At 39.9% G+C, this 144,179-nt stretch overlaps 1 protein-coding gene across 6 annotated transcripts; it reads right to left on the reverse strand.

Annotated features, from left to right (window-relative positions):
- Positions 1 to 23,975: 23,975 nt before the first annotated feature.
- Positions 23,976 to 113,077, reverse strand: LOC124553586 (zinc finger protein 708-like). 6 transcript variants are annotated; one of them, XM_047127439.1, is made up of 10 exons: positions 112,934 to 113,077; positions 110,746 to 110,827; positions 108,330 to 108,392; positions 99,337 to 99,429; positions 97,703 to 97,795; positions 78,154 to 78,201; positions 57,894 to 57,931; positions 25,572 to 26,556; positions 24,919 to 25,151; positions 23,976 to 24,750 (listed from the first exon to the last, which is right to left on the reverse strand). In XM_047127439.1, the coding sequence occupies exons 1-10, from the start codon at positions 112,960 to 112,962 to the stop codon at positions 24,651 to 24,653; spliced, it is 1,764 nt and encodes a 587-aa protein (XP_046983395.1). In that variant the 5' UTR covers positions 112,963 to 113,077; the 3' UTR covers positions 23,976 to 24,650. The 6 variants fall into 6 exon arrangements, with proteins under 6 accessions (XP_046983395.1, XP_046983394.1, XP_046983393.1 ...); XM_047127438.1 differs by having other exon boundaries at positions 23,976 to 24,738; positions 24,907 to 25,151; XM_047127437.1 differs by having other exon boundaries at positions 23,976 to 25,151.
- Positions 113,078 to 144,179: the final 31,102 nt, after the last annotated feature.

Raw genomic sequence — 144,179 nt, forward strand, 5'->3', positions numbered from 1 at the left:
ACTCCATGACAAAATAGTATTTAATAAATTAAACATTTCACATTTTTCTTCACGCAAGTTTCAAAGGTACATTTGAAAAGCACTCTAACATCACATATATCATACTTACCAAATAGTCTTTGCATATCACAGTTATATTACGGCAATATTAAATGCAAAAAAAGTATAAATTCAGATGAATGAATGGATAATGTTATAGCATGCCTGCAGGAGTGCCACGTGGTTCCGTCATGGGCCCTGTGTTGTACTCTGTACACACATTAAAACTGCCGGTAACTCGTCGTGCCTCTGCAGCTGTACACACCGACGACACTGTCTCCTATACCAGGAAAGACGGCCGCACGTGGTCCACCAGTGGTTTGCAGGAAGCTTGTACAATCCTTGAAGCATGCACGGCTCGATGGTGAATAGGATTTAACAGCGCCAAAATTCAAAGATTGATACACTCAAAACGCCGGAAACCAGAGGTACAACCAGTCCTGTTTTTCGCTACCCCAGTATGACGTACATCCACTGCAAGATACTTGGGGGTCTTATTGCGCACTAAACTGACAGTGGCCCATCAGTGACGTCAACACCAAGACACTGTAGTGGTTAGGAGCCCTCTACTCACCACTCAAGCAGAACTTTGTGTAGTCCACTGACTACGGTCTCCACATTTGCAGGCTCCTCATACGTCCAGTGATGGACTGTGCATCAGCCACGTGGGGAAATGAGGCTCCGACTCAGATAAAGATGCTTCATATTACGCAAAACATTCATACGGATTTTCCACGCTCCCGCTTGCTTTGCGGCCGAATATATGAACCAAGCCGCAGGAGAGCAGGACGTTATGCACCTGATTGAGATGCCTGCTACGAACCTGTACGAGACGACTCGCAGGTCTGCTTTTTTTTGGTATTATGGTTTTAGGGCGCCAAACAGCTAGGGTCATAAGCGCCCATTCTCTTGCTTAGTGAAGATTAAAAATAGGTACTTAAATCATCAGTAATGGGAGCGAAACTCAAGAAGAAGGGAAAATAAAACGGAAGGAAATCCCAAAAAAGTGCTGTTGAAGAGGTGTTGTTTTCCTCGAAAAGAGCTTTAAATAACCGATGTCATCTCACTAACACCTATAAACTCACGGACGCGATCGGCTGAGCGTGCATCATCCGCTAAAAGGCAATATATATTACGCGATAGCTGTAAGCGGGCGCGTATCGAATTAAAATAGGGGCACTGAAGACAAAGGTGTCTCGTCGTCCACGACTGAGAGCAGTGGGGACAAAACCGCGGGAGGATCGGCACTTAAAAGATGTCGATGGCTAAAACGACAGTGCCTAGTCCGGAGTCTAGTAAAAACTACCTCCTCCCGACGACGAGGCCGGGAGTAAGAGGTCCAAGCGCTGAGAAGAAGTTTTATGTCCCGTAATTTATTATACAGAAGTGCAGACCAATATGTGTGCCATAAAAGAACAACACGACGACGGAAAACGCTCTGTAGATCGTCAAAGGGAACCATGCGAACAGTGGGCCGAGGAAGACAGACAGTAGCCGCTATATTGGCTGCTTCGTTTCTGTGTATACCAACATGCCCTGGGATCCAGAGGAATGCCACAGAAATGCCCCCCAGGTGGAGCATGTGGAGGCAGTCCTGAATCCGGTGGACAAAGGGCGGATGCGATAAAGAGCTTGGAGGTTGAGAAGAGAGCAGAGCGAATCTCAGCATATAATATACTCCATCCACTGATGGAGACGGATTTATTGGACAGTCTTGAGAACAGCGTAAAATTCTACAATAAAAAACCGAACACTGGTCGGGAAGGCGAAACCTAATAGGGGTGTCGTCAGTAATATTGGCACTCCCATCACCAAAGGTGGTCTTGGAGCCGTCAGTGTAAATAAATGTGGCATCCTCCATTTGTGTGCATAGAGCAGCAAATGACCGACGACAAATTATGTATGTGCATATTATTATCTGTAACTGAGAAATGCTTTTTGTAAACTTTTGACATTATTTTGATACTCAGAGCTTCCACTTGATCTTGTAGACTGAACGTTAAGCAGTTGCCTTTTGGATATCTGATGTGCTATCACACTGACTTCGGACCTAAAATTTTGGTCACTTGCAACTGTTTGCAGATTGCAGTCTAATCATCTGCAGTCTCTCTTTACCTGAAAAAGGAGACATCTGAGAACTACATGATCACCATAACCTTCCTCTCCACATTCACAGATTCGTGTGTTACCACATCCGACTGGTGCAGATGTTTGGGATATGGACAGTGCCCTCGACCTCGTCCACCATACCTCGTCGTTCAGTTTGAATCTGTTCCTGGTGCTTGACAATATGCGTTAAACACTCCTTGTAGTGCTCCTAGCGTTCGAATAAGACTGCTATTCATTTAACTCCCAGGCTCATAAATGTCTTTTATCAGTAATATGCATTCCTCTGATCTCATACACAAGATCATATTGCTCACACCCTCACCAAAACAGCACTGCCCTGTAACATACCACGATATCCATCAGACATATCCCGATTATCACCAACAAACCCTCTACAGGCGTAGTGCGAAAGGCACAGTGAGCTGCAGAAGTATGCTCCACTGAGTTCGTAGCAGTACGGTTTTGTTGCTCCCTAGTCTAAGACAATATGTCAATACGATGAAGTCCATAATGGTGTCGAAGTTAGCTCCGTGTTATAACCACACCACATGAAATGGTAGTTTATAGTCAGCACAGGCAATATTATGCATAATTTTGGCCGCTTTCTGAGTAACAGAGCGGGCCGGTGTGGCCGAGCGGTTCTAGGCGCTTCAGTCTGGAACCGCGCGACCGCTACGGTCGCAGGTTTGAATCCTCCCTCGGGCATGGATGTGTGTGATGTCCTTAGGTTAGTTAGGTTTAAGTAGTCATAAGTTCTAGGGGACTGATGACCTCAGATGTTAAGTCCCATAGTGCTCAGAGCCATTTTTTTAGTAACAGATTTTTAGTGTTCTTGACAGTTTCTTTCCTCGACTTGAAGAAACCGTAAATATGTACTAGCAGTACTGCATTTTGCAGGTATTCCGTCAAGCCTCAGGGAAGGATTCCTACTAAGAGAAAGCCTTCCGTTCAGAAGTATGTATGTGCTTTTATGAACAACTATAGTCAATTTGTTTCTCTTGCACCAACGCTGCAACTGAGCAAGCCCATCGCTCGCCACTGAACTAAGTCTCGCCCTGGAGTCTGCACACACACCTACTAGGATGTCACCTGCGTATGCGACAACGCCTTCAACACCATCTGCCACAGGTGTAACAGGGTCAATACTAAGATCCCAAACCAGTGGGCCACTTACGGAACTTTGAGGACAGTCGTTGGTAATCTTCTTAATTGCCTTTCTCTGAAGCCCTGGCTTACGATTTAGCAGAGCTTTATCCCGACAAATGAGAAATCACCTACTACAGACCATTTATCCACTTTAAAGCACAAGATGAATGAAGATTTTGCTGATCAAATACGAGCTGTCTCAGGTGGCACATATGCGTTACGGTGGGATACCACACGTAACAACGTGTTAATTGAGGTAGCTACAGCCAGAACAATTGACGTCTTCATATGTGGAATAAATCTGCAGATATGTAGTGAAGTAAATGTGGCCTCACCTACTTCACTACATGAGGCAGTAAGACTGACACTTTTTTGCAAGGTTGTTGCAAGGTTCGTCTCTACTCTGTCGCAAAGCAGAAAGCTGTGCATCGTTTTTGTAAATGACACGAATTTCAAACGATGAAATGCAAGTACTGCCTGCCCAAAAGATGAGAGACAGAATCTTCAATAGCGCAATTCTCCACATGATAATAGACAAAATGTGAGTACACATTGGGGAAATGGTCGATGAGGCCCCACCACCCATCCTCCACGTAACGTGGGTAATGTATCCAGTCCAAGACAGCAGTGTAAATGACGTGACTAACATAACTTTAGAGGCCAATATCAGAGGAAGAGCTGCCAAAGAGTCAGTGATCAGTAGATACACGGACTCAAATTAGAGCATTATTTGTTTCTAATAATGATAAGAGTGCACTTAAGTCGTTGCGCTGTAGCATTAAAGGATTAAGAGAAGAAGTAATACTGCCTGCAGGAATATGTTTCGTAAAACCTGCAGACGCATGATAAGAATTATGGTTTTGTAAGGCAAGTTTGGAGAAGACGCAGAAGGGATTTCAGTGTCGTTCTAGAGAAGGATTTCCTACACTGGCACCGGGTGGTGGTAGATTATGGTGCGCATATTGTTCGATTCAGTGAGGCAACTATTTCGGTGGAACTCGCTACCCTCAATAGCTAGGAATTTGTGAGGTGAGGCCTCTTCCACAACCTCCAACAGAACCACATACATGGGCATTTGAAACTTACAAAACTGGTAACAATCAGCAGTGGCACAGCCCAGTGTTCACAATCCAAATGCTGCCTAGATTGGACTTTAACGTTGATACAATCGGCCTAAACAACGTTCTTTACAGGTCGTTGATTCATGTGAGAAGAGGTGTAAATAAAATAGAGACACTGGTAAGGAGATATAGAGATTACACGTGAAACAATACTTATTAGTGGTCAGGAAGTTGTAGAGGAAGAATTTCAGTGTGAAAATAAGTTAAAGTGTAAGAGCAAGCAGTTGACAGAAGGAGAATTTGCACAGTAGCACAGTAGCGACCTTACTTGAAAATCAGGCCTATGAGAAGTTAGCACATTTGCCAGTGTAAGTGTAATCTTTTGTACTCGATATTGGAGGAATATGCTTGGTTGTTCGAGGAACAGCAGTATATGTCAGTCACTGACGTTGTTTAACAAGAAATTCGAACTTAAGAGATGAGGCCAATAGCTTAGAAAAGGGACAGCTTCGGAACCGGACAGATTCCTATTTTATCTACAATCCATTGTTCAGAATGTTACACAACAACAGCTGGATGCAGGGATAGATCAATCCTCTGCGAACCCTTGCTTGGTCCCTATAGTTGTGGTACCCAAAAAGGCAATCAGCAGAGAGAAAGCCTATCACCTATGCATTAACGTAAAAGCAATAAACAAGGTAACTACCACTGATACCTACCCTCTACCCCATATCGACGAAACATTAGACAGACTGGGAAACTGTAGGTATTTTACTACCTTTTACATGTATTCTAATTACCACCAAATTCCGATTGCATCAGAATACCGAAAAATCGCATTTGTGGTTCCATGACGTTTGTATTAGTTTTAACACATGCCTTTCAGCCTTAGAAATGCGCCTGTCACTTTTCAAAGATTCGTTGACTTGTTGCTAAGATGACTGAAGCGTACAACGTCTTTAGGCTAGGCGCAAATTCAGAAGCGTACAGCACGTGTGACGTGACACGACAGTACAGCGCGACACGCACGTGCCCCACTGGTCGCGCGGGTGCAGCGCATATTGCGACGCTCTGCGCTGACTGAACCAAAGCGAGCGCAACCTCTTATCTTTCTCAAACGATTTTACGGAAACTATTCTCCAAAAATATATGATTTTTGCCTTACTTGTAGCGTTATATGTCAGCTTCGAGACGAAGTGCCCATCACCTCGCTAATGACCATTCTTATTGTAATGTACACATTTTAGTAAGGCATTACGCAAAACTCAAAAAGTTTGTAACGAAAATTAGGGGTCGCTATGATTTTCCGTTTGGTGCGTATTACACCATATGTTGCTGCGTATGAAATTTAGCTAACATGCTGAATTTTTGTTTAAACTTGGGAGAAGATCTCTATCTGCCTCCGATCTCGAGGAAATGGATCCCATGTAGCGCGCTCACTTCCGATCTCACGCCAGCGAGAATGAAATACTCGCAACATCTATCTTATTTCCTAAACCGCTCGAGACATCGAAACGAAAGTTTTGCGAATGATAGCACACAAGGAGGAGAGTGTTTTGCCAATTATTAAACACACGGAACTTTCTTATCTATGGCGATATATCACTACTTATACTTCTTTTTTTATTTATTTCACTCCAGTGACTGTAATTTTTAAGAGTTATCGACAGCTAGCGAAACAAGAGCTTCCTAGTATGAAAATAAATATGAAATTTCTTCTTTTATGTTACTGCAAACCGATACTATGAGGTTTCTCGTAAGCTATTGAGCTCTGTGATTGCCAATTACTTGTTTAATGAGGCCCTCCGTTTCGGAATTCGGTCTCAATAGCTGCTGTGAGATGAGTTTGGCAAATTACATTGTGACAAAGGAAATACAATTAAACCAGTCACCAAGAGAAATGTGGCCTTTCCTCATAAATGGTTATGCTTCTTCGAATGAGAAAAGGTTAACAACTCACACAAAAACAGATTGGCAATTCTGTTGGAATTTTGGTGGAATCCTCGTAACCCATCGTATTTTTAACACTGAGCGACTGGAATGGAAACATAGCAAAGGATGTTATTCCTTCTCTTGATCTGGGCAGTATTTAAGTAATGACGAGCGTTCCTTCAAGCGGAATGATAGGCACATGCCAGATGCTGTTTACTCACCTACGGCTTGCCAAACTGACAATGCGTGATCGCGAATAAAATAGTTGTTATTGAGAAAAATAAACAGTTGCTCTGTCGCACAACACAATGGTCAGTGTATTGTCAGCAGCGAAGGATAATGCCCGCGACAGGAATGCACAAGCTAGCCATGTGTGCCTTGTGAGATGGAGTTCGAAAAACATTGTCATGAAAGTAGATCTGCCTTTGTCAGCAGCACATTACAACAAATTAAATATATCTAATCATAACACTCTTTTAGGATATTCCTACCATTTTCTTTATTTGTGTAGCCTCTTGTTGTATAATTAGTTTATTACTGCTGATAATGTCCATGCAACAATTGACATGCTTTTTCTCATCACGGCGAACCAATTAAAACATTGTTATTTGTGACTGCTTTTCGACTGTTTCTAGTTTGCAGTGGAAATATGTTGTTGACATGCATGTAGTACAGCCGGCCGCGGTGTCCGTGCGGTTCTAGGCGCTGCAGTCTGGAACCGCGGGACTGCCACGGTTGCAGGTTCGAATCCTGCCTCGGGCATGGATGTGTGTGATGTCCTTAGGTTAGTTAGATTTAAGTAGTTCTAAGTTCTAGAGGACTGATGACCTATGATGTTAAGTCCCATAGTGCTCAGAGCCATTTGAACCACGTAGTACAGTGTGTCGTATTACATTATTACATCCATATCAGAGTAATCACAGTGAAACTTCTATACTTCAGATCTTGGACGCCTTTTACCAGAAGCACAAAGGGATCACACCTGTGGAGATTATCCCTTTCAAAATTTTTGTAACAGATCGTACAGATACGCTAACTTACTAGGCAGCGAGAAGATAACCTTGCTTTACTTTCCTGCCTTGATTCTTAATCACATGATTTTATAAATTCCTTGCTTTCTTATTCACTACCCTCTGTCCCTTCTTGCGATCTGAAAACATCGTGGAGGCATATGGTGCAATTCCAACGGCCAATGGCTCATCAGTTACTGAAGTACACATTTTTCTTGACAGAAGAAAAACAAAACAAAACTGTGCACATATAAATAACAGAAAAGTATAACGTGGTAACGAAGAAAGCTGGAGCGTTTAAATGGCGAAAAACGAAACACTACCCAAAGGCAATAAAATTCAGTACACAGTAAGGCAAAATTTATCGAATGGGCAATATTACCACAGCTCATATGCGCCGTTCCGATGTGAGCATATGGCCGGGCTACTTTTCCGCTCCCCACCTCAAATTTCCCACGGTGCTAGCGATGCAAGCGCGACGCGCGGCGCGAGAAACTGTGCCGCAACCACAACGCGGCGCGACCTGGCGCAGGCGCGAGTCGCGTCCCAGTCGCGTCGCGTCGCAATTTGCGCGGCCCCATTTGAACCTGTGGAGTTACAAAAACGCGCGCTGCGCTGCGTCGCGCCACACGCGCTATACGCGTCTCAATTTGCGCCTAGCCTTAGTGTATTTAGATAATATCATATTTTCAAGGAGTACTGAGGAACATTTGGTGAGATTAAGGTACGTTTTATCAAGGTTAACAACGTACACATTTGAATTTAAAGTTTTTTTTCTGCACAGTCAAAGGCTAAGTACCTGGGACATATTATACCAGTTCAGGTGAGGTTAAGACAGATCCACAGCTAACCAAAGCAGTTGAGACTCTTCCAGGCCCACTAACGTTAAGGAGATTCAACGTTTCTTGGCCTCACTAATTATTATCGTCTTTGGTAAAGGTTTACACAATAACATCCAAACGATTAAATAAGTTGTTAAAGTAAGGTGCAGTGTTTGAGTGGACAGAAGGATTTGAATTGGCTATGAGGAAACTTAAATATGATTTGACAGGTTCTCATTATTAATATACTGATTCTGAGAAGCCTTATATCCTTTGAATAGACACCTCGAATATGCTGTTAGTGCTGTTCGTTGTCATGTATAATTGCTAGAACTTAAAGTTGGAGTCAACTATTTCGGATGTTGTCTGTACAGAAGAAAATTCGCTGTAGTACCTGATAATACTGCTCTTTTGTAGAGGTTCAGTTTAAAGCACCCCAGTAGTCATTTGACTCGTTGGGCATTAAAACCGTCAAAATCGGATTATGACGTATGCCACAAACAAAGCTGTTCACACCTGAACGCTGATGCACTGAGCCATATGGTCAAAATGATTCAGACTGACAATGTTTTAATAAAAGAATTGAGAGATGTACAGTGTCATTGGTACAATTCTCTTCCACATTTTGTCACAGTTGATTATATTCTATGCCATATAAATCCCCCTGAGCAACAGAGTCATAATTGCAGAGAGAGTTGCAAGCATGTATACTATCTCAGTATCATGACAGTTTGCAGGCATGTCATAATGGACATAAACCCATGAATGCCAGAATAGACACACGGTATTGATGGGAAGATAGACAGACTGATGTTCAGAAGCACATACAAAACTACTTGTCTTGTGGTCAGAGGTCAGTCCCACTATGAACTTAAATTGCCTTGCAAGCACTTCTAGACGCTACAGACGTTACAAACCCGTTTCAGAATGTTACCTCAGACATTGTCAGACCGTTGTCACAGACGACATAAAATAATAAATATATCCTATCTATCACTGATCTTTTCCTAGATATCTAATTCTAGTAAAAGTGTGCAGATATGACTACAGGAACAGTAACAAGAGCCTTTGTCAATAGTTAAGTTTAATCATTCGGAAGTCCTGATGATATTTTGAGTGAACAAAGGACTAATTTCTTGTACATCCTGTTTTTACAAGCGGACAAATTTCTAAGAACCAAAAATAGAGAAACACACCTTTTCATCCAAAAGCTAACAGCCACCTCCAATGTGTTCATCAAACAACAGTTCGGATTTTGTCTTACTACATAAACCACACAGTGACTGGGACAGGTAGGTCGCCTATGTAACGTATGCGTAAAATGGTCATATACATGAATCAACTAGGTATACATCCTATGAGGAAGTATATGGACGGCCTATGAGCTCCACATTTGAATATGATAAACTCCCATCTGTCGTGGATCTGGCAAAATTTGTCACCTCAAGGCTATCTGTAAGGAGATAAAGCAAAACAAATATAAGCTACGCAGAAACATGATGAACGAAGTAACAAAGGAACTGTGCTTTCTCAGTATAAACCTGGAGAACTACTTTTGATTCGTAACCCCATGATTAAGAAATGGAGGACTAAGAAATTCATGCCTCAATATGAAACCCCTTATTCCATCATATGAGTGATTTCTGTCAGTGCAGATATTCATTGTCTGACCATACAGTGGTAGTATATTCTGACTGGTTACAGCTATACCATGGTCAAGCTCTGCCACCCTCTACAGTGTCACTTAGTCCAGCTCAAAATAATTTATGAGAAGGCACATGTACTATCATGCAGAAATGCAGGAAGAAAAGGACAAGTTGCTGTCAGCATATCCTCAGTATGCCTTGGGAAATAAGCACCCTTATGCCTTAAGGTCATGGGATTGAGGTATTGTTTGTTTGAACAAGTTTCATGTGGTATTTTATTCTGTGTAGGAGTGATTTCACTATGGGAAGAAATGTAGCTTATTGATGTGGTTGTGAGTAATATTTCTTTTGTTCAGTCAGTCATTTTGACTGACTGGTGCAAACGAATTGTGCTAGACTGTAGAACCAGTCTCCAGTTGAGGCTAGATTGCCATCTTCCATTTGCAGTTTTTTATGCAAGAAGTTGCAAGAATTGCTTTCTAAAACTGGAGTGTGCCTTGCTGTTTTATAAGTTACTGCATATTAACAGCAAAGTAACGAGAGCAGTGATAATGTAAATGATTAAAGTGTGACCAGAAGTAATTGCTTATACAGTGGACAAGAGTTTAGAGAGATCAGTTATTTAGTAATAATAATGTACCAGTAAAAGAGAATGTGAGGGGTTACTATTCAACATCATCAGGAGGTTACTATGTTACTCAGTAAGGCCTTAGACGTTCCTTTAAGTGAGAAACACACTGTGGTGATACATGAAATAACTATTTTCCGTTATATGCACTAAAGATTTTACGTCATGTGAAGTGAACTTTTTACGAACGAATTTACACTATTGCAAACGAGGTTTAATCAGTACTACATTCTTATAAGATGAGAATTACAGTTTTGAGGTAGAAGAATGTTTTACTGAACCAGTTCATAAGCGGCGTTGACATGAAATAGATAATTGGAGACATTATGTAACGAAGTCTCTTTCCAGTAGCTGCTATTAATAAAATGGTTTCTTTATAGGAATACATATTTTTCTTTTGCCGAGTTTCGTACGAAAAACACATACACGAAATTTCAATTATTATCAGATGTCATGCTATTTCCACGTTACTATCAAAATTTACTTTAGAATTCATAGTTCTCTTGTCCAAAATAGGCAAGTAAACTTCTTAATTAAATACATGAAGAGACAAGAGATAAGTGCATTCATTTATAAAACAGTTTAGAACCAAATTTGCAACAATCAGAGGACCTCTACATGAAGTGTTTGGCGTTAACACTAAAGACCAATTAATGCAATGAGTAACCTACAGAGATCATGTACTTGACACACTCGCCTAAAATCGGCAAACCACAGTTATTTGAAATTAACTAAAACTCTCGTAGTATACACTAGTGGGAAGTTATAATGTATAAAACAATATTATCTGGAAGTTGTGTTAGCCCTTTTGTAAACAAATAATAACTCACACTGCAACATTTTACTAGCAGTCAGGCTAACGCATGCACATAGTGTAGCATATGTTACTGTTTGGCAGCACCTTTGTACGTCAGATGACCTATATTCTTTGTATGTAAAGGATAACACAGCAAAAATAAGCCCTGGTCTTCGTAATTTGTGGTGGAATGTGTTGTGCCTCACGTGGATTGATCTGGTGAAACAAGCGATTTATGGTTACGAATTTTGCCATATGCCATTATAGGAAATGTATTACGCCTTTAAAAAGTACACTTTCCTTGATTCTCCACCTAATATACAATAGATTTCCGACGTGAAATCCTGAACATCACAGGTAAGTCCATTGTCAGAAGACACTCCTACATGTCGAGACCATAGATCCAGCATGACAAAAATATAGGGTATGAATGGTACCTCAGGAGAAAGAAAGCATAGATAAGTTGAATTGTATACTACTGCTGTATCAAAAATGACTTAACTCCATTACCAAACAATGATACTTAAAAGGAACTACGAACACAGAAGGTGTCAAATGTAGTTTCCCAGCAATGGTTTGCGAAAGGTAATGTTTAATTATGCCCAGTTCTATATGAAGTTAGGAGACAAACAATTTTCTAACAACAGTAGCACCTTCACTGTCATATGGATGAATAAGATTTACTTACGGTTCTGCAAACAAGGGTAGATGCATTGATTGTTGTAATTACACAGTGATGGGCTAACTGCTCTTGTCACTGCGACAGTTACTCTGAAAGCACGCCATTCATAGATGGTTATTTACATTTCACTTTAAATATTTTCATGAGTACCTCTTTTTATGCTTTGTGTTACTTTTTCTGTATTTTGTTTACTGTATTTCATGTGTGATAGAAATGATGACATGACAGTCACTCTCCCCTGAAACTAGCCAAAACCAGTAAGCTGGTTTGTTACACTATAATGTGATAGATTACCTTCCTTTAAGCTTCAACACAGTATTTCACTTGAAATACTCTGATCAGTCAGTGTGCATATTCTTATACAATAATTATTTTGTTTCTTTCTTTTATGGGTTACCCAGTGATTGTGATTTAATATCCTCCTGGGAAACCTTACTTACTACATTCACTACAGTGACGCATGTTATCTCTCCATCCACTTTTGGCATCATTAACTACATTGTGTGCTCTGGCCAAGTAATATAGTACTATATCTTAATTGTAGTTGCGCTTCTATTGCATCTGCCACTATTAAAATGTGTAGGCATCATTAAAACGAGTTGTTCCCACAAGACCTCGTGGTAGTTACCTGTATTACATATGGTTAATGTCCAAGTGTCATAATTTTGATACAACCCCACGGTTATGAATAAATATATGCATGAATCCATAGCTGTACCATTTTGTCGTTATACAATCCTATGGTGCTGGCATGTGATAATGAAGATTATGGTAGCCTCTTTTAATCTGGCTATCTGCTAAAAAATGCATGTAGTGTCATTGGTTCTCATATTCAGTAAACAAAGAGGAATAGGGACAACTTCTCAATGACGTGGTTTCTTACACTACTGCTAATGCACAGTCATCCTGTACTGCTGGAGAAATCCTGTAATCAGATATCATTGCAGTTAGTTTCTTAACCCTTCCCTGTTATTCCTGTCCCTACCACCATGTTCCTGAATCTGTTCTTCCGCTAAGAAGGGACTAGTCTGAGCTCATCTTGACCATGTCACTCTCATAGTACCATAGTACCAGTTCTGTTTCACTATTCCAGCCAATACAACAGAATTATGAGTGCTGCTTTGTTGCAGTGTCCGCTTTAGCTATTCTCCAGAGACTTACTGCATGGTATGTGCCGTCTCTCAGTTGATCAGTTAAGCAAGGAGGCAGTGTTATTTTCTATAGGAATGATTTGACACATCAGTTGTCAAAAAGTAAGTGTTTGACCAGTGACAGGAAAATCGCTAAGCACTCTATCTTGGCCTCCACCTACCTGTGATTTATTCACATCATCTTGGCTCATATATCTTGGCAATGGGAATATCGTCACTCCATTCATGTGTTCCGCAAATTAGATGTATGCCCTGTTAATTTTGGACTTACCACACCATAAGAGAATGATCTGGAACCTTGATCATTCTTTCAAGATATTCATATGGTATGTTTCAATTCGACAAAGGTGATTTCAGCAAGTTTAGAACTGGTTCCTGTGTGCATCCTAATCTGAAACATAATAGTACTGCTATCTCTTACACTCTCTTTCTTTACAACAACTTACATTTAACATAAGGATGTAAGACCATTAAACAATTATATAGTGTGAGCAATGTGATATGCCTTGTTCGATGCACAGACCTCTTGTTTATTCCATATCATTAACTGCTCAACAATTTATGTGTGAAAGGAACCAATGAGAATCGCTAGATAGGCAGTTAGCGTCATTCAACATCTACCCCATGCAAATGAGACAGGAGGATGTTGCTTGGCCTTCTGGTTCCTCCAGGGACGTCCTCCTAACACAGTGTGGTTAGCCATCACAGAGACTCTGGTCTGGTCACACCACTTACCTATGATTGTACTATGGTCGTTTCTGCCATCATTCATCTTGCTGTCACACAAAAACATGAGTGCCCCACTTGCACACTGAGAACTACAGTACCTCAATTATGGTTGTAGTGGCTCCACTCACACTCAACACAAATACCTATGAAACATAACTTTCGTCTTAAGACACCTACAGAGTGTTCCCTGAGTAGGTAACTATCTCTAATTCCTACACTATGGTGTTATTTTTATTCGTAATGTTTCACTAACCACTGACACTTTCCAGTTTGAACACTGATCTGCCCTTGGATATCTATCTGTTTAGTACATTTTTATAATAATACTGGAGCCTTCATTTGATGCTTATGAACACTTGTCCTACATTACTCGTCGCCATCGTGCAAAAGGGGATCTCAGACATTATCTACATACTCCATTGAATTAAATATGACATTCAGCAGCACAGAATCACATTTATCGAGCAGTTTCTAGCTGATGCACCTGACAGCACACGAATTTTAGACTTGTTCACTCCTTCAAGAAGAAATATGAATAATGAAGTCTTTTCCCTATGTGGCCACCACCAATGTTATCACTTACGCTCATACACTAATTAAATACTCACTAACCCACAATGTTGTGTACTTGTCCCTCCAGTGATGTGTTTCACCTGCCAGTTAGGCTCTGCTATTTTGATGAGATGAATGCAAACTCATCTGATGACGTTTACAGAAAGCTTTAGAATGGTTCGTGCAATCTGTTCAACTGCTCTGTGGTTCCCCATCTGTAACTAACCAAAAGAGCAGTGTATCTGGATATGCATACATTACTGACACAGGTTACTTTTTGACCCTTTCATTTCCGCTGATATGTACCACATTATACAATCACATGTAGTACATATAAATATTTATACAGTTGGACACACCACAGCTCCTTACACATCTACAAAGTCAATGTAGTACTTGTCAGCAATGCATCACTGAAAAAAAAATTAAATTCTTTGCCTCTTTTAACTCAATTATTTACCTCATGTATCTATAAGCATTTATGCACATTTCACGTTCCTTTACCACCTTTAGCTTTGCCATACTTTTATATCAGTAGATCAAAATTCTATGGCTTCATGACACAAATCTTGTATGGCAGCAGCACACTCACTTCGATTCCTACGGCTCGTAAGTTCATTACACCTTGATAGGCTGATGAGATGACGAAAAAACGTCTGATTCATCTAGCAACAAGGTACTGCCCTTCCTTTTGCTTCCCTTTATGATTAAATGTCAGTTGCAGTAATTCTAGTGCACAATGTCACCTCTTTTCCTGTTAATGTATTTCTGTTTTTCACTTCATACTGTCATGTTCTGCCATCTGTTTTTATCACCTAATTTAATTAGGACTGGCATGGACCAGTTAGGTCCCTCAACAGTCACAAGACTACAATCATTTTCAAAAACTGACTATTGTGAACGCCTGTTTTCAGTTCATTATATAGGCTACCCTGTGTGGTGCACAACATGGAAGTTTGCTTGAGACATCATAAGCTTGGACAGTTGATCATGGTTTCCTTCCTTGTTCACCTCCCATCCTTACGGCACCTTCTGTTATATTTTAATACATTATAATTATAAATGTAACCTATACTCTCAACTTTAACTTCGTTACAGATAATTGATGCTGATTTGGCCATTTTCCTAACAGCTAAGCCCTCTATTCTTTCCCATAGCTCACCAAGGAAGTTATCACTACTGGGTAGGTCTAGTGGCTCCCATTTTGACATGCTTGTCCTAAATCTAACATCTCCATAATCATGCCAGTTTACATAATGGACACTTCCAAAATTCAGTTTCATTCTCATTAGATTGTCAGAAAAATGGGAAATAAACTCACATTTGGTTTCCCAACAAAGTGAAGAATTAGCACAACTACAGTAAATCATACACGTTAGCGAACTGCTGACCTAATCCTGCAATATGCCAGGCTATAACGTCATCTGTTCTTTCTAAGAGCATGCCAAAAACAACTGGCTATGAATTCAGTCCGCTCAACATTCAGCCATACTCTGCATAAATCATCACTATTTTTTCGAAACAATAATAAACTTTTAAACATGTGCAAAGTTTCGAGACAACTAGCACCCGTGAACACACTATAAATACTGCTGATTAATAATCTTGACTGTGAAGCCATCAAACCTTGGTACCATGTTGAAATTGCCTCTACATAAGTGGTAACTCTTGCAATATGCAAGCAGAAACGACCCGACAGTGTGTACTGCGATGTCTGTCTTTTCACACTGATTTAATTCTCATTCACTGCATTACAGACACTGTTCATCCTGTGAACAACCAGTCACAGTACCACTTCACAATGTTATGCGAGTTTGCTTTAATGGAAGTGCAGCTGTGCTGAAAACAAATTTGGTACCCCTGATCAGATCGATGCTGATCGCTGTTATAAAGTTCCCCAGCGAGCTTCATTCTTTGTTACGCAGTACCATGAAATGCTAGTATGCTGACATGTGCAGCACAATCACACGGAAGACAACCTTTTGGCTACCAACTGACAAATCCATAATATAGCCACTGTGCTAATAATGCAATATTACCAGGGTGACATAATGAGTGTACACAGGGAATGTGTAAACTGGCTGCAACTTTGGAAGTAACCAAAGCCTTAGAGATCTTGTTGTATAACACACATGCAACAATTGCATGTTAACACCCTGCCCATTACCATCAGCCAAGACTGCAAGAGAGACTTAGCCGTAACTTAGTACCAGCTGAAATCTTCCTGTAAACCATAACTAATAAACTTTTTCATACATCAGTACACATGCAAATGATCTACTCCACGCAGGAATCAACCTTGTTGTAAAACTTCCTGGCAGATTAAAACTGTGTGCCGGACCGAGACTCGAACTCGGGACCTTTGCCTTTCATGGGGAAGTGCTCTACCAACTGAGCTACCCAAGCACGAGTCTCGGTCCGGCACACAGTTTTAATCTGCCAGGAAGTTTCATATCAGCGCACACTCCGCTGTAGAGTGAAAATTTCATTCTAGAAAGATCCCCCAGGCTTTCTCCACAACATCCTTTCTTCCAGGAGTGCTAGTTCTGCAAGGTTCGCAGGAGAGCTTCTGAAAAGTTTGGAAGGTAGGAGACGAGGTACTGGCGGAATTAAAGCTGTGAGGATGGGGCGTGAGTCGTGCTTGGGTAGCTCACTAGTATGATGAATTGTGAAATTGCACTGTTTTAAGAGGAAACTAAGGAGTTCCCTTGCTCTCACACTATTGTTGCAGTGCACAAATCTTTATTTATGCCCATTGGGAACATATTACTTTATGTGCTAGCACAGTCAACTGTAGTAGCAGTTCTCTGCTGTGACCATGCATTTACACTTCAGACTTACCGAGTTTCTCTATTGGTAGACTTTTATTCAACGTTCTTATTATGATGTACCACACCCACCATTAGGTTATCTGCTCATTTAACTTACACACACAACAGCTTTGAACTTTTTCTGCTGATATTCCTGAAACAGCTTTTGTGCTGGCACCCAACCAACAGCCTGCCTACACTACCAAAAAAATCAAAGACTCGCCTTCTGCAAACCACTGATGAATGTTAGCTTGGGAAAATTGCAAGTTACCATTGACCATGGCACTGCTCACATCACTGAATGGAGTAACCTGGAACACCTATATAGAGTGGTTGCCAAGTGTCATCTCTCTTCCAGTCACTGTAGTTGTACTCAGAATGGTTATATGGGCCATATATGATCAAGGATAATTTGAAATATTCAGATCACCAAAATCAGTGGCGCACCTGTTGGGTAATTTTATACTTCAGTGGATTTTGGATCCTGGCGCAATTCAGTCACGACTGTCGTTTATGACTAAGCATTAGGAGATGAGATGCTAATATGTATTAGTTTGTTTCCATTGTATAATTTTATCATTTTGCGTATTTTGAAACATGGGAGAGCATTACATTTCACTTAGTTAAGGTCCAAACCAATGGCGTAGGGTTTAACAATCAATAATTAAGTACATGAAATAAGATTTAATAAAACAATGATTGTGTTGCAGTTGTCTTAATGAGATTAGTTCATTATGCATATATAATCAGTTTGTAATGTATCCTTCAATAACCTTGTAATTTTAACTTTTATGCTACAATCCGCAAAGATTATAGGAAAGGTAACGAATCTTATCAATATTATTGAGCTAAACCTCTCTTTGTATTGAAATACCCAGCCAACCTTTGCTGATGCACCCTTTGATGCAGTTTTACAGTCTTTCGTGATCTGCAAGGCTAGACCTTCACAACTGGTAACAACACTTGGTGGCCCCCAATGCTGTCACTCCTGGCCAGAATACTCCATCACCACCCATAGGCATCACCACTGCAGCAGCCTAGCCACTGCCCAGCTGATGCATCTTGACAGCCCTCATCCTCTCCCAGCTGGCTCAGTACATGGTCGGAGCACTTGCTGCCTCTGCACTACCACACCACTGTACCAGTTCATTATCTCAGTTGGCTGCATATATTTCTACAATAACCAAAATTGGCCAATTCAAACTATAAATTATTGTACTATTTTCTTTAACTTCTTAAATTCTTTTGAGTTTTCTATTCCTGTCCACTTTTTGTACTACATTTTGGGAATTATTTGTTTCCCCTATTAAAACCTTGCATCGCTTAGCAAGAGCCACCTGCCCAAAGGAGCATTTTCAAACATTAAACTACTACTTTTGTGATTTTGAAATAATTAGCCTGATGCTATGGAGGGGGAGTGAAGTGTCCATGGTAGACTGACAGACTAAGTCAGAAACACTTTATGAAATATGTTTCACTGCAGAGCTGTGGCTAGGCAAGGGATGGTTCTGTACCAATTACCACTGTATATGCCTTGTTCACGTTCATACCATCCTGGCAGTGAGAATGCTGATGGGGTGACACTTCTGAGAAGCATCGCTAGTGAGGAATAGCTTCTAGAAAACCATCCAGCAACCAATTAGACAACTGTTAATGGTCACATGGGGCCATAAAGTATTGCTGGGATCAATTTGGCTCACTCTTAGCAACCAGCTTTCAGTCTCATCAGAGGTGCCCTTCCATCCCATTCTCCAGCACTATGCTCCTCAGTCTGTTAGTGGCCTTAGAGGTAAAGTTCTGATGTAAACACAAGTCAATTGTTTCAAAGCACTCTACATTGTTGTTTTTTTAAACAATATGCTCGATTACCATGTACTCCTGGATCCACATCCTACAATTTAGTTGTACTTGACAATTCTTGTACAACAGTTTATTCTGTCATGATTAGCTTAGGTTATGATTTTATTAGGTGCAGTTACACTCTTTAATTTATGGGTATCTACTGTGTTTATGTAGACTCAGTTCTCTGGGTGGTTTTCCACACAACCACTGAATATGTTTATTTTCTGCTTACATCTCGTGTACCAGAGAAACGCTAAATGACCCATCTTTAGCTGACACATTCAATACATATTGTGTACCTTTTTTAACATGTTACTACAAATTTTACTGTTTTACTTAGAGATTCACAATTTGTATAGTCGCCACACTTAGTAGTATATTTTCAGATTCAACTGAATATAAGCCTATTGGCCAGACACCCTGTTTTTCTTCCGTTTTAGTGGAAAATAATATTTAATACGAATGTATGTGGATGTTGCCTATTATGAATAATGTATACAGCAATTGTGGATGTCCTATCATGTTAAAGATGGAATAAAATGTAATCACATCACTACAAAGTGCCATAGCTAAAGTGTAGCAAAACAGAACAGTGCCAATCCCTTAATCACAACTATCTCCAGTTCCTACACATATGATGGGACATACTAAACCACTTTCACCAATAACAAATAGATAGGAAATCAAAAATAAAAACAATCGTTCTGAAATTAAAAATGAAGCATAAATACAGATTTCCAAAAACGTCATTTATTTATACAAATTAAGAAAAATATCCACAATGGAAACATCTTTGAATATAACACAAGAAATATTTAGTACAGACGTTCTGATGTCTCCCAAGTGTTTTTCTTGTGTATAAAAATATATGGAATCGAATTGTAACATCTAATGTTTGTTTACCTATTTCACTTTTAGAGAACTTACACAGTATTAAACGCAGAACAAATAATTAAGAAGTTTGGTGCATAACACTTATCTACATTATCTCTGAATCATGTACAAAGCTTTGTGAAACAAAAAAATTTCACACAAAATACGGCAGTTGTGCACTGGTGTAAAGGCAACCAGGCACAATGAATTTGTTAGATTACACATTTTCGCATCTGACCCATTGACGTGAAGATGAACAGATGAACATAAATGCCATGAACACTGCCCATCAGGAGACTGAATGCCGCATGTTGTTACACACATGATGCAATAAGCAGATTACAGGTATATAAACACACGAGAGATTAACAAGAAATTGTTCCACCAATTAGATAGGTTGTGAGCATATGAATCCAATGCTGTAAGTGACTTTAGCAAAGGGCAAGTTACAGAGGCATTGCAGTTGGGAACTAGCGCCTCAAAAGTGGTGAAGCTGGTTGGCTGGATCTATGCTACTTTTGTGAACATCTGTGGAAAGTGTCTGAAAGATGATAAATCCATAACCTTATGAAAAGGTGTAATACATCTATACTTCATCACAAATCATGGCGGTCAGAGGCGTGCCTGCTCTGTAAAGCTGGACATGTGGCAATGTGTGGCGTATCTAATGACAGAAAACAATGATGCAGCAGCCATACATGTTTTTGAGACACACAATTCAATGTACATTTTTTAACATGGGGCTCCACAACATACAGTCACTGTATGTTCCATACCGATCCACCAAAACGTTCAATTGCAACTGCAGTGGGCAAGGGATCATTGATGCTGGAATGAAGGTCAATGCAAATGTCAACTGTCAGGATGGGTGACATTTCCTGTTAGACTAGATCAGTTGTCACATCCAGATATGCTATCATTTAGGTGAATGATACCAGATGGAGGGCCAATTGTGCATGCGACAGTCACTTGGGCTCCTTTGGGACATCTGGTAGTAATCGAAAGCATCATGGCAGTTGCAGACTATGTGACCTATGTTGCAACTGATAGATTCGTTCATGCCTGATGTGCTCTCCCATGGTGAAGGCATCTTTCAGCAGGGTAACTGTCCATGTCACATGTGCAGAACGACTCCACAGTGGTCTGAGTAGCATGGTAACTAACACTGATGTCTCGACTACTCCATTTAGCTGATCTGAACGTGTGGAATACAACTGGTGCAACATACATCCAGAAATGTGTAAAAGACATGTCAAATCCATATCATGTAGAATTGTCATTGTATTGTGTTCCACAGGTGGACAAACATGCTATTAAGCAGGTTGCTATATCTTTTGATACGTTTACTAATGCAGGATTAGTACTAACAGAACATAAATGTACACACTATTTACCCATCAGTGCCGTGCGTTGCCATAATGCAATGTTTCTAACACTTTTTTAAAATCGTTGATTCCACGACAACAATGAAGCGAGAGTGTTGGCAGCACTGGATTCCGTTCCACAAGACTGTATAGATAACTACAATGCACCAGTTTTAACAATACATTTAAATTCTGCGGCGCAAGCAGTGTTGGAAGTCGTTGTTTGCTGTGCGACGAAGAAATATGGAGTATAATTTCGAGTAAGTATGTTTTACACAGTAAGTTACGATATATAATTTGGGTTTTTAGTATGGTTGTGCTTTAAATACTCAAATATATATTTTTTTGAAGTTACTGCTTGCTGTGAAATAAATTACGTTCATTTAGTCCGTTTGAACGTCAGTGTTGCCATATGGCAACGCTAGGCGCTTGTACTCAGTAAAAGGACGAATTTTTTGTTTTGTTTTACAAGAGGTTTCTCGCTTGCTGAGGCGCTGGAGATTCTTTATAATGACGATATTGAAGGTGATGTGTTTCTTAAGCCCCCAGATCCGAATGTAGACACAGATGATGATTCGGGAGATGAACATGTTGGCGGGTGAGTATGCCTATCATTGGTTTGTAATTGTTTGTATACTGATGCCGACTTTATTATTATTTACTATTTCATTTCTTATTTTTACAGATCATTAGACAACCTGTCCTCTCGTCAACTATGAGCTAATGCCGAAATAAGAATGCCAAATAACGAAAGGATTGGTGTTGATTATGAGCACTGTAATCCGCCAGCACCATTAATGCGTACTGCACAAGATCCAATTGTACCTGAAACAGCTACACAACGTCCAAATATACCAGAGCCATCTGTATCTGAGGTAAGATCTACCCTATTATCGGACAATATCGTGATCTGGGTTTCTGTAAAAGATACGTGTGGGAGGCAGTGGGAGAAAGGAGCTGACTTTGAGAGTCCAATTACCTCTACATTTCCAAAACCTGACTACTCAAGCTATGGAAACATGTCGATCATGACATATTAGAACTTTCCATTGGCCAGGAATTTATTGAGCATTTAGCGAAAGAAACAAAGCTTTATGCACTATTTCTCAATTGTCAGGACTCAAAAATTACAGCAGACAAAATATCGTGTTTCATCTCCGTTTTGTATCTCAGTGGCTACAATAAGTTACCTTCTAAAAGAAATTATTGGGACTCAAAAGATGACATGAAAAACTTGGCTGTGTCTCAGTCTATGAGAAGAGACAGATTTCTACAAATATGCAGGTTTCTGCACTGTGCAGATAACACTAAGATCCATGGAAATGACAAGGCATGGAAAATTCGTCCAGTTATGGAGATGTTGAAGAAGTGCTGCATTGAGAATTTTGTACCTGAAGAACACCTGTCATATAACGAATTATATGGTGAAGTACTACGGCCACCATGGATGCAAACAGTTCATTCGTGGTAAGCCAATTAGATTCGGCTATAAAATATGGAGCCTAAATACTAAAGATGGATATTTGGTGAATTATGAACCGTATCAGGGAAAAGTTCCTAAGGGAAAAGCAGTCTATGAGCAGTTGTTTGCAAGTCGGCAAGTCCCTTACCTGTTTTATTGGATGAAATTCCTGAAGTGAACAGAAAAATTTGCTACAACTTCTACATGAACAATCTATTTACAAGGGCATCTCTACTTTCATTTATCAAGTACTGTGGATACTCTGCCATTGGTACCATCAGAGAAAACAGACTTCCTAAGGAATGTATACTGGAAAACAAAAAATTATTTTCCAAGAAAGATTGGGGATATTTTGAGACAGCAATAGAGAAGAGTGATGGATTATTGTATGTGCGGTGGCTGGACAACTCAGTTGTCACAATGATCTCTTCTTTATGTGGTGCACAAGAAGTTGGCCAAGTCAAGAGATTCTCACAACTAAAAAAGCGAAATATATGAGTCCCAGACCAAAACTGGTAGCCAAATATAATACGTATATGGGAGGTACTGATCAGATGGATCAGAATCTAGCATGCTATCGCATTGCAATAAGAAGCAAGAAATGGTACTGGTGTCTCTTTACATGGATGTTAGTTGTCGCCATACAAAACAGTTGGATTTTGTATAAATAAGCAAGAAACCAAACCATTTCTCAGCTTGATTTGAAGACAGACATAGCAACAGTGTACTTGCAAAGACACCAAGCTTTACCAAAAGGAGCCGGGAGACCATCTGCATCAAGGGCATGTTCCAACAGCTGCATATCAGATTCAATTAGGTTTGATAAGACTGACCACCTCGTCCAGCACAAAGAAGGGAAGAAGAAGAAAAGGTGTGCAAACAAGGACTGTAAACCTATTGTGAGAACAATGTGTTCAAAGTGTAATGTGGGATTGTGTATTGACTGTTTTATTCCATTTCATGTAAAATAACGCTGAGTTCAGAGTTTGATGTTTGATTCTTAATTGTACTGTGCTATAAAGTATCAATTGTATGATGAAGACTGAATAATAAATTTGCACAAAACTTGTATATGTAATAAGAAATTTCAATAACCTACTTATTTTAGTTGAAGTTGTAATCCATATAAAATTAGGTAGTGAAAGCACCTATTGTTGCCATATGGCAACATCAAATATCTTGCTAATGACGGTAATGACTTTCGTCAAAAAACTCTGTTGTGTAATTTATGCCTTTTACAGACATAATAACGCAATTTAAAGAAAAATCACGAAATAATTAATTCCGGTGCTAATGGGTTAATGACATATACAGCATATTTCTTGAGGAAAAATACCTGAGTAAAATAATTGCCATAATCATGGATCTCCCGTGTTCAGTTTATGAACCTGAGTGAAGGAAGTGCCATGAATATATTTTTGCTGTCACTTTCTCAAATGCAGAGTTACAAGTACTACATAATGACCATGTTTGGAATAATAAGCAGCAAGTCATCACATTTCCTTGGCCTTATACTGAATATTGCGTGGTAATTATAACTATTGACAGTGTTAATGACAAAAACACATTTGATTAATGTTTCTGGAGTATTTAGTAATACAATTTCTTAACATCTCAAGCTGCAGATAGCGATTTTTATATTTCACATTATCTCTTACCTCAATATAGTACAGATTATTGCACTTTTTTCACAATTCTACAACACTTTAATGTTATTTCACAGGCATTACAATTTATTGTCCCCCTACTACAGTCATTATTTTATAGGCCTTTAGGGCACCAACCAGGAATATCTATTTGCATAAACTAACATTTACTTGTAGTTACTTTCTGATGTGAAGTAATGCATGTGTCTTGAAAGTACCCAACTGAGTGAAACTTTTGTCACAGATATCACATTTGTGAGGTCCCCTTCCCATGTGGAGTAATGCATGTGTCTTGAGATCACCTGATGTAGTAAATGATTTGCCACAAATATCACATTTGTGAGGTCTTTTCTAGATGTGAAGTTTCTTTCCAGTGTGAATTGTTATATGCCTCTTGAGAGTGCCTGACCTAGCGAAGGATTTCCCACAAATCACACATTTGTGAGGTTTCATTCCAGTGTGAATTAATGTTTGTCTGTTAAGATAGTTTGACGTAGCAACAGATTACCCACAAATATCACAGTTGTGAGGTTCCTTTCCAGTGTGAATTAATACATGCCTCTTGAGATTCCCTGACCTAGCAAAAGATTTCACACATTTCACACATTTGTGAGGTTTCTTTCCAGTGTGAACTAGTATGTGATTCGTGAGATAACCTGATGTAGCAAAACATTTCCCACAAATCTTACATTTGTAGGGTTTCTTTCCAGTGTGAATTAATACATGTGTCTTAAGAGAACCTGATGTAGCAAAACATTTCCCACAAATCTCACATTTGTAGGGTTTCTGTCCAGTGTGAAATAGTACATGAGTCTTGAGATAACCTGATGTAGTAAAACATTTTCCACAAATCTCACATTTGTGAGACTTATTTCCAGTGTGAATTAATACATGAGTCTTGAGACAACCTGATGTAGCAAAACATTTTCCACAAATCTCACATTTGTGAGATTTATTTCCATTGTGAATTAATACATGAGTCTTGAGATGACCTGAAGTAGCAAAACATTTCCCACAAATCTCACATTTGTAGGTTTTCTTTCCAGTGTGAATTAATACATGTGTCTTAAGAGAACCTGATCTAGCAAAACATTTTGCACAAATCTCACATTTGTAGGGTTTCTGTCCAGTGTGAAATAGTACATGAATCTTGAGATAACGTGATGTAGTAAAACATTTTGCACAAATCTCACATTTATGAGGTTTCTTTCCAGTGTGAATTAATACATGAGTCTTGAGATAACCTGATGTAGCAAAACATTTCCCACAAATCTCACATTTGTAGGGTTTCTTTCCAGTGTGAATTAACGCGTGTGTCTTGAGATAACCTGATCTAGAAAAACATTTTCCACAAATCTCACATTTGTGAGATTTACTTCCAGTGTGAATTAATACATGAGTCTTGAGACAATTTGATCTAGCAAAAAATTTTCCACAAATCTCACATTTGTGAGGTTTCTTTCCAGTGTGATTTAATGAATGCTTCTTGAGACTGCCTAACAAAGTAAAAGATTTCCCACAAATTTCACATTTGTGAGGTTTTATTCCAGTGTGAATTAATAAGTGTCTATTCAGATCGCCTGACCTTGCAAACCATTTGGCACAAATACCACATTTGTTGGTTCTGTTTGCAATATATAGATCAGCCTGGGCACTGAGATTAACAGCTGTAGATAAAATTCCATAAGCACTTGTTTTCTCTGCATCTTTTGTCATGTGTCTGTTACACATGTCATTAGAGGCCTTCTTTGAAATTTTCCAAGTTTCCTTATATGAAGACTGTTCAATGTGTTCTGTAAAAGAAACTTCTGGCTCACTATCCAAGAAGATACTGCTTTGATGCTCATCACTATAGTCATATTTTTCATGGTGGCCAGCAGTTAAGACATGATAATTCTCTCTCATTCTCAAATGTGTTTTCAAACTAACCTTACTGTGAAATACCTCACCACACCACTTACAAACATACAAAGGTGGCTGCATGCCATCAATGTGCATAAACACATGCATTATGAGTCTGTATTTTGAAGGAAAGTTCTGTTGGCAGAAATCACAGCTATATAGAAGTAATTCCTTTTCTCTCTTACTACAGTCATATTGGGTGGCAACTGAGCATTCCTTGTCAATAGTCACATTTTCTGTACCAAACTCATGTGCTGACTTCTCCTTGTCTATCACCGAATCATCCTGGACCAGCCCATGGTGATAAATGTCTTCACATGATATGCCACAGCTCCCACCAGTAGTCTGAGTCAATCTGAAGAGTCAAGACAAGAATGTTAAATGTTGATATATATACAACAAAGAAACAATATTTGAGTGTCGATAAATGCAGTACTATAGGCCACAAGTCATAAAAGTGCATAAGAAATTGCATATTTAGTAACTGTTAATGATTTAAAATTACTATCTTCCTCCAGAAGGAAAGAACTGATGAGGTAAAAGTGGTTTAAAACGAAATTAACCACAGGAAATTCAATAATGATGAATCTGAGTCACTGCTGATTTCATTTGAAATTTTAAGTGAGAGTTAAAATAATTCACTTTCATGTGTTACTATCTTTTCAAAATACTGTACTACAAGTTAACAGTTTACACCAATTTATTAAATGTATCAAAAAAATTCTTACATTCAAGGCATTTAAGATTTGATTAAGAGAGATAATTTTTAAATGTTCCTCTTCCATTATCTTTTTCTGTTTCGCAAACACTTTCACCTTTGGAAATGATAAATTTATTTCACCTAATTAACAGATTTTTTTTGTTTGATTCCCAATGACTAAAGAACTAGTGCAAGCTTCAACATTTTGTTAGGTATCTAGAACGGATGTTAATCAGGTGAATAATGATGGTTCATGAACAAGAATCAATGTCACATCAATCAAGGGAACAATCTGCATACTGATGAATGAAAGTGAATGACACACTTGCAGATGGTTTTAATCTAAGACTGTGTTTTCGGCACTGCAACTTGTAAGAAGCCTTGCACAAATGGAAATACTGTCTGAAAAGATGGAAATAGTTGTAAATTTTCCAGTATATTTGCACTGAGCCTTTTTGAAAATTTCTACATCTTCCTAACATCTGATCATCTGGCATTGCAGAACACCATTGACTGAAGGACACACATATAAATGGCCACTTCATCACCCATACGACACTGCTAGCTGACACCACATATTGTGTGGCAGTGGTAACAGCTGATGCATGAGCTGAGTATCTGGGTCCCATTATTCCACCTGCAGTTAAACCCTTTCCCACAGAACAGAACTGTGATGCCTTTCAGGTCCCCAGTATGTGCATCATGTTGGACATGAAAGAGTATGAACTACTGAAGGCATGCATACCCAGTGTTATCTTTTGCTCTGCAACTTTTGACTTTTTTGCGTTTTGTTGGGGATATAGTTTTGCGTGGCATGATATCTGGTAAATTTCGAGTGTTTTTAAACTCTTAATTACAATCACACGATTTTTTTAACGTAACTGGTATCATGGTGTGTGTCAGTTTCTAGAAGTTGACAACTGTATAACTAGATATTGTAACTTTTTTAAAACTCAATTAGTTACAACATGTATTTTCATACATATGGAAGAAAAGCAACTGAATGTTAATAATTAAGAAAGAAATCAAAAAATATGCAAGTAAGGTTTCAGACAAATAGCTTTCTTTTTCTCAAAGTACTAGATATAAAACTTACAATTAAAATTTTATGCTATGCCAGTGAACCATAAACAAACCAGGATAAGGAAGAGAATTTGTGGAAAAATTCAACAATAAATAAAGTTTGATGTTAATTATTTATCAATTGTTTTAGAGACCTCCATGCAACCATTGTGTAGGTACTGGGTACTTGTGTCATATCCTTAATATTTACTGCATAACATTTTTTGTGGCAGGCACATTCATAAACTGTTCATGCAGTGATAATGGAAGTGCACATGTAATTTATCAACACTCATACTACAGCCTGGACAGTAACAGTGCTGATGGCTCACACCACATTTGTTCGAAATTTTGGCACTAAACCTGTTACCTCTACTTTATTCCTTCCTTTGTTCTCTCGATTCTCAAACCAAAGAGCTGTCATCATGAACAAATACCATTTCTTACATTCTATATATCTATACCGGTACCCTCAATCCAACCGCCGGATTTTATACACCCCAACTGTCTGCATCCAGTGTAATTCATGGGAAAGTGCGAATGTCTGCAAATGTTTGCCAGTTGTGTAACTGAGGTGAAACGTGGGGACCTCACCTATTAGGATGAGGAAAACCGCCTAAAAACCCCTTCCAGGCTGGCTGGCACACCGGCCCTTCATCGTTAATCCGCTGTGTGGATTCGATCCAGGGTCGCTGTACCTACCCGAATCCAGGAAGCAGCATATTAGTGCTCTTGGCTACCCTGGTGGGTCGTTTGATACATTGCCATGAAATGATAACATCTGCTTCCATCTACTAAGGAAATATTATCAATGCATTTGATGTCAGGGTTGGAGACTGCTGTTAATGCAAGCAAGCCTATAAAAAGTTTTTATCTCAGAAACATCAATATCATGCAAAGAAGGTACGTTCTTTTGAACATTTTTATATTATCAAGATTGTTCCCACACTGTTGAATCCCATCTAAAATTCCTCAAGGGAAAAGTACACCTGATTTGTTGTTCAGTGTCTCGATTTCTACCCATCACAATACCACTGAGTAACAGGGCAGAAATCTGCAAAGCAATGTTATATTGTCTAGCACAAACATTGCTTGGGTTGTGCATTTCTCCATTTGAAATCGTTTCCCCTCCCATAGAAGTAATCATGGTGATATGACTATGTCCTCTGTTATCACCACCACCACCACCACCACCACCACCACCACCACCACCACCAAGGCCCTGTTGTGAATTTGTATCACCAATTTTACAGTCTACTTTTTTTACACAGTCCATTGTAGCCAATGTCACGGATGATGATGACGACGATGATGATGATGATGATGATGATGATGATGATGATGATGATGATGACAACACAAACACCCAGTCACCAGGCAGAGAAAGTCCCCAACCTGGCCACGAATCGAACCCGGGACCCCATGATCCAGAAGCAGCAATGCTAGCTACTAGACCATGAGCTGCAGACAGAACTCATGGAGAATAGCATGTCCATTCAGGCAGATTTTAATGATTAGAGAGACGTGGCACACACTGCATATTGTAAAAGACACTAACAGAAGACACAATAACTATTACACTGTAATAACAACAATAAACACAAGCTGTTGATAAAAACCTCTGCCGAGTAGCAATCATAGAATGAGTGTGGTATCTCTGCAAGATGTCATAGCAACTTTATTATGAATTTATTGAGGGGAAAATTGTCTGATGTTTGGGTGCTGCAGTGTGCGCTCTATACTTTGTAGGATGCTGTAACATTGTAATGTAGGAAAAGAGGAGAAACGATCAGAGCAATGATAATGGTGGTTCTGGTACATTTATTAGGATATGATCAGAAGTTACGTGTTCAAAATGGTCTACTGATTCTGCAACATGCTGTATCCATGACATGACATGGTTAACAGTTGCCTTTCAAGACACATGCTTTACTTCACATCAGAAAGTAACTACAAGTAATTGTTAGTTTATACAATATCCCAACATGCACATGTCGCATGAACTTAGGTTGGGGGATCTCTAAGGCCACATATTTTAAACTGCCTAGATATAATGCGGGTGATACCAAAGATTTCATGAAACCAATAGTTCACTCGACAACTGACGTATCATGCCACCCCATCTCACATCAAAATAATGGTGCAGACACTTGTGGTCTTGAAATGCTTGAATCACGTTACATAACAAGGTCCTTATAAAGTTCAGATGTCTCTGTACACCTAAGAGGTGCTTGACCTGTCACCTACAAGGAACGGTGACTCAGAATGAAGGGGATTGTGAAATCACACCACACTGTCACATAAGCTGAGTGCAGTGGATGTTCCTGCACAAGATTTGGGAGGACAACCCCACATGTAATAGTTCTGTGCACTCATGGCCCCATACAGAGTAAAATATGCCTTGTACTTCCAAAGAATATTCCCCAGCCAAAAGTCACTCTTTTCCAGGCATGCCAAAAATAAAGACAAAGTCACAGCGTTGTGGCCTATCCTGGGGCTTCTTTAGCAGCAAATTCTGAGCCTTATAGAGATACTAGTGTGAAATGTGCCACAAAATCTTTTGAACTGTTGACTGGGGGAGGCACGGTAAGAGGCAGTGTGTGAGTGTGAGTGTGAGTGTGAGTGAGAGAGAGAGAGAGAGAGAGAGAGAGAGAGAGAGAGAGAGAGAGAGAGAGAGAGATCCTGTGACAACTCTAACACTTAATACAGAATTTGAGGCATCTGTTGCATGGTCAGCTAAAAGCAACTTGAATGACCGCTATGGGAATCTGCTGCACCACTCAATTCACCTATTTCTTCAAATTTATTGCTTGTATTCTTCACCATATTTATTGACATGGAGCTCTTCTCGGCCATTTATGTCAATGATATTCTTGCAATGCAGTGCTGCTGTTCTGATAAAACAACTGTACCACCCATACAAGGCGTCTCTTCTCAATAGGCATTTCATTTCATATGGAAGCCTTAAACCTTTTTAACTGTGTGTATGTCCAGAAAAGAAAAATTCCCAGATTTCCCAGTTAGAAACGCGCTTTCCAGGGTGAAAAACGTTTTAATGGGTGGAAGTACATTTTTCCATCTTGAAAGATTTCGTTACCCTAGGAGCTGTAAACCTCATCAATCCCTTGAATGGTTATGGGTTTATAAGATTGTATAGAACTTTCTGGCAGTTTAGCAATTTCAACCTAGCAAAAATCAAAGCATTTATGAAAGATCTTTGATGTGTGGCAACATGTCCACTACATATTTTCGTATGACGAAAGTATGAACACGAATTCCAACAATTACATCACAGTAGCTTCTAAAGCACTGAAAGATTGTGACGTGCTTTTGTGGGCCAAGCATAGCTTGTGTCACATGATCTCGCCAGCTGATGACAGCAGATATTCAGAGCATAGGAAATGTGATGTCAGCCAATAACAAAATGAATGTTAAGCTGTGCAAACACACAAGCGAAAGAAGTTAATTGTTTAAATTACTATGCATCAGTCAACTACAAGGAAAGTTAAGTTTTCATATATAATATTTACTTCCTAACAGTTTTTGCTGTTTTTCTGAGGGCACCAGTTTCAATTTTAGCAGCTTTATATTTCTGACAAGTACGATTATAAATTTCACTGATGTGCACCAGACACTTCGTGGGTTACGTGGCTGGATACGTGTTCTGTAGAGCACTTCGACTTCTCCCATAGTAAAGCCAGTTACATGTGAAATCACTCAAGAACTTCGCTCTTGTTTTTGAAAGGAAACTATATTTTTTGCCAGCATTATTGCATAATCTGTCATCAATGAACAAACTATAATAATTATGAAAGACTAAACTCGAAACTTCGTCATTTTTTGTATTACCTTTTCAACATATAGCAAATTTAAAATATAAGGCATAAATGGCTTGTCCTCTGGGCCCAAAATTTTTTCACATTTGCTGGTGGTCAGCGTTAAGTCTTGAATGTGAATATAATGCTCCATGATTTAAGAAAATCATCACACATTCTGACATGCATGATCATCTTACATAAAAGGAAATTTACTTCAAAAGTAATGCCTCTGAAACCAACATTCGAGATATTTCACCACGTCATGTAGAAATGTAATCAGTTGTGACTTCACTCATCAAAATGTGCCCAGGAATCAGATATATTGAAAGTTCATTGTTAGAAAATATTGTAGAATCTTTAACAGCGCTGTCGGCAGATGCCTGTGTGTGCATTTATTCTGTTTATGTGAATGGCTCATTTTCTTTGCAACGAAAGATTTATTTTGGTGATATTCCCTCTTTTGCGTTTTATTGCTGCAGTATTATTCTGCAGTGGCGAGCTAAACTAATTTTTTTTATTAGTGTATCAGTTCTTAGCAATCAAAATTACAAAAATTTAACTGAAAAACAAAATTACAAAATTCCTACAATTCTGAAAAATTCCTTATCCGGATCTGAACAGATCCGAGTCCTTTTTGTGTGGCTATATTAAAGACAAGGTGTACAACAGTAATCCCAAACCACTGCTGAGCTGAAAAGCGACATTCAGGTGGTCATCGACGACAATGATGTTCTGACACTTCAGTGGGTATAGCAGAATTTTGCTATTTGGCTGAGCCACATCATCGGCAATGATGGCAGGCATATCGAACATGTCATAACCTAAATCTCAATATCTGTGGTGAAGTTTACATGTTGAATAAAGTGTGTGAACGCTGTAGTTTGTAACTAATTTACGATTTTTTGATATAGTTCAATAATTATCACCTTGTATGTTTGCTAAGTTACAGACTGGGTCCTGGGCTACATATCCCTCACTGCTACCTGTGTTTTGACTAAGTAATTCAATTACATATGTTGGTGTGGCTTTCTGCCCAAGTTGAAAGTGAGGTTATCACTTCCTTTGCCATAAGGCATAATAAGTTGAAATCACTGTTAATGTTTGTCATCCTTAACACACAGTATCACTCCTTCACTCTCTCATTCTTTCATGGAAACAATTTTTGGTCAAGAGAAAATTTGAGGGACCACTGATTGAAGCTTTCCGCTTTTGGTGAGGTTTGTTTACTGGAGAGTGTATATCATCCATGTACACACACTTTAGAACCATTTACTCTAAATGTCTGATTATATATATTTATTTTGTGATTGATCAAAATGTTTGCAGATAATCACTTTATCGGTTAGTAGTATTAACTGCTCACAATGTTACACATTGTTTCAATGAATTAAAAATTGTAGTTTAATAATAAAACAATGAAATGGGTTTTCATCCAATTTTCCAAGTCGGCAGGTTAATGTGTAATATCATATCCTACTGAATTCTGTACTCTGTCTTCAAAAAATATATGCCTGTCTGGTACCCATGTAGGTACATTTCTTATACACCGGCTGTCAGATAGGACAAGTTACACAGCATAGAGGTCTAGTGAATCCCTTTTAGATATTGCTCAGAAGACTAACTTTCATGATCTACAGATGGCAAGTGCTGACTATCTACTTGAGTGTCCTCTGAACACAACTAATAAGACTAATAAGACCATTACAAACTTAATTTATCACGCACTGCTCAAACGTAACATTGACACACAGGTGGTCAGTGCATTCTGGCAATCATAGTGTACATAATAGAGTGATACCTTTTGAACCCCGGCAGAAAGTCAATCAGTACTTTCTTGGATCTTTGACACAGGTAAACCACATGCTGACCAAACTTTCAACATGATGATGTTTACAGCTGGTAAGATACAAATTATGATAACTATAGAGTTATGTACAGTCCTAGCCACGTTTGATGATACTACAATACATTAATACATGTTCCACAGATCCTGAATATGTCACTCTGCAATGTGGAACTTGTGAGTTTAACATTAGGTTTCTTTACACAATGTATTCTTTTTTTTCCAATTACTATTTCAATTTAAAAATTTATCTTCTGAGTAGACGATGTCCTCATTCATAAATACTTTTGATTTGTTTTTAGAAGCTGGTTGGCTATCTGTCTGACTGTTAATGCTACCTGATAGACGAACAAAGATTTTTCTGGCAGCGCAGTTCATCTCTTTCTGTGGCAAAGTCAGATTTAGCCACTGCTCTTTGCTACTATCTTTGAACTGTGATTCTTGTATTGTGAACCTCCCTAGTTCCTTAAACAAGTGTCTGCAATGTGATCTTCAGTGCTTCCCGACTATTATTCTGATTACAGGCTTTTGTGCAATGAATACTTTTTCTCTAAATGATGTGACCCTAAAACTTCATGGTATATGAAAGCAGTGAATGGAAATATGCATTATAAGTTAATTTACTGATATGTTTGTCACCAAAGTTTGCAATAACCCTAATGGCGTAAGATGCTGAACTGATATGTTTCATAAGCTCATGATGTGCTTCTTCAAATTAATTTTTTATCAATGCACACACCCAGAAATTTCAAATACTCTGCTTAGCAACAGATTCCTGTTCTAAATCTATACTTATCAATGGTATTCTGCCATTTACTGCACAGAACAGTGTACATTGTGTTTTCTCAAAACCATCTGTAGACAACCAATTAATTTACTGAAAGACATAATTCAGAGTTTCCTCAGCTAATTCATATATCTTTGGTGTGATTACTGCATCATCAGAAAAAGAACTAGCTTTGCATCTTCATGACTGTAGAGTGCCAGGTCATTAACAGATATTAAGAAAAATATGAGGAACAAACGTGAACACTGTGGGACACCATTCTTCATACCTCCTCAGAGGATGTAGTGTTATCAAAGCAACATTACCATTTCCGCTCATTCACATGACCGCAATGCAGCCATACCTGGATCGACACTAATAGACCAAAAGATTTACTGACCTTAAAAGAAAAGCAATACTACACAATAAAAAAAAAAAGATTCAGAAATGAAAGGAGAATGGTAGTGTTCCTCCCTGCCTCAATGCTGTGTTGGGTCCATCAGCATGATCGTAGGTTCTGGAGATAAACTGATACAAAATGATTGACATTAAAGTAATGAGGAGATGCAGATACTTATGGATAATTTGGCTATATAAGCACACGTTTTTAATGCTACGTACCTTTTAATATTAAGTTACAATGGCTGGTGCGTATTAACAAAAGCTTTGTACATAACAGGCAATACTTCATACTAATGTCCTCTCGATGGACCCTGTTAGTAATTAATTACATAAAACTACATGTTCTCTGATTGAAAAGACAATTAGGACATTTACGGAGTATTTTACACAAATTTTAAAATTTTTGCAGAACACAGCAAGTCTGCCTTTCATGGAATAATAACAGTAAAAGGTGAATCGCTCAAGGCTTCATTTGTCTTGAAATAACAGAATTCTTTTTTTATATCATTAATCGATTAGTGTACTTAGAGATTTACGACCGCCGGGTGAGAGTGGCAAAGATAAAGAATAATAGATTCTGCCACTGCTATTTGACGGTTAATTTCTTTTACATTACAATTGTTTGATAGCTTTAGGCCATCAGGCGTTTACCATTGAGCGTATACTAATGCTTGTAGGGCAAATATTACTAATATTACAAGGACTGCAAACTTTAGCACACTATCTCTACTGTTAAAATCAACCTTCTACATTCTTCCACTTAAATATGATTTAAACCGTTTGTGCATGTCCTGCTCACAACAGGCTTTTAGTACTCTGTTGGAAGTGCCATCAATTCCATGTGTGCTTCTACATTGAGTGAATTAATTATTTTCCTAATTTCAGTTCGAGAGGTGGTTTGAATTTCAATTTTATGAAATTGCATAGGTATTCCTTCCTCCATGTACAACCTTGTATTTCCTAATGAACAGCTGTATCCTAATTTCCCTACAACATTAAAAAAAATTATTATACAATTACTTCTGATTTTTGTTAAACTTTTCATTGAGTTTGATAGGAATAAAATCTTTCTGTGATTTCCACTGTCGTGTTTCCTTTCTAGCAATATCCCAAATTTTTTTCATTTTATCATCAGAGGTGCTAATCCGAGACATGGTGCACACACTTCTTGGCTTTTTAATAACTTTTCCTAATACAGTGCAACAGTTTTTTGTAATATTTGGCTCTTACTCGATAATTACTCCTGGCTGTAAAATAAATTTCGATTTTCTGTTTACAACATATTATCTGTTTAATAAGTCACAGCTTTTTAGATTGTTTCTTACAATTACGATTTGACGTTTCCTTTGGGAAATTATTTTCACATTAAATTTGAAATTAGCATCAGCTTCCCTGTAGATTTCATCCCATTCTGTTTCTAGCTGTACAATTGTTAAATTGAATGCACTATTTTGGAGGACTATTTTGCATTACTTGTATGGAACTATGTTATATAGTATACCTAGATGTGCATCCTGATCATAAGGATCATTCTCAAAAGGGGTAAGTATTTGACTAAATTTATATTCAGTCTGTAAAGTATCTTTCTTAGTGCTGCTTTCCTGTATGCAGCAAAATCTATAACTGACATCAAATTGAAAGAACCAAGAAATACTCCAATGTAGTTCTATCTGATTTCTTCAGAATATCTACATTGGAAACCCCGCAAACTATAATTTGCTTGTCTGACTGGCAGATGGCACAATAAAGATTCAAAGTATTTCAGAAATCGTTGGAAGTATCTGACTGGGGACCTATACACAGCTAGAATTATAAAGGTTCCATTTAGTTTAAGCTCACAGGCACATGCATCTGCATGTTGCTCTAAGCAATATGTTTTTTAGTTTATGAATTTTTCATACTATCTTTAATTTTAACGTATGAAGTCCCCTCTACTTGCCCACTCCCATCCCTCTTGCCCCTCTGCTCGACACCTTTTCTCCACTGCATTTCTTCCCCCACCCCTTCCCCTCAATGGTACCTCATCCAACTTCTCTGCACTAAGAGGCAGTCTCACAATCTTGTGCTTCATTTCTGGTGCTAAGCTGTTCAGTTCATATCGATTATAAATATGGCAATGACACCTAATCACCTCCAATATCGCCACCTTGGTATATCAGCATTAAATAGAGTTACTCTTCCCTTCCAGCTAATGTGCAATTTCCTCCTACTTTGTTCTTGAATTAGAAAATTTCCCCTTTATTCTGTAAATTTAACTGGCATTGTCACCAATCAGAGCGCCCTCATTGAATTGTCTCAATAAAGGTAAACACAAGGATTCAAATACGTCACTGTTGAGTTCTTCATGATAGTCATTGATTTTTGGGCATGTTCAGATCATTCTGCATGACAGACAGTGTGTGTGTTTCCTCTGCCATACAGTACTTTCTACCCATCATTTCTTTTTGAAGCTTGTCACATTTTGTTTATTGCACTATTTTGTTTGAGCCACATCTGATCAAAATAAATAATACGGAAACGGTTATTTCTTTTCCTGATGCTGTGAATTTATTTCAGAAGTAGCAACATTTAATACAGTATCGGATCCTCCATCAGAGACCATCTTTCATCTTTGCATTTGCTGAATGTGTATGCCAAAGGTTTCAGAACTCTTCCTCTCAATAATTAGCCCCCTGTGAAAGGTATCTTACAATTAAAAACATTACCTTCATTTTGTCTTGTAGGTTACTCGCCATGGTCATGAATTTTCAATATAATACAATGAAGAATATCTTTCTAGAGATCTTCCAAATCCGTTTCCATACACAGGTTTCCATCCACTGCACTTATGTATATATTCTCAGTAAAGTTCATGGTCAAACACCAGATACTTATGTTGTTGAAGTCTGCAGAGCTGATAAGATTCAGTCTCTTTTTGCTTTGTCTTTAAGGTCATGAAGAAATTCGTTTACCTTATGTAAAATACTCTTTTCTGGCTCTGTGTGTTTTGGAATCAAATCATCTTAAATCAGAAATAAAAACGGCAATATTAATAAATGGAAATCACTGCTCTCTTAGCAAACATATGCCACTGTCCAGTGAGCACAAGTAAAAGATGGATAGTGAGTGTCAAATTGTCTGCAAAGCCATGGCAACAGCAGCATGAATTAACCACAGCATTACCGTATGAACTTGTCTGTCTATTTCGAAGGCACCTGTTGTGGAAATGACACTGTGGCAGAAGTATGAGCTTAGAGACATGCACCAAGCAAAATATGCCCAAGAGTGCTTGTTGGCATTCAAAAAATGGAGGGAAGATGAAAGCTGTGAAAACTGGCATAACCCTCACAACCACTACTTGTTGCTCCTTGATGTAGAAAAGCAGAAACTTTATGCAAGGAAGCAATCTTGTTTCCTTTCACAACTTACATGTGACAAGTTTTTTCCAAGTCCTGTACACATCTTAGTGAAGTGAGAGATGATGTAGGATCATGGTGCAAGGGCTTAAGAAGGCAGCATCCGGATGTCATAATGGGTGGAACAGGAACTAGTATTGACATGAATCAGACCTATAGTATTGAGTATGACCTGCTACAAATAGGAACTGCAACAAATCTTACAAATGCAGGCTTGGTGCCTGCTTTCATGGGATTACATTTGCCCCAATTGAACGGCATTGTCAGGATGACCACGCGCGCAGGGTGGGGGGGGGGGGGCGGGCGGGGCGGCTGCGGGCGCGGGCTGTGGGGGGGGAGGGGGGCAGGCGGGCGCGCGCGATCGGTCGGGCGGGGGCTGTAGGGGGGCAGGCGGGCGCGCGCGATCGGTCGGGCGGGGGCTGTAGGGGGGCAGGCGGGCGCGCGCGATCGGTCGGGCGGGGGCTGTAGGGGGGCAGGCGGGCGCGCGCGATCGGTCGGGCGGGGGCTGTAGGGGGGGAGGCGGGGGCTGTAGGGGGGGGAGGCAGGGGCTGTAGGGGGGAGGCGGGGGCGGGGCAGGGGGCGGGGCAGGGGGCGGGGCAGGGGGCGGGGCAGGGGGCGGGGCAGGGGGCGGGGCAGGGGGCGGGGCAGGGGGCGGGGCAGGGGGCGGGGCAGGGGGCGGGGCAGGGGGCGGGGCAGGGGGCGGGGCAGGGGGCGGGCGGGCGGGGGCAGAGGGGCGGGCGGGCGGGCGGGGGCAGAGGGGCGGGCGGGCGGGCGGGGGCAGAGGGGCGGGCGGGGGCAGAGGGGCGGGCGGGGGCAGAGGGGCGGGCGGGGGCAGAGGGGCGGGCGGGCGGGCGGGGGCAGAGGGGCGGGCGGGCGGGCGGGGGCAGAGGGGCGGGCGGGCGGGCGGGCGGGCGGGGGCAGAGGGGCGGGCGGGCGGGCGGGCGGGGGCAGAGGGGCGGGCGGGCGGGCGGGCGGGGGCAGAGGGGCGGGCGGGCGGGCGGGCGGGGGCAGAGGGGCGGGCGGGCGGGCGGGCGGGGGCAGAGGGGCGGGCGGGCGGGCGGGCGGGGGCAGAGGGGCGGGCGGGCGGGGGCAGAGGGGCGGGCGGGCGGGCGGGCGGGGGCAGAGGGGCGGGCGGGCGGGCGGGGGCAGAGGGGCGGGCGGGCGGGCGGGGGCAGAGGGGGGGCGGGCGGGGGCAGAGGGGGGCGGGGGCAGAGGGGGGGCGGGCGGGGGGGCGGGCGGGGGCAGGGGGGCGGGCGGGGGCTGCATATTCGTATTGTAATTCCTATGTATTTAGTTGAGCTCACAGCTTTTAGGTTTGTATTATTTATCGTGTGAACGAAATTTAGCACATTCCTTTCAGTACTCATGTGGTTGACTTCATACTTTTCATTAATTAATGTCAATTGCTATTTTTCACATCTTACAGATATCTTTCTCACTTCATAATTCGTTTTGATCATCTGATGACTTTACAATAACGTAAATGACTGCCTAATCTAAGAGGGCTGCTCAGATTGTCTCCTACATCGTATTTTGTACATCAGGGACAAGACAGGGCCTATAACACACACTTGGGAAACGTCAGATATTACTTGAATTACTTTCTATCAGTTATTACGAACTGTGACCTTTCTGGCACAAAATCACGAATCAGTGCACACTACTAGGATGATACTCCAGGGGCACACAATGTAATTGGAAGTCACTTGTGAGGAATTGAGTCAAAAGCCTTCTGAAAAAAAAAAAATGGAATCAATCTAATGTCATCTGTCCATATGAGTTATTACCTTGCGAGAATAAAGAGCTTGTTGTATTTCACAAGAATTATGTTTTCCGAATATGTGTTGGCTATTTGTCAACAAATGACATCTTCCAGGTAATTCATAATGTTCAAACAGATTATGTTTTCCAGTATCCTACTGCAAAGCGATGTTACTGGAACGGGTCTGCGTTTCATCGGATTACTCCCATTTCCTTTCTTGGGTTCTGGAGTAATTTGCGCAACTTTCCTGTCTTCGCGTACCAATCTTTCTGCAGATGAAGAGTTGTATATGACTTAAGTATCGATCTATTGCATCAGCATATTCTAAAAGGAACCTGAATGGTGTACAATTTGGACCAGAGGCATTGCCTTTCTTAAGATGCTCCACTGCATTTAGGATACCAACGCCCGAAGTTACAGACAGTTATTCTTGATTAGAATTCAAAATGGTTCAAATGGCTCTGAGTACTATGGGACTCAACTGCTGAGGTCATTAGTCCCCTAGAACTTAGAACTAGTTGTATGTATTCACGGTGTATTTGGATAGTATTAATCCAAATATACAATTTACTACGGAGGAAGAGAGAAATGGACAACTAAATTTTTTGGATGTATCAGTAATTAAACGGGCAGATTGCAGTCTAGGGCATAAAGTGTATAAAAGAGAAAAACACACACACACACACACACACACACACACACACACACACACACACACAAAAACACACACCGACCATTACCTCCATAAGGATTCGAACCATCATCCCAGGCAGAAGAGAGGCGTCATTAAAACACTGGTGGACACAACTAATAATATCTGTCAGCCAGTTTACTTGCAAGATGATCTAAATCATTTGCGAACGGTTGTTAAGAAAAATGGATACGCTGACAACGAGATAGATCAAGCACTTCATCCCAGAAGAAAAGCGTGTGACAACATTCAGCAAGAACAACTGTCAGCTGGAAGAGTTTTTCTTCCATTCATTTGCAATATTACGGACAGTATTGGGAAAGTTCTGGCAAAGTTTCAAGTTATAACAATCTTTAGACCCACGAAAACGATTAGTGAGTGTAAACGGAAGCTTTCACGGCCCTTGTCACAGTCAAAAATTCTTCTGGGGTTAAGGCCGCATTGTCAACTATAAAATTCTGACGTTTCAGCGGCTGTTGCAAGACGCCTTCCTCAGGGTGTCTGAGGAAGGTGTCTTGCAACAGTCGCCGAAACGTCGGAATTTTATAGTTGACAATGCGGCCTCAAATCCGGAAGAATTTTAGTGACCAAGTTTTAGTGTTTAAGATCGGCGAAAGATGCACTACACCTCTTAGCAACTCCTGAGGTGTATAAAATTCCGTGTGGCTGTGTGAAGGTTTATATTGGAACAACGATAAGAGTGTTAATACCCGCTAAACCGAACACAAAAGGCAGTTTCGACTGGAATATACCGACAGATCAGTTGTAGCAGAACATGTTTTTAAAGATGTCGACGATGAAATAAAATTTAATGAGAAAAACGTGCTAGCCAGGACATCGATTATTATGCACATATGTATAGGGAAGCTATAGAGATTCAGGAACACCACAATGATTTCAGCACAAAAGGGGACGGCTTAAAGTTAGGCAGGATATGGCAGTCAACTTTGCACCAACGATGTGACGAACTATTACATTAAATCGAGAATAATGACGTTAGTCAGAGACAGACTTACAGTCGGCCCCACGTGACTTACGCTGGTGCCCTCTATATAAACGGGAAATCCATGGCCTGGCAGCCATCGTTGACTCACCTCCAAAGATGTTGCCCGCAGTTGGCAACGAATTACAGATAGACTATAGCCTCTCAGCCTGGAACTTTTAATTGATTGCTATCTGTACTACCTCACAGGAATATCTACTTAAGTTTCATTACAAGGTAAACTACTTCGAACAGCAATGAACATTACACCAACTGAATTTCATCCATTCTTTGTGAACATGGTTAGGTCTCTTGAAAAATTTCAGCTGAACTTATTTCAATACCTACAAGGATTTGAGATTCAGTGCTTTTTGCTACCGCTTTGAGCTCTGTTCCTTTTATAATGCAGCTACCACAATTTACAACTACAATACTTATTGTGGTTGTATCTACCCTCCTTGGGTGTTCTACTTCAGCCTTTGAAACTGAAGCCCTTTCTGCACTTACCTGAGACCCTCTCACCTAGAAAAGCCCAGTCTCCTCTACACATCCCCTATACTCGTGGAACTGCTTTCTTTGCGTAGTTTACTCCTGACCCATTTAGCAGAACCTGTAAATCCACCACCTTTTGGCGCAGGTTGAGGAATCTGCAACCTACCCAGTTGCAGAACTGTCTGGGACTCTGATTCAGACCTTCACTCTACTCTGTACGAAATAACCACGTTCAGTTTAGCCCATGATGGTGAACTCCACCTTCATCTCTCAGGCAAGAATGGCAGTCTTTATTAGCTAGGCGCTGAAACCAGACAGAACCTATTTCATTTCAATGTGACACATGTAAGTTGCGTTTCATAAGAAATGCGACCCAATTCATAAAAAAATCATTTATTTAATATATTCGTACAAATAAAAAATTTTCAAAATAGCACCCTCTTGCGTCAATACACTTCTGGAGGCGGTGTTTCCATGCCTGGAAGGCATCCTGGAATTTCTTTAGAGCTGATGTAACATGGGCCTGGATGCTTTCAATCGTGTCCCAGTGTTTTCCTTTCATGACTTCTTTTAACCAAGGAAACAAAGAAAGTCAGCAGGAGCCAGGTCAGGACTGTAGGGAGGCTGAGGTACCAATGGGGTCTTGGTCCTGGCAAGCAAATCTTTTAAAATGAAGGCACTGTGACTGTGTGTTGTCGTGGTGAACTTTTCCACTTATTCTTGCTGTCGCTTCGGCAGCACGAGACCCTCCTTTTCAGTCTTTTGAGCACTTCCAAGTAGAAAACTGAGTTCACTGTAGTCCCAGTAGGTAGGAATTCGTGGTGGACAATGCCCCTGACGTCCAAGAAGGCAATGTGCATGGTTTTGATCCTGGACTTGCTCATGCATGCCTTCTTGGGATGGAGCGACGATGGGGTGTGCCACTCTGAACTCTGCCTTTTTGTCTCAGGGACGTACTCAAAAATCCACGACTCTTTAGCAGTGATAACTGATTTTAAAAAATGAGGATCATTTTCACACATTTCCAACATTTCTTGGCAGCGTGCTTGTATTCTTCAGTCAACACTTTTGGGACAAGTTTGGCACACATCTTTCTCATGTTCATATCTTCGGTCACAATGCGGAAAAAGGTTCTTTTTGACATGTTTAAAGTTTGTGCTATCAATTGAAGGCTCAGCTGTTAGTCAGAGTTCAAACAATCGCGCACAAGCGTCACATTTTCGTCGACTCATGCGGTTGATGGCCATTCACTGCGAGGTTCGTCAGTGATCTCCTCTCGGCCCTCCATAAACGACTTGTGTCATCGGAAAAGTTGCGATTTGGACAAGCAATCATCCCCAAAGTCATGCTGAACTAATGGAAACATTTTGGTGGCGGACTTCCTAAGTTTAACGTAAAATTTGATAGCGTACCATTCCTGTACAGAATGATCCATTGTGCCGAGTTACATAAACTCAAAACGGGGTTGACAGAAACGCACGTCCTGACTCTCCGGCAGCTTGCAACCGAATGAGACAAAGAGCATTTTGAAACTAACACCCCCATCCACTTAGCCCAGCAGGTTACAACACACTGTGGTGTACCATTGTGTTAGAAAGACATTGGTCTCATTACTCATGGAACGCAATCTGTATTGTTACCACCAACGTGAGTCACCACTTAGAGCTGGCTATGCCATGGTTTTCATGGCATTCAGAATCTGTAAAGACTCCAACCAGTACGCACACAGAATGCACATTGGATTCCTTCCCCTCCTATGCAGTCTTATCTCTAAATGGCGCCATTACACACCTAACATCGGAGATTCTAAGTACCAGTAATACTACCCTCTGCGAATGCTCAGTCTTGCACACTGAGAGGCTTCCTTTGGAACATGGCACACGACTTCATCTGGCTCATGGATTCCATCAGCCATAGACAGCTCCCAAATCTGTTCATCAGACGAACAGAGCAGGCTCTTCGATCAGCAACATGGAAATTCTTCCACTGCCTCCCACACGCTTGAATGACTTTCCACTCAACCACAAGTGAGAGGTCAATCTCAGTGTGGACAGTACCCAATATGACTGCAGCAGTGGACCAATTGGTGTACAACACTGCCTGGAGCTGTGAGCGAAGAATCAACTTGATTCACATCTGAACACAGAAATTACTATATCTGTCCATACCAGAATTGGTATGGTAGATACACAGACATATGCGAAAAATAGGAGTTGAAGGTAAGGAGCATTGACAAAATTTAATATAAGTCGCTTCTTATGGAAACATGTGTCAGCCCACAGTACTCTGATGTGCTACTGCTGCTACTATGAGAGCTACCACTGGATTGGGCGATCTAAGTGCTGCAAGTAACACAAAACGAATGATTCAATGCAGACAGTGGTTCTATGCACTACACAGTTACTAAAGCGTATAAATGTGCCTGATAAATACACAAATGTGCACAAAATACAGGGTTTGAAGCTAAATAATAACAACAATATTACAATTATAACTATAATGATAGTAGATGTCACGAAAATATACTTACATCAATTGATAAATAATTTGCTCTCTTGTGACAAACAACAAATGATAAGGATGTCAAGTCATGCATCAGAAGTCCCTGTTGTGAGCCAGTTTAAGTATTAATGCTGACCCTGATGAACAGATAAAATGAGCAAATAAGCTTCTCACTAACACTATGTGCTTTCCTTGCGGGAAAGGTGAAGTCGTTGTAGCAGCAGGCATCTGGTGTCAACATAATGCTGTTCAACCAAACCTACTGTTTGAATACCAGTGGGTGTACGCATGTTAGTGTCAGTGTAATATCGAAAAGGGAGTTCTAATAAGTGGTATTACTTGAAAACCACCAATTTAGTGCTGACAAAGTAATATTCCCCCCCCCCCCCCCAATGAACCATGGACCTTGCCGTTGGTGGGGAGGCTTGTGTGCCTCAGCGGTACAGATAGCCATACCATAGGTGCAACCACAACAGAGGGTTATCTGTTGAGAGGTCAGACAAACGTGTGGTTCTGAAGAGGGGCAGCAGCCTTTTCAGTAATTGCAGTCTGAATGATTGACTGATCAGGCCTTGTAACATTAACCAAAATGGCATTGCTATGCTGGCACTGTGAATGGCTGAAAGCAAGGGGAAACTACAGTTGTAATTTTTCCTGAGGGCATGCAGCTTTACTGTATGGTTAAATGATGATGGCGTCGACTTGAGTAAAATATTTCGGAGGTAAAATAGTGCCCATTCGGATTTCTGGGAGGGGACTATTCAGGAGGACATTGTTATCAGGAGAAACAAGACTGGCGTTCCACATATTGGAGTGTGAAATGTTGTGCAGGTACGTTAGGTAATTTAAAAAGGGAAATGGATAGGTTAAAGCTAGATATAGTGGGAACTAGTGAAGTTCCGTGGCATGAGGAACAAGGTTTTAGGTCAGGTGAACAAAGGGTTATAAATACAAAATCAAATAGGGGTAATGCAGGAGTAGGTTTAATAACGAATAAACAATAGCATCGTGGGTAAGTTACTACAAACAGCATAGTGAACACGTTGTTGTAGCCAAAATAGACACGAAACCCACACCTTCCACAGTAGTACAAGTTTACATGCTAACTAGCTCCGCAGATGAAGAGATTGAAGGAATGTATGATGAGATAAAAAAAATTATTCAGATAGTGAAGGGAGACGAAAATTAAATAGGCGTGGAGGACTGGAACTCGATAATAGGAAAACGAAGAGAAGGAAATGTAGTAGGTGAATATGGAATGGGGAAAAGGAATGAAAGAGGAAGCCACCTGGTAGAATTTTGCACAGAGCATAACTTAATCATAGCTAACACGTGGTTTAAGAGTCATGAAAGAAGGTTGTATACTTGGAAGAGGCCTGGAGACTCTGGAAGCTTTCCGATTGATCATGTAATGGTAAGACAGAGATTTTGGAACTAGATTTTAAATTGTAAGACATTTCCAGGGGCAGATGTTGACTCTGACCAAAATCTATTGGTTATGAACTGTAGATTAAAACTGAAGAAGCTGCAAAAAGGTGGGAATTTAAGGAGATGGGACCTGGATAAACTGACTAAACCAGAGGTTGTACAGAGTTTCAGGGAGAGCATAAGGGAACAATTGACAGGAATGGGGGAAAGAAATACAGTAGAAGAAGAATGGGTAGATTTGAGAGATGGAATAGTGAAGGCAGCAGAGGATCAAGTAGGTAAAGAGGTGAGGGCTAGTAGAAATCTTTGGGTAACAGAAGAGATATTGAATTTAACTGATGAAAGGAGAAAATATAAAAATGTTGTAAATGATGCAGGAAAGAAGGAATACAAATGTCTCAAAAATGAAATCGACAGGAAGTGCAAAATGGCTAAGCATGGATGGCTAAAATACAAATATAACAATGTAGACGCATATATCACTAGGCGTAAGATAGATACTGCCTACAGGAAAATTAAAGAGACCTTTGGAGAAAAGAGAACCACTTGTATGAATATCAAGAGCTCAGATGGAAACCGAGTTCTAAGCAAAGAAGGGAAAGCAGAAAGGTGGAAGGAATATACAGAGGGTCTATATAAGGGCGATGTACTTGACAATATTATGGAAATGGAAGTGGATGCAGATGAAGATGAAATGGGAGATATGATACTGTGTTAAGAGTTTGATTGAGCACTGACAGATTTAAGTCGGAACAAGGCCCCAGGAGTAGACAAAATTCCATTAGAACTACTGATAGCCTTGGGAGAGCCAGCCCTGACAAAACTGTACCATCTGGTGAGCAAGATGTATGAGACAGATGAAATACCCTCAAACCACTCTAAGAATATTATAGTTCCAATCTCAAAGAAAGCAAGTGTTGATGACGTGTGTGAAAATTACCAAACCGTCAGTTTAATAAGTCACAGCTGCAAAATACGAACACGAATTCCTTACAGACCAACGGAAAAACTGGTGGATGCCGACCTCAGGGAAAATGAATTTGGATTCCATTAATATGTTGGAACACGTGACGCAATACTGACCCTACGACTTATCTTCGAAGACACATTAAGGAAAGGCATTTGTAGACTTAGAGAAAGCTTTTGACAATGTTGACTGGAATACTTTCTTTCAAATTCTGAAGGTGGCAGGGGTCAAATACATGGAGCAAAAGTCCATTTACAATTTGTACAGAAACCAGATTGCAGTTTTAAGAGTCGAGGGGCGTGAAAGGGAAGCAGTGGTTGGGAAGGGAGTGAGACAGCAAGCAGTAAAGGAAACTAAAGAAAAATTTGAAATAGGAATTAAAATCTATGGTGAAGAAATAAAAACTTTGAGGTGACTGTAATTTTGTCAGAAACAGCAAAGAACCTGGAAGAGCAGTTGAACGGAACACACGGTGTCTTAAAAGGAGGCTATAAGACGAACAACAAAAGCAAAACGAGGATAATGGAATGTAGTCTAATTAAATCAGGCGATTCTGAGGGTTGAAATTAAAATTTAAAACAGTCTTGATCGCAATCTTGTTAAAATATTTTTTTATTGGGGTATTTGTATGGAGTGTAGCTATGTATGGTTGTGAAACGTGGATGATAATTAGTTAGGACAAGAAAAGAATAGAAGCTTTCGAATTGTGGTGCTACAGGAGGTCGAAGATTACATACGTAGAATGCTACAGGAGAAGGTTGACAATTAAATGGGTAGATCATGTAACTAATGAGGAGGTACTGAATAGAATTGGGGAGAAGAGAAATTTGTGGCACAACTTGTCTAAGAGAAGGGATCGGTTGGTAGGACATATTCTGAAGCATCAAGGGATCACCAATTTAGTACTGGAGGGCAGTATGGAGGGAAAAAATCTTAGAGGGAGACCAAAAGATGAGTACACTAAGCAGATTCAGAAGGATGTAGGTTGCAGTAGTAACTTGGAAATGATGAAGCTTGCACAGAATAGAGTAGCATGGAGAGCAGCATCAAACCACTCTGGGCTGAAGACAACAACAACAATAACAACAACAACGATATTCTCCTCGGATTAATGACATTGAGCATGCAGTGTGTCAACGCAGATTTCAGCCTTGTTCCACAGAAAAGTTTGCTCTCCCCTGATGTTCCCTGATGTTACAAAGTGATCATACCATCTCTGTAGGGGATTCAGTCGGTACAGTTAAAATATTTAACAGAGGGAGCACAGATCTACAGGAGCTGATTTTTAACATTTAATGAAATGCAGTACAGGATGAGCTAGAGTGTTGGCAAAGATGGCAGTCACATATTCTCCAATTCTACGACACACTGTGCAGTAATTTACTGTCGATAGCTTGCCAAACTCTCCACTCATTAGAAACTGCCATAGCTCTACTCCATGATGCATTCTGTGCACTGAGGTAAGTGTCAATGTATTATTCAACATTACCAGATGTGGGCACTGAATTATGATCGTATTTAAGTTTGTTTATATGCCCAGCTGTAACTAATACTTTATAAAACCCCTCCATTTCAATGTAAATAAACAGTTACCACCATGACCAAGTGGACGAAAGAAACAGTCTCACCCCAAGGGTCTTTAAATGACTGGTCCTGCAATGATGAAGGTATAAACAAGAAGAACGAGACGAATGGATCATTACTTCCTGATATTAGAAATGCTTTGGTTATTGGGGCTTCATGCTGTGGAAAATAATCAAATTTTTACACTGTTGACATATCCTGTGGGAGTCCACTTAGAGCATGTACATATTTTTCAAAAATACTGTTTCAGTTAAAATATCAGCTACTGCAGGAGATTTTGCACGGAATTGAGGGACTAACAGGCAGTGATATTCACCACCTGAAAAAGTAAAACAAAACAGCACATTCTTATTTGGCAACATCTCTGTGGGAAATCAGGATATGTGCAGATATTTCTGCTTTGCTCACCACATGCAAGTCAATATATTTTATTTCAGTGAGACATACTTAAGCATCCAAAAGCTGTTGGTCTGGAATGCACCAACCTTGTAACTTTCGAACAGGCAATCTGAATTAAAGCGTATTTTTGAAGCACATCTAGGAACAGAAATGTTACTCAATGAATTCGTTATATGTAAGGATTGCTGGATTAACTCTCAGCATAGCTTGCTGGTTACAGATAAAACTAGTAAATTGAATGAGAGTCAATAGAAACGGAACTTTATCTAGATTCTTCAAAAAGGCAATGCACCAAAACGCACATGTGTCAGTATATTGTACACTATGTACAAATTTGCAGATGTGTTGCACATTCATTAAGAGGACGCAAAGCACGTGCATTTGACAAAAAAATGGAGGCAATCAACACTAAATTAATGGAACTGAAGGTCTTGTTAAGAGAGGTGTTATGAATTTGAGGTGTTGAATGTTCATATACAGAAATATGAACTGTGTGTCAACGAGAAAATTAAAGGAGTCAGTATAAAACTAATGTATGTGTGAAATATCGATGTGATAGCTAAGGCACTTCATGCCCGTCACCACCAATTGTCTCAAAGTGTACACAAGTTGTAAACTGTCTCAAAAATGGTGTAATTCAAAAATGGTTCAAATGGTTCTGAGCCCTATGGGACTCAACATCTGAGGTCATCAGTGCCCTAAAACATAGAACTACACTCCTGGAAATTGAAATAAGAACACCGTAAATTCATTGTCCCAGGAAGGGGAAGCTTTATTGACACATTCCTGGGGTCAGATACATCACATGATCACACTGACAGAACCACAGGCACAATGTCGGCACCAGTACAGTGTATATCCACCTTTCGCAGCAATGCAGGCTGCTATTCTCCCATGGAGACGATCGTAGAGATGCTGGATGTAGTCCTGTGGAACGGCTTGCCATGCCATTTCCACCTGGCGCCTCAGTTGGACCAGCGTTCGTGCTGGACGTGCAGACCGCGTGAGACGACGCTTCATCCAGTCCCAAACATGCTCAATGGGGGACAGATCCGGAGATCTTGCTGGCCAGGGTAGTTGACTTACACCTTCTAGGGCACGTTGGGTGGCACGGGATACATGCGGACGTGCATTGTCCTGTTGGAACAGCAAGTTCCCTTGCCGGTCTAGGAATGGTAGAACGATGGGTTCGACGACGGTTTGGATGTACCGTACACTATTCAGTGGCCCCTCGACGATCACCAGTGGTGTACGGCCAGTGTAGGAGATCGCTCCCCACACCATGATGCCGGGTGTTGGCCCTGTGTGCCTCGGTCGTATGCAGTCCTGATTGTGGCGCTCACCTGCACGGCGCCAAACACGCATACGACCATCATTGGGACCAAGGCAGAAGCGACTCTCATCGCTGAAGACGACACGTCTCCATTCGACCCTCCATTCACGCCTGTCGCGACACCACTGGAGGCGGGCTGCACGATGTTGGGGCGTGAGCGGAAGACGGCCTAACGGTGTGCGGGACCGTAGCCCAGCTTCATGGAGACGGTTGCGAATGGTCCTCGCCGATACCCCAGGAGCAACAGTGTCCCTAATTTGCTGGGAAGTGGCGGTGCGGTCCCCTACGGCACTGCGTAGGATCCTACGGTCTTGGCGTGCATCCGTGCGTCGCTGCGGTCCGGTCCCAGGTCGACGGGAACGTGCACCTTCCGCTGACCACTGGCGACAACATCGATGTACTGTGGAGACCTCACGCCCCACGTGTTGAGCAATTCGGTGGTACATCCACCCGGCCTCCCGCATGCCCACTATATGCCATCGCTCAAAGTCCGTCAGCTGCACATACGGTTCACGTCCACGCTGTCGCGGCATGCTACCAGTGTTAAAGACTGCGATGGAGCTCCGTATGCCACGGCAAACTGGCCGACACTGACGGCGGCGGTGCACAAATGCTGCGCAGCTAGCGCCATTCGACGGCCAACACCGCGGTTCCTGGTGTGTCCGCTGTGCCGTGCGTGTGATCATTGCTTGTACAGCCCTCTCGCAGTGTCCGGAGCAAGTATGGTGGGTCTGACACACCGGTGTCAATGTGTTCTTTTTTCCATTTCCAGGAGTGTACTTACACCCAACCAACCTAAGGACATCACAAACATTCATGGCGAAGGCAGGATTCGAACCTGTGACTGTAGCGGTCGCACAGTTCCAGACTGAAACACCTAGAACCGCTCGGCCACAACAGCCAGCAATGGCTTAGTTTACACCAACATGTTGATGAGAAAGTATAATGTTAAAAACTGGAAATTTGACCGAAGTTACTTTGGTGAAAGTAAGGTCAACTGCAACAAGACCATTATCTCTCAGTAATATTTAAGCCAGTAACTGACAGGCTGAAAGAGCTCTCATGTACTATGGATAGAATCAGAAATAGGAGGAGGAGGAGGAGGAGGAGGCATGCTGAGTTAAGACAGAACATATGGGGTCATCAGGGCGAAACCATATTTCTTAGGTAAGCACACAATATGTTTAACCACGAAGGCAGTAAGAATTGTTAACAAGGAATTTGAAAGATTGCCTAGGCTGTTACAGTTAATAATTTTGAAAATGGCGAATGTTAAAAATATACCCTGTAACTATAAAAACACGTGGTGCAATATTAAGCATGACCAACGCATGTAAAACCCCGAAAGGATGAATGGATGTCTCATAGAGCGACAAATACAGGACTGTAACTACAGCAGCAGTAGCAGCTCCACATAGTGTAGGTAAAAGTCGAAGTTCAGCAAGAAAGACTAAACAATCTGCCTCTGAAGTATATAAATTACGGTAACTAAATGAAATCATAGCTCAATTATGACTGTTTACAGCTTCAGTTAGGCAAGAGATTGCAGATTACATGAACAAAATGTTATTGATCTTACCTGAGTTTAGAAAAATACGCATCGTCGAGTAATTGCGAAGAGAGTAGTTCACGAGCTTTACAGACCTGCATGCAGAATATATCTGATAATACGAGGAATGGATTATGCATGGCAGGCTGATCTCTTAGATACACAGGACTGCTTACAATCAAATAATGGTTTCAACTACATTCTCACAGTCACAGGCACACACGGTCACAGGCACAGAGGATTCTGAATAATTGTTGCACACAGGACTAAATCGACTGCCCAACCGACTTGACGCATATGATGGAAGTGAATTTTACAACAGGCATTTCAAAGCAGAATTGGAACAATGTGGGATAAATCACTATTCAACATTCTCTCATTTGGAAACTATTATTGCCAAATGGTTGAACTGGATAATTAGAAACCGAATGTAGAAGCAATTTAATCTTCAACGTACGTGCAAATGCCTGAACATACAGCCACAAATCATTTCAAGTATAATCACATTATTCACCACAGAATTAAAAACAAACCTATTGATGTTACAAACGAATTATGGGAACGCTTCGAACCCAATATGTTCCTCATACAGCAGGTCATAAGATGTTGAGGGAACAGGGCATTGATGAAATGGCTTAGTTTCTCATCAAAGCACTACAGCTGGGTGAACACTTGCATTTTGCTATGTAATACGAAAAGCAAAGCTCAAACCATGCAGTAGTGTGATATGAGTGCTAGGAAACGTATCAACAAAGTTGGAGGTGGTATTCTCAAGAATCTGCGATCAGAAGTTTGTATATCTGGATACAGTTTCTGCGGAGTTGGAACAAAATTGAAATAGCACCTAGCTTATGGTGATAAGGGCTTTGATGCTTTGGACAATGTACGCAAAGAGCACATGATCGCCTACACTACAAACAAAGATCACCATATTGCAGACCAAATATTCATTGATGAGGTTGTGCAGGTATGTCAAGAGATGGATATTCATGTAGGACAACCTATGTCTGCATATGTGGTTGATAAGGCGATGTTTGCTCGAACTTAAATTGGGTACTGGACTAACCTTCAAGCAAATACTGAATGCAGCTCACTGCATACTAAACAACAAGAAAAACCTATGTGATGTTTAAAAAATTCGTGACAGCGGCAAAACGAGCCTAGAGGCAGAAAGAAGGAAGGAAACGATGTGTTAAAAGGCATAGGTTGCTACCAATACCAAAGAGATCTGGTGGACCAATTCTGTTTATGATACCTCCATTTGCTGGGCTGTCAGCCACTGGTTTCATTAGCTAGGAGACCTGATATATTTCAAGCAGTACAGAACATCCAAAAATGCGAAAAGTAATTACAAGCACCTAAAAGGCATAATATGACCATGGAGGCCATTGCTATGGGTAAAGGCTTATATTTACAATACAGGAAATAACTTTGGTTGTACATTTAAGAAACAGCCCACAGCAGTGGTACTGGAAAGAAGGATTAAAAACATAGATCTGCTTAAACTCGTCAGAAAATTTAAAATCGACATAAAAACAAGCAGTATGCAAGTTTCCACATCATTTGAGGCTGCAATGTAATTACGTACACTCTAATGCTAATTGGTCTAAATTGAAAGCAAACTACTTTCCTCCAATAGATGAGCATGGAGTAGTGATGTACAGAATCAACTGGTCTGGAAACACACATAAGCATAGCTAACGTCACTGAATTAATTATGAATTGTGTCTAGGGAATGGGGAAGTTGTGGCAATACTCCTGGCTCTTGCCACATTGTCAATTCATATGTACACTTGAAACGTTTTGCTGAGGGATTTGAGGTACATGTAAACGTTAATATGTTTAAATCAGAGATAAAAACGAAACACATTGCGGACTTCAGTCACAAATATTCAATAGGATGGTTACTACATTTCTCAAAGGGTCAAGTGATGGTGTATAATACTGATAAAATTTTTGAGTTATCAACTGGTGGCCATACTGTCAGTAAGTATAATTCGCATAGAGCATAATATTGCGACGAATTTCGTACCTTGATGACAGGTTAGTCCATACTACTTATCCATTTTTTCCTACAGTGGGTCCTGCTTATAAAAGTGAAGAAAATGAAGTCCACAATGAACATGGGCTGCTACACGAAGCCAAGGAGGTGAAGGGTTCACAACCATCACGAATGTGGCAGATACCGTGAAGTTAGGCTGCCAAAGCAAAAGCCAAAAGTGAACTCTGGGATGTAACAGAAGAATGGCATGTCCCATACTGGCAGGCAAGGGAGTCTTCAAATATGAGGTAATAGGATGAGTGGCCACACGTGAGAGAGATACAACATGCCTATCCACTGAGGAGGACATCATGCCAGTATGACTAGTAGTTCAGCATCTTCTGCACAGACACTCAACTGGGCTAGTGAAAAAGCCACCAGTGGCGAAACGTATTCCATGGTAGTGGAGTGTGTTAAGACACCATATGATGGACAGAGGTGCAGAGGAATAAACTAAACACCAATAGTCTAGTTATGAATGGACATGGGATAAAGAAAACGGAGCAGGGTAGTCTCATCAGCTCACCTGGAAGTACCACTTAGGAGATGCAAGACACTGAGGAACTAGGTACTATGTAGAGCCAAGTAAGAATACATGGGAGGACCAAGGAAGTTTCGTATTAGACATGAGCCCCAGGAATTTTCTAGTTTCAGCAAGTGGAAGAACAAAAGGCGCAAGATGTAGGATGGTTTAAGAAACTCATTTCACCGAGAAATGAGATAAGTTGATGTAGAACTGCAACAGATCGTAAAATCCTTGACAAAAAGGGAGGTGAGATGGCTGGTGGGAGAATCGATAATATGGTTAATGGGGATAGCAAAGACAATGATACTCAGATAAATGTGTCCGACAAAGCCAAACCATATAAACAGATGTATATGGATGATGGTTCAAAATGTGGAGAGCACATCTCCACAAGCGAATCACATTCCTGCACACCTCAGTCCACCAGGGACCAGGACATGCTACAGTAAACTTGAAGTGCACGGTATGGAACAGTCTGCAACGGAAAAATAACGTTCAGAAGATTCCTTACTTGGTCATCACAGCTATGTGAAGGTCGTGAGGGAGGAGTAAAGCCTCCAGTCGGCCTCAGAAACCTACCAACTGGGTTTGCACTCAGGTGGGGTAGAAGTCGGAAAATGGATAGCACACAGAAAGTGATCACTTGAGTATGTGTCAGAGGGAGTGGGCCATTCAAGATGACAGGTGAGCTGGACAGTGCAGAACGAGAGGACGAAATGGTAATAAATGTGAATGGAATCTGAAAGAAACATGGGTGCTCCAGTGCTAAGAGGGATGATTCAGAAGGTCAGCTAAGAGGTAACCTCTTGGACAGGTTCTCCGGGAGCCTCAAAGCGGATGGTGGGAACTGAAGTCACCAAGTAGCAAAAAGGAGTGAAGGAGCTGACCAATGAGCTGGAGTAAGTCTGACTTGGTAACAGCAAATAACAGAGGGGTGTAGATGTTACAAAGAGAAAAGGTGAAATGAAGGAGGAAAAAGGAGACTGCAACAGCTACCCAACGAGTGTTCAGTGAGATGGATGACCAGCATGGCTCCATGAGGTGGAATGCAGTCCTCGGGGGAAAGGTCACAGAGTCCCAGAACGAAATATGAGAGGTCAAAGGGGTTGTGAGGACAATTTTTTTCTTGGAAGCAGAAAACAAGCGAACACTGCAATTCCAAGAGCAGCTGTAATTCCTCCTTGTTGGATCAAGTACCACAAATGTTCCATTGGAGAAGAGTCATAATGGGGATTGGGGAGGAGGGAACAAATGAAGGTTAGTCACCTTGCGGTTGCTGAGTACCAGCCTTCAAAAATTCACTGCTACAGGGACAGAGGTTGGAGAATCCTGTTCATGAGATCTACAAACATTTTGTCATTCTCCTTGGGTCAGCCTTTGAATTCCATGGCAGAAAATCAGTAGGCAGTGGGCACCAGCAAAATGGAGGTCAGCTGGGTGAGGGTATATGTGCCAACAGCACTGAAGGGGATCTCTAAGTCAGGGAAGGAGAAAACTGTTCATTTTTGTTTGATTTCATAGAACTTTCTAGTTGGCAGATGAAGACTAGGTTTTTAGCTGTAGAAAGTATTTGCGGGAGTATTGCTTTTGTCCTTCCAGCCTGATAGTTCTGTAGCAAGCAATTTCGTCATCAGGGGCAAGGATTTGATGGCTTGTTGTGCAGCCGCAGGAGGAGAAGGAGATGCTACTGTGACCTGAGTGATTTCACTACTGCAATACTGAACTTGAAGTTGCAAGTCTGGGTGGGCATATTCTCCATTATTCATGGCATAGCAAAAATGATACTGTAAATGCCAGATGGTAAAATGCAAGGATCTTGACTACCAAACAACTGTGAGTGACAAGGTGGAGTTTGATGTCCTTCACTCAGATCTCCTGGATGGCTCACTCATTAAGACACATGGGACATTCATGGGATTACAACTGATACAGCAGAGAGGAGGCAAACAGCTGCCCTAATGAGCATCTCTGCCAAGAGTAACACATTTGGCCATGTTTTGACAGGATATGTGTTTTATTATAATGTTGAACTCATTTTGTTTGTAATGTATGGTTGGACCATGATGACTTCGTAGCCTGCCTTAATCTTTGAGGCAAACACTACTTGAGCAAATGGTAGAAAAAGAGTGCATGTGGGCTTTAAGTTTGCATCCATCTTTTTCATTACTCAATGGGGCACAGTGATGCTATGATTAGAGGGAAGTGTGGATTTCTCCCTCGGTGAGGTCATCTAGCATCAGAATGTAAAGAACACCATGTGAAGAATTCAGTGAACGATAGTCCTCAACACAAACAGGATAACTCTGGAGGAGTGATTCTGTAAGCAATTGTAGGGCCTGAAAATCACAATATGTCTTCAGAAGCAAAGTTGTATTACATAAATGACAAAAGAATTTCACAGGGCCTGCAACTACAACAACACCTTTCAGAATAATGCAAGCATGAACCGTAGCAAAGGACTGACCACCTCCGGTACGTGATACCATGAGGAACTGATGTACAGCTGGTATGGCTTTGAAATCTTTAGCCTCATTCTGTTTATGTTTAGTAGACACACTCTAAGACGTTGATTGAGCCACTGCAAAAAATCCCCATGATTGCCAACATCTGCAATGGCATGCTCCTTCCAATTGGGTGCCCCCTCAGAGGGGGATTCACACACCGTAAATGACTGTTCACACTTCCCGAACTCCTGACAGAGGGACCAACTGGCATTTGGGAAAAAACAGTCACCCCTCTCTGGGCCTGGCCTGTATCAGAGGGTATGTGTGAACCCTACTGTTGACCCAGAGCTAGGAATTATGCATTACCTTGTCACCTGTAATGTGTCTAATGAAAGAGCCAGCCTTCAGGAACACACCAGGATGATGGAGGAACAAAGAGAATGAGGATTTACCAGTTAAGTCTTCACAACCTTACTGAAACTGGCACCAGCTACTCACAATTCTTCTTGATCATGGCCCATAAACTGTCACCACTACAAGCTTGTGTGTTTCCTGAGCACCACTGTGGCACAGCATTGAAAGAGTTGTCCAACACTATATTCATTCATCTGAAAGGCTGGGAATCAGCTCCAATTTTTTGATTTATAGCCACTCACCCTTTCTTGTTCTACTGCAGTATGACATTAGCTTGTGGCTATCAAGATGAATTTGTTGAATGTCAGTGATTTTCAAGTGATGTTCTAGATTAAGCACAATACAGCTGCTGATATACCACCTGAACATTTGTCTTCCTGTACAGATATTAGACATGTGCTCTATTTATTTAGGAACAGTCACATAATGGTTGTTGCACAGAACAGCATTACTGACCATACTGCCTTGTAATGTTGGTGCTTATTGGTAATTCTAAATAATTAAAGTAGTGTATTTTATTTCTGAAGTACACTCACAATAAATAAAAATTAATATGTCTCAAAAAGTTCTGCAGTGAATTATGAAAACTTACCTTGCACTATCAGATGCATATCTTGTTGAGGCTTCCACCTGAAACATTTCAAGAAATGGTCAGTGATTTACAACTGATGGGACAGTAAATAAATAGATTTATATTAACACCTACCAACATGTGATTAGTCCACCAAATGCTGTAAGTGAAGCTTGAAAATATCATTAAAGAGGACATGATAAACTGTTGCAGTTAATGAAACACAATATTAGTCAGAATTCCCTTTCCATTTTCTCAATTTGTCTTCAGTACTGTAAATAACTACACAAGCTAGTAATTTGGTTGTAGCCATACTTCCTACTAGACACTTCACTTCACATTTTTAACCTGTCATGCACTTCCGTCTTGTGTAAAATTTTTGTTCACGTTTTTTTATTATGAAAACTGCCATTCACTGACAGAAGAATCGATTATCATAAATGACACATTTGGGCCTTTGTGCTCTGGGCAGCCCAGATGAACTTGCAGAGGTGAGGAGCGACTTCTAAACCCAACCTTAAGTCCACACCCAGAACTACATACAGACCTGGACCATTAAATATACAAACATTAATAAATATTGGCAAACTCAAAATACTTTCACACACTATAAATGTATAACAAAATTGGTATTACAAAACAGCACATTCACAGATGAAGAAATACCACATTCAGAGAACTGTAGATTTTTACATAGAACACAGGGAAGAAATTCGCGAAACTATCCCAGAACTAGGCTCTGCATTCATAAACGTCAAATCTATGTTGCAATCAGTACCAAATTTTTCCATTACCTCCAGAAAGACTCACTCCCTGCAGTAATCCAATATTTAGATGAGAGGTACACAATAATTGATGCACAATAAATCATGTTAACAAGAACAATGCAGAAAGCAAAACAGTCCTGAGAACTATGTTGAGAAGCATCTGTTAAAGTTCCAGAGGAAAACGTAAGTTTTTATTAAATTTTTATCCTCAGATTGGTACAGAATGGAGATGAGAACACTTTCTGCCTAAACTGCTATTAATTAAATGTATTCACAACTGGAATTTTGACTTATGCCATTCTCAGGTGACAGCTTACTATGAACTATGTCGAAGTTATTACATGTCATGATGCCTAGTCATTGGGGAGTGGATATAAAGATGTGCAGTATGATATGACTGACAGAAATTAGTACATTAAGTACTAACATTGTCTGGACATACAGATTATGAAGACTCCAGTCTTGTAATGACTATGGAATTTGCAAACACGGTTAACACAAGGAAAATACTATCTCAAAAGGAATTATAAAGGTTTCAGACATACACTGACTTATCACTTGAGAATCGTACAGCTGCCAAATTAATTTTGAATAAATATGTACCATAACAGTCCAGGGAGAAAATGTTTTCATTCATAAATGTCTGCCTGACTGTGGATGTAAGAAAAAAGGACAAATGGTAAGAAAAAGACAGTTAGCTAAATTGTTGGCAGATAAGCATCCCCCCCCCCCCCACACACACACACACACAGATATATATATATCACTAAATAAATAAATAAATATGTATATATATATATATATATATATATATATATATATATATATCTAAAAAGAAAGATGATGAAACTTACCAAACAAAAGCGCTGGCAGGTCGATAGACACACAAACAAACACAAACATACACACAAAATTCTAGCTTTCGCAACCAATGGTTGCCTCGTCAGGAAAGAGGGAAGGAGAAGGAAAGACAAAAGGATATGGGTTTTAAGGGAGAGGGTAAGGAGTCATTCCAATCCCGGGAGCGGAAAGACTTACCTTAGGGGGAAAAAAGGACAGGTATACACTCGCACACACACACATATCCATCCACACATACACAGACACAAGCAGACATTTGTAAAGGCAAAGAGTTATATAATATATATATATATATATATATATATATATATATATATATATATATATATATATATATATATATATATATATATATATAATCACTAAATCAATAAAAAGATATGCAATCAACACTAATATGATTTGAGAATATCACATAGCTTATCTGCCAATAACAAAGCACAATTCCAAGAACTTGATAAATTTCATAGTCAGATATAGATACCTGTTGAAACTGACCATTACCACTGATTAATAATAGTGGTTCCTGGCCTAGAATAACTGATAATCATGTTCACAGAAGATTCAAAGAAATTCCATGAAAGGTTCAAGGAGAAAACAACAGCAGAAATTCTAAAATACAAGATATATCAGGGATGGCTTAGGACAGGAAGGTCCTGTGATGGGCAGATTGATGAAGGACTAAAGTGGCAAAATACTATTGGAATACATTTGTAAAATTTTAGAAGGCTTATGACTATAAAGCACGACTGCTTTTATTCAAAATACTTAAAAAATCTGACATGCAGAATACAACATGAGTCCTTTTAAAAGAACTTCAGCCTCATTTGATATAAGAATAGACTTTAGCCAAGGCAATGGACTAACTCCATTCTTCTTTCAGACCATAATAGAAAAATGAACATTGAACAGATGGAGCACTTGTCAGAACATAATACCACAAGTTGAATACTACTCAGTTAGAAAATGAATGTCAAAATTGTCTGTTATACTTTTGTAGATAATTTAGCAATACTGATAGCGTAGAGAAGGTTCAAAACAGAGAGAAAGAAAAACAGTAGGAAAAGCATGACTACTCATCTCCTCTGATAAGAAGCAGTAATGGGGGAACAGCAATACTGCAAAATCCCACTCAAATACTGAGTATGAGAGTATCAGGGGAAGACAAATTTAAGGATCTATGATAAGTCATATAGCCAAATGGTGGAGAAAATGGAGCCACAAGAGGAAGACTATGAAAGATGGACTTTGCATTACAGTAAACAGAAGATGTTCATAGTAAAAATTCGTTCTCCAAAATTGCAGAACCTCTGACTCGCAAGGCAGTCATTTCGCCAGAATACACATCTGTATCATAAACACTGATTTCAGATTTAACAAATGATAGTGAAAATTATGAAAAAAGAAAAGATATTAGGAAACAGAACACCAGTACATACATTTAAATTCAGAAACAATAGACAAGTATACATAAATATGTAGGAAAATAACTGGGGCCAGAATTTGGCAAAGAAGGGTAATGAGTCTTAGCATACTGAAAAAACTCATTGGCTTACAGAAGTGCACAAAGACCTACAAGACACTTGTATAAATAAGCAAGAAATTGAAAACCAAACCAAATACAGAAACAGAATTGAGTTGATAAATTCTCCACAGCAAAATAGTTCCAAAAAGACAAGATAGAAACTAGACATCAGGTGAGTGGAGAGAAATACGTGTACAGATGAAGGAGTGGCATAAAGAAATGTTAAACCTTAGCTGGCCTGTAACTGAGCAGAACAAAAAAATTTGTTTCTCATTTGTAATACCTTCGCAGTACAGCATAGTGGTGCTGTATGTACTGCAAATGAACTACAGCAAGGAGGTCAAAAAGTCTCTGCAAATATGCAGATAACAGTATTTGGAGTGTTTTGTTAGGCTACAGCAGTGCTCAGAAGTATTTTTCAGTTGCGTTGTTATGCTGTCAGTACTGCTTGCATGCAGTCACAGAAGAGCAATGCATTTAAGTGTCACTCCATCAAGCACTTCATGCTGCTGTTGTTACATATCTAGTAAATGAGCAAAATCATACAACAATGTAAGTATATATTCTTTTAGCTCAAAAGTATGTAACTTGCCTTGATGGTATGGTATTCATTAACCACAATAACTCAGGTATTTAATCAGTGATTGTTTACTTGTAGAGAACTAGAAGTATTACAAAATGGAACACTTGCTTGATGTGAAACAAACTGTTTGGCATGTCTTCAAGACTGGGAGGTAACAGTCTAGCACTGCTACAGAGTATGGCATATTGCAACAACTAACAAGTGTGCAAAGTCAATGGCATGAATAGCAAGTAACAGTAACCAATAAGCTACGTCCGATCATCCTTGATGAAGAGCGAGGATGAAAGACATTGATTTATTGATTTATTTTATTTCATTAACAGTACAGAGCAACCCACCACCTAGAAATTTAAGGTGGGTCAGACGCTTCTGAATCTAACAGCAAAGACTTCTCATTGTTACAATCTTATTGGTATACAGCTGCTATGCTTTTTTAAAAAATAATATGAAGAAAATAATATATAAAATTTTCTCTTAGGTTACAGTGAATGCAATGCTTAACAATTGTTAAAATGGTTCAAATGTCTCTGAGCACTATGGAACTTAACATCTGAGGTCATCAGTCCCCTAGAACTACTTAAACCTAACCAACCTAAGGACATCACACACATCCATGCCCAAGGCAGGATTTGAACCTGCGACTGTAGGAGTCGTGAGGTTCCAGACTGAAGCATCTAGAACTGCTCTTAAAGTGGTTCCATATAATTTGTTACTACCTAGTTGATGAGAATATAATTTATAATATGCACATATCAAAGAAAAATAAATGAAAAGAATATGTAATACAATGAGTGCAGCGAAAGAACATGCCGTATTTGGAAGTGTAATATAGTCTAAGTAGCATGTTGGCTGATAATGGCATATTTCTACGTATTTCAGATGATAAGGTCTTGGTACAACCTCGAGCTATTCTCATCTGAAATGGTTTGTGCTAAGGACAGAATGATTTGCAGGCGATCAGCTGTAACTCCAGGAGAAACACCTCAACAAATCAGGGATGATCTGAAGCAACATAATTGACTGAGCCCACACACGTCTACCATAAAAAGTCACTTAGTAACAGGCGATTTACATGATAAATGAAATAAACCAGCTCATAAATTCAAAAACTAGGGACAGGATAGCCTTTCCAAGGAAACCCTGAACTTGGAATGCCAAAGACAGATTCAAGGTTTTATGGAGTGACAAAAATAAATTTAACATTTTTTTTCTGATGGTGTGGAGTATACAGGGTGAGTCACTAACTATTGCCACCAAGAGTAACTCTGAAAGTATGATAGGAGTTGAGAGGTTTGTGGGACAAAAGTTGCATGGTACAACAGGGGCCACAGTATGAAATTGGTTGATCGTTGCTTCAGAGATATAAAGGTCAACTTTGCTTTTTAAATGGAATGCTGCAGTTTGATACTTATTTTCTGATAGCAGCTATGGAGATGAATCCGACGATGTTTAACACTAACGTCTTTGAAGGTCAATGAAGGTCAAAAAGGTGGCTTGAACATCCATTTACAGAAGGTGTTCGAAGTGATGACCATTGGCATCAATGCAGTGCTGTGATCATCTTACCATGGATGGAGTGGTATTTCTTATCACATCAGCACTTATGGTAGCACATGCTCTGACAATTGTCTCATATATCATGCAAATAGATAAGCAGACTTGTAATAAATAGATTACAATTTCATATCCTTCAATTACCCAATGGCAGTTTTTTGTATTAAACACTTATGTTTATGTAATTGTAACTAATGCTTTCTATAAAACATTTTTGAGTGCTACTGTAATAGGACTGTATTAAGACCAATGGTGAGATGAAAGAAGGAGATAGTAAAGAACAGTGGCAGAGTACAAATACTGTTTTGTTCTGCAGATCACTATATGCAATCTGGTGACCATCTGGACAGCAGCAACAATTCTTAAGTACATTGATGTGAGCTCATCAGATCAAATCAAATTGTATTCGAAGAAAACAACTACCATATTTTACAGACTGTAAGGTGCACCTTAATTTTCAATCAATTTTTAAGGAAAGTACATTTTTACCATTTTTTTATTAGATTGCAAAGTCAGCCAAAAAATTTCTTAGTTTATAAAACCAAAATGACCTTGTAAGATCACTGACATTCATTATCTCAACTTTCCTCAGCATCATTGTCCTCTATATATATAATGGTGTTCACTACCATTATGAGCATTATTTATGTCGACCTACTAAAAGATTTAACGATGATATTTTCTCTCACCCTACATCGCAACTGCTTTACTGAATGACACACTTGTTTGTTTGTAGATCATTTTAGAACTCCCTTTGTCATGAATTCATGTTGGGCTTAATCCATCACCCATTTGTTCCAATCCTCTTCCATTTACAATTTAAATGCACTGAAATGCCATGGAAACTGGTATACACATGCGTATTCAAAGATAGAGGTATGTCAACAAGCAGGATATGACACTGCAGACTGCAATGCCTATATAAAACAAGAAGTGTCTGGCACAGCTGTTTCATCAGTTACTGCTTCAACAATGGCAGGTAATTAAGATTTAATTGAGTCTGAATGTGACGTTATAGCCAGTGCATGAGCGATGGGACAGCATTTCTGAGATAACAATGAAGTGGAGATACTCCCGTATGGCGATTTCATGAGTGTACAGTGAATATCAGGAATCCATTAAAATATAAAATTTCTGACATTGCTGTGGCCAGAGAAGGATACTGCAAGAATGGGACCACCAATAAATGAAGAGAATCATTCAACATGATGGATGTGCAATCCTTGCACAAATTGCTGCAGGTTTGAATTCTGGGCCAACAAAAAGTATCAGCGTGCAAACCATTCAACAAAACATCACTGATATGGGCTTTTGGAGCCGAAGGCCCACCGTGCACCCTTGATTACTGTACGACACAAAGCATTACACCTCAATTTGGCCTGTCAACACCAGCATTGGACTGTTGAGACTGGAAACATGTTACCTGGTCAGATGAGTCATTTCAAATTGTATTGAGCAGATGGATGTGTAAAGGTATGGAGATAGCCTCGTGAATCTATGGACAATACTTCAGCAGGGAACTGTTCAAGGTGGTGGAGGCTCTGTAATGGTGTAGGGCATGTGCTGGAGTGATATGGGACACCTGATACATTTTGATATGACTGACAGGACACACGTACATAAGTATCCTGTCTGATCACCTGCAGCCATTCATGTCCATTGTGCAATCTGACAGACTTGGGCAATACCAGTAGAATTGCTACAGAGTGGCTCCATGAACACTCTTCTGAGAAACACTTCTGCTGGCCACCAAATTCCCCTGGCATTAACATTACTGAGCAAAACTGGGATGTCTCATGACATGCTCTTCAGAAAAGATCTCCAGTCCCTCACAGTCTTTCTGATTTATGGTCAGCCCTGCAAGATTCTTGGTGTCAATTCTTCCCCTGCAGTACTTCAAACATTAGCTGAGTACATGCCATGTTGTGCTGCAGGACTTTTGCATGCTCACTGGGGCTCTACATCATATTACACAGGTGTACCAGCTTATTTGGCTTTTCAGTGTAGTGTATTTTTCAAGAAGTTGCAATTGTGAAGTAAGTCCTCCTGCAATAACAGCAAGCTCTGTATTTAATTGTCTCCATTTCTCTTTCACAGAATTTTACAAATGACTACTGAAGTGATCTAGCACAAGAAGAGAACTCATCTTCAATGAAGTGACTTTCCTTTGCTTCTGTTAATCCACAGTTTCATACCAGCCTCATCCATCCAACTCCTGTCACATACATGAACAACACCTGCCAGTATTCCACAAGGTTTTGACGTTTTTTAGCACTTGAAAATGATCACTGGATTAAGTTTAGTGCCATCAACACAACACGAAAGAACAACAGTGTAGTGCATTTTTTCATGTTCACCTGTTTTAATAGTTACCATTTTAGCACTTTTCATGGCAACAATTTTGTTACTTGGCAATCAAGTCTTTATGCACTATTTAACTTAGTTTCATACTGGTTTTCTTTCTATGTTGTATAATAATGTGATGGAAAGGTAATACTATTGTCATACTCTTGTGGAATTTTATGAGATGTTTTGGTCTTGGTTCACATGCTATGTCCATGACACTTTATAAACCTGTAGCACCAAATATTTTCACCCTTAGTATCTGTTAAGTTCCACTGTAGCACTAGCTTACAAGCATGTATTCGAGACTTTTTGTAGCAATTCGAACACCATTTGGATGGTGTGCTTGAATCCATTTCAGTACAGCATCTTCTAGTTTTCGCCATTTTGTATTCAGTCCCCTATTTGCACATTTGGCCTTCCTCATGTTTTTCTGTTCTTCTTTACTAGCCTGCCAATAGCAATTTTTTTTTCTGTTGCTGGAGGACTGGAATGCTGCTCAGCTGCTGTGTTTCCACATTGTTCTGCATATGCTTTTACTTTCTATTTATAGCCTGCATCATATGAGTACCTTTTATTTTTTCCACTGTGAAGCTAGCTACTAAAGAAAATATTCTTCTGTTACCAATAACACAAATCACTTTCAATTCAAGTTTGCTGGCACTGTAGACTGCAATGACACGTCACAGGCTAGACAGTGCTCTTGGTTTGTGATTGTGGGGCATGAGGGAGACACTGTTAGCAAGCTTGTGAATCCCATTAACTCATGTTCGTTGCATTGGTGCAATTGAATCCAATGTTGCTAGATAGAAATAGATTTCCTGCAGCATTGAATGTGTGGCAAATTTTAAGGCAACCAGGAATTTTGACGCCAACACTGGACTTGTTATATTAAATTCGAGTATAACACACCTCAACTTTGAAGGCATTTTTTTGAACAAAGAAATGAGTTTTATAATCTGTAATATATGGTATCAAGTCTCTGTAAGTACGACTGGAAATTAATTTGAACAAATAATTAAGGTAACTTAAAATTTATCTTGCATTCAAACTTTCAAATACTACGAGTGAGATATTAATGTGAGTATCATCAAATGTACAGGATTGATTGTCACTGAACATTTGTCATTTAACATTGAAACACGAACAGATATGTGGGAATGTCCGTGTTACTGATAAGTCGCATATATGTACAGTATTTAACAATCACTTTCTGAATATAGCAGGTGAACTAAATAGAAACCTAGTCCCAACAGGGAATCATATAGCGCTCTTAGAAAAAAGTGTTCCGAGACTGTTACCTGATATGCTCCTCCATGATACTGACAAGAGGGAGATTGAGTTAATAATTAAATCACTAAAGACCAAGAACTCTCATGGATATGACGGGGAATCTAGCAGAATACCGAAGTATTGTTCTATGTATGTTAGCCCAGTACTTAGCCATATATGTAACTTTTCCTTTAGGAGTGGTCGGTTTCCTGACCGATTAAAGTACTCGGTAGTGAAGCCACTTTATAAAAAGGGAGACAGGGATAATGTTGACAATTATAGACCTATTTCTATGCCATCGGTGTTTATGATGGTTCAAATGGCTCTGAGCACTATGGGGCTCAACTGCTGTGGTCATTAGTCCCCTAGAACTTAGAACTACTTAGAACTACTTAAACCTAACTAACCTAAGGACATCACACACATCCATGCCCGAGGCAGGATTCGAACCTGCGACCATAGCAGTCGCACGGTTCCGGACTGCGCGCCTAGAACAGCGAGACCACCGCGGCTGGCCATCGGTGTTTGCTAAAGTTATCGAGAAGGTTGTATATGCAAGGTTACTGGAGCATTTAAAGTCACATAATTTGCTGTCAAATGTTCCGTTTGGTTTTAGAAATGGTTTAACAACTGAAAATGCTATATTCTCTTTTCTCTGTGAGGTTTTGGACGAATTAAATAAAAGGTTGCGAACGCTAGGTGTTTTCTTTGATTTAATGAAGGCTTTTGACTGTGTTGACCACAAAATGTTACTGCAGAATTTGGATCATTATGGAGTAAGGGAGTAGCTTACAATTGGTTTGCCTCTTACCTTAAGAACAGAAAGCAGAAGGTAATTCTCCGCAATATTGAAAGTGGTAGTGATGTTCCGTCCCAATGGGGCACTGTTAAGTGGGGCGTTCCCCAAGGGTTGGTGCTGGGGCCACTGCTGTTTCTTATTTATATAAGTGATGTGCCTTCTAGTATTACAGGTGATTCAAAAATATTTCTGTTTGCTGATGACACCAGCTTGATAGTGAAGGATCTTGTGTGTAATATTGAAACAGTATCAAATAACATAGTTCATGAAATAAGTTCGTGGCTTGTGGAAAATAATTTGATGCTAAATCACAGTAAGACTCAGTTTTTACAGTTTCTAACACACAATTCAACAAGAACCGATATTTTGATCAGACAGACTGGGCATCTTATAAGCGAGACGGAACAGTTCAAGTTCCTAGGAGTTTGGATAGATAGTAAGCTGTTGTGGAAAGCCCATTTTCAGGATCTTGTTCAGAAACTAAATGCTGCTTTATTTACCATTAGAACAGTATCTGAAATAAGTGACACTTCAACACAAAAAGTGGTCTACTTCGCATATTTCCATACGCTTATGTCGTATGGTATTATTTTTTGGGGTAATTCTTCTGATTCGAAAAGGGTATTTTTGGCTCAAAAATGGGCTGTTCGAGCTATATGTGGTGTAAGTTCGAGAACCTCTTGTCGACCCCTATTCAATAGTCTGGGAATTCTGACATTGCCCTCACAGTATATATTTTCTTTAATGTTGTTTGTTGTTAGCAATATTAGCCTATTCCCAAGAGTTAGCAGCTTTCACTCAGTTAATACTAGGCAGAAATCCAATCTGCATGTGGAATGCACTTTCTTGACTCTTGTGCAGAAAGGAGTGCAGTATTCTGCTGCACACATTTTCAATAATCTACCACAAGAACTCAAAAATCTTAGCAGTAGCCCAAACACTTTTAAGTCTAAACTGAAGAGTTTCCTCATGGCTCACTCCTTCTATTCTGTCAAGGAGCTCCTGGAAGAGCTAAAAAATTAAACAAATTCCAGTGTTAGATTGTTGATTTTCTTTCTTTAAATTTACGACTTGTCACCTGACTATGTTTTTTTATATTTCATTTTATCTGTTTCTAATATCGTGTTATAATTTCATGTATTGACTCGTTCCATGACCATGGAGACTTCTCCTTAATTTGGTCCCATGGAACAATAAATAATAAATAAATAAATATACATTTAATATTTTTCTCTGGTGAACTATGTTCCTCCCAAGCCAAGAGAAATACCATTAACTGGCTATCCATTGGAAATACTTAACTGAGAGAGAAAGCCGACAACTGTGAGGCAGTATTTAAATTCCCATTCATACAACTTTTGCAATAGTATCTTTGAGGAAGTTTAGGACGTTTCGTAGGTCAATGCTATGATGGCAAGTAGAATTTGTCACACATTTAAACATACTCATCAACCCATTGACAAACAAAAGATGAATGCAGCCAACGTAAGTGAGGAACAGCAATAAGCAAAGGATTCAACATATCAAATATTCTAACTCTGCTGACTGATCTCTCAAAAAATCAGATGCATAGCCAACTGCTAATTTGTCACTTTCCAGCTATAGAACATTATTCACAAGTATTATATAGAAAAGCACTAAAACTGAATTCAACGCTATTATATCAAACTGTGCATCTGAACTTCAGGAGTTAAATATAGCACTGTAAAGTTTTTCATTAATTAATTTTTATAAACACTGATTACAATAATGCTGAATTTTACTACTGTTAAGCCAAAACTGCCACAAGCACAAACCACACATCAAACTGTACAGTTTATCTGGAACTCAATTGTATCCAGGGTATCTAAAATTTGACTAAAACTACTCAATTAATTTGACGAGAGCTAAATATACTCCACAATTTCATACACCAAAAGACAGTATATTTTACACTACACCCTTACCTTTATCCTTGGTCAGTATGTGTTCGCACGTTTTTGGAAAATTAACTATTATACAGTGTGAACAAGATATGTTCAGTTCAATTGGTTGAATTCAAACTTCGTATGTGCTACATAGTAGCATAAAGCACCATGTAAATAAGCAGGAAATTATGATCTAACCTGATAAGACGCATTTCTTTGTATACAAATATTCCTTTGTGTTTACTTATTTTAACAGTTTCATGATGGCATTTTATTATGTTTCCACCAATATTTAATGTAATATTTATCTTAGAATATTTCATAAGGTTTTAAAGTGACAAGCATGGGGAGGTGCTTAATTCAAGCCAGGCTTCACAAACTCCTCACTAGGGTACGAACTAATCCAGAAGGTATGTTGAGGAAGGAGGATGGGGAAATTATAAAAACAGCATGTGAGACACTGGAACTGCTCCTCAAAATTCATTTTCTTCAATATGGTCTGGCGGATAACATAGGCCAGAATGCGACCCCTGAAAGACAATGGTTCTCAGCCACTCAAAGAGAGGACTGCGACCTGCCAAGGCGTGTGTCGATTTCAGTAAAATCCAATGGGCAGTGGGAACATTGTAACTGGTCAAGTCACCTGGCCCCGATGGAATCTTTCCAGCTCTCTTGAAACAAGCAGGAGAGACTCTTGTAAGAGCGCTGTGCAGGTTATTCAGGGTTAGCCTAGCAGCGGGAGTCATGCCCAATGCCTGGAGGGCAGTGACAGTTGTCTTTATTCTAAAGCCAGGGAAAACTGATCATAACAGGCCCAAGGATATGAGATCAATCAGTCTGGTTAATGTACATGTTGGGGAGAGGAGGCTAACTATGGCTCATCTATATTCAAACCAACACACACATCAACCAGGTAAATCACCAGAGAAAGCTTTCTGTCAATTTGTTGTGAGGGTGGAGAAAGCCCTTTGCTTTCAAGAAAGAGCCCACTCCATCTTCCTGGACATTGAGGGAACTTTTTGTAAGACAACCGTTGATTCCATGATTAGGGCAGCAGAGATGCATGACCTAGTGACCACTATATGTAGGTGGACTAAGGCCATGCTTAGTAGGAGGAGGGTAGAAGCCACCGTGATGAATGAAAAGATGGTAATTAACACCACTAGAGATTCTCCACAAGGAAGAGTTTTGCCCACTTCATTGTGGAATCTAGTGGTGAACAAACTCATTGAGAAACTAGATTCCAGGCAATGATTTTGTGAAGGATACACAAATGACCTTGTCATAGTAATACTTGGCAAATTTACTGACACAGTTAGGAATATGGCACAAGGTGCACTGGACATTGTGCAAGACCAGTGCATTAAATAGAACCTAAGGGTTAATCCTATGAAGACTGTTGTGGTATCAGTCATGAAGAAGCATATCCAACACTGAAGTTGGAATCTAAAGCTTTTCGATGAAACTCAATCTGTGAAGGGGATAGTGAAAAATCTAGGGGGTACCCTTAGATGAGGAACTAATATGGACCCCTCACATTAAGAGCATCTGCTCCAGGGCGAAAGGTACTCTAGTGAGTACCAGAAGGACTTTTGGCAAAAAAACTATGGCCTAAGACCCTGAGGTATGCACTGGATATACAGCACAGTGGTTAGACTTAGGATCTCCTATAAGGCCGTGGTGTCCTGGAAGAAGGTAGAACAGCAGGTTGCCGCTAAGAAGCTTGCTAAGGTGCTGAGCCTGGCCTGCTTCATCACAAGAGGCAGAATTAGTAGCACACCAACCACTGGGGTGGAAGCCATGCTGGACATGCCTCCACTAAACCTTTGGGAAGTAGCTGGTGCATACAGACTCAAAACTGGTAAAAACTGGATCTCATTGAGATATCCAGACCCACACACTAATATAGTGAGTGAGGCAAATATAGGAATGGCTGGGGAACTGCCGGCCGACTATACAATAACTCCCAACTGCTTCAACAAGCTTTACAATATAATAATTTGAAGTTGGGAACAGTAAGAAAAAACAGTTTGACACCATACTGGGGACATTGTCTGGTTCACTGATTGGTCGAAATCAGACCAAGGTGCTGGGGCCGTGGTATATGGAATTCAGCGAAGACTGGAGGGCATCATCTCTCTAGGACAACTGGCCTTGGTATTCCAAGCTGAAATTACTGCAATCAGGGTGTGTGTGTGTGTGTGTGTGTGTGTGTGTGTGTGTGTGTGTGTGTGTGTGTGTGTGTGTCGAGGAAAAACTACATAGGTACTAGAAGGATCGTAGCATCTACATCTATTCAGACAGCCAGACAGACCTTAAATCATTAGCAACTCCTGTAACAAGATCTAAAATTATTGCAGAATGTCACAGGGCTCTGGTGGAGCTAGGGGGAAGCGATTGGGTAAAACCAATGTTGGTCCTTGGCCACTCAGGGATCGGTGGCAATGAACAAGCTGACAAATTGGGGGCACAGGCTCCATTCATTGGACCGGAACCTGTCCTGACAATCACCAAGGCTATGATCAAACTAGAACTACAGAACTGGCTTAGAAGACAGCACATAGAATACTGGTCCAAGGTCGATAAGTAAAAACATGGCAAGTTAATGATGCCAAAGCTGTGTTTTGAAAGAAGCTCTGTAATCCTGGGCTTTAACAGCCAAGAGATTAAACTCACACCCAAAGGTGTAATGGAGGCATGTCCAGCACGGCTTCAATCCCAGCAGTTGGCGTGCTACTAATTCTGCCTGTTATAGCGAAGCAGTCCAGTCTCTGCACCTTAGCAAGCTTCTTAGCTGCAACCTGCTGTTCTACCTTCTCCCACGACACTATGGCTCCATAGGAGATTCTAAGTCTAACCACCGTACTGCACAACCAGTGCATACCTCAGGGTCTTAGGCCCTAGTTTTTTTGCCACAAGTCCTTCTGGTATTCACTAGAGTACCTTTCGCCCTGGAGCAGATGCTCTTAGCCCCTAATCACAGTCTTGAGTACTTCTCACGCAACTACAGTCATGCAGTCCCGTGGACTGCATTCAGAAGGTGGGAAAAATAAGTAAAAATCACCAATCTAGTGCTACTTTTTGAATTTAGTACTACATACTTATTCTTCAATTATACATAAATGGTAAATTATGAACAAAATATTGTTTCGGTGCTGTGAAAAAGACTTATTCATATTTCACTCTAAATTCTCATTGAAATTTACAGTAATGGACAAATATCCAAATATCTAAGTGTAGTTCTTTACTTGAAACTTGGTTGTTGCAGGTTAATGTTGATCAAGTACCACCGGTGTTAAATTTAATGAGTATTCTTGACAGCAAATGAAACAGAAAAAATCTGCACTACTGAAAGCGGCTACATTACGCACCACCTTACACGCACTGCGGACGCACCTTACAAGAGCATTCCAAACAAATTGGGACCTTGCACTTGCGACACAAGTAACTTGTCTTTCTCTTCTTTTTTGGTGGACAAATGCGACATGGCTTCCTTCCATCCCTAGGTAGTTTGTCCTCCTTTTCCAGCTCTTCATGGAGATGTACTTCAGTTCCTAGAACTCCAACGATAGAAAACCTCAATTCTCATGGGAGGCATTTATTCACTATCCTTTCATGCAGTGAATGTTCGATTAGTTCTTTCGCTAGGGCTTTCATGAAGTTCATCCTGGTAAGCACAGTTCTTTCCTTGAATGACTGATGAACAATATATGCACTGACAACACTTATGTCAAGAATATGGAAAACCACGGTCATGGTCCCACGTTGTGTGCGGCAACTTTAACAATATTTGACACACTTTTCATCTACAGTATCAACAGCACCCTTTGTGTCGTTATATTGGGCTATTATTAAAGGTTTTTTTTTTACTTTCCACGTCATCTTCTATGGAGTGATGCATTGTTGATATAAGAAATACTGCTCTTCCTTTCTTAGGTACATGCAAAATGAGCGTGATGTGTTTGGTAAATCCATACAGCGTTGTTCCAACTTCACGCCTACAGGAAGGCAAGAAAGATGCAGGAATTTCCTTTCGGTTCTTCCGCATTGTTCCCACTGTGGACAGATCATTTTTCTGTAGCACATCTGCAAGTTCAATTGACACATACCAGTTATCAGCAGTGTTGTTTCGGTTAGCATGTGCTATTGGCTTGCACAATCTGAGGACAGCCTGAGTGATAATGGCATATTTCTTCTCATCTGGGGAAGGTCCTACTCTATCAGTACCTTTTCCACAGTAGAGATAGGTGTTGAAGATGTAGTTAGTCCTGGAGTCAGCTAGGCATTGAAGCTTCAGGCCATACTTCGCCGGTTTAGATGGAATATACATTTTGAATTTACAGTGTCCTCTGAAACCGATTAGCATTTCATCAACTGTAGCATTAATCCCAAAAATATAGGATCGCTGCAAATTTTCGTTGAATTTATGTAGAATGTTTGTTATAGCAGCTGCTGGATCAGAAACCTTACGTAACTCCATGTCATCAGGGTTGTCAAATCTCAAGCAGGTGAGAATTACAGCAAATAATGCTGAAGATATAGTGATACAGAAAATAGCATGGACAGTCCCATCAATACAAAAGAGAGGACATATGTCTTAGTTAATCAATTTGAATACTGAAGTGTACATAAGAAGGTCGATGAAACTCTTAATTTCAGACATTGTACAAGGTCTGATTTCTGTTCTCTTCCTGTAGAAATTGGTCAAAATGGAACTGAATAAGTTCTCTACACTTTAATTACAATCCAAAGTTATATACAAAGTCCTTGTGGACACTAAGTACAATCCGTTCTTGTAAATTTATTTGCACTCTCAAATTTTCCTCTGCCTCTCTTTTTCTTGTCTTTTATGAAATATTAATAAATACAGTACACTAATACACTGGACATTATTTGAGTTTATTTGCAGTGTAATATAAAAATTGAAAATAAAAAGATTAAAAGATCAAACAATGGAAAATCCAGCACAGAATGGAACAATATGGTGAAAAGAGCAGTTGCTGTGCACCATATAGCAGAGATGCTGAGTCGCATATAGGAGAAACAAAAAGACTGTCACAAACATAGCTTTCAACCAGTGAGGCCTTTATCAAAATTATAGACAACAAACACACACATACACACTTGTACCAACATAACTCCTACACACATGACTGGAGTCTCAGCCAACTGAGGCCACACTGCAAGCAGCAGCATCTGTGCATCATGAAGTGAGCGGCAGCTGGGTGAGGGGTAAGGAGGAGGCTGGGGTAGTGAGGGAGAGGGATAGTAGCATAGTGGTGGCAGACAGTGATGTGCTGTTGGGTAGCATACAGCACTGAGGTGGAAAGAGGGTAAGGCAGCACACTATCTGATCAAAAGTATAGAGACATCCCCGAAAACATACATTTTTCATATTAGGTGGATTGTGGTGCCATCTACTGCCACGGTCTCCATATCAGCAACATCAGTAAACATTATACATCATCAGAGAGCAGAATGGGGCACTCTGCAGAACTCACAGACTTTGAACATGGCCAGACGATTGGGTGTCACTTGTGTCATACGTCTGTACACAAGATTCAAAACTCCTAAACATCCCTAGTGCCACTGTTTCCAATGTGGTAGTGAAGTGGAAATGTGAAGGGACACTTACAGCACAAAAGTGTACAGGCCAACATCATCTGTTGACTGACAGATACCTCCAATAGTAGAAGAGATTCGTAATGTATAATAGGCAGACACCTATCCATATAATCACACAGGAGTACCAAACTGCATCAGGATCCACTGTAAGTACTGTGATAATTAGGCAGGAGGTGAGAAAACTTGGATTGCATGGTCAAGCGGCTGCTCATAAGCCACACATCACACCAGTAAATACCAAACAATGCCTCGCTTGATGTAAGGAGTGTAAACATTCAACGACTGAACAGTGGAAAAACATTTTGTGGAGTGACAAATCACAGTACACAATGTGGCAATCTGATGGCAGGGTGTGGGTATGGTGAATACCCAGTGAACATAATCTGATAGAACGTGTAGTGCCAACAGTAAAATTCGGAGGCAGTGGTGATATGGCGTGGTCGTGTTTTTCATGGAGGGGGCTTGAAGCCCATGTTGTTTTGCATGGTACTATCGCAGACCAGGCGTACACTGATGTTTTAAGCACCTTCTTACTTCCCACTGTTTAAGAGCAATTTGGCCAGAATACCAAGGGTATTCTGCCATCCACCAAACCTACAGAATATATTCATCCATCCCCGTGGTATTCCACCATCCACCAAACCTACACAATTTACTCATCCATCCCTACACAACCCCTTCTTCTAACCCCTTAACCTCGTGGCTCATACCCCTGTAATAGACATAGATGTAAGACCTGTCCTATGCATCCTCCCACCATCACCTACCTCCAATCCAGTCACAAATATCACCTATCCCATCAAAGGCAGGGCTACCTGTGAAACAAGTCAAGCACTCTACAAGCTAAGGTGCAACCACTGTCTTGTATTCTATGGGGGCATGACAACCAGCAAGCTGTCTGTCCACATGAATGACCACCGAATAAACTGTGGCCAACAAACAAATGGGCCACCCTGTTCCCGAGCATGCTGCCAAACAGGACATACTTTATTTCAATGACTGCTTCACAGCCTGTGCCAGTTTTTCTGAATTGCGCAGGTGGGAACTTTCCCTGTAATATCTCCTATGTTCCCATAACATCCTGGCCTCAACCTTAGTAAGTCATTGTCCTCTCCCATCCAGTCCATTCTCTGATCCCATTCCAGCATTACACAGCCCTCATTTCTCTATCACACCATCATTTTACATTTCCTCTTTTCTGCATTCCCTTCCCCATCTCTCCACTGCCCTTCGTCTAACCTCCCAACTGCACATGACTGCCCTGCCCTCTTTCCACCTCAATCCTGTGTGCTCCCCAACAGGATGTCACCCTCTACCTCCACCACCCCTATCCCACTATTTCTCCCCATCCCCACACCAACCTCCTCCTCACCCCCACCCAGTCACCATTCCCATCATGCACTGGTGCTGCTACTCACAGTGTGGCCTCAGTTGCCTGACACTGCAGTCATGTGTGTGCGAGTTGCATTTGCACAAGTATATATATGTGTATGATTGTCATTTAATTCTGAGAAAGGTCTTACTGGATGAAAGCTATATTTGTGACAGGCTTTTTGTTGTTCCTATCTGTGACTCAGCATCTCTGCTATATGGTGAGTAGCAACTTTCACAATATTGTTAGAAGATTAAAACAATCATCCACATAGGGCTTGACCTAACAACCTTCAGACTACATGAATGTTGGTTGTCTACCATTTTTGACATGTCCGAAACAACAGACATGACACAGAATCTGCACCTCTTATAAATCATATGTAAATTAAAGGTGGAGAGGGAATAAAAGGAAGGAAAGGGAATCGATCACAGCTATCGGCTGCATTGGGACATTACGGAGTGAACATGTGTACCTGGATCTCCTGCTTACTAGGCAGGTTCAATAACCACTGCACCATCCAGGACATAACTGCATGGACTATCTTGACTTGCCCCTCAGCTGATCCACACTCCCATCGAGTACCACCTACCCACAGCTCCTGTCCATGTCCAAAAGAGCAGACACCACACATTCATATAATTTTATAGGCCTAGCTAGGCAATGAATCCAGCTACTTCAATGTGGATGCACAAGTATGTCCTACCTCCTGTGGGAATCTCAGATGAGTAAATATGGAGAAAATGGACAGGGGCTGAGGATAGGTGGCACTCGACGGGAGTGTGAGGCGAGCCAAGATAGTCCGTGCAGTTGTGGTAACACTGTGTCCCAGATGGTGCAGTGTTTATCGCATCTGCCCTGTAAGTAGGAGATCCCATGTTCGAATCACAGTCTGGTACATACTTTCACTTGTCATCGCCGATTCTGCATAATGTCCCAACGTAGCTGACAGCAATTATCGCTCCCCTTTCCTTTCATTTCCACCCCCCTTGACCTTCAATTTACATATAACCTTCAGATTATTGTTTTGTATTCTTTTCACTGTGCCAACCACTCCCTATAAACTATACTAATATAAATGGCCCATGCCTTACCCGACCTGTACCAAAATACTATTCCTTCTACATCCTTGGGCATCTGGAGTTCCCACTTCTGTCATTCTCATTTCTGGCCAAGCCCTGCATGTATCATAAATTTGTGCGAAATCAGAGATGAAGAAGTACATTTACTTCTCAGTCATGTTGTCCTCTAATCTGCCAAGTAGGGGAGTTGAGACTTTCTTTCATTTCAAAGACGTCTGAACATTTTCCAATACAAACTACAATGGTGAGTACATAAGTTCAGAACTTGGGTTTATGGTTCCAAAAAGCAAGGAGCCCTATTTCCCTGCAGAAATCATGTACAATAAAACTACCCTTTCATCTGTAATCTATTTGACATTCCCACGCCTCACAACTAACAATGGATTAGCAGTATGAATTTTGTGTTTCCCCAAGTATCCACCTGCTGTATAAAAAATGCAGCACCTAAAGCTGAATGTGTTTTTCCTTGTGAATACTACACCCTCCTCCTCTGGAATTTGAGGTTCCACTAAGTGCACACAGAAACTAGACAAGAGATATATCCCGAGAAAAGAAAGACTTAAAAGACCTTAAGACATAGCAGTAGCTTACCTCCTCCATCTTAACTCCCACAGGATCATATTCGGGATTGCTGAACATCTGTAACAAAGAAATAATGTAAGAGATTCATTACTATTGTTCAACATGCAGTACATGCACACGCTAAATTCACAACATTAGGAATCTCTCATATGAATTATTGTATAAAGTGCTTTTCTTTAAGAGGATGAGGAGAATACACTAATGGCATGCACCAAATTAAAACATGACTCAAGATCACACACTTCTCTTAAAGTATAATCTCAGTGTTTTTATTTATTCATTCATTCATCCATTCATGAGGAAAAAACTATTTAGCATGTAACATATATGAAATAAACAAAATATTCTCAGAATTTAATAAGAATGTGATTATTCCAGGTCCAAAGAAAGCAGGAGCTGACGTGTGAATATCCTGAACCATCAGTTTAAGAGGTCGTTATTGCAAAATACTGTCATGAATGATTTACACACAAATGAAGTGACTGACAGAAGCCAACTTTGGCAACATTAATTTTGGTTTCTGGAGAAATGTAGGAACACATGAAGAAATACTGACCTCACAACTTAACTCAGCAGGTAAGAAAGGCTAGCCCCTGTTTATAGGGCATTTAGATGTATGGTGAGCTTTTGACAATGCTGACTGGAACACACTCTTTGAAATTTTGAAGGTAGCACAGAAAAAACACAGGGAACAAAACTTATTTGCAACTTGTTCAGAAACCATTTTGGTGTTATAAATGTTAAAGGACATGAAAGGAAGACAGTAGTTGAGAAGTAAGTGTGATCAAGTTGTAGCCTATCCCCATGTTTTTATACCTGAACATTGAGCAAGCAGGAAAAGAAACCAAGGAAAAATCTAGTTCGTGAATTAAAGTTCAGGGAGAAGAAATAAAATCTACAGTTTGTCGATTTTATTTATTTATTTATTTATTTACACATCACGTTCCATAGGAGCAAATCTCCAAGGTCATGGAACATGTCATTACATGAAATTACAACATACACATAATAACAGAGGCATACCGACAATCCTCCTTTCCACGAACAATATGAGACTGGAATAGAAGGGAGAACTGATAGAGGTACTCAAGGTACCCTCCGCCACACACCATCAGGTGGCTTGCGGAGTATGGATGTAGATGCAGATGTTAGGAACCCAAGGAAAAAAGTCCATTAGTTTAAGTAAACACAATCAACAATACAATAGGAATCAGCTTACTTTTTCAAGGAACTCCTCAACAGAATAGAAGGAGTGACCCATGAGGAAACTCCAGTTTTGATTTGAAAGTGGGTGGATTACTGCTAAGATTTTTGAACTTGACTGGTAACTTATTGAAAACGGATGCAGCAGTATACTGCACACCTTTCTCCACATGAGTGAAGGAAGTCTGATCCAAATGCAGATTTCATTTCTGCCGAGTATTAACTGAGTGAAAGTTGTTTATTCTTGCGAATAAGCTAATACTGCTAACAAGAAATGATAGTACGGTCAATGTCAAAATACCCTGACTTACGAACAGGGGTCGACAAGAGGTTTGTGAACTTAGACCACTTATTGCCCAAACTGCCTGTTTCTAAGCCAAAAATACACTTATAGAATGGGAAGCGTTACCCCAAAATATAATACCATATGACATAAGCAAATGAAAATAAGCAAAGAACACTAATTTTCGTGTTGAACAATCACTTACTTCAGATACCTTTCAAATAGTAAAAATGGCAGCATTAAGTCTTTGAACAAGATCCTGAACGTGGGCTTTCCACAACAGTTTATTATCTATCTGAACACCTATAAATTTGAACTGTTCAGTTTGATTAATCATAAGCCCATTCTGTGAAATTAAAACATCAGGTTTTGTTGCATTGTGTGCTAAAAATGGTAAAAACCGAGTTTTATTGTGATTTAGCATTAGTTTATTTTCTACAAGCCATGAACTTATGTCAAGAACTGCACTACTTGAAACCAAGCCAATGTTGAACACAACATCCTTTACTACCAAGCTAGTGTCATCAGCAAACAGAAATATTTCAGAGTTACCCACAACACTAGAGGGCATATCATCGTCATCTTGGACAGTTTCCAGCCACTGGCTGGGTCTGTCGGGAACACAAGCATCTCCATCGTGTTCTGTCTTTCCACCATTCCCCCTCTTCCACCTTCGTCCAGTTCCCTCCTCTTCTCATCACACATTCCTTCACTCCCTTCACCCATCTATCTCTTGGTCTTCCTCTGGGCCTCTTCCCCTCCAGTTGCAGATCAAACATCCTCTTTGGAATTCTTCCCTCATCCATTCTCTTCATGTGTCCATACCACTGCAGTCTTGATTTTTCTATCCTGTCCTGTACTGGTTCCTCCTTTAGTCTTTCCCTCACATACACATTTCGCAATCTGTCTCATCTTGTTACACCCAACCTGCTCCTCTGGAACTTCATTTCACTAGCCTGTATTCTACTTTTGTCGCTTTTGTGCATTACCCATGTCTCACTTCCGTATGCCAATATGGGGACAAAGTAGGTTCGGTATATAATTCTCTTGGATTTCTGTGGCACCTCCTTGCTCCAAATAAGCCCCCTAATGCATTTGTAGAACTGCCCTGCTTTTCTGCACCTTTCATTTATTTCCATTGCGTTTCCCCCCTTACTTTTAATCACGCTTCCCAGGTACTTGAAGTTCTCTACCACTTGTAGTTTTTCCCCTCCACAAGTTATATCCACATTTGGCCTATTCTTCTTCCTTGTTGTGACGATTATTTCACTTTTCTTTGCAGAGAAATGCATTCCATATTGTGCTGCCATTGCCTCCCATGCATCTAACTGCTCTTGCACCTCCTTCTCGCAATTTCCCCATAACATCAGGTCATCGGCAAAAAGCACTGCTTTCATTTTATGATCTCCAATTGCATCTAATACTTGCTGTAGGATTTCATCCATAACAATAATAAACAATAAAGGCGAAAGTGCACTTCCCTGTCGCAGCCCATTTTCCAGCTTGAACCATGCAGTACGTTCCCTCCCCACTTTCACACAACTCTCACTTCCCTCATACATTTTTCTGACTTTTCGTGTTATCTCTTCATCTATCCCTTTTGCGTTCAGCACATCCCAGAGCTTGTCCCTACAGATACTGTCATACGCCTTCTCAATATCCAAAAAGGCCATGATTAAGTCCTTCCCGTACTCATAGTGCCTTTCCTGCAGTTGCCTTACCGCAAATATGAGGTCCGTTGTTGATCTTCCCGGTCTGAAACCGTACTGCTCCTCTTGCAGTTTACTTTCAATACTGCTTCTTATTCTCTTCTCCAGGATCTTTTCATAGATTTTTCCACAGTGGCATAGCAGGGTGATTCCTCTGTAGTTCTCACATCTCCTTTTATCCCCTTTCTTGAAGATCGGGACTATAATTCCTTTCTTCCAATCCTCAGGAATTCTGTTCTCCTTCCACACCACCCTCAGCACTCTGTATAGCCACTGGGTTCCTACTTCTCCTGCTGCTCGTATCATATCCACTGTTACTTCGTCCCGACCTGGTGCCTTGCCCCCTTTCATCCTCTTTATGGCTTCTTCCACTTCATTCCAAGTTAGATCATCAATTTCCCCACTATTATAATCGTCTGCTGCCTTAGGCTCTCCATCGCTGTTAGTTACCCGCTTGGCGGCATTCAACAGATCTTCAAAGTACTCCTTCCAAATCTTTTTGAGCTCATGCATTTCCTCCACAACTCTTCCATTATTATCCATGATCCTCAGGCACTCGCTTCTGTTGTTCCTCTTATTTCTTACCATGGTGTAAAGTACTTTTTTGTTCCCTTCACTGTCCTCTTCTAACATTCTTGTCCATTTTTCCATCCACTTCTTCTTCTCCGCCCTTACTATGGTCTGTGCCGCTTTCTTGCTTTTCTTATATTTTACCCTAGCTTCCTCTGTTTGGGTCTGGAACCATTCTCTGAAGGCTTTGTTCTTTCGAAGTACTGCCTCTTTACATATGTTGTTCCACCATGGGGTTTCCCTACTTCTCCTCTTTGTGCTAGTTCTTCCGCACACAGTCTCAGCTGCCTCAACTAGAGCCCTCTTAAAATCTCCCCATTCTTCTTCCACTGTTCTCTGATCTTCCTTTGGCAGCTTCTTCCTGATCAGTGTCTGGTACTGGGTCCTCCGTTCATCCTCTTTCAGCATCCATGTCTTCAACCTTTTCTCCTGTATGTCTGTTGCCCTCCTATCTTTTTTCACTCTCAGGGTGGCTACCAACAGCCGATGGTCACTGTCTAAGGCCTCAGATGGAATGACCTTAACATCTGTGAGGCTGCTCATCATCTGCCTATCCACTAGTACATAGTCTACTACTGAAGTTTGGGACCAGTCCCCACTGTACCAAGTTATTTTGTGATTACTTCTCTTCTTGTACCAGGAATTTGCGATCGCCAGCCCATTCCTCTTGCAGAATTCCAGCAACAATTTTCCTTCTCTATTTCAGTTCCCCCAGCCCTCTGATCCCATTATCTCCTCGAATCCTTTCCTGTCTGTGCCAACATGTGCATTGAGGTCCCCTATTATAATCTGATTTCCTCCATTTAGCTGCTTTTGCATGTCATCTTCAAATTCCTCCTTCTCCTTTTTTGTACACCCCACCTGTGGGGCATATGCTTGGATGATTTCAATGCTTTTTCCTTTCACTAGTACTCTGGCTTTTATCATTCGATCATTGATACCTTCCACCTCCTCCTGCAGACCCTCTCTGACCACTATTGCCACTCCATTTCTTCCCCTCTCATTCCCTATCCAGTACAGTTTACACCCTTTACTTAGTGGTTTTTCACCAACTCCTCTCCACCTAGTCTCAGCAAGTCCCAAGATGTCCAATTTCCTCCTTTCCATCATTTCTACAATTTCTTCTAACTTCCCAGTTAGAGTCCTTACGTTTAAGGTGCCCAGTCGTAAACCTTCTCGTAATCCTTTTCCATTGCTTGGTCGGTTTCCTTTAAATCCGTTCCGTGATCCGAGGCATGTTCCCTTTTTAAAAGCAGTTGATTTATCCACTACTGGCTTGCTAGGCCTATCGCAGCTTCACCAGAGCCCCGTTAGCCATCACGTTTCAGGGTTCCCATAGGGCCTTCTCAGCTACCGTAGAGGTCCTGGGGCACACGAAGTCCCCGCTGTACATCACAGAGGGCATATCATTTATATAAATAAGGAACAGGAGTGGCCCCAACACTGATCCCAGGGGGACCCCCTACTTGACCTGTACCCCAGTCAGACCCCACATCACAGCCATTCTCAACATTGTGAATAATGTCCTTTTGATGTCCGTTGCTCATGCAAGAGGTGAAACAATAGTGAGCTACTCCCTGTATTCCATAATGGTCCAACTTCTGGAGCAATATTTTGTGAACAACAGAATAAAATGCCTTCGTTAAATCAAAAAATATGCTCAAAATTCAAAACCTTTTGTTTAACCTACCCAGTGCCTCAAAGAGAAAGGAGAATATAGCATTTTCAATTGTTAAACAACTTCTAAAGCTTAACTGTACATTTGATAGCAAATTGTGCAATATAAAATGATCAATTATCCTTACATACACAGCCTGTTTAATAACCTTAGCAAACACTAATGGCATATAAATAGATCTAATGTTGTCTACATTATACCTTTCACCCTTTTTACAAAGAGGCTTTACTACTGAGTATTTTAATTGTTCGGGAAACTGACCATTCCTAAAAGAAAAATTACAAATATGGCTAAATACAGGGCTAACATTTGCAGCACAGTACTTTGATATTCTGTTAGGCACTCCATCATGTCGATGAGAGTCCTTAGTCTTCAGTGATTCAATTATTGACTCAATCTCTCCCTTGTCTGTATCACAGATGAGATTTTCAGACATCAATCTCAGAAAGGCATTCTGCCAAGGAAGTTATGCGATTCCCCGTAGAAACTAAATTTTTATGTAATTCACCTGCAGTGCTTCAAAAATGATTGTTAAATGCTGTAAATATATCTGATTTGTCAATAACAGAAATATTTTTACTATGATCTGACTTTGCATCATCGACCTTGTGCTGCTGACCACACACATCCTTCACAACTGACAATTTTATCTGTGAATCAGCTATTCTATTTGCATACCATATACTCTGTCTTCCTAATAACATTTTTAAGCACCTTAAAATATTGTTTGTAATGGGCTACTGTAGCTTGACTGAATACTTCTAACATTTTGATATAATTCCTTATCCCACTAGTCAGCCACCCAGGCTGCCTATGATTGCTAGTACCCTGTTCATGCTCTCAAAGAGCATGAGAAATGTGTTAAGAACAGCATTATATTTATCATCTATGTTATCGACACCATAAACATACTGCCATTTGTTCCTTGACAAGGTTTAAAAAACTCTCTACTGCTATTGGATTAACTTTCCTACATAGTTTGTAATTATGTGTGACATTTGTGTGAGTACAAAAGCCTTTTAGTGTTAAAATTTGTGCATCATGGTCTGAAAGGCCATTCACACTTTTGTTAACAGAATTCCCATCTAGTAATGAAGAATTAATAAAAATATTGTCTATGGCTGTGCTACTGTTCCCCTGAAGCCTAGCTGGAAAAAAGGCATTCTGCATCATATCATATGAATTTAGGAGATCTACCAACATCCTTTTACTTGCACCATCATATACAAAATTTATATTGAAGTCACCACACATAACTAATTTCTGGTACTTCCTGCAAAGTGAATCAAGAACTCTCTCTGGCTTGAGCAGAAGTGCTCTGAAATCAGAGTTAGGGGACCTATAAACAACAACAATTAGAAGTTTAATTTCACTCAATTCAACTGTCCCTGTGCAACATTCAAATATCTGGTCAGATCAGTGCCATGATAGTCTATGGACTCAAATGGAATACTGTTTTTTTACGTATATAGCCACTCCCCCACCCTGTAAGGGACTCCTTGAAAAACAGCCAGCTAATCTTTATCTTTGTAAAGGAAGCCTCTGAGTTGTCAAATTATTTAAGTGGTGCTCCGATATACCAATAATTTCAGAGTCAACATCTATAAGCAGTGCACTAACTTTATCTCTAATACCTCTTACATTTTGATGAAATACGGTAATTCCTTTACTTGGAAATATGTCCTCTGAAGGTGATCCCTTAGTTAGTGGGACTTCCTTTAAGTAGGTATACCTATCAGCTGACTTCAGTCTAAAAAAAGGTGCAGCTCTCACACCAACTACTACAGGAATTTTTCCACAAGTGATCCCACCGCCATCAACTACACTGTCACACTGGATAACACTGTAATCCTATCAAAGACAGAAAAAGACTTGAAAGTAAAACTGAACGGAACTGACACTTTCTTAAAGGAGCTTATACGATGAGTATCTACAAAATCGAAACAAGGGTAACGAAATGAAGTCAAATTAAATAATGTGATGCTGACAGAATTAGAGATATACAGTCATTAATTGCAGAAGATGAGTTTTGCTGTTTGTATAGGAAACTGACCGATGATGGGCAAAATAGGAAGGCTATAAAATACAGACCTGCAATAGCATGAAAATACAGTTGCAAAAAAGTAACTTTTGTTAAGAGTGAATAAACAGTTATCTGTTAGGCAGTCTTTTCTGAAGTGTAGCCTTCTACAGATGTGAAACATGGAAGATAAGTAATAAAATGGATGATAATAGTGATTGATGATGAGAGATGAGAAGCACTTGAAATATGCTACTACAGAAGAAAGCTGAAGATTGCAATTTTAGATCAGATTACTAGTGATGACTGAATTAAATTTGGCACAACCTGACTACAAGAAGAAGTCAGTTGACAGGACTCATCAAAAGCAATGCGAAATTGTCAATTTGATAATGGCATAAGTGTGGCTGAGGGGCAAAATTTGTCAAGGGAGAAGACAACTTCACTAGAGTAATCCGATTAAAATGAATGTTAGTAGCAAATTATTGTTTACATCATGCACTACTGGTCAACTGAAAGCTATGCTCGCCAAGAGAAGTGAATAAACAACCTTTGTCTGTCAATATGTGTTACAGCCTTTTGAGGAATTGTATCTTGTGCACCTGTTTCATTGATAGTGTTCTAAGTAACTACAAGTCTCTGCAGTTCATAAAAGATATGTAGCTGCACTTACTGGAAACAGAGCCCACTGGCCACAATGCAATCCATTTAGTACCACCACAACAAATGTACTATGCATTCTACAAAGGTAATTACAGATATACTTAACAGAAAACTTTGAAATTGTTAGTGTGATCATTTGTGAAATATAAAATGGCCTACATCTTGCCAACCTTAACGCTTCTGGTCTTTTATCTGTGACGAAAATTAAATTAAGAAGCCTACAAGTAAAACCAAAAATCCTGAAGACATGATGTGCTATACAACACAGGCCATTGCTGCCATAAGGTCCCTTGAAATTCAGCATACAATGCTGTCGGTCCAGCAGTCTGAGCACTTGTTAAACAACTGTATTAATGAAAATATGAACTGTGCCAGAGTTACATGTTTGCTTACATTTGGTACAGTAGAACAAATGTTGTTCTCCTAACGGTGGGGAAATGGTTTGCAGTACTGTTATCTTGTGTACACTTGGATTAAGTTAAACACGTGTTGTCCCATTAAAAACCCCTTTGGACACACTTTCTGATGCAAGTGAATAAAACATGTAATTCCATTTCTTAAAGTCAGTGTAATAATTCAGCAGCTATAAACATTAAAAATTACTGAAGTCAGAAAATTCGCCACATTCTCTGCTATATCTCAGCTAACACCACAGCTCGCTAAATTTGCCCATTCTGGGTAGACTTGGGATTGGCATCTCCTTGTCATCTCACCCTGCATACTAGCAAAGTTGAAATCTTATTTTTGAAGTACAATATATTCTTTATTTTGTCTGTATTCACTGTTTTTCAGTGTTATGTTGAAAATTAAAATATGCCCATGAATTACATTACACTTATTGATATTGCTGATCATATTTATTCACATTATTAAAAAAGATACCATTCACAGTAGTCCTATTAAATCTAGTTATATAAAGAAAAACATAACTTGACAAACACTTTAAATTTCTCTTCTGAGACATTATGCAGACAATTCTTAAAAACTTCACTACAGTGTGAAATGAAGCCACTGGAGTCTAAATTAGACCATGGGAGATAAACCACCACACCAGACATTTGACAATGTACACATATCCTGCAAGGAAGTAAAACTGTTTTTCCACTAAATTGTGGCCAAAGTAGTGGTTAGTCTAATCTGAAGATGCAATCCAGAGTGTTCCAGTGTTTACTTCTCCCCTGTCTGAAGTACTGGGTGATCAAAAAGTCAGTATAAATTTGAAAACTTAATAAACCACAGAATAATGTAGATAGAGAGGTAAAAATTGACACACATGCTTGGAATGACATGGGGTTTTATTAGAACCAAGAAAAAAAAAGTATTGCTAGATGCGTGAAAGATCTCTTGCGCGCGTCGTTTGGTGATGATTGTGTGCTCAGCTGCCACTTTCGTCATGCTTGGCCTCCCAGGTACAGACCTCAGTCCTTGCAATTATTGCCTTTGGGGTTACCTGAAGTCTCAAGTGTATCGTGATCGACTGACATCTCTAGGGATGCTGAAAGACAACATCCGATGCCAATGCCCCACCATAACTCCGGACATGCTTTACAATGCTGTTCACAACATTATTCCTAGACTACAGCTACTGTTGAGAAATGATGGTGGACATATTGCCCATTTCCTGTAAAGAACATCATCTTTGCTTTGTCTTATTTTGTTATGCTAATTATTGCTATTCTGATCAGATGAAGTTCCATCTGTCAGACTTTTTTTGAACGTTTGTATTTTTTGGTTCTAATAAAACCCTATGTCATTCTAAGCATGTGTGTCAATTTGTACCTCTCTATCTACATTATTCCGTGATTTATTCAGTTTTCAAATTTATACTGAATTTTTGATCACCCGGTATATCATTCATCATACTTCTCAAAATCTTACTGGTGGGATCAACATAAATTCTTCACCCCCTCCCCACAATAATGAAGCAATCTTCACTTTTAACTTGGAAAACAGGTAATCATTTTATCTGCCGACATTATTTGTCATAATATTTTTGCTCAACACATCACTACAAAAAGAACGGTTTGGTGCATTCATTAATGTGGTACATCAATTAAACTACATTTTCTGAAGTATGCGCATAGAAATAATAAAATGACCAAATATGGCAGTCTAGGATACCCCATTGGTTGAGCACTAAGAGTTAATGTTATATTTGTGGTCTAGAAGTTATCAACTTTATACTTTTATGTATTTAACTGTAGCCTTCAGTTCCTACAGTCAGAGGATAAATATGTTTATATTGTGGGAACCTCTGAGTATGTTTAGTTGAATTATTGGGTAACTCATTGAAGAACATACATAGTGAGGTGATAAAAGTCATGGGACAGTGATATTCACTTGTAAAGATGGTGGTATTATCACATACACAACACGTAAACTGAAGGTGCTTGGCAGAGTTGTCATTTGTTCTCGGATGATTCATGTGAAGAGGTTTCCATAGTGATTATGACCCCACACTGAGAATTAACAGATTTTGAATGCGGAATGGTAGTTGGAGCTAGATGCTTAGGACATTCCATTTTGGAAATCATTAGGGAATTATATATTCCAAGACGTATGGTGTAAAGGGTATGATGAAAACACCAAATTACTTACATTACCTCTCACTTTGGCCATCGACCTTCACTTAACAAATGAGAGCAGCTATGTTTGTGTACTGTTGGTGCTAGCAGTCAAACAACACTGCATGAAATAACCACATAAATCACTGTGAGATGTACAGCAGACATATCTGTTAGGACAGAGCAGCAAAATTTGGTACTAATGGACCATGGCAGCAGACAACCACTGTGAGTGCCTTTACCAACAGCACGACATTGCCTGCAGTGGCTCCCTGGGCTTATGAGAAAATTGGTTGGACCCTAGGTGACTACAAAACCGTAGCCTGGTCACCAGACTACAATTGTTCATGAGTGGTTTGAAGGACATTATGGACAATCCAAGAAAATGACTCGTCCAAGGCATCGGGAGAGGCTTAAAAAGCCAAAGCTTATTCCTGTGAAGGGAGGACCCTTGGCGATGCCAAAGGGACATCACCACCTGACACACAGCAATGCAGAGATCATCAGAGGGAATAGAGGTGCTCACAGGCTGAAGTAAGAAGACTGCAGCCTTGGCAGCAGCATCAGCGGCATCGTTTCCTGGCAGAACGACATGATCGGGGACCCACAGAAACATGACATTGGCTCCACGAAGAGTGAGCAAATGACAGATTTACTCGACCTGCTGCACTAAGGGATGAGTGGTGTACAGTGCACAGATACTTTGGAGGGTGCTGAGTGAGTCAGAACAGAGGATACAATCGGGGAGGCTGTGTCACCGGATGTACTCCACAGCCTGATACAAGGTAAAAAGCTTGGCTGTAAATACTGAGGAGTGGGCTGGAAGCAGATATCAAAAGACACGGGCGCCAGTAACGAATGCACACCTGACCCTACAGGTGTGAGCCATCAGTGTATAAAAAGGTACTATCGTTAAGTTCCATGCGAAGGTCTTGCAACTGGAGGCGACAGAGTGAGGCTAGAGTAGTGTCCTTAGGAAGTGAACTAAGGCCAAGGTTAACATGGGCTGCTTCACGAACCCAAGGTGGTGAAGGGTTCACACCCACAGGGAAAACTGAAGGTAGCATGAAGTTAAGCCACTGTAGCAAGTGGCAAAAGCAGATGCTAGGAGGTAACAGGGAAGAGGGACAAGCCCCATACTAATGGTCTAAGGAGCCATCAAAGAAGGAGGCATTGGAAGGGTGGCCACAGATGGCAGACAAATGGCATGCATACCTGCTGAGGAGAAAGTCACAGCAGTAGGATAGTGGTAGTTCAGTACCCAGAATCTCAACTGGGCTGGTGTAAAATGCATCTGTGGCCAAATGGATGTCATTATGGTGGATAGTGTTGAGACGGCATAAAAGGGATTGGCGAGCAGATGCATAAACAAAGCACCCATAGTTGTGTTTCGAATGGACAAGGGACCAGTACAAACGCAGGAGGGTGGTTTGATCAGCACCACAGGAAGTACCATTGAGAACACGGAGGACACTGAGGGACTGTGTACAGCGGGCTGCCAGGTAAGAGACATGGGAGGACCAAGAGTGTTTCCTATCGATCATGAGACCCAGGAATTTTGTAGTGTCAACAAACAGAAGGGCAACAGGTCCAAGATGTAGAGATGGTGGGGGAAACCATTTGCGCCACCAGAAATTCAAACAGATGGTTTTGTGATTAGAAAAGCGAAAGCCACTGTTGATGTTCCAGGAGTAAAGACAATCAAGACCTTGCTGAACACGCCACTCAGTGAGACAGGTCCATGGAGACCTGCGATAGATGGTAAAATCATAGACAAAAATGGAGCCGGAGACACCCAGTGGGAGATAGGCCACAATAGGGGTAATGGCGATAGCAAAGAGGATGACGCTCAGGACGGAACCCTGAGGCACATCATTTTCCTGAATGGTATCTGACAAAGCAGAACCCACACACACCTTGAATATTTGGTCTTGTAAAAATGCTCGAAGGAAACGGGGTAGGCATCCACGGAAGCCCCACGTGTAAAGAGTACGGAGGATAACAGTTCTCCAGCAGGTCTCGTAGGCCTTCTGTAAATCGAAGAACACTGCCACAGTCTGGGATTTCTGCAGAAAACCATTCATGACATGGGTGGACAAAGTAACGAGATGGTCAACTGCAAAATGCTGCGCTCTAAATCCACACTGTGCATTTGTGAGTAAATGGCGAGTTTGAGCCCCTACACCAGCCGGGCACGAATCATACATTCTATCACTTTGCAAACGCAGCTGGTAAGAGAGATGGGGTGGTAGCTGGAAGAAAGGTTTTTGTCCTTACTGGGCGTAGGTATGGGTATGACTGTGGCTTCACGCTACCATCCAGGAAATGTGCCCTCAGCCCAGATGCGGTTGTATGTGTTAAGCACGAAGTGCTTGCTGCAAGAGAGCAGAGCTGCAACATCTGAATGTGGATAGCATCTCGCCTTGGGATGGAGGATCTAGCTCCCTCATAGTGAAGGTGGCATTGTAACACTCACTATTGGTAGAAGAGAAGGGTACCGCCCCAAGCACCTCCACTCGTTTCCTATGGATAAAGGCAGGGTGATAGTGGAAAGAGCTTGAAACTTATGCAAAATGGCGGCCCAAGGTGTTGGAGATAGCAACAGGATCCACAATCCACCTACTGTCAGGCTGGAAATGGGGAAATGGATCTTGGTTCCAGAGAGCCATCGAAGGTTTGCCACACAACAGAGGAAGGTGTGGAACTGGTAAAAGAACTAGCGAACGAAATCCAACTAGCTCTTTTGCTATACCAAAGAACGACAACACTTCACATGCATGTGTTTATAATGAATGCAGTTTTCCAGCGTAGGTCGGTTGTTAAAAACACGGAGAGCACATCTCCATGCGTGAATTGCGTCATGGCATGCCTCAGTACACCATAGGACTGGGACACGATGTGGTGAAGATGAAGTGCGAGGAATGGAACGTTCTGCAGAAGTAAGGATAACGTTTGTGAGGTAGTCCACCTGGTCACCACAACTGAGGAAATCTTGTTCTGCGAAGGTCGCCAGGGAGGAGTAAAGCTGCCAGTCAGCCTTAGTAAGCTGCCATTTAGGTATGCATGTGGATGGGGTAGGAGTCAGCAGACGAAGAGCACACGGTAAGTGGTCTCTCAAGTAGGCGTCAGATAGAATGGACCACTCAAGATGAGGGGCACTCTAGGCAGTGCACAAGGATAGTTCCAAATAGGAATAGGGGTGCAAGGAGTCAGAAAGGAAAGTGGGTGCACCAGTGTTAAGGCAGAAGAGGTAGAATTGGTTAGGAATGTTAGCCAAGAGGGATCCTCTCTGGCAGACCCTGGGAGAGCTACAGAGGGGATGATAGGCATTAAAGTCACCAGAAAGCAAAAGGGGTTGCTGTGATGCTAGAAGCAGACATAAATCCTCTGTGGGACCGCAGGCCATGAATGTTCCATAGGAGGGCAGTCATGAGGAGGAAGAGAATGTCTGCGGAGGGACAGCCGGTGGAAGGTCGCTACTACAGGGCTCAGAAGCAGGAGGATCCTGCTCCAAGGGGTGTACAAAAGCATCGGAGTGCTTGTGCGGTTGGTTGGTGGAGTCCAATGCCAAAAAACAAATGGTGGTGTGCACCAGCGAGACAAAGGCCAGCCGGGCTAAGCGACCACGTCAAACAGGATCTTCGAGTTGGTGAAGGGGCAGACCGTTTGTCTTTAGCGGACTTCTTTGAGCACTTCTGCTTAAAGGAAGACTTGGGTGTTAGTTGGCTGGAGGGATGGACGAAGTCTTCCCACGAGTACTCGTTCTGGCCTTCCTGCCTGCCAGTTGTGTAGTGGGTAGCTTCGCCTCATGAGGTGAGAGTCTGATAGTTTGTTGCACAGCAGGGCTGGGGTCAGTGATGCTACCTTGACACTGGGCAACTTCACAACCTCAGAGCCAAATTTGAGGTTGCATATCTGTGTAACCATGTCCTTCATGGAGGGAGGGGTAACAAGAACTGAACTATAAGTGCCTGACAGATGAACACAGAGCTTGTGGCTAGCCAGCAAGCTACTGGGTAAGGCACTTTTTCCTTTACCTGAATCTCTTGAACAGCCTGCTCGTCGAAATACACAGAACAATCCTGGGAGGAGGCGGCATGGTCACCATTGCAGTTGATACAGCAGGGAGGAAGAGGTAGACATTGCTCGTGTGCACCCCTGCCACAGGTTACACATATGGCTGGGTGTCAAAAGATGTTCTAGTGTGATTGAACCAATGACACTGATAACAGCGCATCGGATTCAGAAGGTATGGCTGGACTATGATGATTTCAGCTGGCTTTAATCTTGGATGGCAGCACCACCCTATAATAGGTGAGGAAAAGAGTGCGGGTGGGCTCCAAAGAAGAATCGACCTTTTTCATGACATGATGAATGACAATGATGCCCTGATCGGAGAGGTAAGATTGTATTTCAGCCTTGATCAGACCATCAAGAAGCCCGGTGTAAACTACACCACAGGAGGAAATCAAAGTTCTATGTGTCGCAGCAAGAAGTAGTTGTGCTTGAGCATCAGAAGCCGTCTCCAAAAGCAAAGAGCCATTCCGTAAATGAGAGCAGGATTACAAAGGGCCAACAATGGCAACACCTTCCTAAATAATAAACAGATTAACTGTGGTGAAGGACTGACCATCTTCAGTATGTGATACAACAAGGAACCGCTGTGCAGTGGGAAAGGTCTTCAAATCAGAACCCTAATAACGTTTTCGTTTCGTTGACATCGATGAAGAGGATGAGTGACTCATCGCGAGGAAATCCCCCATGATTGCAGCATCTCCAATGGCGTGCTCCTACTGGGGGGCTCCTACACATGGGGGCACACCCGCCTTAGGTGATTGTTCACACCTCAGGTCACACCTCCCGAACACATGACAGAGGGACCAACGGGAGGTTACAGCTCAGTCAGTCACCCCTCCCTGGGCCTGGCTTGTATCAGGGGATACATGTGAACCCTACCTGTCGACCCGGGGCTGGGAATTACGTGTTACACAGTCACCTTTTACATGTTAGACATGTGGTCTAGCCTTCAGGAGCGCACAGGGAAGAAGAAGAAGAAGAAGAAGAAGAAGCAGAAGAAAAGAGAGAATCCTCAAACACCAAAGCAGAGGAATGGGAGGTGAAAGGAAACAAAGAAAGGGAAAAGGAGCCACAAAGAAAGGAAAAAGGAGCCACAAAGAAAGGAAAAAGGAGCCACAAAGAAAGGAAAAAGGAGCCACAAAGAAAGGAAAAAGGAGCCACAAAGAAAGGAAAAAGGAGCCACAAAGAAAGTTGAGACTGTTTGCAGGTCAGCAACAGAATGCAGAACATTCCCCATAATACCCCAGACATGTTCCCCAAGGGAGAGGAAAAAGAATAGCAAGAGGATAGACATGTAGCACAGAAGGTAAAAAGGGCTGCGAAAGGCTGGGGCTCCGTGGTAGCCAAGTATGAACCTGCCAAAGAGTGGCTAGCCCCCGGGAGGGGGGAACAATTTGAGAACCCCCACCAACAATTTTGTTTATTGAAGATAAAATTACTGTAATTGCCCTTATCCATAAAAGTAGAAACAATATTACTTCTTAATGAGTGAAAAATCCTATTGCACGTGACTTAATTATATTTGTACTATTTGGAAAGTAAATGTTGAAATAGGACTAAGTCCATGTCCATTTCTGGTTTAATTTTGACTTTCATAAATTTTGGTGATCACATAATTCATATATAATGAAGTAATTACTATTGAGAAGAAATACGCTGTTAACTGTTTCTCTGAGAACTTGCATATACTATTTATAACTGCTAGCATCACTGTACCACTTGTCTGATTATAGTAGAGTTCACTGCACTTCATTGGGTAAGAAGTAATAGTAGCTTCCCTTTATCACAACTCTATACAGATTATATAAAAGTAATGTTCAACATTAGTATGCCTAATTAGGCTGGTGACAATTTTTATTTCATTTTAGCAAACTTGGTTTCTTAAAAAAAATTCCAAATTTCAATCTTTAGCTTTCTGGTTTCCTCCGTAGCACTGAATTCAGGTTCAATAAGACAAACCCATTAGGTAACTCATGGTCAGTTTTACTTAAATCCTCCCAGAGGGTTACATTTACTGCATCGTAATAACATATTTGGTAATACACATTGTATGTTAATATAATATGTGGTGCAGTATAGAGTTGTATGTTTTCAGATGTTCTGCTGTGAAATGTTCATCTGAATTTGATAATAATAATGGACAATGTGCCATACCACTCTGCTGTGGTGGATCACGCTCTAACAACGAGGAGGCGAAAACTAAATATTTTGCTCTGTGCACAAAGAAACATTATATCAGATAAAGTTGAACTTGGCATGAATAAACCATAGTTAATGGATCTTGCACTGTAGAAGCCAAAACCTCCACAATACAAAGTCAACAAACCAGTTAACATTAAAGAGCATAATGCAATCAAGGCTTCTTCCATATCATGCTCATTTGAATCCAGCTGAGCATATATGGGCCCAGGTGAGAGGTACTGTGGCAGGAGACACCAAGAAGTTTGGGCTCATTGAGGTTGAAATGCAGAAAAAAAAAGCCATTGCAAACTTTACCCCACAGTAATGATACTGAGTTGTCAGCCATTCAAAGAAGGTAATTGAAGAGACATGGATTTATGGACTGCTGAAAGAACAGATGGAACAGAGAGTCAGTTCAGTCAGCTCCAGTGCCAGTTCCAGTTCTGAGGGAGACAGCGATGATTCTTCCCTTGGTTTCACTTAACTACACTGTAAATGTGAGTACATATGAAAAATTCATTGATGTAACTGCTCCGTTTAGTATTGTATTTCTTTACGGCCAAAGAATGTTTGCTTGGAAGCTGACTATAGGTCATAACCTAAGATAGGCATTGTGTTGTTGCTACCCCTTGGAAACTATGCTTCCCTGCACTCTTTCTTCACCAAATTTCCAAAAGTTGCAACTTCTTTTAAACACACTATAGTAGTTTACTGCCTCTGTATTTCTGTTTTGCACAGTTCATCTGATTATAGCTTAAACCTGTTAATGATACCATGTGTCTGACATGAGGCTAAACTATACAATTCAAAATTTATATGACAATCACTATTTCCCCAGTTCACTGTGACTAGCCTGTGTACATATTAGCACATTTAATAATTTTCCCTGCGTGGAAATCTTTTACCACAAACTCACAAATACAGAGACTCACTGACCAGGTAAGAGCCCAATGAATTTGCTTACAACACATTAATCGAAGATACTGAAATGCATAGTCTTCTTCAAACAATGTGATACTTCTGATAGGAATATCAAAACTCTAGAAAAAGATAGATTGCTACTAACGTAAAGATAACATGTTAAGTTGCCAACAGGCAAAATTAAAAGAGATTTACACTTAAGCTTTTGGCCTCAGCCTTTATCAGAAAAAGAACTACTTTCCAATACATATAAAATTGAATTAAAAGTCAAATAGTACATTGCTCTAACACAACAGTTTAAGGCTCAAAGTTTTAGAGAAGTTCGATATACTGTGCATAAATAAAGTTTTGTATGCTAGTTACAAAATACAATAAGGACCACTGATTTGAGGATATCAAGAAGCTAATTAATAAAGATTATAGTCAATAATGTGGTGCAGTTTAGTTGTAATCACTGTCTTAGACACAGTACAGATATCTGACAGCCTCACAGGCATGGAATATGCCAGACTGGTGTCTACCACCGATGGTTTAGCTGATATTATCTTCAGAACACCCTGAACATTACAAAAATTCCAAATTGTTTCTTGGATTGAGCCCTTTTTTGACAACAATTATTTTGCTTGATGTTCAGATTCACAACTTCAGAGGCACCATATTATTGTCTTCAATTAGTGAATCTCACTAAAGTGTCTAAGGCTTCCATAGTGTCAATCCCAGATACGTTAGTTGCAGACATTTTGCCATAATCACTGTCAACTTCTGGTGCCTCCTGTGACTTCAAAACACTTTTATAATATCACATCATCCACTCTCCTTCGGTAACTGAATTTCTACCTATGTCAATCCATTTTAATTTCACCTGAAAAAGCACTCACTTCATTGGTAGACACAGAATTTATCATCTGTACAATTTCAGAGCGATCAGCTGTAAACTACTCATCATTTAAATTGCTTTCCATCTCTGTTTCTTCAATCATTTTAGACCATAGTTCACTCATAATACTGTTTTGGTTCTCACTTTTTCCAGTCTGCTTATGATGACCAGTTTTTTGTGGCTTGTCAACATCACGTTTGTGTTTTGTTGCTTTAGGTGCACTTTTGCTCTGCTTGGAAATTTTTCACTGTACATACAAACATTTTACTGCGATGTAGTCTAACTGACAGTCATACAAGTAGCTGAATATTAACACAGCACAATGACTTCATTAAATAATTAAAATACCACAGCACTGATGTAAACATAAGTACTGTAAACTTAGGTTTAGTGAATGAAGAATCACTGATACTGACAAAGCCAGTAATGCAACTGGCTTATCTTGGCAAGACTATAATCACACAGTTAGGCAAACAATTATTGCTGAAAAGGTGTCACGCCATGGCAAAATACCAGACGCATGTTGGACTATTGGGTCCGCTGGATTATAGAGTGCCAAATTATCATGATCTTGCTGTAACTGATATCAACCTGTGACAGTGAAAATATGATTACATATATTGTTACAGCTCTGTTGAAATTCTACTCATAACAGTCAGCAAATAACCGAAGTGGAATAATACAATACTACAAAACTTCTAAGGGGTATAAACGATGCTAATTTCACTGTAATGCATTCTTTGTATTCCACAGTTACCAAATGACATATTTTTACTTCATATGCAATCCATCTGTAAAATGTGAATACTTACAAAAGTCTCAATTTCTTCTGCTCCTAAATTTAGTACTGAATCCTCCTTAATATGATCAGTGGACCCCGAGGCTATAAATGGGTCTTCCAGATACTGACAAAAGAAAACAAAACCTCTGATTATGTACATACAACATAGCTCTCAATATTTCATTATGAAGATGATCACACTTTTCAGTGACTCATCTCTTATTCAAAGAGTAATTTAATAAAGCTAATTTTCTGATCAGATATTTTAGTACCATACGCTGTTGAGCAAACTCATCAAACCATCTGTTTTGTAGTGTGTGGATCCATATCTGCAACACACTACAGCAGTATTTCTGGATAGCAAAGATTTGACAATTTCTTGGTAGGTTTCTGCAGGTATATGGCACTAGATGTGCTAGAATTTAGCTCATGCAAATCCCTTGAATTACTGGCTGTTGATTTGTGGGTTCAGATTGGCATGTGTTCCACAGATGCACATCAGTTGGATGTGATGGGCAAGTCATGAATGTGCATTCACTGTAATACTCTTCAAACCACTGCGGCATGATTCTGGCCTTGTGAAATCAACAATTACCCAGCTGGAAATATGTGATTACCATTAGGAAAAACAAAGCATCAAAGGAACCATGTTCACACAATCCACAGTAATTGTAATGCATTTGGTTACTACTAGAGGTTCAATGATACCCAAGGCAAATGTTTCCCTTAGTAGCCCTGTGTCCACAGCACTGCGCATTGACTCTCATGGTGGGCAGTAGGTGTAATGTTTGCCTTATCTGTGTATATCCAAATGATGCCGTGCTGTACTGGTCAAAGGTTAGGAGGAGTTAGATTAGGAAACGATATACTTAAAGTAGTAGACAAGTTTTGCTATTTTGGTAGCAAAATAACTGAGAATGGCAAGAAAAGCGTTTCTCAAGAAGAAATATTTGTTAACATTGAACACACACACAAGTGTTAGAAAGTCTTTTCTGAAGGTATTTATCTGGAGCGTAGCCATGTATGGAAGTGAAAGAGGGGTGACAAACTGTTTAGACAAGAAGAGAATATGAGCTTTTGAAATGTGGTACAACAGAAGAATGAAGATCAGATTAGTAGATCACAGAACTAATGAAGATGTACTGACTCATATTGGGGAGAAAAGAAATTTAAGGGACAACTTGACTAAAAAAGGGATTGGTTGATAGGATGCATTCTGAGACATTAAGGGATTACCAATTTAGTACTGGAAGGAGGTGTAGGCAGGGGATGGAGGGGAGGAGGTGGGCTAAAAATTGTAAAGGGAGATCCAGAGATAAGTACAGTAAGAAGGATTCAGGATTCAGATGAATGTAGGTTGCATTAGTTGTTCTATAATGAACAGGGTTACACAGGATAGAGTAGCTTGGAGAGCTGGGTTCAAAGCAGTCTTTTGACATACCACCACCACCACCACCACCACCACCACCACCACCACCACCACGGATAACATATAACGCACAAGGATAATGAGTCATGGTAACTCTACAAAAATACTAAAAATTACTGATATTGTAGGTTAGAATGGCTCTCCATCTATGATTTTTTTAACTATATGCAGCAATTACATTCCACGATTGTCTTGCTGTACCTCAAGCATAAAACAACACTGACTTGAAAACTTACACTATGTTCAGAGAGACTCACATTCAATTTCAGTCCTGGATCTTCCTTTGTGTTGTAAAATGGAGCCTCAATTTTTAATGGATCTTGAAGTAACTGAAAAAGGAGAATAATTTTACCCATTTAAAGTTTGCATATAAAACACTGTAACAACTGTGTAACTATTAAGAGTGATGGAGAGGTTTGTCTTCAACCACACCTCACATAGAAAATTACATTGCTAAAAAAGCAGTAATCATCCAAATAGAATAAATTTTCATTCTGCAGCGGAGTGTGCATTGATTTTAAACTCCCTGGTAGATTAACACTGTGTGCAGGACTCTTACTCAAAAGTAAGACCTTTCCCTTTCACAGGCAGGTGCACTATCAGTAGAGCACTTGCCTGTAGAAGGAAGGCAAAGGTTCTAGGTTTCTTAACTTGCATGCATTACACTTCATGATTTGGATTGCTCCCTGGACTGTTTATATATGCTTAAGACAACTTTTGCTATGGTCTAGACTTTGGTTCCTGTTGGCAGTTTACTTTGTCAAGAAGATGAAAAAATGCTCTTTAATTACAGTGAACAGCTGAAAGTAGCCAACAGTGTGGAATGAAACATTTAGTTTCAAATAAATTGACTGCCTCTGTGGAAAGGATCAATAAAAGCCAAAATTTCTTTAGCAAAGTAACAAAAACAACTTCACTGTTCTGCAAAGTGATTAATATTTGACTGCCAAAATGCTGAAATAAAATAAAATGAGGAAACTAAAATCAATATGATATTTTAGACTTCCATTATTATGTGAATGCATTGTAATTCATTTCATAGCTCCTGACCAAAGAAATTCATTTTGTTTCCATTTAATGTGAGAGCTGTAAATGAAGAAGAAACAGTAAAATCACCCTGACAGCTTCGGTGTGCCAGAAAAACTTTTCAAGTAGCTAGAAGCAGGAAAAGGTACTGCTCCTACATGAATAAACTGAGCATGTGCATGAGCCCACTCGCAACCACTCACGCGAACCTAACAGTCACACTGATTGGAAGCTGTTTGTTATTATGTTGCATAGTCTTCATCCCAAAGCTTTTGACGCATTTTGCTGTTGGCAGACACTTGTGTGTACACTGTGTTTGTGTTGTTGTTGTTGTTGTTGTAAATGGCACATTTCCTTTGCAATGTTTTATTTTGGTTTTATCCTCTTGTTTATGTTTTATTGCTACAGTATTATTCTGCTGCAGCAGGATGCTGTAAAATCCTTTGTTAGAGCATCAGTTCTTACCAGCCTTAATTACAAAATTTTAACTGAGAACTAAAACAATGAAATATTTCCATAGTCCTAAAAAATTCCTAGGTTTCCTCAGATGAAAAAATTCCAGGATTTCCCAGTTTTCCCAGAGTGAATACATCCTTTATAATGTAACTGGCAGAATTTCAAGCCTTGCATGGAACACTTGCTGTGTGAAAATGTTCTGATCATATCACAAGTGCCATGCAGTTTGAGTCTGATGGTGTAGCTGTCAGCTTATGGGCTTCAGACCTGCCAGTTCTCTGTCAGGGTTGGTTCCTTAGCCATTACCAAGGTGAGAACAAAAGTAAAGTATGATTTTTATAGGATGGGACCTCTTTAAATCTAAAAACAGTGCTGAACAATACAGCAGTACAACAGGTCAGCTATTTTAACTATCTGAAATGTGATATCACATACAAACATGACAAAGATACAGGTAAGAAAGTAACAAAATTTGGAAACTACATGTAAAAGCAAACAGGTACTTCAGAAAAAAAGACAGAGAAAATAACATGAAGGAAGTTTTAGAAAATGATGACCATCCCCACATTACCCTGTGGAGGCGAGTCATTAGTCATTTACAAATGACAAGGCAGTAAGATCCAGGCAGTGCAATGGAATTCTTTACACCCACAAATGGCTGTATGAGAGAAGACATTATGACAGAATTTAAAATGTTTAACACACAAAACAAAATTGATGACAAAGAGGAAAACTGAGTCGATATCTTGACACAATGAACAGTGGCAGACAATATTACAACATCAGAGATTATAGCCCAGTAGGTTGACGAAGCCGGGGAAGGCCAAGGAAGAGTGAAGGCCTAATACTCAATGCACAAAAGAAGAAGTTGTTTATAGTGCATTTAAAATTAGTTGTGACTTTTGACAATTCAGTATGGATCGAGTGGAGGGGTGCATAGTTGCTAGCATGGATGATATCAGCAGGCAAAGGTAATGTCAGGCCTGCTTGGCACATTACCTGTCAGCTGCACATCTGGTTGATCTGTAATCTTTCTCGCACATCTTATAGCTTCATTTGTCAACTTTCTGATTAATTCCCTATCACTTCAAGAAAGGTCATAGTTATTGTGATATTTCAGTATAAGTTAAATTACTGCAAGAAATTCATAAAGTTTGCAAACAAACATAGGGGGGTCACTATCAATTTGCATTTGATTTGTGTTAGGTCATATTATGCTGCATATGAAATTTAGATAACATATTGAATTATTCTTTGAACCTCTGAGAAATTGCTATTTATCTCCAATGTCAAGTAAATGGAATGTTAGTAAAGGTCTCCATACCAACGCACATGCCAGTAAAAATGCCAGAATGAAATATTCATAAATCCCTTATATCTCATAAATGGTCTCCCCCTCAGGAGACACCACCTTAATGAAACACCATCCATGTGGGCGAGAGGTTTGTGTGATCCAATGAAGTGGAGGGCTATACCAGCAGTAGTGTAACTACAAGCAGGGCCTCCCAAGCTGGACAGATCTCCATAGAGGATCCAGATGAAGTGTGTCTCACAATGTCCTGCCTAGTGTCCTGTCGTACTCTATCGTGGCCCATCCTATACTCTCCCTTTCTTTCCTTTTCCTCCCTGTGATTGTGTGGCAGCAGGCACAGCCCCATAATGTGGACAGCAGAAGATCCTTGGAAACCATGACAACATTGATGCACATAGGCCTTAGTGCAAAGGCATGGACAGCATTCTTTAGTTGTGCTGAAGACAAGCTATCTAGGGGGTAATGTCCTGAAATAAAACCTTGGCAGGTGTCCAGGCCATGAGGTGGCAGCCCCACCTGGACACTCAGGTGCTGTGGGCTGATAACCCACACCAACAAAAAACACGCATCACAGAAACTAACAGGAGAAACAGCTGGATGGATCTTAAGGATATGACCTTTGGCTGAAAAGGAAAACCTGTATTGGTTTTTGGAATGTAAGGATGTTGAGAGAGGCAAGGAGGCTAAGAGAGGTTGAAAACCAGATGGAGAACTACCGACTAGATATATTGGGACTAAGTGAAATAAGGTGGCCAGAATCTGGGGAGTTACAAACACAAATTGGTGGACTGCTGCTGTACGCAGGTCAGACAGGTGAGGACGTGATGTGTAGGAATGGTGTAGGGCTCTTACTATCTAAAAGCAGCAAGAAGAGCTTACTGGAGTGGAAACCAGTGTCAGAATGGATAATAACCACATGCTTTAAAACAAATGTGTGATATGTCACTGTAATTCAATGCTAGACACCTAATAAAATAGCTAAAGGAGAATTAAAAGATACATTTTATACAGAGCTTAACGGAGCCCTTAGACAAACAAATTCTAGGGGCCTAAAAACTTTAATGGGTGACTTGAACACAAAAGTTGGTTCAGAAAATGAAGGGCTTGAACATATCAAGGGTGTGTACAGTACTGGGATAAGGAATGTAAATGGTGAACTGCTGACAGACACATGCACTGAACATGACCTAGTCATTGGAGGCACATTGTTTCCACATCGTAACTGCCATAAGAAAACGTGATCTTCTTCAGACCATGTTACCGAAAATCAAATAGACCACATAGTCATAAGCTGCAAGTTCCAACACTCTCCGTTAGATGTCAGAAACAGAAGAGGAGCGGACGTTGGAAGTGACCACCACCTAGTTTTGGCAGAATTCAGACTGAAAAAAGAGGCAAACAGAACCAAGATCAGTCACAGGAGCAAGAAAACAGATCTAGCAAGGCTAAAAGACCAACAGATCAAAGAAACATTTGCTCTTGAACTACAAAACAGATTCCAGATCCTCTCTGAAGAAAACTTTATGGAAAAGGGAATTGAAACATGTTGGGGAAAAAAAATTAAAGACAGTTATTTAGATGTGATAGAAAAAAATCAGAGGATGTAAGGCAAATCTATGGAAGGAACGGACCTCCAATGCTACATCAGATGAGATCAGCCACCGGAAAGAACTAAAACTTAAGTTAAATCTTTGTATGACAAGAGTTCAGAAGAGTGAAGCGCATAAAGAATACACAGAGAGAGAAAAGGAAATGGAAAGATGAGCAACCAAAATTAGCAGAAGAGGCATCAAGACAAGGAAATATTAAAGGGTTCTACAATACAACCAAATGTTTGTCAATGAAGAACTTCAGATATGAAGGACCAGTTAGGTACAAGGGCGGGGTGATGCCTACCACTCAACAGGCACAGCTACAGAGATGGGAGGAGCACTTCAAGGAACTGTTAAATTTTGAAGACAACCATGATGAACAGGTAAGAGATGTTCCAGAGTAAGTCAAAGAAGATCAAGATATAAATTTGCAGTGTCCCAAAATGGACAAAATTAGGGTTGCTTTGAAAACCATAAAGAATACAAAGGCTCCAGGCCTAGACAACATAGCACCACAGGCCTTAAAAGCTGATATTGAACGTACTGTTAAGATGCTCTATCCCTTGATGAAGCATATTTGGCTTGAAGAGAAATCTCCAAAGGAGTGGAAAAATGGTTTGGTCATAAAGCTCCCAAGAAAGGGAAATTTGTCAGACTGTAGCAACTGGCATGGTATTACATTGTTGTCAGTGCCAGTAACATCATCACCAGAATTATTTTAAACAGAATTAAAGTGTCTCTTGAAAAGTGACTGCGTAAAGAACAGGCCAGTTTTAGGGCACAACACAGTTGTATTGATCTTATTAACACTCTTAGGATAATTTTAAAGCAAAGCGAAGAATTCCAAGCAAACATGTACCTGGTATTCATTGATTTTCAGAAGGCCTTCGATTGCATGAAGCAAAGTGCTCTGGCAGGTGTTGCAGGAGTATGGGATACCACAGAAGATCTTAAACATCATAAAATATCTATATGATGGTTACAAACATTGCATACTCCACAAGGGAAATGTGACAGAGCCCATGAAAGTAATAACTGGAGTCCGAAAGAGTTGCATTTTATCACCAACACTTTTTCTACTTGTTCTAGACTCAGTTATGTGAAGAGTCACAGCAGGCACGAGACGAGAAATCCAGTGGGAGATCCATGAATGTCTAGAGAATTTGGATTTTGCAGACAACACAGTATCACTAGCCTAGCTGACGGATATGCAAGCTACATTAAACTTGCTGAAAGAAGAAGCAGAGACTGCTAGCCTCAAGATAAATACAGGCAAAACAAAGGAAATGATAGTAAATTCAGGGAACATCGGAGGTGCCACTGTTAATAGAGGAGCAGTGGGTGGAGACTGTCAACTCATTCCTGTATCTTGATTGTATAGTGATGGAATATGGTGGAGCTGGAGATGACATGAAAAACCGCATTAAAAAGGCATAAATTGTATCCAATACAGAAAACAGAAATATCATGTACAAAACAAAAATCCGTATTTTTAATACAAATGAGAAGGCTGTCCTTGTGTATGCCAGTGAAAGCAGGAAAATGGATAAGCTTAATAAATAGATGTCTCTGACACATCATGAATATCTGGTGGCCAGAAAAAAATATGAAATGAGGAGCTCTGGCGAATAACAAACCGAATACCTATAGAAGACCAGATGCGAGAAAGTGGTGTTGGTTGGGGCACACCTTGAGATGGAACCATCGAGAAAAAAGCATTGGAATGGAATCCCCAGGGAACAAGGAAGAGAGGAAGACCTAAGGGCACATGGAAGAGGACAATGGAAGGGGAAGCAAAAAGAGTTGGCAAAACCTGGGCAAAATTGAGGCAAATGGCCAAATACAGAGACAGATGGCGAGTTCTCCTGGATGCCCTATGCCCCCATAGGGGCCAAAAGAATTAAATCAAGACAGTCATAAATGGTCTGAGATATTAAAACAAGCTTGGGAGATGATAGCATGCAAAGAGGAGAGTATTTTACCATATGGTTAATATCTGAAATTGCCACATATACTGACATAAGTGAAGAAGCTGCACATTTACTTTTATACTGAGAACTGGCTTTCTTATAACTACTGATATGTCTCGCCCTCAGTTGCTTGGTTAATAACACACCGTTTTAGGATTCTGTTGCCATTTCAATTGCCTTACAATGTTAGTGAGATGTGTATCTGTAAACTATACTGTGTTTAGGCAAAAGAAGCAGATGTTAACACAGCAACAAGAGAAGTACCATATTTCTCAAAACTTGTCACGGTCCATGAATCCAGCTCTCCTCAACTACATTCTTGATATGCCTGATAACGTGAGACCAGTCCGATATAACATTTGCAGTGACTTCTCTTGTCAACATTTCAACATCACTGAGTATAGATTTCTTGTTGTTTTTTTGCCACATTACTTTTCACCTAGGACCATATATTCCCAGCTGGATTTAAATGAGCATAATATGGAGAAAGACTGATTAAACAATGTCCAAACATTAGCCAGTTCACTGACCTGTTAGCATGGAGTTTCTGGCTGGTACAGTACTGAAAGTTCCATTAACTCCACCTTACACAAGATGGGTTCAACTTTATCCAATCGAATATTTCTTTGTACGCTGAGAAAAATAGCTGCTTTCCTCTGCTGTATTGCTGGGACTTTATCCATCCCAACTGAATGGTATTGTGCATTGTCCATTACTATTGTCGAATTTGGAGGAAAATTTTGCAGCAGAACACTTCACAGCTGGTGAACGAGTTCTTGGGTGATCACTTTTACTGTGAATCTCATGTTCAGACATGCTGCAATGTTATTATTAATGCAACGGCAGCACGGAACACTTGTTTACAATACCTGACAGCTGTAAACACTTCACTGCCAGAAAGTATCAATTTACAATGAGAGGAAATGAATGTAGGTGCCTCTGATGCGTGACACCACATGGTACTGTTTACCCATGGTGTGGCACCATGGGCACTTTACCAGCTGAACAGCTAACCATTGGTGCTACCTAGGCAATGGCACACAGTGAGCCAAACGTCAAAAGTTGCAACTGCTTTTAAATGCACTATAGTGTAAACTGTGTATGATCAAAATAACATTGGCTTTAGGGACCAACTGAATGAGGCATTGCAGTTGTTAAGAACTCATATTCTGGAGGATGGAATTTGCTCCATCTGTCCATCTTTCTTTAGGTTTTCCTAATGGAGGAAATGATAAATGTAGAAATGAAAAAAAAGAGTAAAAATATTTAATGAAGGAAAAAACAGAAATGAAAAAAGAATAAAGTAAATTTAATGAAGACAAACAGAATTGCTCCGCAATTTAAGTAAATACCTTGATAACAAGGATAATGAAATAAATTGAAGCACATGACATTGCAAGGGTTTATTAAAATGTAGAAGAAGGGACAAAGAAAAGAAGCCTACAATAGCGCTGTAATTTTAATGGTAGATAATACTTTGGTGTAAAATATGAAAACTGCCACATTGTTGTAAAAGTAGGTATTATATAGTATCATGCTGATTCAGATGGTGATGTGAATGATAAGAGTGTTGAGAAGGGTCAAGATTCACTTTGGGTTTCCAGACATAATGGAGTATTTTCAAGCAAAAGCATTCATATCTTTAATCGTACTTTGTCATCATTTTCACAGTATATGATGAATTCACATTCTTGCTCTGCCCACTAATCAAACCTCCCATGAGAATAACAACTGACTCAGTCAAAGAAGTGTCTGTGGATAGTTTACTTGTCAAGGTAACTGGTCAAATACGTAAGAAATCACTGTTCAGGTCCAGGGCATTGCAGCAACTATCATGCATCATTTTATTTAGACATCAACACAATCACGTGTAGTTCTTATTTTTGTTTGTATATACAAGAGTGTGCTAAAAAGTAATGCGTCCAACTTTTTAATTCTGTTTGCAGTATCGGTCGAGATACTACATGTCACGTATATTACTCGACTGAGTAATGTGCACAGGCTTTTTCGCTCTGTTGACCCAAATTGGAACCATCTGCTGCTAGAGGGCTCTGGATTGTAGCATGTAACATGAACATGTGTAGCTTAACTATGTTGGTGCGTGAGGAGCAGCGTACTGCGATCAAGTTTCAAATTCAAAGAGTCTGCCCATACATGCACTACCCTGTCCTTCAGCATGACAATGCCAGGCAAGACATGAGGGTTGCAATGCCTGCAACAATCCGACAGCTTAGGTTCACTGTCATCAATTATCCTCCATATACTTCTGACTTGGCCCCACCCAATTTTCATCTGTTTCCAAATCTAAACAATACCTTCGAGGACTTCCATTAGATAGTGACTGAAGCAGTGAAAGCAGAGGTGAGGTTGTGGCTCTGTCAACGAAGTCGGTGTCAGTATCAATGAACTGGTCTCTCAGCAAGAGAAATGTGTTCATTGTGTGTGAGACTACGTTGAGAAATAAATACGTCAACATGAAGAATAAAGACGTAAAAAATTAACAAAGTTTGTTTTATTTGAAAAGCTATAACAGTTTCTGCATAAAAAATGTGGAGGCATTACTTTTTACCATGTCCTTGTACAAGATAATAACTCTACTAATGTAGATATTAAAACTATTGTTCCTGTACAAAGACAATACTTCAACCCATATAGAGCAATGCCTAAAAAATACTATATTTAGGCTTTTGTGCCATATTTGACAATAGTGGGCAAATTATGATATTGTGAGTCAGTAATAATTACTAGCATATCTGAACAAACCTTGACAATAATGCTCAGCTATATTGCTTACCTCTTCATTTACATTCCCAGCAACTGTGAAATAACAAATCAGTGATTAATTCCACTCAGTCAAAAAATTCTAGAATTACCTCTTGATTCCCAGTCTCCTGTGGTTCTTCCTTTATTTTCACACTAGAGGGGTATACTTGGACCTGTGGTGAGAGTAACACAAAGCAAAATGAGTACATTTAAAAAAGTCATGATCTCCACACACTGTTAGCAACTTCCTCAACTTCTATGCCACAATTAAAGTACTTTTCATGAATAATTAACACCACATAATTTAGCAACAACTATCATTTTATTGTCAGTTCTCAGTATATGTTCTTTTGTGCGACAGTAATTCTGGTTGATGAAAAACTGATTTGTTTTATTTCAGTTAGAGAGAAAATAAAATTATGTGAATGACAACATTATTTTCTAGATATTACTCACTACAGAACTATTCTAAAAATAAATTCTTACTGAGTGATGAAACACCCACAGCTTTTTCATACAGCACTGAGTTATTGAAAAACACTCTTATACAATGGAAGTAGTGTAAAAGATAAATGTCATGTGTATATTGGTTTTTGTAGTTACTCCAAATAGGAGTGGCAAAAGATCATCATCACAGAAATTGTAGGTTTTATTGCATCACAAATTATTTAACTTGCTCATGATTCACTACCTACAGCAGACACAATACCATTTAAAGAATAAAAACGTGCGACATAATCCTCGAATTTTCACATCAGTGAAGAGAGGTTAAATATAATGAAGAGAAGTGAAATATAATCAAGGTGAAAAGGTTGAAAGCTGAACAACACACATCTCTGTACTGTTGTTCTTAAGCCAGGCTTACAATAAATGTGAAGTCTAGCTTCACTCAATGCAGACTGTCTGCTATGCTGTCAACAAACACATATAATCTGCCAACACAATTTTTGCAAAACCAATCTATGGAGCATGTTCTTGCATTTGTATCATTACCAATTCTGCAGAAACATTCAAGATGAGGGATGCAAAGGAAGCAACAAATATTTTACAGTGCAACAAAAAGTTTGGGTCAAACTTTAAGTTACATTATTTACAACAAAAATTCCTTAATATTTCTGTAACATCCTTGCAATTTTACAAATACCATTCCATCATGAAGTGATGTATATAGAAGAGGTAGCTAAGAGAGAGAGAGAGAGAGAGAGAGAGAGAGAGAGAGAGAGAGAGAGAGAGAGAGAGAGAGAGAGAGAAAATAAAACCACATCAATACTGAATGTACAACCTCTTAGTTTTGCCATAACTTTGCTCCCATCACATATATACACACTGGAATATATCAGGGTGCATGTACACAGTGTTCTAAAATTTAATTAATGTGAACTAAAGAGACAAATCACAATTTTCTGCCATGAGTCTTATTGACACTTGGTTTACATATTCAGAGACAAGTGCTAATGCAAAAAAAAATATTATATGAAACTAACTTCTTAAACCAGTGTTCACAGTAAATGTCTCTTCAAACTTCTTTCAAGGTAACTATGAGAACTTGACTGAGCACTGGTATACCAATTACGTCATTAACACAGCAGAAATACAAGCCTTAAGAAATTAGCAACAGATAACTTCACTAACCACTTGCAAATATCAGAAAAATGAAAACTGAATAACTATCAGGAGTTTGAGTGTGATTAACACCTTCAGATGTATTGAAAACCTGAAAATACTGGACTACGGTAGGAAAGCAAGGGTTTTTATCAATGGCATAAATGTAGCTATGGAAAAAGATTGTTATAAAAACTTCATTGGCTTTCCCAAACCACAATTAGACTGTCATCTTCCTACTTAACCTAGGCCTTAGGCTATGCTGCAACTCTATAACCACAACATGTATAGTATAGCACTCAATGCAAATCATTGCTTTCCTCAAGAGATCATCATCTCCACTAGACCTATACAGGTATAGCAAAAAGACAATCTATGACACCACTCAAGTAGTGACACAAACAAAACAGACAACCACAGTCTACAACAGGAACATACAAACACAAGATCCAAGGTGCCATCTATGTAACCTATGATACACTTTTAAAAAATTACACTCATAGCTCATACTGATCACTAGTAAGTGCACAGTAAGTTAGTGCACCGGGTGATGGCAATGTGGTCACTTGCTGAAATATTGTGCTCATTGGAAATGACATCCAGCCAATGACTGTTTTTATCATAATAGTTCAATTTTATATAAATATATTATAACTGCCAATAAGCAGTGCATTACAAATTTGTCTAAATTTAGAAAAATTAAATTAAAACCCTCCCCTGCATCATTTGTGAATTTTAACACACATTATAATCTATGCATAGTGCTGTAAATGTTGAGTGTAAACTTAAAAACTCACTGGAGATTTTATTGTACTTAATTCCTCATACTTTCAGCAAAATGGCATGAATTCTGTTTATTCACACAACATACTGCACACTGAAATTAATGAAACAACAGTAAAAAAATACTAAGAAACTACTTACAATGGAGCCTGGTGAACTTGATATCTCACTTGTTTCCTCTTTTATCCAAATAGTTTTTTCATGGTCCATTACTGCAATCAGGCTGTAGGAAAGACAAGGAACCAGATAATAAAAGTCACATTCAATTTCCTTTGTTAATGTGAGATACAGCTGAAAGGCAGTATTTTCAGTCCATTACTGGGTGCAGCAGATGAACCAATAAACTATAAATAAATTAAAACTAGGTGAAGAAAAGAGTCTAATGTCAAGAACTGATTTACAATTCTCTCATAATGAAGTGTCATAACATATAATCTCAAAATGATAGAAAATCATGTTTTGCAAAATCCATCCAACAGAAAAAATGCTAGACTGACTGATACTGTTTGTGTCTGTCATTGGTTTAAGGTATACTCTACTACTGTGAGCATTATTTGAGAGGTGTCTTGCTTTTTCCCAGAGGAACTCTTAACTAGGCATACAGCATTATGAGCAATCAAAGCAACTAATGAATGAAAATGATATTTTCTACAGAAAATCAGTAACTTACATCAACCACAATTTTAAATTTGAAGAAAGATAAATTTAAATAAAGCCTTCAATTTTTGGGATTTAGTTTGGGAATACCCTAATGCAAATGATTATCCAAATGTGTTATAATCCTGTTCTCATCAATGTAAAATGGAATTTGCGGGTCTTAATCATGTATGTGGCACTTTCAGTACTTAATCTCTAAACTCAGACATTAGTCTGCAGTTTGTCTTCAGTTACTCAGTATCATCTTGATGTGTACAAAATTTAACCTAACTATAAGAGGAGTTCAGCAGCCTACAAACCATCATTTTGTCATTTGTTTAATGTGTGTTTTTGACACAGTTGCTCCTTTAAGGCTTTCCTTGTACAAGGCATTACTGAATACCCACAGTAGAGCAAATATTGCAATGCTGATTTTTTTTATCTATCCACTAAAGAAAATCACACATACTGTATTTTATACGAACTGTCGAAAATTTTTTTTAAATGTCGTCTATTTTTAATATTGGTTAACTTTCTATTGCTAAACATATTTACTGGCTCTCCTCCCTCTTAACTGCAGACCCATGGTGAATGTTCTGTTACAGTCTGATGATGTGTAATGTTCTTTGTCAGTGAGAATTGCACTTACATAGTAGCTTTTTCCACACCAGCTAATTTCTTTCTACATCTATTTGCAACACTGCAGCATTACCCTTATACTAAACCACATTCATATACGCATGTTAACACAAATTGTTGTTAATGTAAGATTTCCAGGTCTATGCAGCAGATCAAATAACAGGATACTAAAATGATTCAAAATAGCCACAACAAATTAATACATCCAACATCATCTTTTATCTGCAGATACCGATACCCAATTCCTGAAAAGAGGTACTAACTATGTGCACTAAAGGACTGACGAATACTATCAAGTTACTCACGCTATTATCGGGAGGAGCATCACATTACATCATAGCAAACGCTATTCTTATTCCTCGTCGTTCCTTCACAACAAATATTACATAACAACAGTGATACTGATTAAGATAACGAAATAGTGAAAGTGAGCACCTCGCTGTCTTCGGTCGTCCTTCCCTCAAAAATTATAAATGACTAGCCACAGCAATTATAAATGACTAGCACTTTCACTGGAGATCACAATATATAGAAACTATTGAAAAAACGTCGAAAATACAAATCGTCTCTTTTACAAAGTTACAGAGTATACATGTAGAGATTTTATCGGATGGGACAAAAAAACATGTACTTCACAAGACGCTACAGGCTACAAACGGCACATGTACTTTTCGTAATTGATGAACAGTATACGTAGAGTACTTAGCGCGCTCCGAAATACTGGTGAAAAAATTATTGATCTCTGTCTATTGAGAAATATTACAAGCTCATGGAAAACAAGCTGTTTGCATTGAAAAACATAACCTAAAACAAGTACACACCACATTCGCACGCAAGCCCAGACCATAAACAAATCCACCAACGATAATTTAATCATGGCCGTTTGTATACACAACAAAGTAAATTTCAAATATGCCGTAAAAGCCATTAAATTAATACAATATTGAAACTATTGCCAGAGCATCGTCACAAAAAACATGTAAAATGCTTCGTGTTACCCATGCAGTTACAAGAATAATAAAAATGTGATCGAATGAAACAAGTTTACTGTTACCTCTGCTTATTTATCTCCACGGTGTACATTTGTTAGTATGACACACAGTCTAACATTAACAGTCGCGACACTCACTGCTCAAGGTTGCTACATAGAGCTCACTGCTGTTAAAGTTGTCACCGTTTGACAGCTGGAGCGACACTAGCGCTCCAAGCGGCGATAAAGATGCGTCGGCAGCACGTTCGTTATGCATCCCTTTCCTACGTGATTGACGAAATATTTGATTTTTTTTTTCTTTTTGCCTACCAGAGTTTGTGTAATATCAGGAGACAACGATGTTTCTAAAAATGATTCTAACATAAGCGCAAGTAGGGATAAAAATCATGAACCAGTGGCAAGTTACAATACATTTGTGAAGAAACACTTGTAACTGTGGATAGAGCTGCAGCTTATCACATGGATATCAACCGAATACAAACACATAGATTCACAACTCGTCCAAGTTCCTGTCAGACTTCCGTCGCCTTGCCGGAACTAAACCCTCCCCCTACTATCCTCTTCTCCATGATGATCACCCCTTCCCTGACACCCTTAGTAAGGGCAATCACTTTGCATCCTACCTCTCCGATGTCTTTTCCATCCCCGATGATCCCTAGTTCGATTACTCACTCTTCCCGGATGTCTGCGATCGAACTGACACCTCTGTCCCTCCCCTCGCACCTGGTTTCCAGGACTTGGACAACATTGCACACACAGAACTCAATGCCCCTATCACCACACAGGATCTCATTGCTACACTCCGCACAAAACGCAACACCCCTCCTGGTCACGATAGTGTCACCTACCATCACCTTCGTGAAGCTCCTGTCTCTTTCCTCTCCACCTTGGCCAGGCTCTACAATGTAGTCCTGTCCACTGGTTACTACCCCAACCTGTGGAAAACCTTCCGTATCCTGATGTTCCTTAAACCTGGTAAACCGCTGTCCGCTGTCTCCTCCTACCATCCCATCAGCCTTACCTCAGTCTTCAGCAAGGTCCTGGAATCTATCCTCACCCGTACCTCGGTCTTCAGCAAGGTCCTGGAATCTATCCTCACCCGATGCATCCACCAGCATCTCCGCCAGCACCGCCTCCTTCCCATTACCCAGTGTGGCTTTCGGCCGTCCTTCTCTTCTGACGACCTTCTCCTTCACCTAACACGTCTCCATTCCGAACAGCTTAATTCCTGTCGCTCAGCAATCTTCCTCTCCCTGGACCTCGAACGTGCTCATGACCGCATATGGCATTCCGGTCTCCTCTTCAAGCTCCAAACCTTCGCCCTTCCCATTAACTACATCCGTCTGATTGGCTCCTTTCTCTCCCACCATCTTTCCTACGTCACCATCCATAACATGGATTACTACACCGTTTTTCCCTCTGCCGGTGTGTCCCAAGGCTCTGTCCTCTCCCCCCTTCTGTACCTTTTGTATACGGCGGACATGCCGCCGCCGTCACCTCCCCGTCCACCTTCTCCAGTTTGCCGATGACACCACCTTCCTTGCCCTTGCCCCCAGCCTGCAGCGCTCCCAACACCTTCTGCAGTCCCATCTTGACCGGTTCACCGCTTGGTGCAACCAGTGGCGATCATTGTAGGCAGAACCACCCCCTCCTTCCGCCTCCTTGATTTCTATATCACCATCTATGGCCATCCTATCGCCCTCACCCCCACCCTTAAGTACCTTGGCGTCACCCTTGAACGTTGCTTCTCCTGGACCCCCCATCTCCGGACAATCCAAGCCAAGGCACGCTCCCGACTCCGTCTCCTCAAACTCCTTTCCGGCCGTACATGGGATCTGGACCCCTCCACCACACTCCACACCTATAAACACCTCATCTGCCCTATCCTTTGTTATGCCCATCTGGCCTGGATCTACGCCCCCCCTACCTTTTATAAATTCCTTCAAATCCTTGAACGCCATGCTCTCCGCCTCGCGTATCGCATTCGTCTCCCCTCCCCCATGCGGATCCTGTACGATCTCATTCCATTCCCCCACCTCCTCCTTTTCCTTGAAAGGATACGGATCCTGTACACTTTCTGTAAACTCGATCCTCCTCATCCACTTGTCTTGCCCATCCTCTCCCACCCCTGCCTGCTGCCGCGACTATATTCCCATGTCCCACCCGGTCTCTATCTCTCCACCCTCCTTACCCTCTCCCAAGGTGGCTTCCGCCAGCTCCCCCTCACTGATGATGTCCTCCTCCCCTCCAGCTACCCCTTCTATCAACTTTTATCCTCCCACCCCCACTTCCTGTGTCTTTTCCTTTAGGCACCCTCCTTCCCTTCTCTCTCCTTTTCCCCCCATCCCCCTTCCTCCACCCGTCTTCCCCTGGGCTTCCCGTCACCCTTCCACCATTCCCCCTATCTCCCCTGCCCGTGGCATCTCTGCTCTCCCTCTCCCATTCCCCCTCCTCCTCTCTTGGCAGGTCCTCGGACTCGTGCACGCATCATGAGCATTCTCGCACTGGAGATCAACGCCTCGTGTTTCTGTGTGTGCCATCGTATTGTGCTTAAGTGGTTCAGTGTTATTAGTTTTGTGCACCTATGTTCGTGTGTGACAATTTTCATCTATGTATGTGTCCAAGTGTCTGAACAAATTTTATCTTGGACTCTAGACCCGTGAATGGCTCCATGTATTTTAAAAAGTGTTTGTCTCCGTTTATATGTCCACCGTGTTTTTTCTCTAATTGTCTACATTTGTATCTCTTGTGTTTCTCTGAGGCCAAAGAGCGGCATAGTATGCTGCTGCTGGCCTGCCTGTAAACAGGTTTAAAAATAACAATAAAGAAAAAAAAACATAGATTCACACATAAGAAGCATATACGTATACCTCTACATGCAAAAGGGATCAACGCCCCATTTCTCATTCCGTAGGCCTACTGTGTTTTAGTCATTGCCGCCTGTTGCCACAAATATGACCTTCATCTTCATATTATTTTAAGTGGAACAAGCAACTGACAAGTAGTGGGAGAAATATACTGTGAGTGTAAACCCCAAGTCATCAAAGCCAATAACATTGTCAGAAGTGCTGTTATATGTTAAATTTGCAATTAGAGACTTTTCATCCAGTGACATATGCGCTAGTTTATCAGTATTGGAGAAAAGCTGTACCTTCTGCATTAAAAGGTGGAACATACTGTCACTTATCCCACATATAATTTGTATCCCTTCCACATATCTCTAATGTATGCACTAATGGAAACATGAAAAAACAAACAGCTTATTTTTCTCTTTCCATCTTGCAGATGGCATGCTAATTTAGCTTAACAACAAGTCAAGGACATCTTTTTTTTTTTGTTGGTCCTTCTTCACGTGATCCTTCTGATACAGTTCCACTATCAATCGTCCAATGTTTACACTCCTTACATCAAGCGAAATGTTGTTTAGCATTTATCAGCATGATGTGTAGTTTATGAGCAGCCACTCAACCAAGATATCCAAGTTTTCTCACCTTCTGCCTAACTGTCACAGTACTTGCAATGGATCCTGATGCAGTTTCAAAATCCTGTGTAATGGTGTGGATAGATGTCGGCCTATTATACATTACGACCCACTTCAACTGTTGGCGGTCTCTGTCATTCAACAGACAAGGTCAGTCTGTATGCTTTTGTGCTGTGTGTGTCCCCTTGCATTTCCACTTCACTATCACATTGGAAACAGTGGACCTAGGGATGTTTAGGAGTGTGGAAATCTTTCATACAGACATATGACAGGTGACACCCAATCACCTGACCACGTTTAAAGTTCATGAGTTCCACAGAGCGCCCCATTCTGCTTTCAAACAATGTCCAATGACTACTAAGGTCGCTGATATGGAGTACCTGGCAGTAGGTGGAAGCACAATGCACCTTAAATAAAAAATGTATGTGTTTCCGGGTGTCTGGATACTTTTGATCACATAGTGTGCATCATAACAACATTATTACAGATTAAGTTTCAAAGGATGTGGAGGTTATTGTTTTGAGGCATTGTATACAAGCTTTGGAATAAATATTTTAGGTGGTATATAAATCTGATCCTGTCAAGTTTATACAGCTTCATTCTTGTCTATATAATCAGTTGACTTTTGGCAAACTTTTAAGTACAATAATTATGTTGGCGACACTGGCAAAATTATACATACCGTTTGTCCACAATAAGGTGACGTTTAGCGCAGTGTTGGTCGGAAACGGCCGTGCCCATGCAATATGGCTGCCGAGACAATCTTTAGCGACAGCGAAACACAGGAAGTAACGTAGTTAATGGAATTTAACACATCCAGTGGAAGGCATTATGAACCCGCCAGCATAGCCAAGAGTGCTAACGTGCTGCTTCCTGGACTTGGGTAGGCACGCCGGCCCCGTATCGAATCCACCCAGTGGATTGACGACGACGGCCGTTGTGCTGGCCATCCTGGATGTGGTTTTTAGGCGGTTTTTCACATCCTACTAGGTGAATACTGGGCTGGTCCTCATGTCCCGCCTCAGTTACATGACTCGCAGACATCTGATACACATTCACACTATTTCACAATTTACACTAGATGCAGACAGCTAGGGGTACACTACTTCCGTTCCAGGGGGTGTGGGGTGGTGGCAGGAAGGGCATCCAGCCACCCCTTAAATTTAACCATGCCAATTCTGTACTTAACCCTGCCGACCCTGTGCACAATGCAGGATAAAACCAGTAGCAAAAGCAAGAAGAAAGCAAGTGGAAGGCGTTATGAGAATAACCTTCGAACACGAAAGTTTTGGTGGGCCGAAAGACCTATGTCATTCTTGTTTTCCCCAAGATAGTAGATGCTGTACTGAAATGTAATAATAACTCAGCAGTAGGCTTTGGGCTATTCTCATTTCTAAGATATGGTAATTGGAACGCAAAACTGTTGGAGAGAGAATAGGAATCATAATATACATTCACATTTTGGAAGGAAAGTAAGTTGATTTGTTAAAATTATGTTGGTAGAATATTTTATTTTCGCATAGAATATAAAGGTATAGGATTTATTTAATAGTGTAATGTATGTATTCAACTTGCAAGTGTAGTATTGTGTTGATAACTGTTATAAACAGCAGATTTAGTCTCATAGCTATGTGCAAATGAAAGGGTATAGAGTTATGCTGTATGCAGCTACATACTGTTGTAGTGACTGTTGGAAAGCTTCTTCAGAGTTAACTCTCATTTAAACATTTTGAGTAGTTAAGTAATGGAGTTCCTGGAACTATATCAACAGAAGCGTCCGATTCCACCCATCTGCTTTGACATGTGACGTAAGGGTGCTGTGTGTGACGTCATTATGGCGCAGAATTTTTGGGTTGGTTGTGTTTGTATATGTTGCTTTGTTGTATTTGATGGTCCTTCTGGTGGTCTGTGTGTATGTGCTGAGTGTAACGTGTTGTATGGGTTCATTTGAGATTTGCTTTAGGATGTAAGTATAAGAATTTCAGTGTTAGAATTGAAAATTTATAGATCTTAGCTGCACTGCTTCAAAAGAAAATGCTCTAGGACAGACTGAATAGAAGTATGCTGTCAGTCCTGTTTGTGGACCACTACAGTGAGAAAGATTTCTAAGTGCAAAGCAGCCTTATTGACATTTTTAAATTGTACCAAGAAGGTGCACACTTGGAACAAATGTTCCAATAGTAACTGAACTTCATTCTAGATAATTTAGCCCTCTGCTATTTGGCAATCATTGTCACATCACTATTTACTACCTGAGGCTAACGTAAGGTTATTCGCATAAGATCGGGTTCTGGTACTACACTCATCTGCAGAGACCCATGTTGCAACTGTAATGGGGTGTGTAACGAATTTTATAGTTTAAAAGTTGTTTTTTTTTGTATTGTGGGCTTCGTATTTTGCTGCTGTGTAGGTCAAGTGAAATTTGTGTTTTTGAGTTTTGTGTGGTTTCACAGTATCTAGGCCTTTGATCTAGAAGGGTGAATTGAAATATTCAACACAATGTTTTAGAGTTGTATGTTTTGTCCTGGTATCAAATGCTTTGTTTCAGATATGTAGGTCGAGTGAAAACTGTAGTGTTGAGTTTTTGAGTTGTGTATGGGTTACTGATATTGTGGTCTTTTTTTGAGATGTATCGGTCACTCAAAATCTACAACACCAATAGTTTTCATTTTCGCAATGTTTTTGTATTAAATTTTGAGGATTTAGTGTACTTGATTTTTGGGAAAATATTTGTTTTGCATTGATATAATTATTCTTACAGTCATGTATTTAGTTTGTCCCTGCCAAAAACCCCCCATCTTCATTTGGTTGTACTTTTAGTTTCATTCTTTCTGTTGCGGGAGTAAATACTTTACATATTATTTATGTTTAATTGCAGGTGTAATGAGTGACACCGTGGTCACCATATTGTATTTTCTTGAAGTAGATGTTTGCACCACATTGATGACATTTCTAGTTAAAACATATTGGTGGAGTCACAATTTTCAGTTATGCCAATCTACCTTCTATTATACAGGGTGGCACACAAAATGTGTTACCATTTTGTTTTTGAATATAAACTTTATTGCCAATACAATCTGAAAGTAACATATACTGCAATGAAGAGCCGTCCATGGAGATTTGTTCTAACTCAGCACATGCTCAATATGTCCACCATTTCATTTCCTAACTTCCTTCAAACGACCACTGAAGTTAGTGATTACCCTACGGCACATGTCTTCCATAATTTCACTGCAAGCTTGAAGAATAAGTCTTCTGAGCTCCATTAAATTCCACAGCTTCTTGCTACTGCCTTGCTGCTTTGCCCTTCAACACGCAGTGGTTCATGCAAGATGGAGAAAGGCCACATACTGCAAACACTGTGTTGGAGTTTTTACATGAGCATTTCGACATGTCACTCAGGTTTCAAGGTTGCTTCAATGATAGACAAAATTGGCCCCCCAATAGTCCAGACCTCAATTCATGTGACTTTTTTCCTTGGGGGCACCTACAGGAAAAAATTTTCCCAAAATGTCCACGTGATGTAATGGAGCTCAGAGGACTTATTCTTCACGCTCGCAGTGATATTATGGATGACATGTGCCATACGGTAATCACTAACTTCAGTATTCGTTTGAAGGAAGTTAGGAAATGAAATGGTGGACATACTGAGCATGTGCTGAGTTAGAACAAATCTCCATGGATGACTCTTCATTGTAATATATGTTCCTTTCAGATTGTATTGACAATAAAGCTTATATTCAAAAACAAAATGGTAGCACATTTCGTGCTCCACTCTGTAGTTAGAGCAGTAGATACCTTTGCATAGACTGATTTTGTTTTTCAGATATAGTTTGTGTGTGTTTTGATTAATTAAAAATAATGCTATGTTCCAAGGATCATTGGCCTGTTTCTATCAAAATTGTGTAGATTACATTGGTTTTACACTCTGTGCCTTCCTTGTGTTTATGGCTTCATACTAACCATTTACAGATACCAGCTGGCTCAATGGCTGAAAAGTAATGATAATGAACCTATTGATTTCTTTCACTGCTCATGTTACAGTTTAGGAATATTTACATCTACTTCTTAACAGCACAGGCAATCATTGTAGTCTTTTATGTCACAAGGTTTTTGTTAAATATCTATCTTCTGAGCAGGAGTTGCCAGGTCAGATTTAAAAATTGTGGAAGGGTTTCCAGCAGCCAGTCAGCTTTACTTTTAGTCTTCAGTTTTTATTTACCGTGACTGGTTTTTAAATTACAAGTGATTTATCATCAGATGGTACATATTTATTGCATATTTGCAGCATTGTGGTGGATCATGTAGCTGTGTCAAGATGTGAGAACGAAACCTGTATGCACTGAATGTGATGAGAAGTATGTACAGTTCATGCCTGGCCACAGGTGCCCAACTGCAACAATGCTGCAAACATGCAATAAGTATGTACTGTCTGAGGATGGTGATACAAAACTGGTCATGGTAAATAAAGACCAAAAAATAATATGGAAGGTGGCGAATTGCAGTAATTTCTGAAAACCTTTATTCATCACTCCCACAGTGTCCCACATATGTAATGGATATACCTTAAAGTATTAAAATTGTATTGGTACCTGTCAGAACTTATTAGTGGGAAAATAACAAAAAACTGTTGTGGCTATTGTTGAATCCTTTTGAGAGCCTTTGGCATATTTAGTGATAAACAATTATTACATTTTCTTCTAAATTTGGATTGAAATAAACTTAGTGGCTTACAAACAATCATGGAAACACAAGGTTGTTGGTTGTATACAACATTCCATGTGCTTAGAATGAGCAACAGCTGCACATGCAATGCAAATGGAGCAAAACATACATTTGGATTATTTTTATTGTTGTCTTTGTCAGCATCAGTGGGGGTGGTGGATAGGGAATTAGTTGGCTCTCCCCTTCCTGTATCCTACTGTGCCATAGAAAGTTGTGTGATGCCTAAAAATCAGTCATTATAGTGAGCACACAGGTGTCATGAAAGAACTACAGGTGTCTGACTCCTTTCCTCTTCCACAATCACAGATTTATTTTAGTCAAGGCTTAGTGTGGTCTTAAAAATCAGTTCAAGCTGAACTGTGATTGTCACTATCAATACAAGACAGAAATATAACTCTTGTGTAAACTTTGCACCGTTACCTAGGATTTAACGAAGTGCTGTGCTACATAATAATGTGAAAACATTCTAGAAGCTCCTATCCAACATACACCAAGTAATTGGTTATCTCAGCCAATTCAAAAGAAAATTTAAAACATACATCATGAGCAACTCCTGCCACTGATTAACTTAGTGCAAGGATGTGACTCCTTTAGCTAGATGGCAAGCAGTGTGTTGTAAACTATCCTGTGTAATTAAATATTTAGATCTCTGTTTTCTTTGAAAAACACCTCAATAATCAAGTAAATATTAAGTTTCTGATAAGAAAGTTAGCAGATACCTAATATAACTACAGTAACTGCAGCTTTCTTTCTAATTCACTAATACACATTTAACTAGCATAAACAGAACTAGTATTAAGCAGTATTTATTCTTAATATAGTGTACAGCGTGTGCTATGTCTGGTTGTCTTTTGTTAATGTGTACCTTTAACTGTCCCATGGCCCTGTGGGTTCACCTTATTGGTGGGTTGTACAGAATATGATAATGAGTGGAAAAAATCACTATACTTTTGAAATTGTGATGGTTTATTTATGTCAAGCCTCGTTAGTAAATGTATATGTTGTGAAGGTGCTGTTAGAATGCTTAATGCCTTGAAGATACACCTTCAAAATGATTATCAGTAAACACTAGCATCTCCAGCTGTCCATCTACAATGTGAATGGAATACCTGATCAGATTAACTGATTATTTGCTTCACCATTTGTCAACTTAATATTTGCTCAAATGCAGGAGTTTTTACTCCTAGGTACTTCATTTGAGATTGATTAGTGCCTCATTGGTGATGGAGTGGTGTACTTTACATACAAAATTCATGTTAGTAATCAGTATGTACTCAACTCTTTTCTAATTTGACATATAGTGATGTTATTCTACTTGTGTTCATTCTTTCCATTACTGCCAGGTTCAATCAAAAAATATTAAACAGTTTATTCAGTATACCTTTGATTTATTTTCAGAAACAGATTCCAAATCCAGTACCACACCAGAATGACTACAGGACTGCACAGCCAAACATTGTCTACCACCACACTATATTTTCTGGGATGGTTACTAAGGATAGGCCATGGCCAATACCCAAGAACATTATTTTATATTTTACCATCTGTGCCAAATTAATATGCCTGGTAATACATTAATGTTATGGAATTGTCAACAATAGTATCATAGATCCATTTTAAGAAAATGAAATGGTTTACATTCCACTATGAAAAACCACTGTCGTAAAATGTTTATTGAAGTGGATGACACTTGTATCTCATGTGTTGGAGTTACTGTTGTAATGAATGTGATTTTTTTAGTATGATATGTTAAAAACTGCAGTAAAATAAATTTGTTTATTGAATAAAGAGTTATGTATCTTAAACAGCCATATTGTCCCATCTTATATGTGTGTTGTGCTTAACCACTACTCCCATCCCCTCCCAGAGTAAGTAATACAGAATCATTGCATAATGTAATGTGCATGTGTTGTAAAAGGGGGGCAGGGGTTTATGCACTTTTGAGAAGAGAGTTTATTGGTCCATCTACTAATGATTATAAGTCTAAGGATAATGTTTCTTGACTGAGTTGCTTACATTTCTTTAAAACTAAAGTTGTGAAAAATATGAAATTATAATATTTTGTGACTGGCTGTTCATGTAATGTTGTGTTATAATATATTCGATTATTCAAAATTTATTCGCTTATTGTGAACTGTTAATCAGCTGTATTGGGTATAGATGTAATACCTCAATTCAATTCAATTTATTAGCGTCCTTGTAGTACATCATCGAAATGATATAGGACTTGTCAATAAACATTACAATTTAAAATACATATACATGAAAATTTGTAATTGAATTTACATGTCACTTAGACATTACAATTTTAATAGAACTTTTAGAACATTAACATAAAAATACACAAGTAGGATAACAACGTACAAAAAAAAAAAAAAAAAGTTACTGATTCTCACATCAAAGATTATTTACATTCTTACATTAACAGTTTCACACTTTCATAGAAACAGCAAGTATTTAAATGTGAGCAATTACACATATTTAGTATGTCAGGGAAATATTAACTGCGCTTTTATTGTCAACGATTCACAAACTCTTCAATACTGTAAAAACTATTGCTTAATAACATGTTTTTTAATTCTCTTTTAAATATGTACAGTTTTGGTATTATTTTTAGTTCTTTGGGGAGAGCACTGTAGAGGATTTTGGGTTGGTATAGTACACTTTTGTGATACATAGCTGTTTTATGAATTTCTCTGTGGAAATCATTCCTATTCCTTGTTTCGTAGTTGTGAAATTCTCTGTTTAATGTAGAAAATTCCTCGTGTTCTTTTAAGAAACATATGCTTTCATATATGTATAAAGATGGTAGTGTCATGATTTTTAATTCTTTGAAAGCTTGCCTACAAGAGTCTCTATATCCTATACCTTTTATTATTCTGACTGCCTTCTTTTGTAGTCTAAATGAGTGTTTTGTTAGACTGATGTTCCCCCAAAACTGTACGCCGTATCTTAATAAACTGTGCATGAATGAGAAATAAACACATAACACTGTTTTAATATTACATGAGCTTTTAAGCATTCTAAGTATATAACATGTTTGACTTAATTTTTTGTTCAATGATATTACATGCTTTTCCCATCTTAAGTGTTCATCAAACCATACTCCCAAGAATTTAGTGTATGATGCTTGTTCAATCTTACACTTACCCAGTTCTACTGTAAGGTTAGTTTTTATTTTATTTGTAATATGTCTGAAGTTGATCCACGTTGTTTTTTTGGCATTCACAATGAGTCTGTTTTCATTAAACCATCTGTCTGCTTCGTCTGTTGCTAATGTGACTTTTTCCTGTAAGTCAGCTTCACTATTTGCTTTAACAAACAAACTTGTATCATCAGCAAACAGTACTGCCTCTGCTTCAGATAGATGACTTGGTAGGTCATTGATAAATATTAAAAACAGTAATGGCCCTAATACACATCCCTGGGGTACTCCATACAAAACTCTCTCGAATCTTGATGAATATGTCCTATCTGCCTGGCTTATCTCCACCTTCTGATACCTGTCTGACAGATATGATTCAAACCATTTGTGGGCAACTCCACGTATTCCATAGGCATATAACTTCCTAAGCAGTAACTTATGGTCGATGACATCAAAGGCCTTTAATAAGTCTAAAAACAATCCACAATTTAATTCCTTTCTGTTTATGGAATTTGGAACAAGTTGCAAAAAATTGAAGATAGCTGTTTCAGTTGATTTATTTTTACGGAAACCATTTTGCCATTAACCAATATTCTATTCTTAATAAGAAATTTGTATAGTCTCTGATACATTATCCTTTCTATTATTTTTGAGAAACCTGACAACATTGATAAAGGCCTAAAGTTACTAACATCATATTTATCACCATTCTTGTAAAGTGGCTTTATAGTAGACATTTTAAGTTTTGATGGGAACACCCCTGTCTTAAAAGATTCATTTATAATTTCAGTGAGATGCGAGGCTATGTTTCTTGCACTTTGCTTAATGACTTTGTCAGGAATCCCATCACACCCACATGACATTTTATTTTTTAACTTATTTATAGCATTTAGTACCTCTGAATCAGATACTGGATAAAGGAACATTGTCATGTCATTCATGGGGATTTTTACCTTGCTATTGGAATTGCATTTAGTTTTAATTAAATTTATGGCTATATTTGTGAAATGTTCATTAAATATGTTGGCAATCTGAAGTGGGTCCTTAACAGTTTTACCCCCACTTTTAATGACAAAGCTGTTATCTTTTCTTTTGTGTCTACCTATATTTTTATTTATTACCTCCCAAGTTGACTTCATTTTGTTGTTACCTTTCTCAATATAGGTATCATTATCAAGCTTCTTAGCTGCAATTATTACTTTCTTGTACAGGCTTCTATAACATTTCACATGTGCTTTCAGTACTACATTCTTCCTGGCTGATTTATTTAACTTTCTGAGAGTGTCTGATGACTTTCTAATCCCCTGTGTAACCCATGTTTTGGTTTTATGTTTAGTTTTGACTCTTTTTATGGGAAAGGCAACATCGAAGCAGTGTTTGTAGCTTTCAAGAAATGAGTCAAACTTTCTGTTGACATCACCACTTGATTCACTACCCCAGTTGTTATTTTCCAGAATGTAATTAAAAATTCTTATGCTGTCATCATTTATAAATCTCCTTTCTTTGTAATTGTTATTGATAACAGGGTCCTTGTAAGATGTGACATTTAAACTCAATTTGATACCCTTGTGATCCGAGAAACCAGTGTCAATTACTTCAGTGTTATATTCACACTTGTCCTTGTTTAAAAATACTTGATCTATTATAGTTTCAGACATATTTCCGCATCTGGTAACTTCATTTACAGTTGCGATCATATTATGACACAAAAACAGATTGCACAGTTGCTGTTGTTTACTACAATCATTCTTAAAGTTAACATTAAAATCACCAAGAACAATTACATTATGTTTAAGTTCATTCAGCAGTCCCTCAAGGTTTTCCATAAAAATGTCAAAGTTGCCCAGTGGTGATCGGTACAAACACACAATAGTAATTTTTAATTTGGTTAGCTCACATATACTGTATTCAAAATCTTTTTCTATGCATTTTAGTTTACATTTAATTTCTTTTGATTCTACCCCTGTCCTAACATAAATACATGTCCCACCCCCTTTATGGTTGATTCTACAAAATTTGCTAATCATTTCAAAATTTGGAATAATTATGCTAGACGCTTGCATTTCTTTTACCCAGTGCTCACTTATGCATAGTATGTTAATGTCTTTTAGATAGTCAGTTAATAGAACTTCTATTTCAGCTAATTTACTTTCTAGTCCTTGCACATTTTGGTATACAACTGTTAAAGTTTCATGTAGTGGATTTGCTGCACTATTTACCTTTGTACTTTCTTGTTGCTGACACTGTAAAGATTCTGCCTTTTCTTCTTCTTCAAATTGCGAAGGTCCCATAAAAAATAGTCACTACGCACAGCAGCTCTTCTTATCCTGAGGCTCTTCCTTTGAGATGTCTGCAGAGCAGCTGATGAGTTTCTGGATCTAATTGAATGGTTCTTGGCTGTTGGTGTGGTTGCAGTCCTAGTTACAAGTGAGCATGAAGCATCGAGTGTGTCGAATGTGCTGACAGCTTCATCCTTGGAGGTTTCAGGTGCACATGAGTTTACACTAGGTTTGTAGGCTTTCTCATCTGAAGAAATTGTTTCCTCTTCAACTCTGCTGGATGTTCCTGACATTTCTGCTGGTACCCCATATTCTACCACTCCTTCAGATACTGGTACCGGTATGTTAGGTATCTCTCTCATCTTAGACGTTTCCTTGCAAATTTCCATTTGCTCAGTTACTGCTATGGTGAGGATACCAGGCAGTTTGTGTTGATCATTGAAATTATTTATTGTTTTCATAATTTGAGCACAGACATACAGTTGTCCTGCTCTATTTAGGAGATCTCCACTGTTTATGAAATGATGTTTTCTGAAATCTAGCTGGACAAATGTTGAATTTGGGTAGCACTTTGTTATTTTGTGAAGCAGTCTGTTAGTTTTTTTTATTTCTTCGTTAACACGAGATTTCTTAAAAAAAATCGTATGGAATGCTGGTTACCATCACATGTACATTTTTGAGCTTTTCGAGCGTATCTCTTAGCGCTCGTCTTGCTGATAATACATCATTGCAGCGGACGTCTACTCCACCCCCTAGGATTAGAACACAATCATTTTTCTTTATCTTGATACTCAGATTTTCGCAGTTGTTGACGATCTCTTTCAGTGGAGCATCAGGTTTTATTACGCTAGTAACACTGCATCCTGAGTTATATAGGGTTTCTGCCAGTCTTTTTCCGAGACTGTCGGCAAGTATATGTACAGTAAAAGCATTATTTGTTGTGCTCAAGTCTTCCGAAGTTTTGCAGTCTATTATACGATCTTCTTTCTTTTCACAGTCTCTATGTATTATACTATTAACAGATTTTAACGTTTTGAGCACATTATAGGCTGAGTTGTTAAGTTTTCGCTCGAGGTTTCTGTTAACAGTTGCTTGTATGTTAGGTATAACGAACTTTTCGGAGGCTTGTTTACTTTCAGTTCTCACGACACTTACTGCTTCCACTCTCTCTCCGCAAGATTTTATCTCATCACATATTTCCCGAGCACTGTATCTGTTTTGTACAGCGATCTTTTTAGTTGCTTTTAGTTCGTATTTTTTTAAATTTTCGCTCGTTTTTGGAAGAATAGATGTGCTGTAGATTTCGGAGTTTGTGATAAGTGATGATACTCCATTCAATTCACATTCACGAAGCTTTGCTTTTAGGACTTTTATTGTTTTTTTAGCACTTTGCAATTCATACAACACACTTTGTAACACATTAATTTCACGTCCGGTAGCGTAAGCGACTAACATGGCGTTAAATCCGTTATTTATTTTTTTTTATTTATTTATTTCGTATTCCATTAATCCGTATTGTGATAAGTCACAAGGATGTGGAATGAGTCATGATTACATACAACAGATATAATACACATATATAAAATGACAAAAATGTACCATAAGATTGTGAATAAGTTTGTAGGTTAAAATCAAATCAATGGTATAGCTCAAGTAATATAAAACAATACCTAAAAAGGAAATATAGTACATTTTCCAAATTAAACAAATAATACACATATATAAAATGACAAAAATGTACCATAAGATTATGAATAAGTTTGTAGGTTAAAATCAAATCAAAGGTATAGCTCAAGTAATATAAAACAATACCTAAAAAGGAAATATAGTACATTTTCCAAATTAAACAGTTAATGTGATCTATAGCAAACAAATTTTTATCAGTATAAAAAATCATTGCTTTATCTGTAGATACTCATCAAGAGAATAGAAGGAATTTACCATTAGGTATTCTCTCAATTTACATTTAAAAGTAGGTAAGACATTAATGTGATCTTTAATACCTGATGGAAGGGAGTTGAAAATTTTTGTGGCTGAATAATGAACACCTTTCTGAACAAGACTTAAATGTTTCAGATCCCTGTGTAGATCATTTTTAGACCTAGTATTATGATCATGACATTCACTATTAGTTTTAAAAAGAGATAGGTTGTTAGAAACAAAAATCATCAAAGAAAATATGAATTGAGAGGTAAGTGTTAATATTTGTAACTTATGAAACAGACTTCTGCAAGAATATCTTGGATGAACACCACTCATGATTCTAACAGCTCTCTTCTGTGCAGTAAATATTTTTTTGGCTAAAGGCTTGTTGCCCCAAAATATTATGCCATACGACATGATAGAATGAAAATAACCAAAGTAGGCAGCTTTAGTAGCGTCCTCATCACCAATGGGGGTGATTACACGCAGAGCATAAGTTGCCACACTGAGCCTTCTATGTAGGTCTAAGATATGCTCAGACCAGTTCAGCTTGCCATCAATTAGAATGCCCAAGAACTTAGATGATTCACAGTGTAGTATATTTTGGTTACCACAGTTTAAGTGGCATACTTCATTTTCTTGTTGAGATGTGTGAAATTGCATATACTGAGTTTTCTGAATGTTTAGAGTTAGTCCGTTGCACTTAAACCAGTGTAGGATGTCAACGAGTACAGCATTACATTTATTTTCTAGGTCACTGTTAGTTCGACTTTCAAGCAGAATAGTGGTGTCATCGGCAAAAAGAGTAAATTTACACTCGGTGTCTGTGCAAAGTGGGAGATCATTGATGAAGATAAGGAAAAGCTAAGGTCCTAGGATGGACCCCTGAGGCACACCACACTTTAATGTGCCCCAATCAGAAGAAATGGGACTATCATTGGCACCATTAATTATCACCTTCTGTTTTCTGTTTTGCAGATATGATTCTATCCATCTACCAATGCTACCTCGCAAGCCATAAAAATTAGCCTTATATAAGAGAATGTTGTGGTCCACACAGTCAAAGGCCTTAGACAAGTCACAAAAAATTCCAATAGGTGACATTTTATTATTTATTGACTCTAAAATTTCATTTGTGAGAGAAAAAATAGCCTGCTCAGTTGATCTACCTTTTTGGAAACCAAACTGGTTTCTGTTGAGTATGTTGTGGCTGTTAAGATGTTCTACAATTCTTGTATACATTAGTTTCTCTAATACTTTTGAGAAACTACTTAGTAGTGATATTGGACGGTAGTTAGATAAATTAGTTTTGTCACCCTTCTTGAAAAGTGGTTTCACAACGGCGAGCTTTAATCTCTCTGGGACAACACCTTGCTGGATAGACTCATTAAAAATGTGACACAGGACTTGACATATGTGGTCACTACAATGCTTCAGTATTTTTGGTGAAATGTTGTCAATACCAGTGGAATTTTTATTTTTTAAGGCCTTGATGGTATTTTTAACTTCAGTAATAGTAACTGGGGCAATACAAATTGGGTCATATGTGTTAGGGTTAGCTCTGTGTAATAAATGCGTAGGAGCATTTAAGGAACCGTTACAACCTACTTGTTCTGCTGCAGTTATGAAGTGATTGTTGAATATGTTGGAAACTGTTACAGGATTATGAATAACCTCATCCTTATAGCTTATCTCTGTGGTATTAACATTCTTGTTACTCTTGCCACACTCTCTCTTTATAACATTCCAAACTGCTTTAATTTTGTTCTCAGATTTATCAATTTCAGACTTAATATACAGGCTCTTGGATTTGTTTATCACCCTTTTTAAAATTTTACAATATAACTTAAAATGAGACCTTTCAAGGGGATCATTTGATACTCTTAGTGAGGCATGTAACTCCCTCTTAGTCCTGCAAGAAATTTTTATACCTCCAGTAATCCATGGTTTACTGGAAGAAACCTCATTGTTCTTTCTGACAGTTTTTTTTGGGAAAGCCATTTCAAATACAGATATAAATTCATTTAAAAAAAAGGTTAAATTTATCATTAACATCTGTTGTGCTGTACACTGGCTCCCAATCTATCTGTGACAAATAGTCGTTAAAGGCAGACACAGTTTCAGTGTTTATACATCTATAGGACCTATAGGTGAGGGAGATTTTATTGCACAAACTGATGTTATTTACTTTCAGAAGTTGTCCATCATGATCAGACAGGCCATAAATTACTTTGCTCACACTAGCACTGTTGACTCTATTCTTGTCAATGAAAATATTATCTAGAAGGCTCTTGCAATTTTCTGTAACTCTAGTGGGCCAGGTAACCATCGCAGCCAAGTTGTAAGAATTCATTAAGTGGTCCAGGTCAGTTTTGAGGTTGTTATCAGTTAAGAAGTTGACATTAAAGTCACCTACAATTATTAAATTTCTAGTTTTAGAGAACAATTTGGTCAAAAGAGATTCTAACTTATTCATAAAGATGCAAAACTTCCCTGCTGGAGCTCTGTAAATTGCAAGCACAGTAAGTAACATGTCCTTTGCAGAAATTTCAGTCCCGCAAACTTCAAAATGTTGATCTACACAATACTTACTTAGATCTAAAGATTTATAAATGATTTTACTGTCTATATAAATTACAGCACCACCTTTCTCCTTACTTGTTCTGCAGTAATGAGTAGCTAGATCATACCCATCAAGCTGCAGCCCATCAATTCCAACTGTTACATGATGCTCAGTAAGGCATAAAACATGAGGACGGTCAACAGTGTCCATGTCCCCTAAATTTACAGATAAAAACTCTAATTTACTTTTGAGACTTCTGATATTTTGATGAAGAATAATAAGATTCTTATAGCTACCTCTACTGTCCTTCTGCTGGTCTGCTTGTCCATTAACACCGTTAGTCCCCGTTGCACTCAAAACTGTGTTGGATACATTAAGACCTATGTCGCAGCTGGAGATTTGTTCACTAGATGTCGTTGGCGAGGTCGGGTGGGTGCTGGCCATAAAAAATCACTATTTCTTTTTGGAATTCTTCTTTCTCTCGTAGAAAATCGGGGATTACCTTTTATCCTTGGAGATACTGCATCGGAATTATTTTCCAGTCCTTGAGGTTCTTTGGGTGGAACTTCATCATATGGTATTAATATGTCATTGGCAGTGACAGGGTGAGACACAGCTATACATCTGTTTCTTGTATTCACATTGGTTCCCTGTCTATCTTGGCATGAATTGGTTTCTACAGTACCGGTACAAAATCTGACCTTTCTTGCAGAGCTGGTTGTAAGTGTTTTTACTACATCACACCGTTTCCATGGGTTTGATACTGATGAAGCAATGTTCCTGCACAGTCTGAGCTTTCCTGTTTTGTTCAGGTGTAGTCCATGATTAGTGTAATCAGGCCTTTGCAAGAATAAATTGACATCAATTACTTTCACATTAACAAAATTAGATGACAAATTCATTATATATTCATTAAATCTGTACACTGTTTCGTTGACTTCTGGCTTGTCATAACAGTAGGGAACGGTACATAACAATAGCTTTGTATGATCAAGTGCTGCAGTCAACTTTTCTAAGTCTGGAATAAAGTTGTTTTTCTTACGAATGTCATTTATTCCTGCAAGGATAATAACTGCATCGTCCAAATTGAAATCACTAGTAAGATCTGATGCCCCTTCAACTACACCACTGAGGCATGCATTTGGTTTAACAACAGATGATGTGTAGTACTTGGGTTTCAAAAATTCATTTAGCAATGATGCACAGTTTCGCCCATGACTGTCCGATAGTAATAAAATCTTATTCGTTGGCTGACTCTCAATTGGTCTTTTTGTCGAATTTTTAGGAACATTGTCTCGTCCTACCACCTGAGTAGATTTCTCTGTTTCATCAATTTTATCACTTAAGGCACTAAAACGGTTGCTTGTATTCAGGTGATATAACTGCTGAGAAACGAGATGTTTTGGTATCTTCTTGGGCTGGTGACAATTTGTGCTCTCGTCTTGGGATTCACTTTTGTTCTGTTGACTTCTGGCAGACAATGTGACATTTTCAGCTTTCAGTCTTTGCAGTTCTTCTAACAACACGGAAATTATTTCTTCCTTGCTGTCTATAGTGCCCACTTTTACGCAATTATCACATTTCCATATCTCTTGTTTTGAGTCCACCTTTACACAGTTATAATGATAAACAATTTTACACTTAAAGCACATAATACCTGTAACGACTTTCTTTCTGCATGAGCATAGTTTGCTGTTTGTTATTTCTTGAAGCGCAATTTCGTGGCTGTATGATGAAGTTGATGCTAAGCAAACACTGAGTTTCTCATTTTTTACTACCACCTTCATAATTAAATAACAAGAGATGCACTTCCCATCACTAAATACGTCGAACTTCTTACACTTCACACAAACTTCGGATTGTTTGCTTTTATTTGCGGAACTCATGCTGTTCTGTTTACCGATCGTCAACATGGTTTCTTTTTCACAGTTTATAGATGCATCACAGTTTTTTTCAGATACTTTTAACACAATATAACACGTAATACATAACTGGTCACAATACCAACCGACATTTCTGCAAAATGCACACTTTTCTTCATTAAATTTACATTTATTACTGGAACTAACACACTCGCGAATTTCATTCGGCGCCATCTTGAATTTCAGCTTACAACTTCCCTGATCACATTCACATGAAAACACAGTTTTTGCATTAATGAATCTCACACACGCAGAATGTATCCATACTTGTGATTCTAAGCAAAGTCTGAAACCATTTTGCACATTTGAATTACAGATTACACACACGATTACTTTAGAATTACTGTTTTCTTGAGAGAAACTATCACACAATGCTGTTACTGACGCCATCTTAGTCAACATATGAAAATTTCTGCTGGACCGCAACTTGCACCTGCATTTCTCTGTTATTGTGAGGAAATATTCCATGAAGTTTTGCGTTTGCTGTCAGATGTTACTGACCCAGTCTTTTGGATGCGTAGTTTCCAGTAATCAGAACGTGAATTGGATGAAGAAATACTGAATACTCATCTGTCATAGAAACCTCATCAAATATTCACTGTGCATATGTTTAGAATAATCAAACAATGGAAGATCCAGGATGGAATGTAATAATATTGCGAAAAAGGAGAGTTGCTACTGTCCATAGTGGAGATGCTGAGTCGCAAACAGGCACAACAAAAATCTTTCGGCTAGTAAGGCCTTCATCAAAATTAGATCTGCTGTCTCAGGCAACTGAGGCCACACTGTCAGGAGCAGCACCAGTGCATGATGGGAGTGGTGACTGGTGGGGAGGGGGCTGGGATAAGTAGGAGGATGGGGCAGCGAGGGGGAGGGATAGTAGGGTCTGGGTGGTGGACAATGATGTTCTGTTCAGGAGCATGCAGGGATGAGGTAGATAAAGGGAAGGGCAGCTATGTACAGTCAGGAGGTTAGGAGGTTAGATGTATGGTAGTGGATAGACGCTAAGCAAGGGGGGGGGGAGGCGGTAGCAGAAAAGGACAGAAGTAAAAAGACTGGGTGCGATGGAGGAATGATGGCTGGGTAGTGCTGGAATGGTAACAGAGAAGAGGTTGGGTAGGAGAAGACACTGAGTAACAAAAGTTGAGGCCAGGAGGGTTATGGCAACAAAGGATATGTTGCAGGGAAATTTCCCACCTGCACAGCTCAGAAAAGCTGGTTTTGGTGGGAAAGATCCATATGGCACAGGCTGTGAAGCAGTCATTGAAATGAAGGATGTCATGTTGGGCAGCGTGCTCAGCAACAGGGTGGTCCACTTGTTTCTTGGCCACTGTTTGTCAGTAACCCTTCATGCAGACAGACAGCTTGTTGGTTGTCATACGCACATAGAATGCACTTTACCTCATAGAGCACATGACTGGTTTCACAGACAGCCCTGTCTTTGATGGGATAAGTGTTGTTTGTGACTGGACTGGTGCAAGTGGTGGTGGGAGGATGTATAGGACAGGTCTTATATCTAAGTCTATTACCGTGGTATACGCCATGAGGTAAGGGGTTGTGTAGAGATGGATGAGTATATTATGTAGGTTCAATGGACAGCAGAATACTATTGTGGGAGGGGTGGGAAAGATAGTGGGCAGGATATTTCTCATTTTAGGGCATGATGAGAGGTATTCCAAACCCTGGTAGAGGATGTAATTCAGTTGCTCCAATCCTGGGTGGTACTGAGCTATGAGGGGAATGCTTTTCTGTGTCCAGATGGTGGGACCTAGGGGATGTGGTGGGAGACTGGAAAGATAAGGCTTGGGAGATTTGTTTTTGTACAAGGTTGGGAGGACAATTACAGTTTGTGGAGGCTTTAGTGAGACCCTTGGTATGTTTCAAGTGAGTCTCTTTGTCACTGCATTTATAACTGCTGTGGGTGGCTAGGCTGTGCAGAAGTGACTTCTTGGTATGGAAGCTATATTTGGTCGAATATTTGTGCCTCTCTGCGACCCAGCATTTCTGTTATATGGTGAGTAACAACTCTCCTTTTCACAATATTGTTATGTTTAGAGGTAGGTATAACAAGCCAGTTATAATACATTCAGCTAATGATACACAGCTTCTTATTTGCCATGTGTTCAGTTCTTTTTCCTTGATTCTTTGCACATGTCACCTCTCCTGTGCTTGTGACTTCATATTGATCAGTCTGTGAGATTATAATGGGTTATGAAACAGAAATATACACAAGGTGTCTGTATATGTGTGGATGGATATGCGTGAGTGTGCGAGTGTATACCCGTCCTTTTTTCCCCCTAAGGTAAGTCTTTCCGCTCCCGGGATTGGAATGACTCCTTACCCTCTCCCTTAAAACCCACATCCTTTCGTCTTTCCCTCTCCTTCCCTCTTTCCTGATGAGGCAACAGTTTGTTGCGAAAGCTTGAATTTTGTGTGTATGTTTGTGTTTGTTTGTGTGTCTATCGACCTGCCAGCACTTTCGTTTGGTAAGTCACATCATCTTTTTGATGAAGGACTGTTTTACAGTCTTTCTGTTGTACTTATCTGTGACTCAGCATCTCCATTATGTATTCCTTATAATGACCCATTTTATAAGTCTTTTGTCAGTTATATCCTTACTCACCACGACCACTAAAAGAAACATAAAAGAAATTGATCTCTTGAATTTTTGTGTATTGGAGGTAGGGGGAACTAGAGGGGAAGATTTACACTGTGCACATGGAAAAATCTATCTTAGTATGTGATAATTAAGAAATCCCTATCTAATCATGGATTGTTTACTGTGATTTACTTTCAAAACATTTTCTCAAGAATTTAATTTGTTTACTAGGAATTCATCAAGAACATTAACGCATTTAATCACACTATGTGAGCATGGAAGTAGTTGCCACTGGGTAACTGATGATCAAATTAAATTTTTTTTTTTATTAAATGGAAATTTTATTCCTAAAAGTCCTCTTTTTTTTTAAACAGATTTAAAATTATAATCAGAAAGCACCCTGTAAATATCAAGTTACAATTTATTCAGAGGCAGAAATAAAAAAGAAAAATTATTTTTTTATTTATTTATTTATTTTTTTATTTTAATTTTTTTTTATAGTATGAGCTTTTGGGCTGAAAACCTTGCTCCTCCCTTTTAACATGGCTGCAGTCCCGACTGCTCACAACAACCTCTGAAAGACTACACTGGTGCATATCTGCAACACACCAGATTACTTTAAACTAAAAATTTTAACAACTCACAGAAACACATAAACTACACACCCTGTAAGACGGATGGATATGGTACAAAACACTCACATTAAAAATTATTTGCGACCAAAAGTGCAACTTGTTTTTAAAAGAACTCTTACAGTGGAGGGGTGGCATCTTTATATACGAAAATAACCATTTAAATAAAATCCATGAAATGCAGTTTTATATAAAATGTACAACAAGCTCTACATTACACATAAACCACCTTGCAAGATGATAGGCAAGATAAAAACATATTTCAGGAATTTGCCCTTTACACCTTAAGCAATAAATTCGTTAACATTGATCCGACAAACATGACAGAGGCAGCTATTAATGTATGGCAGACTGACAGGGGGATTACTGAGCAACCCGAACTGCAGATTTCTCTAACCCGCCCCAACTCCACAAGGGAAAATGGACAACCCAATTCATAAATAACCACCTTACTGCGGGTTGGCAAATGAAGAAGAATGGTGGGATGACCCCAAAACAAAGCAGCTGGTGACCTCACCAAGAAAACAAATATAATATAACAAGTAAATGAAACAACATGCCTCCAATCACTTAACTTCTAATAAACTGCAATTTCTGGCAAAGACCTGGTGCAGCACCCCCAACACTCTCCCAAACTGTCCACTGCCAGTCGCTTCAATGGATGCAGGAAGGCGCGCCGATCTCCCGTCCCACAGCGTCGCAGCTCGCACTGGCCAGACTGATGTTGTGTGTTGACTCCTGTTGCTCTCGTGCCAACCGCGAAGCCGCTACCCCTTTCTATATGGCGTGGCCCACTGGATTCATGTGGTGACCTCACATGCGCAGATGCTCAAGCCAGACCAGTCATCTTGTGTCTCAGTGCGTGACCAACCAACCGACTGATCCAACCGACAATGACCATTGCCTAAGCAACTCGAGCAGACTGGCGGCCTAATGCGCAAGCTCAGATGCAGGAACACAGCCCCGACCGGGTGACCACTAGCTGTGTTCTCTTACTGGCTGAGTGACAAGATGCTCATTTCCTGGCTTGAAAGTTTGTTCCAAATGACAGCCATACTAGCACTCCGATGACAGACAGACACTCACTGCTGCACAAATGCGAACGAGAGACAGACCAGCAAATGGTGTCATGATACTGACCCAGCCTCACTTGGACTAACCAACTGACCAGACTCACCTGATTGACCTCCTGCCAAGCTCATAATGCCCCTTAAATGCATGTGAACAGGCAATCTTTCCCCTTTTCCACCAGAGGGAGACACCAAAGCTGTGATTGCCACAGCGGCGCCACCACCAGAAACGGAGGGCGACTGCTTCACACAATGTGCTGCAGCACACTCTTCAAAACAGCAATTTTTACCATGGCTCAACCTACTCCCCTCAAACTAGAACAGGCACCCGAACTCGGAGACTTCACCTGGCTCAAATAGACTCGATATTCCCTACCGGTCTGATCATGTCTGACTAACAGGTTAACCAGCCCCAACACACAGAGCACCATGTGTGGACCTATAAAGTGGGGTGTGAACTTCCCTACATGGCCTCCCATCCTTCCTCGACCCTGAACATTCTTAATATAGACTTGATCCCCCGGTTTTCCCTGATAAGGATGCCTATTGCAGTTGTACTGCATGGCTTGTTGACCATGGGCAGCCACTATACTGCGACGAGCCTGATTCCAGTTCTCTCTAATTAACCCTGGGGATACCCGCTCAAGGAGTAAGTCTTGGATGTGCAATAAGTTAGACAAAGGTGAATTGATAGGATAGGGCAATAAGAAAGAGGCGAGAGTAGTCTTCAATGCCTCATGAACCACAGTGTTAAACACAAAATTAGTCCAGGGCAAGTTAGTATCCCACTTACTCAGTTTAACTTGATGGTAAATTAATAAAGCTGATTTTAGGTTGCAATTCACACGTTCAGCAAAGGACCCCTGAGGGTAATACTGTGTTGTGTTTATGTGCTTGACACCATTCCCAAAACAAAAGGCCTTAAACTTATTTGACACAAAAGCAGGGGCATTATCACTAACCAAGCTCTTAGGATGCCCAAAGATCCTAAAGATGTTTGTAAGGTGAGAAATAGTTATGTTGGTAGTACTACTTCTACTGGGAATAAGACAAGTAAAGTGAGAAAAGGCATCAAACACCACCAAAATATACATATTCCCTCTACTGGAACGTGGCAGCGGACCCACATAATAGGCATAAAGATGATCCATTGGGTAATTTTCATGTTCCGAAGACAATAGACCTTGCTGTAGTGCATTGCTAGGTTTTGCGGCCCGGCACAAATGATAACCGGATACTAATTTCTTAATGTCACACTCAAGATGAGGCCTGGTCTCATACTGCTTAATTTTCTGAATCATTTTATATGTGCCTAAGTAACCTCCCACCAAAGAGCAATGATAATACTGGAATATTGGCTGGAGTAATATTTGTGGCAGAGAAATTCGGATGTGACGCTCTCGACCCACTGCCCTACACAGAATATCTTTTCTCAAGCTGTAACCTTTGACTACCTCACCCAACCTAATCTGCTGTTTGATGGAACCCAATTCAACATCCTGTTCCTGGTTATCTTTGAGATTACTAAACAGTTGGGGTACTTCCCCTAAAACCAAAAGCTGACCCTGAAGTGGACCCTGGTGGTACTCCTCCGAACAATCGGATGGTGGATCAAATATCCGGCTAAGGCCATCAGCAACTATATTCTTGGAACCTTTGATATGCCTAACCTCAAATTTAAAGGCTGAGATTCTCACGGCCCAACGTGTGATCCGATTGGTCTTACGTGGCCTAGCCAAGACCCAACTCAAGCCTTGATTATCAGTCTCCAGCAAAAAAGGTTTGTGTTCAATGTAAAACCAGAATTTTTCTAATGCAAATAGGACCACCAAGGCCTCACATTTGTAGACTGAGTACTTTGCCTCAGTATCATTCAAATGGCATGAGGTATAGGCCAAAGGCTGCTGCTGACCTTTCCATTCTTGTAATAAGATGGCTTACACACCCGCACGCGACACATCCATCTGAAATATAAAAGGCTTATCAAAATTAGGCACCCCAAGCACCAGTGGATTAGCTATGGCAGTTTTGATCTGTTCTAAGACCGCCTGCTAGGTGGAACCCCAAGTAAATTTAACTCTCTTTTTATGCAGCTGCAAAATTTGGAACAAACCTCCTGAAGTAATTTGGCATACCAATAAACTTAGCGACTCCCTGCTTATCAGTCAGAGGTGGGAGCATGCGCAAGGCTTTAGTCTGATCTTGATTGATCCAAACCACATCGCCTGAAACAATATGACCTAAGAAGGAAATCTGGGGCCTCACAAGTGTGACCTTGGAGAGTTTAACGGTTAGACCACCCTGCTGAAGTTTAGTAAATACTTGGTGCAAATGACTCAAATACTCTTCAAACGATTTACTGTATACCACAAGGTCATCCATGTAATTACAGACAAAGCATAGTTTAAATTCACCCAGTATACTATCTAATAAACGAGTCAAAACAGCAGCTCTGGTGGCCAGGCCAAAGGGCACCAGGTTGAATTCAAATAGATTCCAATCGGTGCAAAATGCTGTGACATGTTTACACTCCTCTGTCAATGGGATCTGGTAATAACCCTGATTTAAGTCAAGAACAATGAACCAAGATGAGCCTGTAAACCAAGTAAAGGGGTTGTGTAGATCAAGCGATAGGACTGATTCCAAAATCACCTTTTCATTTAAACAACCGTAATCTACCACTGCCCTGATTTCACTACCCTGATCCTTTGGTACCAAGAATATCGGAGAGGCATATGGAGAAGTCGAGGGATGGATAACCCCTTGATCTAACATCTTCTGTACCTTTTCCCGCAATATTTTCATCTTAGGAGGTGAGAGACGATATAGGGACTGTCTAACCGGAATATTGTCAGTCAAACGAATATCATATTCTAATTTATTTGTTACCCCAAGTTTATCACTAAATAAGCCAGGAAATGCATCCAACAACTCATGGACCTGTTGGCCCTCCCCTGGAGAAAGACGACAGAGATCAATATCATTAATAGGAGTGACTGACAAGGAAGGAGGTGTGGATGTTAACGCCACTCAACATTCACAAAATCCAAACTTATGATTTGGCATGAAACTAAAAAGAAAACCTACCCCCGGAATAATCCAAAACTAGTTGAGTTTTAGAAATCAAATCACAACCCAGCACCATATTTACTGGCAAGCTAGCAACGAGAGCAAAGGTCATTGGCAACGAAATCTGTCCAACAGTAACAATACCATTAACCCATCCCGCCAGAAGCAACACCTGACCACTGGTCACAAAACACCTCCGAAGTGGGATTTTTTTAGGTCTCAGTTTGGTAAGATTGCCAAATTCCAGAAACCAAGTCTCATTAAGCAAGGAATACGTGCTACCCGTATCTAATAAAGCACACAGAGGTTCCCAATTCAAATTAAGACAAATATAAGGTAGGCGTATTCGGGAATCGGCAACTATGGCACACCCCCTCACTACACAATAAGTTACTACCGGAAATGTGTCGTCTGCCCTTATGTCATTTAATATTTCTTGCCCCACGTGAAACCAACCAACTCCTAACCAAATGCGTACTAGCCCCACATCAAAAACATTTCCTGTGTGAGCCTTGATAAATACTTCTTGGATGATCTCTCTCCACTCCAAAATTTTCCTTCACTTGTCCCGACGCGCTAACATTCGTAGAGTCCTCGCTTAACCTTAGTGCAGATGCAGAAGTAACAACAACAGAGAGTTCTTCCCAGGTCTTTGGGGGTGACTTGAAAATAAAATTTATTTTGTCAGCAGCTGCCATCCCTTCCAAAACTACTGCAATTAATTGTTCTTCTGATAAATCACTTAGAAAGGGCTGCGAAGCTACCCTTACCCTTTCCACATACATTGACAAATCTTCACTAGCGGTCTGCACCTTCCAAATATACTGACATTCTGGATGTTTCCTAGAGCCCTCTGTGAGTGTCTCAGCAATTATAAGTCACCTAAGTTGTTGTAACGAGAACCCTTCTGAAAGAGCTCTAGAAATTAATTCATTACACTTCCCCTTTGCTAACAGGTACAGTAGAGCTAACAGGGTGGAGCACGATATTCGAAAAGCAAAGGAATGCTGCTCAAAATAAACCAGTAACCACAGAATTTCACCAATGATTCTACACTTAATTCTCCTACATCCTTTAACAGAAGTGCGGTAGGGTTAGGTAGCTTTGCGAAAAACTCCGAGCTAGGTTCCATTCCGCTGTTTGGGTTATTTAGTTCGCTTCCTGGCCCTGACAGAATGACTTGGACCTGGCCACTAGATTCTTTGGAGATAGACTCTAACCCAGTTAAACTAATCTGCAACACAGCCATCTTTCGCTGCAACTCAACCACTTCCTTATGATCAGCCTCATTTACAGTAAGTTGTTCTAAATCAGAGACCCGGTTAAACATGTGAACCAAATGCGTGCGTATTCTAGCTAATTGCTTACGACTTGGTTGATCAACACGAAACCAGTCTAAATGTTGTTGGAACTCACCAACCTCTACTGCCTCTGCTGCCATGGCTGTCAGAAAGGAACCAATAACCTCTGGTGAAATTTGGACCGGATTGAGCAAGGTATCTTTTAAATCCCCTAGCAACTCAAGAACAGTGCCTTGTTTGTTTATATTACAGATGTGCAACTCATATGGTGTTTGATTTTTGCATAATAGACCGAATCCTGGACATTCTCTGGCCGCCATGACAACCTGAAACATGCAGCTAAACAGTCACTCAGCCAAAGCGAAATACTACTAAATTATAAAATAAATACAAGTATAATTTCATCAGTTACTCAACCTGAAACATGCAGCTAAACAGTCACTCAGCCAAAGCGAAATATTACTAAATTATAAAATAAGAACAAGTATAATTTCATCAGTTACTCAAAGAGTAGTAGCAAGAAAGTAACCACGCTCTGCTACAAGTAATGAACCATGTATTTACTTTCAAAACATTTTCTTAAGAATTTACTTTTTTATTAGGAATTCATCAAGAACATTAACACATTTAACCACACTATGTGAGTGCGGAAGTAGTTGCCAATGAGTAACTGATGAACGAATTAATTTTTTTTTTCAACAAATGGAAATTTTATTTCTAAAAACCTTCTTTTTTTTAAACAGATTTAAAATTGTAATCAGAAAGCGCCCTGAAAATATCAAGTTACAATTTATTCAGAGGCAGAAATAACATCTTTTTTTAATTTTTTTTTATAGTATGAGCTTTTGGGCTGAAAACCTTGCTCCTCCCTTTTAACATGGCTGCAGTCCCGACTGCTCACAACAACCTCTGAAAGACTACACTGGTGCATATCTGCAACACACCAGATTACTTTAAACTAAAAGTTTTAACAACTCACAGAAACACATAAACTACACACCCTGTAAGACGGATGGATATGGTACAAAACACTCACATTAAAAATTATTTGCGACCAAAAGTGCAACTTGTTTTTAAAAGAACTCTTACAGTGGAAGGGTGGCATCTTTATATACGAAAATAACCATTTAAATAAAATCCATGAAATGCAGTTTTATATAAAATGTACAACAAGCTCTACATTACACATATACCACCTTGCAAGATGATAGGCAAGATAAAAACATATTTCAGGAATTTGCCCTTTACACCTTAAGCAATAAATTCGTTAACATTGATCCGACAAACATGACAGAGGCAGCTATTAATGTATGGCAGACTGACAGGGGGATTACTGAGCAACCCGAACTGCAGATTTCTCTAACCCGCCCCAACTCCACAAGGGAAAATGGACAACCCAATTCATAAATAACCACCTTACTGCGGGTTGGCAAATGAAGAAGAATGGTGGGATGACCCCAAAACAAAGCAGCTGGTGACCTCACCAAGAAAACAAATATAATATAACAAGTAAATGAAACAACATGCCTCCAATCACTTAACTTCTAATAAACTGCAATTTCTGGCAAAGACCTGGTGCAGCACCCCCAACACTCTCCCAAACTGTCCACTGCCAGTCGCTTCAATGGATGCAGGAAGGCGCGCCGATCTCCCGTCCCACAGCGTCGCAGCTCGCACTGGGCAGACTGATGTTGTGTGTTGACTCCTGTTGCTCTCGTGCCAACCGCGAAGCCGCTACCCCTTTCTATATGGCGTGGCCCACTGGATTCATGTGGTGACCTCACATGCGCAGATGCTCAAGCCAGACCAGTCATCTTGTGTCTCAGTGCGTGACCAACCAACCGACTGATCCAACCGACAATGACCATTGCCTAAGCAACTCGAGCAGACTGGCGACCTAATGCGCAAGCTCAGATGCAGGAACACAGCCCCGACCGGGTGACCACTAGCTGTGTTCTCTTACTGGCTGAGTGACAAGACTCTCATTTCCTGGCTTCAAAGTTTGATCCAAATGACAGCCATACTAGCACTCCGATGACAGACAGACACTCACTGCTGCACAAATACGAACGAGAGACAGACCAGCAAATGGTGTCATGATACTGACCCAGCCTCACTTGGACTAACCAACTGACCAGACTCACCTGATTGACCTCCTGCCAAGCTCATAATGCCCCTTAAATGCATGTGAACAGGCAATCTTTCCCCTTTTCCACCAGAGGGAGACACCAAAGCTGTGATTGCCACAGCGGCGCCACCACCAGAAACGGAGGGCGACTGCTTCACACAACGTGCTGCAGCACACTCTTCAAAACAGCAATTTTTACCATGGCTCAACCTACTCCCCTCAAACTAGAACAGGCACCCGAACTCGGAGACTTCACCTGGCTCAAATAGACTCGATATTCCCTACCGGTCTGATCATGTCTGACTAACAGGTTAACCAGCCCCAACACACAGAGCACCATGTGTGGACCTATAAAGTGGGGTGTGAACTTCCCTACATGGCCTCCCATCCTTCCTCGACCCTGAACATTCTTAATATAGACTTGATCCCCCGGTTTTCCCTGATAAGGATGCCTATTGCAGTTGTACTGCAT

This window comes from Schistocerca americana, chromosome 11 (assembly GCF_021461395.2).
Source record: "Schistocerca americana isolate TAMUIC-IGC-003095 chromosome 11, iqSchAmer2.1, whole genome shotgun sequence".
Lineage (NCBI taxonomy): Eukaryota > Metazoa > Arthropoda > Insecta > Orthoptera > Acrididae > Schistocerca > Schistocerca americana.

What these genes read in the sequence shown, in the direction of transcription:
- LOC124553586 (XM_047127437.1), bottom strand. Translation starts at nt 112,962, where the DNA reads ATGTACACCGTGGAGATAAATAAGCAGAG. An exon ending in GTGGAGATAAATAAGCAGAG is followed by an intron (nt 110,828 to 112,933) that starts GTAACAGTAAAC and finishes TCTTTCCTACAG; the next exon opens with CCTGATTGCAGTAATGGACC. An exon ending in TGGGAGTTAAGATGGAGGAG is followed by an intron (nt 57,932 to 78,153) that starts GTAAGCTACTGC and finishes GAAATGTTTCAG; the next exon opens with GTGGAAGCCTCAACAAGATA.